The sequence below is a fragment of the Pelecanus crispus genome, chromosome 11, assembly GCF_030463565.1.
Source record: "Pelecanus crispus isolate bPelCri1 chromosome 11, bPelCri1.pri, whole genome shotgun sequence".
NCBI classification, from domain to species: domain Eukaryota; kingdom Metazoa; phylum Chordata; class Aves; order Pelecaniformes; family Pelecanidae; genus Pelecanus; species Pelecanus crispus.
This window is the reverse complement of record NC_134653.1, coordinates 26,226,565-26,364,160: the sequence shown is the minus strand read 5'-3', so window position 1 is coordinate 26,364,160 and position 137,596 is coordinate 26,226,565. Positions and strand designations below refer to the sequence as shown.

Below are 137,596 nucleotides of genomic sequence, written 5' to 3'. Positions count from 1 at the left end.
ATCTAGTAAGAAGATGTACAATAGAGAGTTACTTGGTTTTTCACCTGTAAGAGAATTTTCTTCTGTAGGTGAGGCAAAGTGAATATCCAGCAGGAACTGAGGTCCCAGCTCTGACCTCAGCATGTGAGCTGGTCCCATCGGGTATAATAAACCACTGATTCCAACAGGACTACATCCTTCCTTCAAGCTAAGCATACGTTCAGGTGGTCTACTAACTGCAGATCCGAGATCCGTTAAATCTGTTAAATGGTCTCCTATTTAACATAGCTGGTTGTTCCAATGAATGATATAAATGCCTCTTTCTGTCATGTGACTACCAATTCAGAGGTGCCTAACTGGGCGACACCTGACATTGTTCAGAGCACAGCAGTGCCTTTAGGTCTGCCAGAGAGCAGCAGGCTGTGTTTAGTATCCATGTGACACAGGGTGCACAGGGCAGCTCTGGATAATGCAGGCACACTTCTGGTGCTCATCTGCCCGCTTGCTCCCTTGTGTTTGTTTTCTTGAAGAAACAAGCCTGGCTCACCTGATCATGGCAGTTGAGAACTTCACCAAATTATGAAGCCATTTCATTTTCTCATGTGTTCTCATGATCCTGCAGACACTGCAGGTGATCTCTTTGCCTTTGCTTTGGGCTGGCTGCTGTCTCTGACCACTCTGCCAGGTAAACACCGTGAGCATCAAAGTCCAGAACCGTGTGTTGTGAACAATGAAGAGCTGTTGGTTTCTTCTGTCACTTTGTATTCACAAATAGCAAGTTGTATTGTAAGACTGAGAAATATGCCTAAGTAGGTCCAGGGAGAGATTAAAGTTCTAGATAGGCAATACAGATCTCTTTGCACATCTTCACACCGGTGCTGTCAGTGCCCTGCCTTTGAGCATGGAGATTCCAGTGATGCCAATGCTGGGTTTTCCAGAAGGGACTGGGAATAAAGAAACAGGACAGGTTTGACAAGACAAGTGCATTTCTACTGTTTCCATATGAGCTCGGTAAGATAACTGCTGCAGATCTAAAAGGTTCTTAGGAGTCACTACTTCTTCAGGTCAGTTACATACACTGTCCTCCCAAGACAAGAAAAATTTGGCATTCAAAACAATTTGCATCCAAAGAAATCAAAGTGAATGGCACATCCCTACTTTACAGATGCAGAAACTAAGATTTCAGCAAGGATTTACGCAAGTGAGAAGAAAAAATAGGAGTAAAATCTTGTATAAGGATGCTGTTGTAAATGTGTCCTGTGTTTTCACTAATAAGTGTTCAGAGTTCCTTCTGGCTTTGGAGTTTGGGAATTACTGGGAACAATTGGTGTGTCTCTGAGATGCTGCATTCATCACTTCAGGATTGTGCTGATAGTCACTTTCCTTGCTGAAACATGTCACCCTAGTTTCATTCCAGGAACTATGGGTGTTAATTTCTTAGGAAACTTTTGTTATTTGTGATGTAAGCAGTTTTGGGGGAGGGGAAGAATCAACTGTATCAGAAAGAAGATCCAATTTCTGCATGCACAGAAAAATAAAGGTCTGGCTGTGGCAAAAGCCTGTTCCCAAATTTTCTTGAGTGCTTTTGGGAAACACTGTACCTCTATGGGAAGTACGGTTGGCCTGGGTGAGTTGCTGGCATACAGCTGTCAGATAAAAAATGCAGCCTGTGCTATTGCCTGAGTAAAGAACATTTCATTTTCTAGTAAGCATAAAGAGTTGCCAGTGTCATTGAAATTTTGTAGCTCTGAATAGTTGCTGTAAATTTCATCTGGGCAATATCCCCAATTGTGTTAGATATAATTACATTCAAAGTTCTTTTTAATCATTTATTTGGAACATGTCCCAAGATTCAGCAGTTTTGGATTGGGACAGAAATTGAATTATTTATTATCAATTAGAGGTTGTCAGAGCCTTTGACACCACGTCGAGCTGGCATTGTTTGGTATCTGTATTAATGATTGTATAGATAAAAGCATGAAATTATTGGTTAGGAAGCTTTTATTCTAGGCTGAGAAGGCTAGTTTGCATACTTGGCTGGATGCTTCCCTACACTCACTGTCATTATGCCTCTGTTTAATCAAGTCAACGTTGCCTGTGGAATCACTTGCCCATAAATTGATGAATTGAGTGTAAGAATAATTCCCCCTAGATGGAACCCAGTTGTGACTTCCCTTGCCATCCCGGCCCAGCACATTTAGACTCTTCTGCTTTGGCTGTGGTCTGCTATAGACCCTGGAACAATCTTTGTCACATCTGTTCTTTTCTTGTGAGAGCAATTTATTGATGGCTGTTGGTGCTATGGTAATGCTGGATGCTGAGCTTTTGTTCCCCCAGGTGAGGGGATGGAGATTATAACCTCACAGGTGTTCTTGAGCTCTCTTCACAGCTCTCTTCTGCATCCTTCTCTCATCAGCATGGGTCTTAAAAATAATTTTTCTTGTCGCGTTTTGGCACTTTGCAAGAAACCTCAGCTTAAGAGGAAGATCACGTAACAGAAGACTGCATAGGGTAATCCCAGATACGTTGCTGCAGAAAGGAAAACTGTCAGGAAAGCAGAAGAAAGGAGCATGGAGAAAATACCACTTGTCTCCTTGAAAGGCAAAGGAGAACGGATGCTCATGTGACGTTATCTCATCCCTGTGTCTTCTGGATTTGGCTGCTGCCAGGATTAGTATAGCCCTAGTGGGAGAAGGAGAAAAAAAAAACCCTTCTGAGGACATAGTTGCACAATTTTTTGTAGCAAATTAGCCCAGCACAGAGACTGATCCAGTGTGTTACAAGATATGGTTTGAACAAGGTTATAAGAAGTTACATGCTAGATCCAGGGAGAGAGCAGGAACTTCTCATATGATAGATATAATAATGTTATAACTCCCTCACCAGTTCTACTCCCCATTGGAGTCAGTTTCCCTCATATCAACCTTCTGTGAATTCCAGTATGGTTTCTTGAAATTTATGTAAATTTCTCAGTGGGATTACTGATCTGTTCGGGTTTTTCTTCCTCTGAATTTCTTTTTTCTGCTTCACACACACTTATCAAAAGTGGGGTTGTCCCGCTGTCACACAGAAATTATCACATACACCACTTCTTCAATTATTTCATTACAGCAAAGGAAACTGGAACTAGAGAAAGACAGAAGTTCTCATTTTACTGAGAAATGTTGAGATTTCAAAACCTTTTCTGTTCCAGAATGAGTCACGTTTTAAATCAAACTTTCTTACAAAATGAAACTCTGAAAATTGTTTTGTTTTGATGAGAGCAGTTCCTCTGATTTCAGTGTCTTTAAACTGAAAAAAGTTATTTTATATAGCTTTATGTAACTTTTTATATAACTGTGGGTTTTTTTGGTTTTGTTTTGAAAAGCTTTTCTCAACAACATCCAATACACTGAAAATGCCAAAATAGGCTTTTTGACATTATATAAATACTTAATTTATTTTGTTGAACAGAAAATTCACCATGTTTTTCTAAACAGTTGAGTTTCAACAAACATATTTTTCCTTTAGCATTCCTCCACACACAAACACTGATTATCTAGACAAATATTTTAATACTACGTAACTCTCATTCTTTTCAAATTGGTGCCTGTATGGTAAGAAGTACCTCTTCCAGTGAGCTCATTTGGAAAAGCCGAAGCTGCATGTATCCAACCTCTCAGGCTCAGTACTGACTTCCACAAAGGAAAGTATGCAACTGGAATTCCTGGAACAGACCTCTCTTGAAGTATGTGCTTTGTATCAAAGATGCTATTTCTCAAAGGGGGGGGGGAAAAAAAAAACAAACCAAAACCCAAGCCAACCAAAGCCCAGCCTGTAACAACAAATCAACAAAAATGAAACCACTTGTGTTATAAATCAGCTTTTGTCTTGACTTGCAGAAGGTGCAATGGCCCCTTCATCCGCTCAAGTCTTTCTGCTTAGGAAAAAAAAAAGTAGAAATGGAGAATGTGGCATGTCGAGTTGCAATACAAACGCGCCTCAGACCCTGCAAGCAACTTTTCTTTCCCAATCTGGTAGTGATGTTTCTGATTCCCAACCTCCCTCTTCAGAAGCTGACAAGCAGCAGCAACTCTCAACTGAGGCAGACTTGGGAAATGACTAATTAAACACTGATTGCAGGATTGCTTCCTGACCTGGGTATCAGACCACAAGGGTGAAGCTTCATAAAGATAGAGTGAATGCAGGAAGCAGTCCTGCATATTTCCACAATAGGGGCATTATGGAGACATGCCCCGGAGGCTGCTTGAGACCTCGCTGAATGGATCCTGATACCATCGGGGAATGGAGTACCTGCTAGTTCAAAGCAAGCCTGAAAGCAGGTTTTAATCCCTTCTGACAATTGTTGAGAGGAAATGGCCTTTCCTCTGACCTTATCGTTGTAAACAACAACTAGTCATCAGGTTTGTCCTGCTAAGGGAATAGTCAAGGTCTATGCAAGGATTTTACTTCAGATTTTTTTTTCTTCTCTGATTACAATGGTTTAATTCTCTAGACCTGAAATGCATTCTCACCCCTTAATATACTGGCTTCAGGTACATTCTTTGTTAATTATTGAGTCCATACAGCTGGGCCTGATTCAAATTAGCTTCTCAGAGCTGTGGGCAGACATCCTGTGGCCAGTTTCGGTACTCAGCCCTGTGGTTGTTTTTGTGATGGGTGTTGTGAGATGCCTTTTGGATACACTGGTGTCCCCAGAGCTGGGTGTGAGACAAGCTGACAAACTCTTCTAGCATGACAGAGAATCACTAAGAGCTATACTGTCCGACAGGCAGGATGGAGGACTTGCTACTGGGCAGCATTAGTGTGGCAGTTTTAATATGATAGAAGGATGCATACACTTCTGGAATTGCTGCAGTGGGTGGATTTAACTCTGTGGATTCATATGACTTTTAGTGGTAAGACAATACAGACGACAGAGAAAATGAGACAGTAGCTTTTGCTGCTCCTGGAGTTAGAGCCAACTGTCTGTAACCAGCAGGACAGAGTGACAACACAGAAGAGGGCTGACCTGCTGTACTGGCAGGATTTCAGGGTGATGAAATCCACTTTCCCCTGGATCTATGCAGGACTCTGCCCCTGACAGGCTCCCAATATTGGGAAGCGCATGGCTGTGGCCACCTGTAAGCATCCCCTTCCCAGTTGCTGCTCATCAGGTGCTAAGTGGTATAACAGAGATCAGCTGTCACAGCCTTTCTAAAAGGAAATTTGCAGAGCTATTAGGAGGGCAATTCTGTGCCTGGTCATAGATGTTGGCAGGGTATAGGCAGTTACTGATGGCTTTGTATGAATGACTTTTTAATTCCAGTGAAGGTTATGGGCAGCACCCATATGTCTGCTCTTTGGTTCCCGCCCCCGGCCCCCGCCCTGTTAAATCAGATGGCAAGCCAGAAGAGATTTCCCCCTTGTATTGCACAATCTGCCTGATCACTACAAAATGAGGGGTGGACTGTAGAAGTCAGTGTGCCTGAGCTCTCTGGAAGTCACAGCTTTTTCACTGGAGCAAAGGAACATTTCTTCCCTAGGTAAAGACAATTAATTGTAATTTTTTCTTGTTATCCTGGTCGACCCAGCTTAACTTCTGCTTTTCTAGCTTGTAAGGATTCTTACTATATGCTTTGACAAGAGAAATGTGGTGTATTTTCAGTAGACTGAGGTTCACTATATGTAGGTCCATTTTTCCAGTGAAAAACCTGTAAGGGGGTCTGCAAATGAGAGAAGGTTAAAAGCCACACTCCCTGGTTTTGTAGGAATGTCTGAGTGGGCTGTGGCAGGCTAAGGGGAGACTGGTGGATTTTTATAGAAAGGTTGGCTGTTTTTTCACAATTATATACCACCTGTGGTAAATCTGGGCTGTGTTTTGTGTAATGTATCTGTGAGCAAAGGGAAAAGCCTGAACACTGGGGGGAGCAATCTCTGAACACCACATACATCCTCTGCCAAGTGGATGGTCAAGGTCAGGGTCTCAAGTGGCAAAAGAAACAGGGTTGGATCTGCCCTGTGCTTTGTCTCTGGCACCGACGTTTGCTATGGCCATGAACAGACTGTACCCAAGGGGATGGGTTTCTCTGATTTTCATTAGGGATCTATGGCTGTGGGTGGAAGAGGCTGTTAGAATAAGTATTTGCAGCCTGTCCTGTAACCATGTGAAGTTGTGTTGCTTGATCCATGCCAAAATGAGTTGGGATCACTTTGCTTCAAGTTTTGTTCAGAAAACAACTATACAAGGCTGTGGCCTTGTGTGCCAGTGGGACTGAGATGTAAGTGGGAAGGATCTCAAGAAGCTCTGACATGATACGCTTGAAAGGATTTCCTTTCCTCATGCCCAATAAGGGGGTTGACCCTTGTGGCAAGGTCATGTAATTAGGTTGCTTGGAGCTCTGGTCGGTGGTTACAGTGTGCACTGTATACCTTGCAGGACAGCAGCAGGTCGGGGGGGCAGTACCACCATCCCAGTTGCCTTGCGTGTGCTGTCCACATCATCTGTGCGCTGTCTGCATCAGGTTCGCGTTGTCAGAAGACTGAAAGGAAGGATATTAGAAGTATTCCCCTTTCAGTTAGGATTAATGCAGTAGTTCCTGAAAAGAAACGCTCTTTCCACCTCACCCCTTCTCCCCTCTGAGATTTACTTGTTTATATATTTGCAGGTGGTAGCTCTTTGCCTTGGTGTGGTATTTACCTGTGCTAAGGAGAATCATAAAAAGCTCAAGCACTTATTGATTCAGTAGTGGGAGCCATTTCAACAGTGATAAAATGCTGCTTCTCCCTCAGTTATGAAATACCTATCACATTTTCTCTTCTCACCCTGAGGTTCCCTTAAAGACTTTCTGAATTATTTCCTCCACTTCATAGAGCTGTAACAAAGGATGGGTGGCTGGATCACTGTGCCAGCTTTGCCTGAGTAAAAGGGCTGCAGAGACTCTGAAAGGGTGCCTGTCGGCAGGCTACTAATTGCATGTGTCCATCAGCAGGTTGTCCTTCTACAGAAGAATGTTATCTTGAGATGAATCCATAGGCAGCACAGAAGGGTCTTGTTGAGAGAGGCAGACCAGGGAGCTATAGAGTGCTGCTACTTATCAGGACGGTGTCTTCACAGCAGGTGCAAGAGTGAAAGAAGAGCACTAGCTATGTGAGAACTGCTTTGCTGTGCAGTGATCATGTTAAAAGGGAGTACACTTTTCTTTCTCATGAGGGACCGCTTGGGTTGCATTTTGTGCTGCTCTGCAACACTTCTGAAGTCTGCAGTAACTGGTTAGCATTCTGTGGTGCTTGTTTGTGGTGAGTGCATGCTGCTTTTCCTGCTTGTTTTGTCCCATGCATGTTACGCTGTGACACTTCAAATGCACTATTTGTAAAAAAAGAGCAATCTTTGTTTTGGAGCTTAGAGAATACTGTAATGCACTATCTTGGCAGTTTGTGTACCTGAGACTTCCCTGCTCCCCTGCCTCACCCCAGCACACGAGCAGCACGCTTTGCTGTTTTACACAACCTGAGCTCTGGAAGTGTCTAAATGTTCTTGTACAGTTCAAATGTTCCCCGTGGCCTGTCTTGGAAGCTTCTCGCTGAGGCCAGGGAAAAGGGCAGTAACTTAAAAATACTCACACGTGGTTAGACTTTTTTTCTGATCTACTGAGAAATAATCGCAATCACTTCCAGATTGTTTCTTTGACTCAAAGAAAAGTGTCGCCAGAGCTGACAAGGTCTCATTCTCAGTATGGTATATATTGTAATTAGGATGTATATTGCCATCAGCACCCTGAGACCCCAGGAGAACATGAGCTGAGGATTTTGCTTGTCTGCCCTTACTGAATGCATGTGAGAGTCTCATGAATATTTTTGAAGCAGGTCAAATACTTGCCATTGCAAATCTATAGAGGCCCTAATGAAAGCAGTCCTTTGAGCAGGAGTGAAGGTGGATTTCTCCTTCCTTAAAAGAAGGCTCAAGGAGTGCTGGAATAATTTCAAAACAGTAGGTAATGCCTGTGGAGTGAGTTTTCACTCTGAAGTTGGGGAGGGGAGGTTCCTCATCTTCATTCAGCTGCAGGCTGGCACTTAGTGCATGTCTGGGGGCAGTGGAAGAGCCAGGTAGGACTGTGGCATGGCAGTGATATACTCGATATGGAAATAGAGATGCTTCCCAAAAGCAAGTTTGCTGATTATATGGCAGCAAACAACTTTGTGTTAAGGAGACTTGGGGTAGGGTAGAATACTATTCTTCAGTAATTATTATTATTATTATTATTAATTATTATTTAGAGGCACTTACATTGTTAAATGAACACCTCACAAACATCATTACCCAGCAAAACATCACATGTGATGCTGTTGGGAGGTGGCGGAAACCGCGAAACTGAGGCAGCGTGTCACCTCCTTGATGCCTCCAGAGTGAAGCAGAGGAAACCCCCCCACTGCTGGAATTCAGTTTTCATGCAGAATGGCTTGTGGGATCCTTTTTAACCTGACCAGGCAACAGGGGTGTGCCTGAACCCTCAAAGGAGAGGGCTGGGTGGAGATGCAGGGTACCACGTGCTAGTCGGATGGGGTGGCATCAGAGCTGGTAAGACTACGTGTCCTTATCACTTCAGAGCCTGACTGCCGAAATGTCTGGTCCAATATTAGCCCCACTGATTGACTGAGAAACAGGACTACTGAGGAGCCAAGAGGTTCATCCCAGGGTTCAGCAGCAATCCTGGGAATAGAAACAGGTATTGGCAGAAGAACTTGCTGTCTGCCTGGAGAGCCTGACAGTGGGTAAACCTGCACCTCTGAACATCTGGCCATGGGGACTGAGAAGCCTGTATTTAGCTATTTGTGTCTTTGGCTGTAGGAAGTGGGCAGGAATTTTCCTGTGCTGTTGAGCCAGTGCTACATCCGTGATTAGGACCAAGTTTCGTTCTCTTTCCTTGAGCTCACACTGCCATTCCCTGACTCATGCTGCTGGAGCTCCTTTTCACAGTTTGGTCACATCCTGAACCTAGCTGTGAGCAAGAAACCGGTGAGGTCCCAAATGTTGCCATCTTCATAACTAAAGTTCCCTCCTCCTAAGGCACAGCCAGGGTCACTAATCCTTTTCCTGCACACATGATACACAGAGGGCTGGAGCTGAACTGTTGCCCCAGCCACTTGGGGATGGGTTTGGTTGCAGGAGGGGAAGCCTGTGTTTTGGTGGAGGTGTGGAGGAGGCAGGTGTCCTGTCTTCTATTCCTCAGCAGCCAGGTTCTTCTGTTCTGTTCTTCAGGGCTACATGCATCCAGGTAGAATTTTTTTCTTTTTAAAGAGACAGAATCTCTGTCCTCAATGCAGGAAAACTTACCCCCAAACTTTCTCTCCTGTTGGTTTGCTCGGTGTTGCCTTAGAGCCGGGAAGGACCTTTCCTGTAAACTCCTGCACAGAGGAGGCCTGTTGCTGTGAACTCTTGCATGGTAATTGGAGGAAACGACTTTGGGCTCCTACCACTGGTTATGCAACACGGCTGGATTCGGCCGCTGTTTGTGACCGTGCAGCCCAGCACCAGCCAGCTGGTGCCTCTGTCCAGAAACCCTTCCTTCGCCTCCATCCCCCCTCCAGGGCAGCTGCTTTGCAGATTGCAGGAGTTTCTGTCCCACAGTAGGCTCCCAGGTAAATCCTGTCTGGGACCTATCGAGGGAAATTGTAGCCCCTCAGCAGAAATGGTCCAAGTTTCCAAGGCAACTCTCCTCTAACCCTATTTTGAACACTGCCTCGTTCCCATAGAAAGTTGCCTGTTAGTCTCGTCGGCAGCTGCTGCGGGGAGCGCGCCACCTCCAGAGAAGTTGTCCTTTGCTGGGCTCTTTATTCCCGTAATGAGCAGCCGGGGGGGCGCGGGTGGCATGTGCTGCTCGGTGCTGCCAGCTCCCCGGGCAGGGCCCTGCCGGTGCTGGGGCAGGGCGGGCAGGGCTCTGCGTCCAGCCCGGGAGCCGCTTTTGAGCAAGCGAGGGGGTGCTTGCTCTACCTTCCCAAGGAGTGAGAGGTGCTTGGGGCTCCCAGGAGGTGCACGGAGCAGGAGGCTTGAGCACAGATGGGGCTGCTCTTAGGGTTTTTTTGGCGAGCGGGAAGGTGACAAGTGAAGAAAAAGGACACGGCGTTTTATTTAATTAGAAAGACCAAACTCCCTAAAACTAGCCTCCGAAGGGCCTCCGTTGTCATCAGCTGCACAAAGAGCTGTGACAAATGAAAGGAACTGAGCAGAGAAAAGGCTGCTTTCTCTTTGTGTCTCTTTCCCAGCTTCTGTTTGCTTTGCTGTCTCCCTTGCTCCCATTGATCAGGCATGTGGAAACATTCCTCCTCCTGCGCTCCCATTGTGGCCGCCTGGTTGCCAGGCTGCCATTGGCTTGAATAACTTCACTAAGCCAGGCCTCTCCAAAACCATGCCATCCGGCGTGCTGGATGTGGGGCCAGACGCTGCCCTCCCATCCTCCTCCTCTCCCTCCCCCTCCCCAGCAGCGCAGGGGTGCAGTGAAAAAATGCGCCAAAGAACAAGGGAGGTAACGTGGAGCCCCAGCTGGCCCGACGCGGGGGAGAGGCGCGAGCTCGCCCTAAGAAAATAGGGGCAGCAAGGAGGGGACAATGGCCAGCCTGGGTCGCTGCCTTAAAAAAAAGGTGGGTGGTTGGTGGTGGCGGCAGTGAAGGCTGCTAGCCCGAAGTTTCTGAGCAGAGAGGGGACAAAAAGGCACGTTTCCAGGGGACACAAGCTAGTAAAGTACAGTGAGATAAATCCCAGACGCCTTTCCCGTGGAGGGGAGAGGCAGTGAGGACAAAACAGGAGGCAGCTGGCTGTGACTAGAAGCGATTCGTGGCCAGTTCTCGCTGGCTGTGCCGCAAACGTGTCCCTTCAGCAAACAGGGCACCTTGGACCAGCCTCGCCACTGCTGCTGGCTTGTGCAGTGCCTCTTGTTTCGGTGGCGTCGCACCAGCTGGTGCTGGAGAGGACGCCGGTGCCTGGTGCAGGTGACAGCTCTGGTGCAGAGCATGGCTGCACTCCTGAGGAGAGTGCAGGGGCAGGCTGGGGGGCTGTACCCCCGGGACTTGCCCCTAGGATTAACTCGAGGTAGCTCTGGTGCTGAAGACACTGGACTTGAGCAGGAGCTGGCAGCCCAGGGACCTCGGGGGCTCTCGTGCTGTCGCTGCAGAGGGGCTGGCATCTGACTGAACCCGCCCGCAGCTCCGCTGCCTGCAGCCGTTATTATGCCGGATACGAATCTGGCCTATTGTTCTTAATGCTATCTTTCATTGGTGAAATAGCAGTAAGCAATCTGTGCTTTCAGACGTGCTTATTGACTCAGCATGGCCAGGGCTGGATCCTCAGCTGGTGTAAAGCAGCCCTGGCCCATCAGCTCACAGTGTCCCCTGTGACCCCCATTTAGTCTTTGCCCTGCTGGCAGCTGTGGCCCGGCGCTCTAGATCAGAGGAGCTGTGTGACCACGGGCTGAGGCTGTGGCCAGGCAGAGGGTCTGTCCACACGGGTGTCCCCTGCGTCCCGGGAGGTGGAGAGAGATGTCCTAGGGCAGCTGGAGCCTGAGCAAGGCTGGTTTTGCTCTGCAGAAGGGTCCTGGGTTTGTACTGGTTTTGTGGTGGTTTGAAGGGCAGGGACTGCTGAGCTCAGGTGATTAACATAACAATCCTGGGGCTCTGCCTTCATCCTGCGGCTAAAGCCTGGTTTGCTCAATCCAATTTCCAGCCTCTGCCCTTTCTTTAGCAGGCTAATTACACCAGCAGGACAGTGGAAATGACCTTCTTAAAGCCACAGTGCCCCTCATCTACCTACCTGTCAAAACACAGGAGACAGAGCACTGATATCATTCAGAGAAATAACATGTTTAGGTACAATGGGCAAATGTACTGAAGTAGCAGAGCACTCCCCTGAAGCTCACAGTGGTAACTTGTGTGTTGTTGATCAGTAGCAATGTGCATTTGTAAAGATCTTTCCAGGCCAGGTCCACTGGCTAGTGAGGCCACAGAGGTGTGGGCTTGTGCAAGTTTAAGGAACAGCAAGTGTGCAATATTACACCAATAAATGTGCAAAGTATTACCATCTCACACAAGAACCCGTGAGGACACTGGGCTGGAAAGCTTCTGCAGCACTGGCTTCTCTCATTAGTCATCCTAGCCTCATTCTGTCTCTGTAATGCGTAGTGTCCGGCTCTAGTGCAGCTCTGTCCTCCTCCTGCACAAACTGGGACATGGCCTTTGGGCCCAGAGAAGCTGTGAGTGCTCTGATGTCCAGTCCTGCAGCAACCACAGCCCTGGTGTGGGCTGGGGCAGGAGCCTGCCGGGGGCTGCAGCTTCAGATGAAGCAGCACGGGAAGCTGCAAGCTGTCTCGCTGCCAGGCAAACTGCAGGAAACCCTTGGGCTACACACAGGATGCTGATGTGGCCATTGACAGAGCAAAGGATGGGTGCTCCCAAAGTCCTTGCAAAGGCTTGTCCACTGGAGCAGAAATAGGTCATTTCCAAGGAGGGTAGAGCATGTTGCTGTACTAGAATTCTGACCAGTTTTGTAAAGACCTGTGCGGTACATGGTCTTCATGTTATAACTCTTGAAACTATGTCAGCAGCCATGTAAATCTGCCCCTTTGCAGAGGATAACAGAAACTAAAAGCTGGGGTCTGACCAGTAGCTTGGCAGAGGACGTATCCGTTGTGGTTCTGTTGAAATTGGCGGCAATACCTTGTTAGGGCTGAATTTTGCTTAGGATTGTCTTTCTTTGTGTGATGTTAGTACTCTCAAAGAAACAGGCAATCTCCTGGTTACAGGAGGACCTGTGAGGTGAAGCCAGTCTAATTGGTGGAGCAGCCATGGCTAAGCTTCTTCTGGAGCTGAAAGGATGGTTTTGCTATCTCTCCTGCTTGGAAAGGAGGAAATATGGTGGGCATCTTGAGGTTTAATGTAACAAAACAGGCCAGGAATAAAATTAACTGGATAGCTGATACAGATGTGTCAGTCGCGGTTTGCCCCAAAGCCACTGCTGATTGCTGAGATACCTGTTCCATCAGGCATTGAGAAGAGGTAGGGAAACAATTTTCAATTCATGGCAGTCTTAAAGAGACCTGCTGCACACAGCAAATTTGATGCTGTGATAACTGACACTGTTTGTGACAGACAAATCTGTGGCTTGTGTAGTGAAGCAGTTCAGAAGTGCCTGCTGTCGCATACCAAAAGGCTGCAGAAATGGTACTTGCTAGGAAAAATGTTGCAAGAGGATCCCCGCTACCAAAGGCGTCTACAGAAAGCCATAGGAGAGCAGCAAGATTTTTGAGCATAATGGGAGATTTTTTGTAATTATTTTTCTTTCCAAAGGCACAAATGGCATTTGGTCTGATCCTATTGGAAGTTACAAAATAGGGAACTGTTGAGAAACAAGGTGGTATCAGGAAAACTAATACTCCTGGCACTGAGACATAAACTGAACATATCTGAAAGAGAAGGAAACAATTACAGGAAAGGCTGTTACTAGAAAACTGCTGGGAGGAGGGAAAATGCATCCAGGGTAACAAGTCTGGGATAAATATAGGGAACAATCTTGGAGGCATGACCTTGCCCATCCTTACCAGGCCAGCCTTTTCCTACATTTTGTTACTGGGAAGTTAGTCACAGGAGTTGCTCTGTCTCTAACACTGGATGCAGGGTTGTAGGAAACAGTGCGATTGCTTAGTCTTCTGCAGAGCGATGCGGCTTTCTGACGAGGCAGGGATCATGTTTAGAACTATGCACAGTAAGATGGACTCACAAATGTTACCATTGATGATGAAGAGCAGCTGGTTGCTTGAAGTGAGTCAGATATCATTTGAAATTATGCCTGTGGATTAATTAAAACTCTTAAGATAGAAAATGAAATAAATCTGTCTGTAATGTGTATGCTACCTGTAATGCAGGTGCACTATGAGAAGAGGCAAACTGAAGCACATGAGAAATGCTGCTTAGAAGGGGAAAAAAAGGGAAGTATGTCTAATATGATTTGTGGGACTTTTTGTTTATTTTTTCCTACTTGAGCCTTCTAGGGAGGCTCCCTTGTTGGAGGAAAGCCCTGCTGCTCCTGTAGGGCAGGGCTCTTGTGGGTTGTCACCGGTCAAGCGGTGACAATAGGCAGCTTGGCAGAATCAGAATGTAGACTTTGCAGTATTAAAAATCAAGGCAAGTAGTGTTAGCTCTTCTCCATGTGTGGTTAAACACTTTCTGTGTGGCTGGTGCCAGGCACTGTTGCGGCTTACTGCTCACGAATGCCTTTGCCAGGTGGCGACCACGTCTGCTTTTAGTTGGAGTTAAGGACCAAATGAGACTTCAGTCTCTGTGTCACTTCTGAATGATACTTAGGCTCGTATTTCAGGGAGGGGGGTTGGAAAACTGGATCCTATGACACTTTCAATGGGTGAATTCACTGATCTCTTTTTTTGTTCTGTGCCCTGGAAAACATGAATAACCCACGTGTGTGTGAGAGCTGCCCTGTACCACAGCTGTGTCAGCGGAGGATCTTGTGTTTCCTTCAGATTTCACACCACAGTAAGTGACTTGGATCAGACAGTCTCTTAGAGGGAAGCCACCATGCTGTTTTCAGCATCCCACACTGTCCTCGAACAGAAGTCAGAGACCTCCTGTTTGAGTCCGTATAGTAATCGGTTGCAGTGCCCTCATTTTGGGGAAGATTAGTGCATGGTGTATACAAGCGGAGATTGCGCAGTCTGATTTTGTAATGAAGAATTACAGTAAAACAGTAGGCAGTGCTTCCTGCGAAGAGTATCTGCTGTGTATGGCTTTATACAGGATAAACTGTCTGGCTTAAATATAGAAGCAGCCTTCTTCTGTCAGGAACTCTAAAAGAAAATGCATTTGAGTTGGTGTTTTCTGGCAGTGTGTTTGGTATGTCATTCACTTACCTATCTAAATTCCAAATGTAATAGGTAAAACAACATTAATTCATTCTCCTATGATTTCCATCAGTCCAATACTTCATTATACATTTGTGAGATGTGTGTCCCCCCATCACAGTGTAGCAGTTGTCTGTCAGTCTGGGACCCAGGGTCCCTTTCGTAAGCTGGGCGGCGTACCTCCTACAATGCTGACTGTGAAATCTGTTTAGCTCCCAATTACTCCCTTTTCTTTCACTCACAAGGACCTTGATTCAGCTATGTCTGCATCAGGCTCTTAGTAACAAAACTTCTGTCTGAAACGTGCTGTGTCTGGCAAAACAAGCAGCAGCTCTTGCGAGGTCCTTCCAAGCAGGTTTCTCTCACTGCTATTGTTCCCCATGCACATGCACCCCAAGACCATCCCAGGATTTGCTTCTTTACTTGTGGTGATCGACTCTGTTATTTTGGAGCACAGGCTCACAGAGCCAAGCTAGAGGATCTCCAAGGGAAGTTTTAAGTGTTCAATAAAAGAAGGAATGCAGGGAGAAAAGAAAGCCCTGACTCGAATGGCATCATTCTCTTTCCCTCATCCCTTTGAGGTTCTCCTGCCTTCCCTGCCTCTGTGTGACCTCCCTCCTCTCCCAACCAGCCTCTTTATTTTTTCAGTCTTCCTCCTGCCCCTCACCCTCCTTGTTCATTGATCTCCCTTTAGGCTTTATTAGTGACTCCCCCTCCCACCCTTTCTCTCCCTCAGTTTTTCTGATTCTCTAACATAAGACAATTGAATGAGGCCAGACTCCTAAGCTGAAGCTGGGGGTGAGAGGGAAGAGGCGTTAAGATTTAATGATATTGCCTCTTTAAGGAATCCCTAATTCCTAACACCCATCTCCTCCCCCACCTGAGAACCAATTAAAACTCAATGAATTCAAGTGGAGGCTTTTGTGCATCACATGTGCTTGACTAACAAAGCCTTCTCCATGCTGGAATAAAAGCTTCTATTCAGCAGCCAGTTTGTTCTAATTCAAATCACTTCCACTCCAGCATCCTCTCCTTCCTTACTGCTCCTGAGTTCCCAGGCCTGGCTGCGCCCGTGCAGCCCTGCCCAGAGCTCCACGCTCCACCTTGCAGAGCCCTACCTCTACCTCGGTGGTGGTGGAGCAGAGGACAGGAGATGACCTCTGTATGGGTAACTGGGCAGTCCATGGTCATTATGGCCCTGTCCCCAGGAGTCTGCTGGGCTGGGGGTGAGCCCACATCATGCCCTGCTGCACGGGAGCTCGAGCCTTGGGAGCTGCCTCCAAAGGGGCTCTGCTGTGGCCTTGGGAACCAGCTCGTCTGCGCAGAGTCCTCAGTGTGTAGACAGAAAATTACCTTGCCTATGGAGGGAGCTTAGCCTTCTTTGAAACCAGTGAAAACCCTCTCCTTTCCTCTTTGTGTAGGGGTTACGCAGATGTGGTGACACCTGAAGTAGCAGGGGAGTCCAAAAGTATACAAAGTCTAAGTGACCCCAAGTAGTTTGTACTTTCATCTGCCTCAGGGTATAAATTGCGCTACCTGGGAACCTAGGGGTAGCTTCTGTCCTCTACCATGCCCTGAAAATCAAAAAAAGGGGCTTGAATAAGGTCATCTGGGGGATAGAATATATTTCATGCTATTCAACTTCCAAATTTAAAACCCCCCCTTGAAAGATTTGCAGCTGCAGATCTGGGTGACAATGTAGGGACACAATTCTCTGTCCTGATGTTAGTCAGGTAATCTTTCCAGTGTAAAACAGGCTCTGATCAGAACTTCTGCCTTTCCTTTACTGATCAGTGTTACCCAAGCTGTTAGCAAAGCTGTATGCATGACATTAACTGGGTTATCTTTTCTCTGTTCCCGCAGCCTCCTATTTGTGGAGACACTTGGATTTTTTTGCTCTTGTGAGAAATCTCTGGTAGAAGCAGGTTGAGTGCTCTGCTCTGATGGCAATGAGGTTTTTACTCCCTCTAATCTCTCCTGGGAGCGAGCTCCAGCTCTGCGGGCCAGCTGCCAAGGAAGCTATCTGCTCTGCTCCAGAGCCTTGTTCTGGTACACGGCAGTTGCATTGCTCCTGAAATATGTGGCTTCCTCAGGGAGTCACGAAGGAGGTACCCAGCTCTTGGGTAGCTGGGACCTGTCCCACAAAGAGATCCGGTAATTAAGATGAGCACTTGGAAGCTGGTTTGATATGTGCAGAGGTGCCAATGGTGAGAGAAGAGATTTGGGTTTATGTGTACTTAGGGACTTGTGGTGTTCGGCAATGGGGGTATTGCATTTTGAAGTCATCTGAAAGTCTGTAGGACTGGTAATTCTTTCTACCACACTGCCTTGCAGATGTCAAGCATGGCAGCATACAAGTGTTAATGCATATCAGGGTGTGTTGCAGTCTTCTAGTCAACTTTTATGAAAGAAAGATTTGAACATCCCTTAGCAGTCCTGTTTGTCACTATAGTTGTGGTCTCTTGCATCTGATCACCAACCCCAACTGTGGCCAGCATCCAGAGCTGAAGATGTTTTGGTGTTCCCAAAGAGCGTGTTTGGGTCTATACTTGTCTGTCTCATTCGTATGTTCATAGATTTGGACATGGAACACTCCTTTGCTGTCAGAAGATTTTTACTGTTTTGTAAATTGGCACAAGTTTTTCATCCAGCTTTTTTCCTGTGACTTCCTGTGCAAGTTGGCCTCTCGTTGCAGTGATGTGCAGAGTTGAAAAAAAAATTGTGCTTTGGATAGGTTTTTCTTTAGCAAACCCAGTCCTATGTCTACGTAAATGCAAAAGAGCAGGGACTCTGAAAATACGCAAAATGCACTAGGCTGTTGGACTAACCCAAGAACTGTAAAGAACGGTTCTTTAAGTGACAAGTTAATTTCAGGTAATGCTATGCAGTATCCTGACAGTGTAATCTCTGTCCATGAATGTGGTGAGGGGGAAGATGATGGGATCAAAATCCGTTGGTTTGAAAAAATACTTCATTCCCTGTGAGTTAGAGAGTGCTGATTATTTGGAGGAAGTTAACAAGTATTTCCCTTTACAGCTTTTGGGTTATTTTCTGCAGCATGTTCTCTCTGAAGATCTCAAAGCTTTTTCTTTTTTTTTTTTTTTTTTTTTGAGGTAGGGAAGAAAAGTCTCAGTTTTCAAGTAGAAAAATGGAGTTTCTTGGCCCAAATCACCCGGCCAATCTGTGAGAAGAGGTAGGAGCAGCACCAACAACTCATGAGCTTTACTGAAGAGCTCAGTCCTCTTTCTCGAGCCTCCTGCGAAGGGCAGCAACTGTGTTGTAAACTCTCTAAGGTGGGGGGCTGATAGTGCCGTTGTGCCTGCTCAGGGACTGGCACGGCTTAGTTGGTCCCTAGGTATTTTTGTAATAAACATGCGTAATTGAAGGGAGCAGAATATCTGAGCTCATGCGCTTGTGTGACTCGGTGGGCAGAACAGCCCCTTCCTTCGTGACGCAGCTGAGCTCTCCTTGTGTCGAACACTGACCTTCGTCTCTGGGGCTCTGCACTTTGTTCCTGTTTCTCGTTAGTGAAATGAGTTTGATGGTCTCAGACTTGCTAGTAAATGGTTTCTACTTCAAAACAAAGTGCAGTTAGTTTGGCAGGAGAGTCCCAGGTCTGACCTAAAACTAAATTACAGCTGACCCTGAGACAGTGAGGCCCCTCCAGGTCAGGGACAAGGGCATTGTCAGGACACTGGGAGCTTGCACTGTAATTAGCAGCAAAGGTATCAAATACCTCCGTTTCCAGCATTCCTAGTCTTAAAGCAACACAAGCATAAAATCCCAAAATTTCTCCTACTGCAGCCTCACTTTAAAAAAAAAAAAAAAGGAAGTAAGGCTGAACAAACTTTCATTGATTTGCTTTTTCTCTGTTCTGCAGTAAATCCCTCCCCATCTTAAACTGTCTCCCACAATCCCTTGTTCCCCCAGCATCTGGGAATGAATTTACCAGACGCTGCATTGCTTTCAAGGCTCCAGAATGACCAACGAACTTGAGCACATTTTGTCTGACTAGCAGGAGTGTGTAAGAGGAGCTTTCCAACTTCAAAAGCTTGCTTGGCTCCAGAGCTGCTCTCCCAGCAAACATCTCTTCTATCCCCAGGTTTCTTCAAACAGCAGAGAGGCTTTTTTAGATTCACCCTCCAAAATGTGATTTGTTTTAAATACACTTTGTGTCACAGGAACATGACAAATTTTGAGATATGAAAACAGTTGTACTAGCTTTCTTGGTGTCTAGCAGAGTGCCAGTAAACAGAGGACAGAGTGCTGTTGTGGCTAAAAACATAGAGGAGGTGTAGATTATCCGAGCATTACGCTTTCAACCTACTCACCTATGCCACTACCTATAAAGAAACACAGATCGGGTGCACACCTTGTGACACCACGTGCTTGTTTTGCAGAAAATGCTGCATGCCCAGAGCTTCCCCAGGCCTTATTTGGAAAGAGGAACGTTTACTGCACCTCCAGCTTTTTGACTCAAATGCTCAAAATCGACGGGAAGTTTTGGAAGATGCCTCACTATTTCCATCCGTCACAAGTGGGCAATTTCCAAGCCCCAAGGGTGTCTGTGAAGCAGCAAATTTGGTGATCCCCAGAGGGGAAATGCTGGAGCAGGGCAGGACATACTAAATAGGGCTTCCAAAAACACCCGTTTAATCAGATTACAAGTCCAGTGAGTCAGGATGTCACAAGCCTTGAGTATGATCCCACTATTTCCAGTGTAACTCAAGAGGTTCCTCTCTTGTGGTGTCTCTAGAGCTGCACTGGTCATTCCTGCAAACAGGAGAGCAGAATCTGCTCATTTATCGACCAGGAATGTGGCAGGTAGATGGAACTAAAATCTTAAAAACATTTAATTAGATGAAATTTTTGTAGCAACCTTAAGTGTTTTTTTTTTATGTTAATGTGCCCTATTTTGATACATGTATCCGATGGAGAGTTTGAATTGCAGAGGTTAGTTACTGTTTCATTCCTACTTTTAGTGAAGGGATGGTTCCAATATATATTGTGTACCTCCACTGTGAGAGAGGTTTCGTGCTGCTCCTCTGCACCGCCCTGCTTTTTTTCAGAGTATCTCCACGTTGCTTGCGTCCCAGCTTTGTGCTGAAGAATGTCTTGGACAGCTACTTTGGAGGGAGCTGATCCTTTGCTGTTGTGGTGGCTTGGCCACCAGCCAGCTGGGAGCTCTGAGGAATATAGTTTGTGAATCACTTCTTGCTCCTGGTGGGAAAAGGGTCAGTACTCAGTTTACTTCAGCTCATGGAACTGCATGGACATGAGGTAGGTGGAAAAGTTCTGCCTGGGACCAAAACAAAAGAAAAAAGAAAAAAGAAAATGGCATAAGGACCCTGATGTAACAAAATCAGCCTTGAGGGAAATCCAGAGCAGGCAAAGGCGTGAAAAGATAAATGCTTAAAGGTTGTGAAAAGTGAGCAAAAGATACAAGGGCAAGAATGGACAAGTAGCAGCAGGAGCAAAGTATTTCCCACTAGACTATGAGCAGTGCAGAATCAGAGCTTGTCTCCAGTGAGAGGTTAGCTCGCTGGGTCTGTGGGCAGGAGGAATCGCTGGGTCTTGGGACCAAAGAATGGATTTTGAGCCTTTTCCAGTTCCAAACTCAATATATTTAAAAGCTGGTGTAGGTTTCTGCAGCTGGAATCATTAGTAACAGCTGCCTCATTTCACATTCCCTAGCCTGGAAGGATCGGAAGCCTGTAAGTCTGAGTGAAGATGCTGTGCCCTGGGGTGGGGGAAACCCTCCCTCTCTGGAGGATACCATTCCTGGTCCCAGAGCTTCTGTTCCGGGTGCACCGCTGTAGAAAACCAGAGTCCTAAGTACAACACCCACTGGGCGAGTTTGTGCCTTGCCATAGACTATTCTTCTATGGCAAACAGAAGAATGACCAGAGATGATTACAAGTGCACCTGGACCCTCGCAGCCTCTCTTGCCACCGTTCCCTGTTCAGCAGGGAGGAGGCTCAGGCAGGGGTTACGTGTACAAAGCAGATAAGCTGCTCCTGCAATCTGAGGATGGGAGCTTTGCCTGGGAAGACACTGGTGTCCATATTGATTAGGATGTGATGCCTGATGTAAGTCATGTGACAAGTACAAACAAAATACCTTGGGAAAACCTTGAGGAACCAGGACAGGCTGAGCTGCTTAAGGAGATTTACAGCGTGTATTTCTGTCCTGTACGCTTGCCTTGGTCTGAACCTTTCCCATCTCAGGAGCTCCAGCATGCACCCAGGATTTTAAAGATGCTCTTTTATGTTCATTCCTCCAAATAATCTGTAAACCTTCTCAATTTTGTGCTGTTAAGTTTAACAGTGTAGTCCCAGTTACCTGACACCACCATAGTACCAGAGTGCTATAAAGTTGTCTTCTGAGAAGTGCTGTTGGGATTTGTGGAGCAAAGGTCCCGTCAGCTTAGATTAGAAAGTAAGTCTTGAAGAAATGGGAGAGTTAAAAGCCAGTGTAATTGTTATAGCAGAGGTAGGAAATCGATAATGTCCTGAAAGAGAGGGGATGAAGAAACAGCTTCTGCTTGCTCAGCTCCTGTTGGTGTGTTGAGCCAAAAGTTCTCTGTTTGCTCCTGTAAGTGCCTCTTCCTTCTGGTGCTGCTCTGGGACAGTGCCAGTACCCAGATTTTCTGCCTCCTGCAAGCATCTCATCAGAGGATCCAGTCCTCCTTCCCCTGAGCCCTGTTCTCCTCTTGCTCCCCTCTTCCCTTGGACTCTGCTATCTGTAAGGAGGATTTTAGAGGTCCTTGACATGGTGCTGACTTCAGCCCCAGATGAATAATTCACACATGCGTCAGACCTGCAGAGGATGTGCGGATCACCTGATAGTGCAGCATCACTGGTCCCTGCCTGAGAAGCTGGTTACTGGAGGCCCAGCAGACTGGACTGCAAGGCAGCCAGCAGTGTCACTGCAGGGAGACACTGGAAAAGCTGTGTCTGGTGTGGTGCTGTGTTTGGGTTTTTTCTTTCTTTCCCTCCGCCTCCCCCCGCTACACAGGATTTTATTTTTAATACAGAATTTTAATACTTTTAAAAAATATTAATACAGAAACCCATTTTGTCTAAGATATCTGGCAGCCATTGCACTGGCTGTTGCTCTCAAACCTGACCCAGAGCTTTTTCTGTTACCCCTATTTACCCAACTCAGTCCCAGACCTTGTCTCCAGTCCTGGTGGTGTTTGGTGCAGCCTGGCCCCATGCTGCACTGTTCCTTGCCCTGAGGTGTGCCCGTGGACTGCAGCCTTTAAAGCTGTCTGTGTTATTCCTTTCTTCTCTATCTTCCATCTATGCATTGTAACGCACCCAGAACTCCCCTTTCTATTAGACAAGGCCTCACTTTTACTTCCTTTACTCCAAACATTTTCTGTCCTTTCACCTCACGTGATGAAGTAACTGTAGAAACTGAGAATTGAAAGCAGTGCCAAGAGGTCACCTCTGCAACAGGCAAGGACAAAATAGAACGTGATCACCAAACTGACATTTGCTTAATTTGTTCTTAAAAATCTTCAAGGATGGGGATTCCTTGGCCTTCCTGACTGACTTCTCCCATTGTTAGCTATCCTCATAGTTGCTAAGTTTCTCCTAATGTCTAAGCTTTATCTCCTTCTCTGCCAACTGAGCCAATTGCCTTATCCTCAAAGAGCACAAGGAACAGTTTAATCAAGGTCTTCTTTAAAACAGTCTAGCACATCTGGTGGATTTCTGTTGCATCCATCCTCATCTCTCTTCTCTAACGGTGGGGGAACGGGTCCCTCTGTATTACCCCATGGGAAGCTTTGAGCTTCCAGGTGAGGAGGGGAAGAGCAGGAGGCAATGCTCCACTTCCAGGCTGGGGAAGAGCCTCTTAACAGCGGATGCTCTGGGAAAGGTCCCCTTTATGTGGGTTGCTGGAGTGAGAACTGGGGAGAGGTTAGGTAGGAGCAAGGATGGAGCAGAAAGCAGTGACTGATGAAAGTCTGTGACAAATGGTAACTAAGAGGTTAGAGGGAAGGTGGAGCTCAGGGCACCTTTGAGGAGAGAGGTCTCATTTTTCGAATCTGTTGTTGCTTTCTGTCACTTTATATGCAATAGTTATATGCAAAAGTGTTAAGAAAAAAAAAATAATAGGAAGTGAAAATTTTTTCAGCTCCTCTTTGGAGAGGGGGACCCTTTGCAGGCTGCTGCAGAGAGGCAGCACCTGTGCAGGGGCCAGGCTGATGCAGTGCTGGGCGCTCTCGGTGCGCGGAGCAGCTCCGGTGTTAGAGCTGAGCAGTCAGTGTTTCCTCCCTCATTTGCTGAACCGTTTTAGATAGGATCAGGGAGACTAGACACCACGTAGTAGTTTTTAGAGCTTGTAGAGAGGGAGAATAGCAGGAAGGGCTCTCTGATTTTTCCCTTAGCCATCATTTCCAGGACAGTGAGTGGAAGCCTACAATCTCCTACTGTCCTTCAGAGACCTCTCCTTTTTTGCTGTTTTATGCTGAATCCCTGTTCACTATGCTACAAGTTCTCTTGATGTTTTACTTTTATTTTCCATCCTGTGCAGACCTCTCTCTTTCCCCCCCCCCCCCCCCCCCCCCCCCCCCTCTCTGCGGCTCCAGTCCCTCTTGCTGTTTTGTGGTAATTGGGTGGTCTCTCTCCTCCCTCGCTCCTTTCTTCCAGTTATCCCACTTGTCTTTATTTACTCTTTGTACTCCTGTTCTTTATTCACCTCCACCTATGTTTCTCTATTCTTTTCCTGTCTTGCATGCAGCCCTGTTCCTCTCCTCTGTTCTTTCCCACCCTGTTTTTCAATGCTCTGTACCATGTAGCCTGTTTTCCCATTGCGAACCTTGTTCTGTGAGGTTTCTTACATGAAGCAAAGAAATCCTTGGTGCCTTGGCAGCCATTCCTCTCTTCCTGTTGCTGACTCTGTCTCTCCCCCCTACCTGAGTGGAGTTGAAATAATTAAATTTCCCTAAATAGCTCTTCTCCCCCTATATGCCTGACTCTTGCCCCCGGCCAGCTCCTGCCAGGCAGGAGGTAGCTGAGCAGTGGGTTCCCTTTGAGGCAGACACCCCTCGTGCATGGGCTAGCAGGGAGGTTTTGCCATCAGCCTTTCCAGAGGGTCAGCGTCCCTTCCAAAGCAGGCGCCAGCACCACCGGAAGCCACTGCCAGAGCCTGGCATTGCCCCCAGGCTGCCTATGGAGCTGCAGTTAATGTCTTCCAGGTTTGCATGTTCAGCATCGTAATGCAAATATTACAAAAATGATTTGAATTCCAGTTCAAGTTTGTTTATCAACTGTCCAAACTAAATGAAAAGTGAAACTTCTTGTAGTACACGACTGCCAAAACCTCCTGGCTAGAGACAGGTCTCCAAGACACAATCTCTCCTTAAGCCTTATATGATGAGGGAGGAAAAGAGGCGGCTGCTGCCCTGCCCCTCCCCTAACCTCCACTTCTTGGAACCTCCCTCTCGCCATGAATAACTCCAGTGTCTGCCACTGGTGCTGGGCAGAGCTTTGCCAATCATCCTCCTCAGCAGGAAGTGGACATGATTTTGATAGTGTCACTCTACCACACACGAGACGCTGAATAGCAGCAAGAAAACTGAGCAGTTTTGTTAATCTCGCTGGTGTTTGGCAACCCCTCAGCAGCGGCCACAGAGGCACTACAGCTGTCTGTCTGCAGCCCCAGGAATACAATGCTGCATTATTTTATATTCAGCAGATCATCTTTCCAATCATAAGGTCTGGAATGTTTTATATATTTACTTCTCTGTGAGGAAAGCTTCCTACTGTCACTAATCAACAGATTTTTCAAGACCCGCTGTCTTGTGTGTTACAGAGATAAATGCATTGATATTTACAAAGCACTTCGGGGTCCTAAGGTGGGAATACAAAATATTGCATGTATGTTTTGGAAAGGGCCTCGGAATAAGTTACATGGTACGGTGTCATTCCCAGTAATGCAAGTCCAACCACATCCTCCATACAAATCCTCCTGAAGGCTCACTTTTTTTCCTCTGATGTTCACAGATGTTAACTTGCAATGATCCTGTTCTCCCTTCTCCAATATTATTTTGGTGGAGAAAAAGAGAATAAAATAATAAGCATAATGCAAAAAAAAAGATACAATGAAGCATTTTAACACTGTGTCCCTGAGAGTGCTCTACTTTATCTGTCTCATAAATAACACACATTTAAAATTATAGCAATGCACTGGTAGTAAACCAAGAGATGTTTTCCTTTAGTGTGTCCAACACTGATCCCTTGTTTCTTTTTTTTCTTTCTTGTGATTAATTAGCATTAGTACTGTGCCTAGGTTGGGCAATTGCGCAGCATAAAACCTGTGCCAGGTGACTTGAAAATGTTAGTCCCTCCTTTGGAGTATTTGCCATCCAAATGGAGAGAGCAGGTACCAGGAGGCAGTGCAGCAGCAGTGAATTTGGGCAGCTTGGCAGGTGGCAGCAGTAGCTTTCTGACAGCCCAGCTATCGTCCAGGTTTCTCGGGACATACAAGGGGAGATGGCCGAGACGCTGCCTCAGCACCACCACTTCCACCAGCCGCACAGCCCTTCCCCATCACTGCCAGCTGCGGTACCACCTCTGTGCGTTGTTATTTATATTTCTCTTCTGCACCAGCCCAGCTGCCTCTCAGGGCACCTCCACCCAAAATGGTGACTTCAGCCCTGTGGAACGATGAGTGGGTTATTCTGGAGAAGCAGCTCAGCCTGGACTGGTGGCAGTGGGAGCTGGGGCTGCTCCACAGCCACAGCTGGGATGCTGCATAGCTCATTTCCCAGAGGTGGCTACCAAGTCTCTGGTGCTGAGTGTGTTGCCATGCCCGGGTACAGGGCCAGGAGACAGGATGGTGTCACTGACCCAGCTCAGGAAATGGAGTGGGTGAATGGTGGTTTGGCAGAGCTAACAGGCGGAGGATTAATTTAACTCAGAGTTGCAGCCGTGGGCCTTGGGATGAGTACATGTAACAAAAGATACTATTGCAAAGTATTGTTAAAACAAAGGTGTCCTGGGTTCCTCTCCATGAGGGAGATGAGGTGTATTGGCACCTGGAAGAGCAGTCTTGAGAGAAGGGGAAGAAAGGTCAAGTGAGGATGGCACAGACCTGAGAGCTGTGAATACCTGGTGCTGGAAGCAGAGCTAGAGATGTGTGTGGGGAATATTTGGCAGCACAGTGGCACGCACATGCCTGGGACCCTGTGACACCCCCTTGCAACGAGAGGGGCTTACAGCGATGGTCACCAGAGGTTTTCTGCACCCCTCTGTCGTGCTATGCCACAGATGCAAACAAATGCCCTTTCTCAGAGCGATGCACGGCACAGTCGGGAGAGGCTACAGCTCTCATCTGAGTCCAGCTTTATGGGTGACAACCAGTACTTCATTTGTTCCTCGCTGAGCTCCTCCAGCCACCCGGGCCCGGTTGCCCAAGAGCAGAGGCAGAGAGTGCACAGACCTGCTCCAGAAGCCATCAGTATGTGGATGAACTTGTGCGGCAGCGGAGCAAGGCTGGAGCTTGGCACGACGCTCTCTGTCAATTTGAATGAGCGAGAAACTGCGCGGTGACTTGGGGGCCAGGCTGGCCCCCCTCCCTGGTGAGCCGCGGGTGAAGAGAGCGGGCAGGGCTGTGCGTACCTGGTGCTGCGGGGGCTCCGCGGCCGTGCCCAGCGGCAGCTTTGCTCGGGGCCCGCCGGCCGGTCCAGTCCGGGCACCGCCGTGGCCGGGCAGCCTCTGACCCCCGCAGGGTCCCCGCGGGCTGCGAGGGGGCACGGAGGTACCGGGGCTCCGGGAAGGCGCCTCGGGTGCGGGCGCCGCAGCCCCCACCGCCCAGCCCGGGGCGAGGAGGGCAGTCCCGGTCCCGCCCTGCAAGCGCCCTCGGCGCGGGGGGCGGCGGCTGGGGCGCGTCCCGGTCCCGCGCCCTCCCCGCGCCGGCTTTAACTCGCTCGGTGGCGGCGAGGCACCGGGGGTGGGGGGCGGCCGGGCCGGGGTCTCCAGGGTCCGCCGCGGCGAGTCCGAGCGCAGCGGGTCAGGCCCGGCTCCGCCGCGGCGGGGCTGAGCTCGCCGCCCTTTGTCCGCCGCCCCGGGGCAGGTGCGGGCGGCGCGGCCGGGGACAAAGCGGCCGCCGGGCTGCTCCCGCCGCCGTGCCCGGGGCCGGGCGCGCTCCCCCGGCGCGGTGCGGGCGCGGCTCCCGGCGCTCGGCCCCGGCGCCGCCGGCGGGTTTTATGCGCAGGGCGGCCGGCGGGCCGGCGGGGGTGGGAGGAGCCGGGCAGGTTGTGCCCGCCGGGCCCTCCTCCCTCGCTCCCTCCCCGCCCGGCGGAGAGGGGTCGGGGGAGGGGGCAGCATGGCCTGTCCGTCCGGCCCCTTTTCCAGCGCTCATCTGCCCCGGGAGTGCGGCGCCGCTCCTCGCAGGGAGAAGAGGTCCGAATGGAGACAGACGGCAGCCAGCCCGGCCTCGCCTCCCCGGACTCCCCGCACGACCCCTGGTACCGCCGCGGTGGCCGCCGCCGGCCGCCCCCGCCGCCCCCCCCCGGCCCCGGCCGCGGCCGCGGCCGCCCCCTCCTCCCGGCCCCGGCCGCCCGGCCCGGGCAGGCGCGGCGGCGGCGGCGGCGGTGCCGCTGCCAACATGGCCGATCCGCGCCCTCCCCTCCCCGCCCGGCCCCGCCGCCGCCGCCACCCCCGCGGGGCGCCGCGGCCCCCCGGCGCGGCCCTGCTCACGGCTCTCTCCTTCCTCCCGCAGCAAAATGTTCATCGGGGGACTGAGCTGGCAGACCACGCAAGGTGAGCGCCGCGGCGGCCCCGCACCTGCCGCCGGGGCCGGGGGTGGCGGGGCCGGGGCCGGGGCCGAGCCCGGCGGGGGCGGCGGGGCCGGGCCGGGCCGGGCCGGGACACCCAACGGTGGGCGCTGTGCTTGCAGAGGGCTTGCGGGAGTACTTCAGCCAGTTCGGCGAGGTGAAGGAGTGCCTGGTGATGCGGGACCCGCTGACAAAGAGATCCAGGTGAGAGGCCGGGCCCGCGCCTCCCTTCGCCCCTGCCGCGGCCCGGCCGCCACTTTAACCAACTTTCTCTCTTCTCTCCGCATCCCCTCTCCTGCCCGGGCTGCGGGGCTCAGGGGCTTCGGGTTCGTCACGTTCATGGACCAGGCTGGCGTCGACAAGGTCCTGGCCCAATCCAGACATGAACTGGACTCCAAGACGGTGAGATGACTTCTCTCATCTCAGGGGTGCATTGGCCGGCGGAGCGGCTGTGTTCAGAGCAGCCGTCGATTGCGGTGTTTGATTTCCAGTTAGAGGTTGTAAACTATCGATTCCTGATATGGATTGATCAGCCCCTTCTCCGCCCCTCTCACCGGTGGGTAGCCTAGCTGCTGCCCAGGCACTGGGCTCACTGTCAGCCCAGGGCCAGCGTCCCAGCGTGGGTCTGCAGATTGTGGTGTTGGTTTTGCTCCCACCCGTCAGTCGCAAGGCCCCTCTGAGGAGCGACCGTGGCCCTCTTGGAGCTGGGACACCTGAGCATGTTTGGGGTGAGGATTCGCACTGGGAAACGGATGTGGCTGCATCTGGGGAGAAGGGAGGCACCCCTGCTCTCCGTGTGCTGCCGAGCACCGCTCCCTCCCTGGGGGTGCTGTCCCCCACCGCCCAGTCCCTGCTTCCCCCAGCCATAGCGGCCCGTGCCCTCCCCTTGGCAGAGAGTCTTCGTGCTGTGTGCCCCAGAGACTCGCCCATGGTTTCCTCGAGTGAAGTTTTTGTAACGGTTGTGGGGGTTCAAGACTTTATTGTCTCCAAGTGTGGCCAGCGCCCGCCCATGTGGGCCACCACCAGCCTCTTGGAGCGGCCACAGCTCCAGCCCTCGCTCTGCAAGCAGGGGCTGATAAGGAGCCCGAACTGGGCCAGCAGAAAGATTTTGGTGGCTCCCTGGGTCAGTGGTGTATCATGCCTGGTCCTGCCTTGCAAATCTGTGGTGCTCAGGAGATGTGCAGGCTGTTTTGGGGGGGGGGGGGGGGGGGGGGCGGTGGTGTGAGGTGTCTGAGTGGGAGGTCCCTTCTCTGTAGTTTCAGTGACTTGCCTTCCCCTGAATTCCTTTTCCTTATTGCTGCCCTGGGGTGAAGGTGAGGGTAGGGATGGGGGAGCGGTGGGGGCTGCGAGGGGGTGGCATGGCGAGGGGAGACGTTCCAGCTCTGGGCGCGGGCTGCCGAGGAGTCCAAACGCGCAACTTTCTTGCAGCGCGTGGCTTGGGCATCCTAGCCTTTATCTCGGCAGAAGGGAGAGGGCGGGAGAGCGAGACCCCCTTTCTTAGGGTTTACAGCGTGAGTTGCAGCGAGATTTATGTCTGTTCCTGTTTAACTGCCTGGATCGCTCCCTTTGATGTGCACAGGTCCTTCCTCCCCACGGGAGCTCCCGGTTAAACCTACCCCAGCCTTCCTGGCCGAGGCTGGGTCCCCAGGACTCCCAGCCCTCCTCCTTTCAGGAGTGATGTAAAGTGAGTTTTGCTCTGGGGGAGGGTTACAGTAAAGTGTTTTGAGGAGGGCCCAGGGCTTTCTTTTTTTCTCTTTTTTTTTTTTTTTTTTTTTACTAGCCTGTGTAAACACAGTGTCCGCTCAGCTAGTCCCGTCATGCGTCTGCGGGCTGGCATAGACCCCTCTTGGAAAGGCAAGTGATGGATGTCTGTTGTAGCACTGATCCCGAAAGTGTTTTGGGGCTAGGAGCGAGCCAAAACCCCGGGTCTCCATTCTTCTCCCCAAACCGCCGCTGCCGCCTGCGCGAAGCCGCTCTGCAGCCCACTGTGCGGCCCACGAGGGTGGGGAGGGACGGGCAGGGCAGGGGCGGACGGGCGGGCGCTGCGGGAGAACAGAAGGGCCTCGTGGTGCAGGGCGCATGGGGACCGGCCAGCCATTGAAATTCCCGGCTGCATCTGCTCCGCTCGCCCCACTGGCGCGGCAGAGAGAACGGGGGCAGCTTCGCCAGGGCCCTTCCTTTGTTAGGGACTTTGATCCTCTCCCCCGTTCCTTTTTATTTTTTATTTAGCGCGGTTTTCAGCTGGGTCAGATGTTTTGAGGTGTTTTGCCTGGTGAGAGGTTGGTCTTGTGGTACCGCGTGGAGCCTCCGTATGGCTTTTCCCTGCTGAGCTGAAAGGCTCTGCTGTGAGTCATGGGTTAAATGACACAAACTCATCTGAATCCTAATTTAGGGTTTTATGAAACTTTGCAGGAAAAGGACCGGTGTCCTGGGAGGACAGCCTTCTCTCGAGGCTTGGTGTCTCCTGGCAAGCAGCACTTGATAGACAGTGTCTGCCCAACTTGTTGCTTCATTGTTTTCCGATTCTTCCTACCCTAACGAGGGCTGTTGGCCCGATTCTCCGGGGAAACCTTGTGCTTTTCAGACTCCTCTTTGTTTGTAAGCTAGATAGCAGCAGCCTACGGGGTTATTTATGGAAATGCTTGATATGAGAATTGGCTTTGCAGTCTCAAGGTAAAAGATTTGCGTGACTTTGTAAAGCTGCAGCTGGCCGCTGCCTTGAGCTTCTTCTTTATGTGCTCTGGGAAGAGCAGGCTTGGCGGTGCTGGGTTGCCCTGTTGTTTCTTTGTTGCCGTTACTGAGTTTTTGCTGGGTTTGTCTTTTGTGGCGGAGGGAGTGATCTGCGGCTGTCGGGCAGCGCTGACTAACGGAGCGAAGGTAGCCATGGAGGTGCGATGAATGAACAAACCCAGTCCTGAGGTCTCACGGGTCCTTCCCTGCCCTCCCCCTGCTTTGGGGCACCGACACCAGCCAGGTTAACGCAGAAGTTACGTGACCTGACCTATTAAATGGTGCCATAGGTGGCCTGAAGAGCATTACTGAGGAGCCTGGCTGGCCCGCTTGGTACACCTGCGACGTCAGTGGGATTCCAAAGCCTTGTGGGGTGGAGTGGAAGCAGTTTGTGCTCAAGTGACTTCCACTCACTGCAGCCTGATCCTGGGGTTTTGTTTTTTGGATGCAATCTGAGCAGTTCTGAATGCTCTTAGTCTTAGCAGATTTCTATCTAGGTTTGTAAAAAGGATTCATTACATCAGTGGGTGACACTGAAACACAACTCCTCCAGGGCTATTTGTTTTAACACCAGAAATGAGGGAATATGGTACCAGCGCTTTTGCTTTAATTAGAAAGACTCCAGCCACCGAGGAGCAGTCCAGTTTGAGTAACTTGAGTCCGGCACTGAACTCGCTCCCCTCCGCGTGTTCCCAGGGCTGCCCCTGCAGTCGGTTGCCCCGGCCTCCCTCTACCTGCAACAATAGCTGGTTGTGCAGAAGAATTTGTGAAATGACTGCCTGCTCCCTCCAGCCAGGAGGACGCGTTATCTCTGCCCAGTTGATCACACTCAGGGTAATGAGAAAATGAGGCTGAGCTTAGCATTGCTGAGTATGAAAGCATCTTCTTGGCAGGAGCTGAATGACACTGGCTGAGAAGTAAAAGACAGTAGATTATTGTTTTTGCTTATTATCTGCCATCAACCTCCTGGTCTCCTGCCGTCCCCTGTCCTCAGAATTCGCTGTGGGTGTCTGCACTAGCCAGGAAGCAGTGGGGGGGGTGGCGTGTGTGTGTGTGTGTGTGTGCGCGTGCACGGGGAGGGGAGGGATGGTTCAGATGCCCCAGGGAGGCACTGAAGGGTATGCTAATCGGCCGGTGCTTGGGGAGGGAGGTTTATTTTTGAGTTTATTTGTGCTCTTCACTTTTGCCTCTGTTTACTTACGTGCTGAGTTTATTTATGTTGTAGGCTGTGAGTCAGGATGGAGGTGGGGAAGGCAGGGAGAGAAGCTGGTGGAAGGGTGCGGGGAGGCTGAGCTCCGGGGCTGTGTGACAAGTGAAAGGACGCGGGACGGGAGGGCGGCCAGGCTGGAAAGCTGAACAAAGCAGCGAGAGGAGCTGGAGAAACACAGCTTCCTTCTGGGCTGTTTGAGCTGCTGGGCTGATGGGACGACGCTCCAGGCTGCCCTCCCAGCTGCAGCCTGTCCAACTGTGGGGATGAGCCAGGCCTGGCTTTACCACAGGTCTTTGTAAGCTGATTTGTAGGTCTGGATCATCCCCGATGTGATGTAACTTTACAGGAGTTGCTGTAAAAATAGGCTATAAAGAAAGAGGTGGTGGCTGAGGAGGAGAGGAGGCTTCGTGGGTGTTTGGCTTGCAGCTGCATTAGTGTTGTCCCGGCTTTTGTGGTGGTGTGAGGCCAACGCAGGCACACGCTCACCCGTGCTGAGCCCAGCAGAATGCGCAGCACCTGGATGGCGGCGTGGGGACCGGCAGCTCCGGCTGGCGGCAGGTTTATAGAGAAGCTGAACAGGCACAATGGAGGGTTCAGCCTGCAGAGGGGAGGCATCGCGTCATTGTGTGCTGCGCAGCCTGGGGAGAGGGGCAGCACGCTGCCCTGCGGCCACAGCCGCTGCAGCCTGGGGGGCTTTGGACTCCTCGGTTTAATTTGTGCCGTCCTGTCTGCTGTTTTATTTCTTCACCCTGTGTTCTGTGGGATAAAATGTTTGGCTTTTTGTGCGCTGCCTGTTTTCTGTCCTTACCCAGGTGAGCTCTGTACTTGTAGGTAGAGTGAAGGGGGAGAGCAAAAAGGCAAAAGAAAGCACTTTTACTATGAGGCTGGTGATGCAGGGCACCCAGGGGCAGGCCGAGCGGGAGGGTGCAGCCCAGCCTCTTAATCCCAGCATGTGATGGGCTCTCGGGTGCGTCTGCCCAGCGCTCAGCCAGAGACGGACCACTGCATGCTGGGACTTGTAGTCTCCCTGGATTACACCTACCGAGAGGGAAAGATGTCTGCAGCCAGCTTCGTTTTATGCACCTCAGGTAGATTATTCGGGTTTTTAGCAAGGTGCCACGTGGGCAGAGACAGCCGTGCGCATGGAGGAAACCCTGCGTCTGTAAATAGGTAGCAAAAGCGTGTTCACCTGTTCTTCCCCACATCTCTTTCAGATTGACCCGAAGGTAGCGTTCCCCCGCCGAGCACAGCCCAAGGTAAGCACTGCGGGCAGCCCTTGCCGCTCCAAAGGGTGAAATTCGTGGTGGTGTACCTTGTCCCTCTGTGCAGGGTTTCCAGTGCATGCAATGGAGTTGCTCCCTGGGGTTTGTTTGGGACTCGCTTGGAGAGGGAGCTGCTGTGCTGCATCGCCAGCGTGATGTGCTGCACTGCAGTATGCTCTTGTCAGGCTTGCAGTGCAGCACTGGGGTTTTGCGTGGCACTGGAGGAACCGGGAGGCCCCTCAGTTATACTCTAGGATGCGCTAGTTGGAGCTGGTGCAATAAGTGCTGCCCAGGGTGAACTTAGTCTTTCCGAAGTTGCAGCCAGTGTCTGGAAGTTTCAGGCCTAAGGAGATACAGAACAGATCTATGCTGCGATGTGGTACAGGTGGAAAGAGGGTCGAGTGTATGCACATGCGTGTGTACGAATAGGTGTATGGCAGAGAGGGGGAGAAGGATATAATTTTGTGAAATGCCCTTGTGTGCTTCAGCACTGGAAAAGGCAGAAGGAGTTTGGTGTTTGACTTTATCTACAAGAGGCTCTGGCATCGAAACGTGCGGTTGCAGGAACTTTTTGCAGGCGTGCAGCTAGAAACTTTTAACTGAGGAGCCAGCAGCAGGCTGGAGACTGCCTTTAGACTTTGGGTCTCCCTTTAACTTTGCTCTTGGATGGGAGTTTTCAAGTTCAGAGTCTTGATTCCAAGGGCTGTCATGGGAGAAAGAGCTGGGGAGAAGCAGTGTCGAGAAGCGGTGAAGGAAGAGGAGACGGGTGCCAGGAGGGAAGTAAGGGGGATCAGGCACCGAGAACAATTGGTGAGCAGGTATCCCGAGTAACTAGAGCCAGGAAGCACATGGTAGGAATTGGGTTAATTCCATTAAGCAGTTTGGTGACAGAAGGTGCTTTAGTGTTAGAACGGGCTGCTCTCCAAGCCAGGGAATTGCTGCGGATTAGCCCTATGCTCCTTGGGGTAATTAGGACCATGTGTTCCTCTGAGAGCAGGGGTGTAGCCAAGCAGCTAAGGGGAGGATGCAGCTGGAGAGTCGGTTCAAAGGATGTCGGTGTGCTTCAGCCTGGCAGCAATGGCCCCTCTCAGGGTACTTAGTTTTCTTCCTTGTCCCAGTTGCATGAGTGACAAGTGGCAGAGGGATCTTCTCTTTGCCTTCTTGCGAAGGCAAAAGAGATTTAACTGGGAGTTGACTGGGCTCCATTTAAGTGACTGGGGAATGGGTGCGAAATGAGGCTTACTCCACGCAAGACCGGATGCTTTGCAATTTGTGAGCTAGGAGGGTGAAGCCTGGGGAGCCTGCCTGCGCTGGCAGGTCTCCTGCCCATCTTGCCACTCTGGGAAGCAGAGCAGGCATCTCTGGGAGAGCCTGGAGGAGGCCGGCTGTGCAAAGTGGCAGGGCTGCAGGAAGAGCTAGAGGGCTGGGGAGGGGATGGTCATGCCTTGCGCCTTTGGAGTGGTGTGAAGGTGCCAAGAGAGCAGCAGCAGGTTAGTGAGGGGAGAGGCTGGTAACGTGCTGTCTGAGGGGGAGGTGGTGGCTGGGCACTGGCAAGCATGATGGGGCGGTGCAAGGGCAAGAGCGTGCCTTAGAGTCCGGCGTGGGACAGACATGCTGGCCGCGTTTGGCCAGGGGGCCTTGAGAAGGTGGAAGCTCGGCTGCAGCAAAAGGGCAGGCGCTTCCCAGCAGCAGAGGGGAGTTAGTGGCCTTTTGAGCTCATTCTCCGCTTTCTCTGGGTTTATTTGGTGAATTCCTGTCCTTCCCTTTTCCAGATGGTGACCCGAACGAAGAAGATATTTGTGGGTGGTCTGTCCGTGAACACTACTGTGGAGGATGTGAAACAATATTTCGAGCAGTTTGGGAAGGTAAGTCTCTTGAGTGGTGTTGGATCAAAGCTGTTGCTTCTGGGGTTTTCTGAACTTCTGTGGAGGCAGGATTAGGAGCCTGTGAGTCTTCTGCATGGGGTTAAGTAGATTGGAGGTCAGTTACAGACGCTGGGTGGCTGCAGTGTCTTTGCAGGGGCTACAGCCAGTGACTCCTGCCCCGTGTTGATTTGAAACAGAGTTTGTGCATGTTCCTGGAGTCAGTAGGACCTGGGCTAAGGGAAGTAGTTTTCCATTTTTTCCCTATACAGAGGCATCTAGGGCATTTTGGTCCTGCAGATTTGCAGTTTCTTTAAACACTGAAGGAACGTTTTGTAGACACTCCTAGCAGAATGGCTGCAGCATCAGACCGTGATTTTGGCCTGTTTCTAACTTGTGATTGGCCTTGTGATTGATAGTTGGTAACCTTTCTTAAAATAAGCCTTTTGGTCCTGAAACTTCTCCTGCTGAGTCTTGGGCAAGTGGTGATGTTGTTTTTGAATGTTTGAAGAGAATTTGGCCCTGTGGCTGTGCCTTGTGTTGGTCTGGCTCTTCTGTACCAGCTGGTGGCTCAGAGAAGGATGGGCTTCTGTGGATTGAAGTCACTTGTGCCATGGTCTGTGAAAGCCAGGTGTGCAAATTGCGAGTTGGGACCGAATCGGAGGATAGAAGGGGGCTCAGTCTTGGCCCTTCAGTCCCCTGTCAGGAGGTTGTGAGCATCCCCAGGAGCAATCTCAGTAGTATTAGACTGAAGGATCCCAAGATTTTTAATGGGATTAGGAACTGAAGGGGATCATCATACCCAAATGCTGAATGCAGTCACCTCTGGGGCAGGGCAGTGTGACTGTTTCACTGTTGTTTGGTGGTGTTGTGCATGGGTTTGCTGTTTGGGGCACGAAATGTTGGATTCTGTAGCTGTTGGGACCTTCCCGCCCGGCTTGGAGGGCAGAACATGGTTTGCTGGGCGGTAATCTGGCCAGGATGTTGCTGGTAGCGTCATGGATGTGGAGGAAAGTACTACAGGTACTGTAGAGTATGAGAAATGAAGGCTTTGGTATTAATTTTCTTCTGAAAATCCTGCAAAAGGGTGATGTTATGTTAAGGCACATTAATCGGTGAAAGGAAAGGGAGTTTTGTAACCAGTTTTGCCATATCGTTGGAACTTTTGGGTGGAAAGTTTGGAACAAGTGTTTGCTCAGTACCTTTGTTCAGCTTCTGAAGTCAAATCTGCATGTCCTGGTATGCTATCGTGACTGCAAAGTGGGACTCCTTTGTACTTCTGTTCAGTCCTAAGAGAAAGTGGCAGTAGCAAAAGTGGTCAGATATCCCCATGTTTGCTAGTTGTTAGCTCTGTGTGGTTTTATTTTCTATTAGAAGTAAGCAAACTATTGCGTCCCCAAGAGCTTTTACATGGTGTCACCGAAGGTGTCACCACTAAAGGTGGTGGTGTCTGTGTAGTCTGAAGGTCGTTAGTTTGACTTGTATGTGCTTCCGCGCTGCTGATGGATGCATTTGATAGGGAAAACAAAATGTCTTGGGCGTAATCCCCTTTTAACCTTAACTGTACCTCCGTTAATTTGAAGCAGAAGCATGTCATGTAGCATTTGGTTTACAAGCAGATACAGTTGCTCTAGTTTGAGAAGTACTTCCCAGTTCTTTTGGGGTGATACGCTGTTACGTTCCTTTTGTTTAATGGTCGTGTGCTAAAAGGTGTCCTGACGTCAGGAGACTGGCAAGAACTGGTTGTGTGAGATTGTTTTCTTGGGACTGGGCAGAAGGGAGAGTTGTGCATAGCTCAGTGCGATTCATTTCCGAAGAACCAGCATCCCGGACAACATCCGGCACTGAAAATTGCATGAGGCCGATGTAGCTGGCCTCTTGGCTCTGGGGAGTTTCCGTGGGGAGAGGTCAGGGCTGGTCAGATTGACTCTCCAGTTTTGGGGCAGTTTTCTGACTCATCTGGCCATTTCAGCTGAGGAGACTCCTCAGAGCTCTTGTATAAAGCATCTCTCCTGGCCTGTAACCATCTTCTAGGCTAAACCTCAAATAATTCACCAAAGGCTAGGAGAACTGCTTCCTGAGAAATTCTCTCCAGTTGGTAGCTCCGTATGGCTGATGTGCAGGATCAGTGGGGAAAGCGTGTTTCAGAGGAAAGCCTCTGTGGCCATCAGCTCTGGGGTTCTGAGCTCCAAATGCACCGCTCTGTGGTTTCTAGGGCTAAGAAAAGCCTGTTGCCTTCAATTTTGGATGTGACTCATGGAGAACCTGATTTTGGTACACAGACTCTTCTGGCATTTGTTTATCATACTCTGGGGCCTTCTAGCTTTCAGAGGTCTCCTAGGATCTTTCAGAGGTACTCTTGGCACCTGACTGCGGTATTCATCTCCTTGATTTATGGCATCTTTAGGTGAGAGGTGGTGAAGCTTCAGTTGTGTCATCCTCATCTTGGAAAGCCTCTCTGAAAAAATCTTCTTTGAGTCATTTGGGCCAGTACTTCTTCTGGAATTGGATTGGGACTGTCTGAAAAGGAATTGTTAAGGATGCCCTTTTAAAGCATTTCCTTGGAGGACTTACTTGGAGGAAATGGCTTTGTGTTCCCTCTTCTTCCAAGCAGCCCCAGTTTTCCAGGATCTTGTGGGAGAAAAAGTGCTCCTCTTTCCTCCTGCCTGTCCAGGGAGGCATGGGAATGCTTAGAATATAGAGAGGAGAGAGTGGGGAGCACCAAGTCATCCTGTCTTGATTCCTCAAGATCAAGGTACCAGGTTCCTGGGGGTGATTTTTAGTCAATCTTTGAGAATCCAGTGGCAAGCTCAGTTTGGATCTGAGCTTCAGGGAGAGATCATCCTCTGCTTCTGAGGACGAGTACAGACTGCTGAATGGGTTTTGTGTGAAGGTTATTTTCTAGGTAACCCTCAGGCCACAAGCCTAAGCATGTGTTAGATTTGCCACCACTTAAGGCCTTTAAGTTAGGATAGGTGCTTTTTGAAAAATACATTTTAGTCCAGACAGAAAGCATGCACATGCTGTAGGAATTATGAGAGGAAGTACTATGGCCTGCAATACAGACAAGGTCAAATTAGATTATCTGTAACGTTCTCTTCAGTCCAAATCTGTGAACTGCAGTTTGCAAGTCTACCCAAGGTAGCTAGTGTCGGTGTATCTTGCGTCAGAAACAACACACCTTGTGTGTCCGTTAGCAGGAAAAAAATGGAAGTTTGGTTGGGCTGGAGATGAAATGGTTTCCCATTTGATAAAACAAAATTCCCAAGTCTGATTTTTCCATTTTGGCATTTCCGCTTACTCTCCTATTTTTGTTTTGTTTTCCGTGCTGTGTTCAAAAGCTTCTCTCAGCTTTGTAAAATGGAAGTGGCAAAAGAAAAATGAAAATGTGTGAGGAGGAAATCCGTGAGTATTACTTAGGGATAAAGGGAGAAAGGGAGAGGCGGTACTCCAGTTCTTCCTATCAAAATACTTGGTTTTAACAGGCACAAAAGGTGAAGCTTCAAAGAGGATCCCAAATACAGTGCGAGTTTCTCTGCTTCAAAGAAGGATCACTTTTTTTTTTTCCCCTTCCAAAACTGTGAATGAAAAATGTGGGCTGCTGTTTTCCTGAGGAAGAAAATACAAAGGGTTTTTTTTTTTTTAGTACAGTGAGAGAGACTGAGAAGTGCTCTCAAGCTGGCTATGGTTTGTCAGGTGCAGCTGTTAGGGCTTTGAACATAGCAGGATCTCTAGGAAACGCTTCTGGCTCCAAAACTTGAATCTCTCTGAGATGCAAGCTAAGGCCATGGACATGCTTTCTAAAGGAGATTATTTTTTCAACTGTAGGACAGAAGTCCTGGAAAGAATTGCATTCACAGTATGTGTAGCCAAGTATCTTGGCTTAAGTTGGATGGTGTTGGAGATCTTTAGACTGCACAAGGAAGTATTTCAACAGCCTCTCTAGATTCAGGCTACCACCCTCACTGAAACCTGAAACAGAAAGAGAGGAGGAAGATAACTTGCACCTACCACCTCAGGCATAGCTAGTCCTCTGTCTAGTTCAACATGTATGAGGATGCCTCAGGAGCTCGAGTCCCAGCTTCCTCCTTTTCTACTTCAACCTGTGGGAATGTGTTGTTCTGTATTATTTTTGGGGGGGAAAAGGTGTTGTCCATCAGAGTAATTTCTTGGGACTGTTGGGTCTCTGATCTTGTAAGTAAGGTTATTTGTTTCAAATCATAACTGAAAAAACTCAATCTTTCTTTTGCAAGGGTTGGTCTGGTGAATTTTTGTGGTAGAGAAAGTCAAATAAATGGCAAGATAGGAGGCTCGGAACAAATAAGGTCTTTTTGTCATGGAGCTTATCTAAGCTGTGAAATCTTTGCCCCAGGATGTTGTTGCTAAAATTTGCATAGGCTCCAAAATGATTGGACAAATTCATGGAAGGTCTTTTAAATACACAGGCATCCCTTTGAGTTCAGGAAATCCCTGAATCACAAATCGCTGCAAGATGGACTATTCTGGGGTCTATTGTAATATCCTTGCCTTGTCTTTATGTTCTTCCAAAGGTGTCTGTTGTTGGTTGATGTCTTGGTGGGTGCTGGGTAAGATGGACCTCTGCTCTAACCTGGTGAGCCAGTCTTTTGTTTGTCATTAGGAGAGAAGTTGGTCCTTTCAGAAACTAGAAATGCAGAGGTACCGGAAGAAATGCGGGCCTGGACCCAATTTGGGTGTTTGAACTCTCAGTTTTGTTGTGTGCATTTGCATTTCATGAAGCAGAAGTGCAAGAAACATATTCACAATGACGTCTTTGCATGACTCATTAATCAGTTGTGGCTCCAAGAGTGCTTGAAAAGTGCTTAAAACCAGTCTTCATGTCTCCCTGGGCCTGCAGGTGATCTGCGTATGTGGATGAGTCGGTCACGAAAGCTCAGCCTCTCTGTGAGGCAGATCGTGCCCAGAGAGAGATCTGCTCTCTAAAAATATCCTGGAAGCAAACAAGAAAAAACATCTGCTGAGGTCCAAGGACGATTCTGACCTTTAGGCTGCCATCTAATACTCTGTCCAAATTCTGGACCGTTTGCCTCAGACAGGTTCTGAGATCTCACGTGGACGATGACTCTAGTCCTGTCCCGACCGAGAGAAAACCACCATATCTGAGGTGCTGGATTTGATGAGGGTTTGCATGTCTGTCACAAATGCATATTCATGTACACCTGCCAGAAGAATGGTGTGGTTGACTTGGGTATATGAAATGAGTTTTCCTTGCTGACAAATTGGAGAACCTTTAGATACCGATGGGGAATTTCTTTAAAGGAAGACTTGTTCCTGTGCTTACGGTGGGCACGTTTTCCCTCACTTTGGATCGGGAGAATGTTAATTAATTAATCCTTAATCTGCTGCTCTCTGGAAATTTCAGGGATCAAAGCTACTTGTCAACCTGCTGTGGATTTCCAGACTGGATTTTGGATTTTCTTCCACAGATCAGAGGGCAATTTATGCAAATTCTCACACGTAACATGGTTGCAATGAACAGATGGGGAGGGGAGGAGAAGGGGAATCTGATCACCTCTCTTGTGGCAGTAGGCAGTTTGGCTTGTGGTAACAATGCCTCTGGAACAAAGGGTTCTCTGTGCTCCGCATCTGGTAGGCAGATAGCCAAAAATGCTGTAGCAGTAATGGTCATTCAGGTCTTCAGTGGTTCATTTGATATTTGCCAGGTGTCTGCAGCGCAGTGCAAGAGCAGGCAGGAACACCTGGACAGGCTGTCCCGCTCACCTGTGGCACGGAGCGGGCCCTGTCCCTTGCCCAAGTCTCATGCCCAGAGTTTTGAGAATGGCTCTACAGAGCAGGGTAAGGAGGGTCCTGCAGGAGCTGTGCAGGCACAGCTCGCCTGCTCCCTGGAGCCAGGCTCTGGTTTGGTGTGTCCTCTTCCCTAGAATCAGCTTGTCCTGTTTGAGCAGCTGGGAGAACCTTGCAGGGTTGCTGATGCCCTCTCTTGACAGGATGTCCAAGTCGTTTCTAGATCGTTTTGGTTTATGTTCCCTGAGTTGAAGCCTACTTGGCAGCTATTATTCTTCTGCTTGATTTTTTTTACAACTGTGTTGCCATGGTTCCTTCTAGGACCAGCCAAGCCACCTTTAGTTGCTGGTCAGGTGGAGGATGCCTGTTTCTGCAAAGCCTTTGCTTGGATATTTACAACTGTCCTCAAGAGCTGCCCATGTGGAAGTGTATCCAACATTTCTCATCAAGCTTGTGTTGGAAATTTTATTATTATTTTTTTAATCAGCATGAGGCTGTAATTGGCTTCCTCTTTTGCAGACACCTATGACTGTCCCAGGAAGACTGAAAGATATGAGAGTGGGACTAAGACATTGAAAAAAAATCAGGCCTTTTCCAAGGGCAGGTGGATCGTACTGCATTCCATTTTGGTATTAAATGCCTCATATCTGTGCACCTGAATACTTTGGCTAGGCCGAGGGCTTCTTTGGTGGAGAGTCTCTCCCGGAGACCTATGACTGTCACTTTCCCTTCCTGTCACTACCACACTGCTCTCATCAAAACCAGGTGCTGGTTTGAGAAGGGTCTGTCTCCTCCTTCTCAGGAAGGTGCTGCTTGCTGCCCTCCTGCAGAAGGTCTTAGCGGTGGCAAATCCATGGAGGATTAGAAGAGCTTCCTCCCTGGGGACAAACCTTTTTTCACTTTCTGAATGTGCTACCTCCACTGAGCCAAAGCCTTTATCTTTCTTCCACTCCCATTTGGTTTTCCAAAGGTAGGGAGAGCCACTGGAGACAGAATTGAGAGGAGGTGATGTTGGACAGCTTCGGTTTAAGGCTCAGGGGTGTGGTACCTACCCCCAAACTGCCAAGTACCTGCCAAAGAAGTTGTCTCCTGTGGTAGAGTTCCTTGGGAAGGATATACCTAGAGAGCAAGAGTTACCGCTTGTGGGACCCCCTCTTTTTTCCTTGACGTTTTTGACCCTTGTGGCTAAACATGGGGAGAGACGTCATTCCTCAAAATTAACAAACCTTGAACTTCTAACCTCAAATATTGGATAACTGAAGCCTGGACCAACAAGTTAAATTGTTCCCTGTGAGAGAGCCTTGACCACTAAGCTAAACAGTTTACTAGTAAAGTGATCTGCTTCTTTGACTATGTTTAAAGAATTGAAACAAATATTTATTTAAGGGGGGGGGGGGGGGGAGAGAATGGGGAGAAAGACAATTCACCCAGCAAAAAAGCCTTTGTTAAAGTACAGTTATGATCACAGATTATTTCCACACCCCATTAGAAATGAACTTGGGGTGTTTCTGAAACTCTGAAGTGCCATTTTCCACACGCTTCTCCTACATTCAGTTCTCTGGTAGTTGACCTGTTTTGTCTTTGCCAACCATCTCCGACTGGCTGGAGATGACACCTCCATTCCTGTCCCGTTGGAGGGCCCAGACCCCTTTCCTGCCCCTATTCCCAAATATCCCTGTTCTCCCATCCTTCGCAACACCACACCTCTGGCTCCGTGTCTGCTCGCTCCCTCACAACCCGCCTCAGACCAGGCCTCCCTCTGGAGGAGGGGAGGGGCGGGGGGGGGAGGCAAGATGGCGCCTCTTTCGTACCAGGAGCAGAGCCGGGACAGGGACAAAGTGGGTGCAGGAGGGGTCTCGCTGTGAGACCTTCGTCCCTGCGGTGTGAATCGCTTGTGTGTGATGGTGGTTTGCCTGTGACGGCCTGCGGGAGGGCACCCGGCGGGGGCCGGGGCCCCCGCCGGGTGCCCTCCCGCAGGCCGTCACAGGCCGCGATGCGTGTGAGGGCGCCGCCGCTGGCGGGGCCGGCGCAGCGGGGCGGCTTTGTGCGCGGCGCTAATCCGGGCGGCAGCTGCTATTGGCGGCCGCGTTGCCGTGGTGACGGCCCCGCCGGCGGCCGCCTTTGTTGGGGCCCGGCGCGGCCCAGCCGGGAAGGGCCCGGCGCGGCGGAGGAGGGGGGGGGGGGGGTTCGGTTCGCCGCCACAATAGCCGCCCGCCGAGGGCTGCCACTCACGCCTGGTTGTGGCTGTGGGGTCGGTGCGGGCCCGGCTTGCCCCCTGTCTGGGGCTTGGGGCTGCCGCGGTTTGGCCTTTGGTGGGAGCCGGCCATGGTACCTCCATCCCCGCAGCGGTCAGCGCTTTGTGCAAGGCTTTGCCCGGGTGTTTGGGTAGTGCTGGGCCTTGGGGATCCCGGCAAGCTGAGGCAGCCGGTCCCCATCTCCTTGACTAGCTCCAGACCAGGGGAGGTAATGGCAAGAGCTAGGAGGGATCTGGGGTGAGGCCGGACCCGCTGGGCATGGTGCTGGAAACAGCCGCTCCCTGTGGACGCAGGTGAGGCCTTTCTCCCAGCTCTGCAGCGTGCTCCAGTCTGCAGCCTGTCCCACTGGCCTTTGTAGGCTCCAGCACTACCTCTGCAATCCCGCCAGGTTGCAGGGCCCTGCTTTATCTCATGTCACTGGCTGTGGGCTGTCTGAGACCACTCAACTCATCTCACCTGTTGCCTTGGAAGGAGGCGAGATGATGCTCATGTATAGGTTTTGTTGGCAATAAAAAACACCAGTTGTAGCTATACATAGAGTTGGGGCCCTAGAGTTGAGGAGGGTGAGACTATTTCACCTACTACGTGTATATACACATAGATACCTATCTATCTTAGATTTAGTTCATGGTAGGAAACAGCTTTCGAATAGAGTACATGTGTTATTGTAAACATGTTTTTGCAAGATGAGTACATTTTGGGGTGCTGGGTAGACACCTGATCTCAAAGCTCCAGCAGAAACTTAGAAAAAAAGCTCAGACGGAGGAAGGCTGCAGCTCTCCTCTCAGCATACGGAGTGCGGTTTGGGATGAAGCGGTTGCATGTCTCCCAGCTCTGAGTGCTCGAGCACCGTGGGAGCGGCTGGACTGTTGCTGTGAGGTGGTTTTGTGTGTGGACGTGTGCTGGGCTCTGCCACTTGCAGCTGCTACCGCTGTCCAGGCTCTGCAAAGAAGAGGTTGTTGCTGGGGCTGGTTGGAAAGAGTAAGTCAGCAGCTGGGCTGTGCTTGTCCCCACTGGGTTTTTCTTTCTCATGCCCATCTCTCATCGCGATGGGTTTGTGGGCTTTAGCTACCTGGGTTGAAGTCTTCAGGGGCGGCACCACTGCAGAGTGCTGTTGACATGACTTTCTCCCAGTGTTTACTGGGGAGGAGGACAGCTATGTGCCCAGCCTTTCTGAGAACTGGGTGGAGGAACAGATCTAGCTTAAAAAATGAACAAAACCAGACAGTAAAACTAATTGAAATGTTTTTAAGCCACGTCAGGTTTCCCCCCAGCACATTCACATTTGTGCTGGCACTGTGAAGGGAAATGGTGCAGGGGGCAGGAGCGAACAGCGATGAGGAATGGCAGCGTGATGAGCTGGCTGTGTCTTGGGAAGCTACTGAGGAGTTGCTTCAGGTCTGTGTGAAGTCTTGCATCCTTTGTGGCTCCGGCTGGATGCCTGGCACATTTCTCAGGTGTTTGTTGACTTGGCTGAGGGAGGCTGAGCTGAGATGGGAAGAGCGCAGGATGAGCGGGAGCCAGGTTATCTGTTGTCACCTGGCTCTTGCAGGGTGGACGTGTGGGAGAAGCCCAAGGGCATCAAAGATCATCTCTCTGCTCGTGGTGGCACTGGAAACGTTAGCAAGGGCTCCTTCCATCGTCGCGGCACTGAGGTGGAGCCGGGTGTCCTGTTTTGTCCTGGGGGGGCCGAGGCTAGGAGCCCTCTCCCTTCCCTGACCAGGGCTACGGGCTCTCCATGAGTGAAGCCAGTAGCTGCCTGCACCGGGGTATGGGCAGCGCCCTGCCCTCACTGGCAGGCTGTTCCGGAGAAGGTAGCAATGCAGATGCTTCCTGGGGACAAGGCAAGGGAGTAATCCTTCCACGGAGTCAGGGGCTGCTCGGGGAGCATGTCTCGCATGGAGGAGGAGGATGAGGAGGAGGAGGGCTGGGGCAGCTGCTGGCCGGAGACTGCTGACGCCTCCCCTGAGCACTTGCATGTCCAGTTTCATAATCGGATTAAGGCAGTGGTATTAGAGAGGAGGGATGGGTCAGTGGGACAGGTTTACACTGGGGCTTACACGGGAGGGGATTGAAGTGTATTTTTTAACCCTGCCCGGCCTGACCTGCAGAGCGGTGCAGATGTGTCTCCGCAAGGCAACACCCAGCGGGAAGATGGGGGAAAAGTGGCACCAGGCGGTGATGTGCTCGCCGGGGAGGAGAGCAGCCCCAGGCCGGCTGGGGGATGGGAGCCGGCCGCCCCTCCCCCCGGGAAGGCAGCCCTGCTCAGGCCTTGCAGTAAATTTGCTCTAATTACAGCCTCCAGCAGTGGGAAACCTCACTTAGAGGAAAGGCTCCTCTGGGGTGGGGGCGGGGGTGCTTCCCAGCTTTCCCCGGCAGGCTCTGTTGTCTGAGGCCTCCGCTTCCCCTGTCGCTGGGAGGCCCCTTATTCCTCTACCCTCTCCAGCTTTGCTTCTCTCCCCCCCGCTTTAATTCTCCTCTCCTTTGAGGCTGGGATTTGGGAACAATGCCTTCCCTGCTCCTTGCCCCCCGGCTGGAGCCGCCGGCAAACAATCGGGGTCACTTGCTGCCAGGGGCCGGGCCGAGGGGGCTCAGCCCGGCAGCACCTGCCCTGGGCTGGTGGGGGGACCATGCTGGCTGTGGCTTGGGGACGTGCCTGGCCTGGTAGCTGACGTGTGTGTGTGTGTGCGTGCACACCCTGTTTCCTTCTTGGGGATGGGAAGTCTCATCTTGATCCCTTCTGGTTTGGGGAGGCCCAGGAAGCTCTGCGCAAATGTGTTGGAGGATGCTTGTGGCAACGGCAATAACCTGATCCGGAGCTCTTCTCTTTGCAGGTGGATGACGCGATGCTGATGTTTGACAAGACAACCAACCGACACCGAGGTGAGAGCGGTCTTCTGGCCATAGGAGAGGGAACTGCGGAGGGTTTGCCTCCTGCCTTGCCTAGGGAGGGGTTAGTATCCCAGCAGCAGGGCATGCGGGTCGCAGCTGCTCTTTATCTTGCCTCCAGTCACCCCATCCTTTTGCATCTGCATCCTTTACCAGTGTCCCTTGCAGCACAGAGAGCTTTTGTCCAGTGCGTTTCCTGTGCTGTAAACTCGCCGAGTTGCAGATATGTGAGAGGAGGCGGCCCCCTCCCCTGCCCACTTACCTCCATGGCTCCAGTCCGCAGTGTGTGTCTTACCTTGTCCCGAGTAATCTGAGCTCTGGGAAAGCTGACACGAGAGCCTGAAAAGTGCCTGCCTCTCGCCCCTTCCTCGGCTTGGAGCCTGCTTGTGCTCCCAGGTCACCTTTTCTTACCCGAGTCTTGATGGCGGAGTCTGGTTACAGGATGGGAGCAAGGCTGTAATATTTGTGCTATCTGGACCCAGCCCACCCATGGGCGTCCCTGCCTCCTGCTCTCCTGGTGAGTCTTCAGACCGATTGCCCTGGAGTGTGGCAGGGCTTGATGCTAGCAAGCATTGCACCAGCTCAGAGATTTATTTGGAACAACATAACCTGCAAACTTAGCTTTGGTGTCTTCCAAATCAGGGCCAGTTAACAGCCCTGTGCTGGGCCACTCTCGTGTCTGTGTGTTGTTTGAAGCACTTCCAAGCACCTCTGCCCCTGGATCAGAGAGGGAAGGCTCCCTTCTGCTCTTGCTACACTGTGTGCCCTTCAGGCTTTTGCTTTTTTCTAAAGCCATTAAATCTACTCTGATTGCCTGGCCTAGGATGCTGTTCCAGCTTCATCTTAAAAGGGAAGCAGCGTTAACCCCTGTTCCTCCATGGGTGCCTCCTAGTCACTAGTCCAATTAAAGAGTTGTTGGGCATTTCGGAAGGAGCAGGGAGAGCTGCTAGCTGCTGTGTCAGCAGCATGGGGCTGTCCAGGGCTCAGCAGGCCTGGTGGGGGTCTGATAGGGCTCAGGACTGGTTTTGGCATCAGGGTTTTGGACTTGAACTCCTGAGCTCCTTCGCTTGTGGGTGTTGAGGTGAATGGGGTGAAACTTCCTGGGTACAGACAGACAGAGAAGTTTATGGAGAGACTTTTCTGGCAGTATGGAGAAAAAGTGGGGTTCTGGGCAGCAGATCCTTGTCTGTTTTTAAACGTTATTTTAAAGCACCATGGAATTGGCCAGTTCTGGAAAGCAGAAAGCTCTGCTTAATCCCAGCTTACTTGTAAGGCAAGCTTAAAGACATCCTCCCACCTGCCTCAGTTTTCCGGAAATGGCTGCAGTCAGCTGAGAGGAGTTTAGTCTGCCCACCCGAGCTGGTCTTTGCCAAAACTGTCAGCAAAGGGGTTGGTGAGAGAAAGGAGGTGTGAGTATGGGCCAGGGGCCAGGAACATCCTGTCCTGTTTTACCCCAGATACTAACCTTACTTTGGTGAAACTTCGCAAATAGCTTTGCTTGTGTGTATCTGTCGTGCTCTTTACAACTGCATTGCTGATGTTTGCCAGCTTATACAAGGCTTTATGACTGGTGACTGAAGAGGAAACGTGCAGGGTGTTATTGCTGGTGGGGTGCGTTTAGCGAGGATGGTGATGTCCTGGCAAGCAGCTGTTCAGTTCTCCACCAGCTTTCTTTGTGTGAGCGTCTGTCTGCTGGGATCCTCCCCAGCATTATATCAGCCATGTGGTTTGCCTTGCAAATAGAAAAGTTTAAAAAAAAATATACTTCCTTTTGAGAGCGGTTGGGTTCAGAGAGGGTGGGAAGTACAGTATGAGGAGGACAGGGGAATCTATAAGGGGATGCTCCTGTTCTTCTTGTGCATAAAAGCAGGATTTGATGGAGAGGGAAGATGAGTGACAGCCGTTTTAGAAAGGGCCGATTATACTGCCCTAGAAGCCTGTGGCTCCTTCTCTTCTCCTGCCAATAAAAGGATGTGGGTAGCGGGTACAAACTGCGCCGAGCTCTGACCTGATCAAGGAGTTTTCCCTTTTCGTCAGGTTTTGGGTTTGTCACATTTGAAAGTGAAGACATTGTGGAAAAAGTGTGTGAAATCCACTTCCATGAGATCAACAACAAAATGGTGAGTGTCTGGGGCAGAACCTGGGGTAGAAGGGACAGAGACATGGGATGGAGAAGAGGGCAATGGCACAGGGGCAGGGTGTGAGGCGCTTGGGTCCCAACGCGCTTTCTCTGCAGTGGGGAATTGGATTCAGTCTTTTCCCCAAAATCACAGCAGCCAGTCTGAGAAAGAAATTTGCGGTGTGGAGATGAACGAGCACAATACTGAGCTTAAAACGGGAAGAGCTAACAGTAATGAGGAATTGTGCAGTACTTTGAGGTTTCAAAGTTACATGAAATGTCTTCTTGGTGGCCTGGGAAGGGGGCAGGTATTACCTTTATTCGGAAATGAGGAAAATTAGGCTTTGAGGTCCCAGTGCAGGGCCAGGCAGAGAGCGTCAAGGGCAGCAGCAGGAGGCGAAAAGCTGTGTTTGAGCTCCCCATTGCCTGGGGTGGCTGCGGAGTGAGAGGGAAGGCTGGCAGCGTGCAGGCCAGAGGCAGGGACACTAGGGAAGGACAGCGGGATGGGCTGCTGGTGGTGGCCAGGGCTGGGGAGTGCCGTCGCAGCAGGCAGCCCTGCCTGGCCTGCAGCCCGTGTGCTCTGTGGCAGCGCTCTGTGCTGGTGGCAGCTGAGCCTGATCCTTAATTTCTTGTGGCAGGTGGAGTGTAAAAAAGCCCAGCCGAAGGAGGTGATGTCCCCAACGGGCTCGGCACGAGGGCGGTCCCGAGTCATGCCTTACGGGATGGATGCCTTCATGCTCGGGATCGGCATGCTGGGTAAGCCCAAGGACAGATCTCCTCCCCAGTTCCCGGTCGTGCCAGGCAGCAGCTTAGAGGTTTTATTCCAAGAGCGAGAGCAGGCAGAGCGGCCAAGGGCAGCTCTCCCTGGTGCAAGGCCGGGGACGCTCCGGGGGCGCCGGGACCTGTTTGCGATCACAACTTGCCCTCTGGTGGCACCTGGAAAAACTGCAAACTTGTCACTGCTGCCCTGCGACAGCCGAGCTGGCCAGGTGCAGCCATGTGCTGGGCAGCTCCGGCCCTCTGCAGCCTCCGTTAACCGTCCTGCAGTGCCGTGGCATATAGACTGTAATTCTTTAATGGCTCTTACGGAATAGGTTGTAACTACATAGCTGAAGCGAGCGTGGAGTAATCTGTGCCCAGGCATCTTCCTCCCACGCTTCTACAGGGTTTCTGATGAATTAGTTGATTAAAGAGCCCCCGAGCTTCCCCTTGAAACAGTGGTCCATATAAATGTCCTCACTGCCATTTAAAGACTATAAAAATGCCCTTAAAGTTCTAGTTAAGCTTTGTCTCACTTAGTTCCCTCCCTCTATTTGGTATTGCAAGGAAGACCATACGCTTATCATGGGACTGTCTCGTAAGGAGAAACTGGTGACAAGCAGGCTAGGTTTCATGCTTATCAATGACTCTAAGGCAAATGTGTTCAGATAAAAGATTAAAAAAAGAAAAAAGTCCCTTTGTATCCCCCACTTCCAGGTTTATAAACCTCTGTGCCTGGATGTGAGAGTCAAGCATGATCCTTCCAGCACGGGTGCTGTTCCTGGCTTCGCTCCCTCCCTCTATTCATTCTAGCCAGGCTTAAGCTGAACCAAGAGCGCACTGTTTGCTCAGGACCATCGCTGGTGTTGCTGGGCAGGGTGTACTCAACCTGGCTCTCCTTGCTAAGCCTGCCAAGTAGCAGTTAGTCACTGAACAAAACCCCAAAAAGGGCATTTTTCCCCTAATGTTTTCACTTGATTTATTGAAGGAAAATAAATCTCCAGCCTGTGGTTTTGGGTTTTGCCTTTTCTAAGCCGTCTGAATTTAAAGCAGCAAGGCTTAAGCTGAGTCATTGGGAAATCCACATACTCATGTCTTGGGAGATCTCAAATCAAATATTCATCTCTCAGTGCCCTGCATTCTCCCAGGCTTGTTCTGTATAGGTGGTCAGCTTCCTGGGAAATGGCAGGAATTGTCCTCCTGCCTGGTGCCAAGAAGTGCTCTGCCTGCATTCGCCAGCACTTCTAGTGCAAGTGTGACTCAGAGCTATTCAGCCATTCAAATGTCCCCACCTCCCTGATCTCCTCCTATTTGTAAATCCAGCTGATGCATCAGAAAGCCTTAGTCTGCAGAGCTGTGAGTTCCTGAGAAGGAAATCTCCGTGTCCTTACATGTTTGGAGTGAGGGAAAAATTAAACGAGCCTGCTAGAACTCTTCTGCAGACTTGCATGTGTGCAGACTCTGCCCAGCAATTCCCTGGGGTTTCTGCTATTAGCCCTATTGGTGCTTTCTAACACTAACAGTCATGCTGCTCATGAGCAGCCAGGCACTGACAACATGGACCCTGCGAGCTTGCAGTAACACAAGCCCTTTTCTCTTCCCCCAGGTTATCCAGGTTTCCAAGCTGCCACCTATGCGAGTCGAAGTTACACTGGCATTGCACCTGGCTACACTTACCAGTTCCCTGGTGAGTGGTGCTCCCTGCTTGTTTTTTTGGTCTGCCTTCAGGTGACGGGACTCCCTGGCATGATCTGTGACCCAGGTTCTGCCCCTTTCACCCTTTCCCCTGTTTGGTCTTTCTTTAAATTGGAGACGGATGTGGAAGGGGGAGGGGAGAAGCCCTGGAATAGGTGGGAACAGCCTGTCCTTCATTAGGATTATCCTCACACTCCAGTGGCAGGAAAAGCCCAAGGCTGCTCTGCTGCCCTTTATGTTAGCCTCCTCTGTAGGGCTGCTGCTGTGACACAGAAGGGCCCCTGCAGCTCTGCCTGTCTTGCTGCCTTTGTGTATGTGTGTCTCTCTTTACCAGAGTTGCCACCGCTCTGAAAGTAGCACAGAATTTTAAAACGTGGCTTTCCATGGGCCAGGGAACTCCTAGGCACCTGAAACGCAGGCGCCTGCAATGCTACAGTTGTGTTCTGAGCAGCGCCTGGACCACTCACAGCCTTCAGAAAACATCTGCTGCGGTGGTGGGCTGCAGATTCTCCAAAACTGGGTGGTTTCAAGCTCCCAACCCTGCCATGTGCTCAGAACATGGACTCTGCAATCAATGGAACCTGCTGTGCTGCAGCTGCTCAGAGCTTTCTGGGGCCTCTTGTCCCTCCCACTCTCTGTGAGGCAAGGGAACAAGGGAGAGCACGCCTGGGGAAAAGACTGTCTTGCTATTTTCTAGAGAAGTGGCAACTCTGAGCATCCCTTCCTTACTCCATCCCTAAGTGTGATGGTTTATATATGAAGTCTTGGCGTTAGGGGCTGGGAATGGGAAATTTCCTCTTCGCCTGAGGCGAGCCCAGGCTGACTGTGGCTGAAAGTTGCTGTTGCCTCCTAGCTGTCTGGAAGCTCTTGGTGAATCCATTTTATGGGTCTCAGTTGTAGTGGCTTCAAGTGCCTTGTTGTAAACCGATGCCCAGATGAGTGGCACGTACTGAGCACCCACTGGCATGGCAGCCAAGAAGTCGGATTGGATGGGTGGCAGAGTGGTGCTCCAGGGCAGACCTGAGGCTGCACAGTGAAGCTTGCGCTTGCCCTGCCTTGGCCAGATTTATTCTAAATATAAATGGATCCTTTCAGTCTCCAGGGCAGGAGTCCAGCATCTTTCAGCACCAGTTATAAATTAAAGAAGGCACTGGCCTGGTCTCACTCTGGCTGCAGGCTGCTCCCTCAGCGGACCCTGGCTGCTGTCTCTCTGCGGGGTCTCCCTTGGGGCATTTGACGAGTTCCTAAGCTGTCTTGCATTTCGTTTTTAGAGTTCCGTGTAGAGCGGACCCCTCTCCCGAGTGCCCCCGTCCTCCCTGAGCTCACAGGTCAGTCCCGCTCGTTTCCTAAACTCACAAGCTGGAAGGGGAGAAGGGGGCTTTGGGCTGTTCCAGTGGTGTCGCTGCTCTACAGCCTGGTGCAGTTAGACTGGAAACATTCCTTATTTCCTCTTCCATCTGTACAAGCTCCATCCAAAGCTGGGGCTGGAAAGATGGAGGGGCAATCAGAGCCATGTGTATTGCCTCTGAGAAGGGCTAATGCAGGTCATACCAAATGAAGGGTGTGTAATCCTTAGATGGCCTTTCCTGCTGCTTGCCTCGGTTTTAGCTCCTCGCTCCTCGCCCCAGGCTGGGTGTAGAGCGGATATGGAAAACTGCAGAGAGCAGGGTGACTTCTCAAAGGTCTACAAATGACCTTAACCTGAGCTGCTGCAAGGACGAGATTTGGAGTGTTGGGAGGAGGGAGAGGGTGTGGGGGCACTCCTGGTTACTCCAATCCCATTTCCCTGCGCAGGAGGGGCTGCGGGGAATGCTCCTCATGGGTGGTGCAGCTTTCCAGCTACTCCTACATGGGCTTCCCGGACAGAAGTGAGCGTGGTGGGACTCTACAGTAAAGTCCTGCAGTGCTTGTAGGGAACTGTGGAATGAAACGGGGGCAGAGGACCATTCTCCAGGGACTAGTCCTGGCTCAGTGTCCTCACAGTGCAAATGCCCTCTGGATCTTCAGCCCCTGGCTTGTGTGCAGTGTGTTCTCTCTAGGTGATGCTCCTTCTGTCGACTTTCCCTTCCATGGCCATGTTTTCCCCAGCTCTGTCCTGTCCATGGTTTTTGTTGTAGAAAAGCAGCTTTGTGTAGCACCCTGCTCCCTATGTGCCATCTCATCTCCGTGGTGTTCCTCCTCTCCAGTGCTTCCTTACCCCCACCTGTTTCAGGGTTTGAATCTCTCTGCAATGAGGGTGTGGAAAAGCTTCCTGAGAAGCTCTCCTGGAATTATCAGTACAAACAGGCTTGAAAAGGGGTTCTGTGGCACAGAACCATGTCAGTCCTCAGGGAGTCTCCGTTCCTGAGGATGCAGAGGTTGGCAGCCACCAATGAACAAATTGCCCCAAGGGAGGAAGGGGAGACTAAATCCTAGCTCCCTCTTAATAAAACCCTTCCTGGACACCATGTATGGAACTGCATAAGCACCTGATCCCCATCTCTGAGCCTGTTGGTTGCCAAGCAAAGGAAATGTGGGTCCACTGTGTATTTACATGTGTGTGTTTCAGCAAAACCCACAACATTTGTAGAGGAATGTTGGTGACTTGGCAAAAGTGCTTTTCCCTCCAAGGTCTACCCCTGGCTGCACTGTGTCTTTTTCTAGCGGAGGTGAATCGCCCGGGGCCTGGCTGTCACCGGCGGCTGGGGTGCACCAGGGCTCTGTACAACAAGAAGTTATTAATGCTGCTGTCCTGGCTGGGTGCCATGTTAGCTTACAGTCCTGAGTGTCTCGCTCAAGTACCAGCTGGGGATCATGGCATTCTTCCCTTCCCGTTACGCTTACCTACTGTTAAACAGTCGCTATGCAGCCTCTTGGCTAGGCCAAGAGCTGCGATTCCCATGTATAGGCTGGAGTCGGTCCCACGAAGGGCAGGGCCCCCTTCGTTCCTACAAAGGCCCAGCGAGCTGTGCGGTGCTCGAGGGCCCTTGTGCCTTCAAGTGGATGTGTGCGTGTAAATGGGCTGTGCTTTATGGGCTTGGCAAGTGGAACTGAGATGAGGGGATGGCACAAGCAGGGATGATTGCTCCAGCATGCAGGGGGCGAGCATGCAGGTGCTTTGTCATCACAACACAAACCTGGTGTCTCAGTAGATAGACTGCAAAGGCAAGAAGGGTTTTTCCTGGAAAAAGAACTGGAGTCTTTTTGAGAAGACTTGGCCTCCTTTCTCAGTAAAACCACATTCATTCAGCTGTGTGTTAGGGACTTGAAGCAATGATGGGGCAGGAGGGTGGCTGCCAGCAACCTTTCCTCCTCCCCAGAACAGCATCTCCGGGGGTGATGCGAAGCAGCAATTGGTCACGTTGGCCCAGGGCCTATAATGAGCGGCTAACCCAGATACAAGCCTCATATGACGTTTGCTTGAAGCAGGCTGGTGCCTGCTACTAAATATTCCCTTATAAGCTAGTCTGGGTTTCAGCCTTAACGCGATTGATTTGTTCTGACCTCTTTTTATGGTGCTCTAAACAGAATCATAGTGAATTTCACATTCAAGCATGAAATGCTGACCCAGTCATTTTAAGGGCAAAGAGAAACATACTGGCTAGATGCCTCCTGCCCTGAGGGCTGGATGCCTGTGGCAGTAGAGTTGGGAATTAGAACTGCTACATATAAATTAAGACTTACTGTTTTAATTAAGCCATTTCTAGTTCCTGCTCCCTAGGTATAGGTTTCCTGCTGTTCTACAGTGAACGGCAAGGGGTTGAGCAGTTCAGGAGCAAAACTCAGAGTGTGGGGGGGGTGGTGCTTCTTGAGAAGAGTAGAGAAATAGGGAGAAAGAGGCTATTAAACTGGTCAAGAATAGTTCCAAGGGACAGAGAGGAGGGGCTGAGCCTCAGGATGCTAAGCTGCCAGCTGCTGCATTTTCTCCACGTTCACAGTCAAAATCTGGATCTGTAGCTTCAGATTAACTACATCTTGCAAGTTAAGTAGCGACAGGATACACCTGAAATTGCCCACTTCTGGTTCAGCTCTTCCATGTCGTGCCCTCAGCTGCTCCAGGGTGTAGGCTTAGCAGAGCATGGCTAGTGAGTTCCCCCAGACATTCACTGTGCAAAAGGATACCAATAAATGCAGGGCTGTGCACTCCCCTGTTGTCATCCTTGGGTGTCCTGTGGGATGCACTAAACCAATACATCTGTGTGGGCCTGGTATTTTGCAGCAGGAAATGAAGGCTCCTGTTGAGGAGCTTCCCGTGTGCCACAGTGCCCCTGAGATGCCTGTTCCTTCTTTTCTAGCAATCCCCCTCACTGCGTATGGACCAATGGCAGCAGCAGCGGCTGCGGCAGCTGTGGTGCGAGGGACAGGTAACTGCCACTTTCCTCCCCAGCACGGTGTCCTGTCGTGGAGGTTTGCCATGGGTTGCGGGAGGGGGGTGGGACAGGGTTGTATTTTTGGGATCTTCACTCTATAGTTTTGCTGCCTCCCATAGGTTCCACCCCCAGTCGCACCGGTGGATTTCTGGGCACCACCAGCCCTGGGCCGATGGCAGAGCTTTATGGAGCCGCCAACCAGGACTCAGGGGTCAGCAGTTACATCAGCGCTGCCAGTCCAGCCCCGAGCACCGGCTTCGGCCACAGCCTAGGGGTGAGTGTTCCCTGTCGGGCTCTGTGGAGGGGGAGGAAGATGGAGAGTGGCATGGCCAGGGGAAGGGGCTGCATCTCCATGTGGTGATGGAGGTGAGCAGCGGTGGGCGGCCCCCTCTCAGCCCACGGCCTGCTTTCTGGTTAAGAAATACCACCCACTGCAGCATCTGCCACACCACCGCTGACCGCAGGCGGATGGTGCAGGATGCAGCAGTTCACTTGGAGCCCACATCCCTGGGCTCCACTGGCTCTCTGTCCCTGGCCACCACACAAGGTCCTGATCTCCAGACCTTTCCCTGATCTGGTCCAGGCTTTCCAAGAGCCCATCTTGGCCCTGATGCAGTGTTCTGCAGGGTGATGTGCTCTTTAGACCTGGCACCTCCAACTGAAACCAGCTTTCCCAGCATCTGGGCTATGACTGAATTTGTTGCGATAGTAATTCTCCTTCACTTTTCTTTTGTTTGCTTAAGAGTGGGGTTTTAACTCTTTCTTCGCAGGGTCCCTTGATTGCAACAGCTTTTACCAATGGGTATCACTGAAGCTGGGGACCAAGGAGGCAGGAGGTAAGAGAGCTTTGAAGAGGAACGGGTAATGAGAGGAGTGAAGTTCTGAGCTGGCCCCTGTGCTTGGGCTCTCGGCAGGAGCTGTGGATGCCGCTGTGAGGCTCGCCAGCCTGACCTGGCCTGCGGGAGGAGTCCTGCAGCCAGCCTGGGGCACTCTTCTGCACCAGAGTCTTGGCAGGTTGGGTTTCTACCTTACGCTCCCCAGGCTGGGAGTGCTGTGGAGAGATCGCTTAGTGTCTGGGTGCAAAGGGGAAGGAAATAGGAGCACTGAGAAAAAGGCAAAAGGTCTGCAGGGTTGGCCAAAATCACAACACAGTTGTGATCCTAAGAGACAAGCTTGGCTCACCTGTGTGGCTGGGGAAGCCTCCTCCATGCAGCTGGTTGTTCTCACTGCTGCTGAGACCACTGTCTGGGGAGCAAAGGTTTCTTCTCTCCTGCCTGGGAGAAGGGCAGAAGGAAAATCTGAGTCTGATCAGTTCTGTTTCTGGTCCTTGGATGGGCCTGAGAGGGAACTGGTGGATGGTCTCTGCTTGCTTGGCAAACGTGGCTGAAGTTAGCTGGCTTAAAATTAAAATTAAAAAACCCCCAGCTTTTCAAAAAGGAGGGTAAAAGCTTGCAGGGAAGGGTGTCCAGACAGGAGCCCATGGTAGCCTGGCAGGGCTGCACTGAGCTGAGTGCTGGAGAAACAGCTGGACCCCGCCACGTCACAGGCTCCCGGGGGCCAGGAGCGCCACAGGTCCGGGCAGGCAGGCTGCGTGGCGTGTGCGGCCTTGTTTCCCAGGCTCACACGTTGCCATTAAAGACAGAAGCATCTCTGCCGTGCCCCGTCACTGCGCCAGCGAGATGCAGAGCAAGTCTGTGTTGGGGCAAGTTTGGGTATCGAGTATGTCTGTCGGATCACACTGGAAGAAAACCCCAAGAGAGAAGCTGTTGGTTGTTCTAGATCCTGTGCCTTCCCTCCCCTGCTGTGTCCCACAGATTCCCCAGTGACCTAACCGAGGACAGCGGCTGGAGGATCTGGTGAGCCTCGGGGGATGAGCCAAGGTTACCTTTTTCTTGAATCAAACTGCACACTGCCGGCTGGCTGCCAGGCTCCTGCCGCCCTGCCCTGATCTCTCCCTTTGACCAGACCACACTGGACTGAACCCGAGGAGATCATCTCGCTTTCTTACTAACCACCGACGGTTTACGCTTCCCCCCTCCCTGCCCCCAGCCCACCGATTCTTCTTTTATTTATTTTATTAGCTGTTAGTTTTATTTTTTTATTTTATTTTTTTATCTTTTTTTGGGGCTACCCCTTCTTTTTGTTGTTTGCTCTTTCCCGAGCTAGTAGACATATTTTATGAATTGGCTTTGTGATTGTGTTAGGTAGTTTTTATTGAGGAGTATTTTTATTTGGCTTTGAAACTGTTTTGAATATTTTCAACTCTGTTGTTGTCGTCAGTGTTTTTAAAGCACGGTATGTAACAAGAATGCAGTTCTGAAGGGAAGAAAGAGACACAGAGAGAGCAAAGGCTGAGAGGAACTGATGTATTTCTATTTTTTTTAAAGAAACTGTTTTTAATTGTTTCTGTTTTGTAAATGTGAGGCTTTGAAAAGCGTGAAACTCCAAGGATCCGAAAACGTTGGACATCGCTATGGAACAAAACAAATGTATATTTTGCTAAGTGAAAAACACTATCCTTACAGCTGAAAGAATTTTTTTTTTTCCTAGGTTTAGTTTTACGTGGGGTTTTCTTTTTCCTCCTGTATAATATGTAAATATCGTGAGCTGAACCTGGCTGCCGCCTGCAGCCTGGCTCCAAGGAGCAGCTCCAGGTCCTGGACTTGGTGCCGCAGCGTGAGCAATACTCTCCAGCAGAATCCTGACAGGACTCCGTTCTTTTTTTGTACACCTTTTACTGTAAGATTTTAAGACCTCTGATGAGATGAAAGGGGGGGTGGGGTTCGGGGTGAAACGTACCAGCCATCGGCTGTTTTGCTGAGCGGGTTAAAGCTGCTTCCAATCGCTCGATGTACAGACTCCGTCACTGGGCTCCGTAGTGCCAGCCTCTGGTTTGGCTTTAGGTAAAGGGCTTTACCGCCATTGCTTGTCTTGGTTACTTTGAAAGGAATTCACTCTCCAAACACTATCGCTTGTGTCAAGATTTCCTGGGAAGGGGGATCCTCCTCCGGAGGCGAGGGTATCGGAAGGGGTGTCAGCCAGGGCCAGGGGGAGATTTGGGTGATCGTTCTCTGAAGGGCAGGGCACTGGGTTGGGGAGTCATTAACTGGGGAGAAAAGCATTAGGGTGGTGATTTGGGGGCGGGTTAAGGGCTTCTCAGGGATTATATGAATTATAGAATTGCAGCTTCCCGTTTGCTTTACTCTGTGTTCTGAAGACTGTGGGAATTTGTCCGTTGTCCTGTGCAGGGGTGGTCTGGTCCCTTCTCCAGAACCTGCCGGGGCTTCCCCTGGTGTGGTCCAGGCCCCCGCTAACAAGCGCTCTGCCAGGGGAAGCCACCAGCAGGAGTACACGGGGCAGGTTTGGGTCTGGATTTCAGTGAACCAAAGACCTTGTTAAGGGGGGTGATTAAGCCTTTTATTAAGATGCAGCCAAACTCTTTTCCCAGGGAAATAACAGCTTCATCTTAAGTTTTAAAAATCATTCCCTCTCTTCCCCCAAACTGAGCCCCTGTAAGGGAGAGGGGCATTTAGGAAAGGACTGAGAGGGCCACAGTGCCCACAGGGCCCTTCTTCTCTTCCATCCCTCCCCTGTCTGCCAGAGCTTGTCCTGACCTGGGCGATGCGTTTGGAGAGTTCTGTTTAGGTAAGAGGGTACTTAACAGATTAGTACTGAAAACACAAAGCAATAATTTTTGTTACTGAGACAAGAGTCTGTATGTCTGTTTTTTTAAATATTTCCTAATTAAAGAAGAGCTGCATTTTATTGGGTTTATTTTTATTCTATATACTTCAAATTTGGGTCTGCGGACAGCGCTTTCCTCCCTCTTGGTATATGCGCTGAACTGCTTCCGTGCCCCCTCCAGACATCCAACGCCAGCTGTGCTGCTGCTGGGCTGTGATTCACTCTCTGGCCAGTGCTGCCACTGCCTGGAGGCTGGGGCTCCGGTTTCAGGGTGGGCATTTTTTTTAAAAGAAATAAAGCTGTGTTTTTAAGCCAGTAAGTTATTACACTCCAATGTTTGTTCTCTCCACACCTGTAACCCTTTTTCCAGATTTCAGTTTTAAATTCCTAATAAATTATTTGAAAACTGTCCTCCTCTGTCCTTATTTGGGGGTGGGAGATTTTCAAATAGAGGAGATTGCAGGTGAACTTGGACCTGGCAGGAGTCACATCCTGCCATTAGGATAAAAGCCGCAGGCAGGGCTCTGACTCCGTGTTCTGCTCCCAGACTTTGGCAGTGGCCCAGTTTATAATGTGAGGCAGATCTGGTTTTAATAGAGGTTGTGTCTCCTCTGCGTTACAGAGGTTTTGTATAGATATCTGTAGGTTCAAGAAAGGAGGAGATAGTGTAGTCCTTAGAAGCTTGACTCAGATGCTCTGGATTCAATGACTATGGTGGACCAAGGAGGCTAGATCTAAGAAAGTAAAATGTAGAGATTGGAAGGGAAGAAAAGTCCTTAGCAGATAACACTACAAGAGAAACGTAAATGATAAGAGTGCAAAATAGGGTGGAGAGCCCTGTGCAGCAGCTCTTAATTATAAAGAATTCTTAAAAATAATTAAGGCTCAAGCCTAAAAGTTTAGGAACGAGTTGTATGTTGGGATGTCCTCACAAGCATACTGAGGACCAGCGGCTCTGTATTCAACACAGGTTGGGGGAAACCAAAAATAGCATTGGTGGAAAAATCTGCACCCTGCTGGGATTTTTCTCATGAGGAACTCTTGTAATGTTCACGTGCTCACTTTCCCACACTTGGTAATCCTCTTTTTGAATTAAAATTATGAAATCCAAGATATGACTATGTTTGATTTGTGACTTAAAAAAGCCAGTTTATTGGAAGTTTTCTTGACAACATCAATAATAAATCAGAAATTGACAAGTGAGGAAAAAGGACACACAGAGTCTTAATGTTCACAAGTAAGAGAGCAGAGAAATAATTTTAAAAAGTGTAAAGGTGGCCAAAATAGCAAAGGAGAATGAGGACACTTAAATGGATATTGAAGGGAAAGTCAGCAGATTGATCTGCAGGCAAAAGATTAAATCCTTGTTTCTGAACTAACTGTGGTATGGGCTGTCCCTTACATCAGCCTTTAATGTTCGTTCAGTGTTCTCACTATTAGGACACAAGAATCTTGAATCTGTAATTCAGCATCTGTTTGGCTTTAGCTAACCTGTGAGCGGGGAATCCCAGAGAATATGAGAGCTTTTGAGAGATAAAAAAAGTCGGAATGGTTCTGGTTGTTCATCAGCGCGTCTACCTTTAACTAGATGTCCTATGGATATGTCAACATCCTATGGATACTGTGGGCACCCTGGCATAGTTTCAGTCACTATGAGGGGGAAGATGTCTTCATCGTCCCTTATACAAACATGCATTTGAACCTACTGAAGGGTGCTGAACCCTAAGCTTCCTGAATAAGCACTCTGGTATATTAGGCTGTTGCAGAAAGATCGGCTTTCCCTCTTCCTCTGCTCTTAAAAACTGAAGGCTTGCTTGGTGCTTTAGAAGTAAACGCAGACTCTGACTGTCAAGTGAATAGTCCAGGATCTGTATCTTGAGTGTGTAAAAATGCCAAACCTGTAGCCCTGACAGTGTTAGAGCCTCTGGGGTCTGAATATGAGTGCAGTATTTTGGGCTTACCCCCACCTGACACCAGGAAGCTTTTTCTTACCCATTTCTTTATCTTATTTCAAGGTTCCCAACTCACCTCGTGCCTTGGCATAGAGAACCAAAGGGCCTAACTGGGTTCTGCTTTGGTGCAGGAGAAACTGCTGTCTCCGAGCTACTGAAGTCTGCTGTGTATGTTGAAACTTCCAAGCCCACGCCAGGAGGGTTGGAACTAGATGATCTTTAAGGTCCCTTCCAACCCAAAGCATTCCATGATTTCCAGTATAACTCCCTTAGCATCATGTAAAACCAGACACTATGCCTTGTTTAAGCCAGATACAGAGGCTTTCCAGCTTACTTGGCTCCTGTTTCTTGCCTAGTAGTACCTTCTCCTCTATGGTTTCAAAGTGAAAAACAGCTTGAATTTTTTTCAGTTAGGCTCATGCCAAATGGTCATTTGGGGTGTGTGGACGACCTGTACTTTATTCTCTGAATTAGGCCAGGAGAATCCATGGAGAGATACAGGATTAATGATAAGAGGGATACCTTAAAAAGAGGATGCCAGTATTAGTAGGACAGATATTAGTGTGCCAGCAATTTCCAACATAACTAGCACACTGCTATATTTTTTAGTAGAGAGCCCTTAAAAATGTCCAGAGCTTTCAGGCTGGCTTTTAATAGTAGCATTAAAAGAATTTAATAGCAAAAATCTAGAGAGCAAATATTTGCCTTCCTGACTTTCAGAGATTTAACTCTACTGGCCTCCAGCTGGTCATGTCACACCCTGCAGCCCACAGCCTCCCATGGAAGAAGTCTGCATTTAGTAACATAGATACTGGCTTGTTTATCTTATAACCATGTCAAGGTGAGCTTGTCGTATAAAAAGCTGCATTTTTTCTTTAGTACCGCTCTCTCTGTCAAGTCCTCCGAGGATGAAGTCCCTGGCCCTGCTTTTCCTGCTGGCTGGTGTGTAGGTGGCACTCACCCCCCACCCCCCCAGCACCCCCCGGAGTGGTAACACCATGCCTAACTCTAACCTTTGCACCTCTTCTCAGCGGGCACAGCCAGCACTGCTGTCTCACCCCGGGCCATGTGGGGGCTTCGCAGCATGATCAAATGCACCATCCCGGACAGCCATCCTCTGCTGCAATTTGCTGACTACGGCTGCTACTGTGGCTTTGGAGGCAGCGGGACACCAGTGGATGAGCTTGACAGGTTTATAAGACTCTGCTTTTACAAACATCTTTCCTTGCCTGTGCTTTCACGGTTCTGCATGCCAGCTTCATCTCAGCTGGCCCTGCCTGTGAATGTTCACAAAACTCTCTGGCTGCTTTGAATGAAGCTTTCTCTCAAAGCCTAATTCAAGGAAAAAAGGTTGTGTAGTATCACACCTTAACACCTTGTTACTAAGATAATATATAATCCAAATAACTCTGTTTTCTCTTCTGTAGAAGCTAAACTGCCCTTGTTCCAGCATTTTTTTTTTTCAGCAGTGCTGTGCCAGCAGCCCAGATGCAGCTCTAAGCACGCTGCCCAGTGCATGACCATCAACATGTGCAGGGCTGAGCTGCAAAATGCTAAGAAGTGGCTTGGGCTGTTCAGAGATCACACAAGACTGATAGCCAAGACGCAGTGAATTGTGTCAGCTGTTAGCTCTTCAGCTACCGGGCACTGGCAGGGAGCATAGGGTAAATGCTGTCTTTTGCTTTCCCTGTGCCCAATGGACACATCTGTGAAGATGCTCCAGTAAGTACATGTGTACCAGACAGCTCTTGGACCATTAGCTAGCAGAACTGTGTCCCTTTGAGGTCCTTTGTGTCTGCTCTCTTATCACTGGGTATCTTTTTTTGTTGCTCAGTGCCTTATCAAAGCAATACTAGCGTATTTAGGTGTCTTACAGGTCAGCTGAGTTTGCCTTTCTGGTATTTTCTGACCTTTTCCTCCCTGTTTCCCAGGTGCTGTCAAGTACATGATGGCTGCTATGCGAAAGCGAAGAAACTAGAATCATGCAGATTCCTCGTGGACAACCCCTACACAAACTCTTACAGCTTCAACTGCTCCGATGGGCAGATTACGTGTAGCAGTATGTCCGCTTCCACGTCAAATATTACTCCAGTCTCTCTTCTGAAGGAACAGGGCTGCGTTACACTCGATGCTTCTGTGGCAGGAAGGCGCAGTGCAAGTCCCTGCCAGGGGGGCTGGCTGCTAGAAATGGGGCACCTCACACCCACACCAGAGTGAATATTCTCCCTATAGCACACAATTTCAAGTTTACAGAAGATATACAGTATCGCAGTACATAGGGAAGCCTGTCTCCTCTTCGGGGGATTGAGTCCCTGTGGTGCTTTTCTGGGAGTCCCTTTAATGGCAGTATTTAAGGGATCAGCATGCTAGCTGGGAAGAGTTACACAGCTTCTACCGGACATCTCTAAGGTAATGGTGGAGCTTTTATAGGGCTCTGCAATAGAGATAAATAGCAGATAGGCTGGCAAACAGAACTGCAAGGAAAGAAGGAAGGAGCAAGGAGATTGCTGGGCCGGAGCACAGAGCCAGAGGGTTAGCGGGGAGAAGCACGTACAACCCCAAAATGCTGGCAGCAGTGAAACGGCTATGCCCTGGCAGCAGAAACGCCTGCCTGAGTCACTGCCATGCCTGGTGAAGGAGCTGCGGGGTCTGACTGCTCCTGCTCTCTCCTCCAGGCAGTAACAACGACTGCGAGATGTTCATCTGCGACTGCGACCGCACCGCCGCCATGTGCTTCGCCAAGGCGCCCTACATCCCCGAGCACAGCAGGCTGGACACCAAGAAATACTGCTCCGGCTCCGGCTCCGGCTCCGAGTCCTAGCCCCCCTCCTCCCGCTCCTCCGCCCCTCAGGCCGGCAGCAGCCCGCGGCGGCCCGTCGCTAATAAACTCCTTGCAAGCACGCGCCGCCCGCCGCCTGCTGCGGGGCCGCGCCGCGCGCACGGCGGGCGGGAGGGGCCGGGGGTGGGGAGGGGAGGAGGGGAGGAGGGGAGGGGGGGGGGAGGGAGAGGCCCCGCCCCTCCGCCAGCCCTCCCTTGTGGCGCGCGCGGCGCCCCCGCCCCCGCGTTCTCTGATTGGCCGTCGGAGGCGGCGGGGGCGTGTCCCGGGCGGGGACACGCCCAGACGGCGCGGGCGCCAGGCCGCGAGCAGGTGCGCCCCGCGGGGCAGCCCCGCCCCCCCCCCCCCCCCCCTCCGGCGCCCGGGGGTGGGGGCACCTGGGGCGCAGATGGCGCCCGCCTGGGTCGCCTCAGGGCGGCCCCCGCCGGCCCTGCCGCCCTCCCGGGGAGCGTGGAGGGCAGGCGCGGCTCCGCGGGCTGCCCACGCGTTGGCTGCAGCGCCGCTGCCCGCCTTGTGGGTGCTTCGTACCCCTCGGGGCACGGCTGCCTGAGGGCCTTGCGCCGTTTGCCTGGCGGCTCGCCGCTCCGAGAGAGCCGTAGGTGCCTGCCCTGGGGAGGCCGCCTCCTGCCCAGCGCTGTTACCGGTCCGGAGCTGTGGGGGAAGAGGCAGCGTTGGCCTGGAAGCCGGGGGAGGGCAGGGAGCCCCTCTGAGGAACAGTATCTGCCCCGTTTCCCTGTCCTGACAAGGTCCTGCGCCAGAGCTTCCACCCAGGCTTGCAGCTATCCCGCTGCAGAGGTGGCTGTACTGGCAGGCGCTCTCGGGAGGGTGTTGGTGAGCTCTTGTGGTAGGGCCTGCTCACATCCCTGTTTGCGGACAGGGCAGGAGGAAGGCCCTGGTTCATCACCAGAAAATAGCTCTCCTGCTTCCACCAGCCGGGGGAGAGCATGCAGCCTGCCCTGTCATCTTTGATCAGGCACGGAATGGAGACCTTGGATGAGTTTGATGATGAGTATCCCCTAAGCTTGATTTCCTTAGAGGACTTTGAGGAACAGTCTTTGTCCTACACTCAGCAATGCCTCCATGAACTGTATTCAACCATGGAGCAGAACCCAAGGATCTGTGAGAGGGCTCTGAGAAAGCAGAAACAGATGGAGAAGGAAGAAGCTGGCTTGCTATCGTATTTGAAGGTACTTGCAATGCCTTCCTAGTGAAGGTCATTGGATCTTTGAGGGCATTAGGATGATAATGAGATAGGATGGTGAATTGCATTTTGTTCTTTTTAAAAAAAAAAAAAAAAAAGAGTGCGTGTCTCAGCCAGATACTCCCATCTTAAGGCAGATTGAGTCCTAGTTTTGTACCAATATTCATTGCTTATTTTTCCTCGGGTGTTTGTGTACATGAATTTTCTGGAAACATTGAGCTCTTGGGGTCCTCCACAGAAATCCTGAGGATCCTGGATGCACTCCCATCATATGGCTAAGATGAATCATTTCTAGGGCTGGAAGTCCAAGATGAGGTCTCCTGTCCTCACACACTAGCTTTGATTCTGAAATTATTGTTTGTAGAGCAGTAAAGGTCCTAAGTAAATGTTACTGAAATCCCTTTGTAGTGATAAATGATAAATCTCATCATACAGAAAAAAGTAAAATACTGTTGCTATCTAGAAGAAACACTGTACTTTTGAGCTGTATCATCACAAGCAGGGAAGAGAGCTGGGGTGCAGTTGGAAGCATTTCAGAAATTGCTGGTATAATTTTTTTCTGTAGTAGGAACTCTCTAGATTTGAGGTGAGAAGTATATCTACTGGCATCCAGCATTTGGGGCATGCTAGCATTCCCTAAATAAACTCAATGGATAGATGAAGGCAGCACTTCATTCTATGTCTGTCTTACTCCATACAGATTTTTATAAGCTTGCACTTACATTTGGTCCCTTGATCATGCTTCTTCTTTACATGCCGCTTTGGTGGTGTGAAAGACCTAACAATAGATTTAAACAGCCCCCTGAGTGAGCCCAATATATAGGAATCTTCCCACGTAAGGTGAAGTGGCAGGCCCTAGGCAATGGCAGAGGTGGGGGCGGGGTTGAAGGGGTTGTGCTGTTGCAAAGTTGCTCTTCAGGGCTTTGAGGAATGTTGTGGAAGGCAGAGTCTAAGAGCAGGCCAGTATTGCTTGGACTGCTTTACTGCCAGCTTATGGCGAGCACAGAGAGTATGTGAAGATCTTCTGCCATGCCAGTCTGTATTTCTGTTCCAAGACCAGAAATGTAGTACCTGAAATACAAGGTTCCCCTGTGCTCAGCAAGCATGGGAGCTCTGAAGCCCTATGCAACACCACAGCCATTGCAGCTGGCGTGTGAGATGCTGGAGGGATGGTGACTCTGTGGACTTATGTTGCAGAAGCGAAGTCTTGGCGTCTTATCTTCCTTTTGTCTATTGTTCTTTTCTAGGCCAAGATTTGTCAGGCTCTGCAGGGAGATCTGAATTACTCTAACTATATGGGCATTGCAGAGTTGAAAGAGAAAGTACTCCAGCTGAGACAAGACATGCAGAGAGCAAACAACTATGCTTGTGGTAATGACCATGTTTCAGTTTCCATTTGGGCCTAGAGACCAATATTAGACACTTGCACTGTTGCTCTTACTCTCAGGCTCTGTTTTTCTTCTTCTCTGCCACTGTCTAGCTAGTGATGCAGAAGGGAAAAAGTGCAGAATGTGGTAACTGGGTATCTTTCCTTGGTGGGATGGGAGAGGACAGGGGGCTCCACACAGAATTGCAGCTATCATCTTTATCTGGAACAGTGGTTTTAAACCCCAGCTGGCTTGGCTCTGCCTTTCACCTTCCTAAAGCAATTTTGTTCCTGATCATTCAGGAAGGATCTTGGGGGGAACTAGTGATACTGTTTATCTACCATCTCTTTCATGCTTTTTCTCACTAGACCTCAGAATACCTTACAAAAAGGCATGGGCCACAGTATTATGTCTGTTACATTATGGAAAGCAGATGTAGAGAGGAGAAGTGGCGTTCTGAATGTCACAGTGTGACTTCAGGACTGATCAAAGGACTGAGAATTCACTGTGGTCTCATCCTTCCAAGCCTAGTGTCCTGTCCCCTGGGCAACACTACCAAAGTTTTCCTCTTTGCTTTGAATCTGCTGTGCACCTGTTGGCTATCCTGTTGCCTCTGGGGCTGGCTGCCCCAGAAAATAAGAGACATAAAGAATATGCATCTTTTGGAGCAGAAATGTCTGTTAGAATAGATGGGGGAACATCTCTGAGAAATTAATATCCAGCATTTCGAAAGCACCTTTTACTGCCAGAGTGTTCCACAGACAAGATACAGGAAACAACATGTTCAGTGAAGGGTATTGCAAACCCTTCCCATTTAATCAAAAATATTACCTTGACTTTCAGAGTGTATTGGACTTGCATGGCAAGGTTTTGGTAGCGGGGGGGGGAGGTTACAGGGGTGGCTTCTGTGAGAAGCTGCTAGAAGCTTCCCCTGTGTCCGATAGAGCCAATGCCAACTGGCTCCAAGACGGACCCGCCGCTGGCCACGGCCGAGCCCATCAGCGATGGTGGTAGTGTCTCTGGGATAACGTATTTAAGAAGGGGGGGGGGGGGAACCTGTGCAATTGCAGCTGGAGAGAGGAGAGAGAAACAGCCCTGCAGACACCAAGGTCAGTGGAGAAGGAGGGAGAGGAGGTGCTCCAGGCACCGAAGAAGAGATTTCCCTGCAGCCCGTGGTGCAGACCCTGGTGAGGCAGGCTGTGCCCCTGCAGCCCACGGAGGTCCACGGTGGAGCAGATATCCACCTGCAGCCCAGGGAGGACGCAACGTCAGAGCAGGGGGATGCCTGAAGGAGGCTGTGACCCCATGGGAAGCCTGTGCTGGAGCAGGCTCCTGGCAGGACCTGTGGACCCATGGAGAGAGAGAAGCCCACGCTGGAGCAGGTTTGCTGGCACCATTTGTGACCCCACGGGGGACCCACGCTGGAGCAGTCTGCTCCTGAAGGACTGCACCCCGTGGCAGGGACCCACGCTGGAGCAGTTCATGAAGAACTGTAGCCTGTGGGAGGGACCCACATAGGGGAAGTTCGTGGAGGACTGTCTCCCGTGGGAGGGACCCCATGCTGGAGCAGAGGAAGAGCGTGAGGAGTCCTCCCCTGAGGAGGAAGGAGCGGCAGAGACAATGTGTGATGAGCTGACCGCAACCCCCATTCCCTGTCCCCCTGCACTGCTTGTGGGGTGGAGGTGGAGAAAATCAGGAGTGAAGTTGAGCCCGGGAAGAAGGGAGGGGTGCGGGGAAGGTGTTTTAAGGTTTAGTTTTTATTTCTCATTACCCTACTCTGATTTGCTTGGCAATAAATTAAACAAATTTCCCCAAGTTGAGTCTATGTTGCCCGTGACGGTAATTGGTGAGTGATCTCTCCCTGTCCTTATCTCAACCCATGAGCCTTTCATATTTTCTCTCCCCTGTCCACTTGAGAAGGGGAGTGATAGAGTGGCTTTAGTGGGCACCTGGCATCCAGCCAGGGTCAACCCACCACACAGAGCGGGAACTTACTTCTGTTGAAGTCAGTATCAAAACTCCCACAAGTTAGGAGAGGAACCGAGGTCCCTATTTGATCTTTGCTGCTCTGGCTCCAAGCTGAATGCCTGATTTTTGGTTTCTAGGCTTTATACTGGGTATATATAGGCCTGTACAGAAGCTAGACAATTACTCCTATTCAGCACTGACTGTTCCTGCAGTTTGGTGTCACTGGGGGCAAGGCCCTTACAGAGCAATAAATCAGATCCTGTGTGGTTCATATGCCAGCTATTGCAGAGCTGCTTTTCCATGCTCCTCTCTCCTCTCTGCAGACTGCTGAAGGTCCTTGCCCACTCCCCTGCCTGGCCCAGCTTCTGTGGAGTGTGTCCTTGGCCTGCAGCTCGTTGGACCCCACCTGCATGCCCCGATGTGAGGAACCATGCTACTTACACTGTGCACAACACCAAAGATCTCCTGTAGCCCACCAAGCTATAGTTTGGGAATAGCCAACCCTGCTAGATGTGGAAAAGCCTGTGATGGATGAAAAGCTGGACATGAGCCAACAATGTGTGCTTGTAGCCCAGAAGGCCAACCGTATCCTGGGCTGCATCCAAAGAAGCGTGGCCAGCAGGTCGAGGGAGGTGATTCTGCCCCTCTGCTCTGCTCTGGTGAGACCCCACCTGGAGCACTGTGTCCAGCTCTGGGGCCCTCAGCACAGGAAGGACATGGACCTGTTGGAGCGGGTCCAGAGGAGGGCCACAAAAATGGTCTGAGCTGGAGCACCTCTCCTACGAGGACAGGCTGAGAGAGTTGGGGTTGTTCAGCCTGGAGAAGAGAAGGCTGCAGGGAGATTTTATTGCAGCCTTTCAGTCCTTAAAGGGGGCCTATAGGAAGGATGGGGGCAATCTTTTTAGCAAGGCCTGTTGTGACAGGACAAGGAGTAATGGCTTTAAACTAAGGGAGGGTAGATTTAGACTGGATATGAGGAAGAAATTTTTTACAATGAGGGTGGTGAAGCACTGGAACGGGTTGCCCAGAGAGGTAGTGGAGGCCCCATCCCTGGAAACATTCAAGGTCAGGTTGGACGGGGCTCTGAGGAACCTGATCTGGTTAAAGATGTCCCTGCTCGCTGGAGGGGGGTTGGGCTGGATGACCTCTAAAGGTCCCTTCCAACCCAAAGCATTCTGTGAACAAGGCTCAGAATACTTTTTTTCATGGTAATTTTGAGAGACCAGTAACTGTTTATTGAGGACTGGAACACAAAAACTTTAGCCAGCTTGTCTCTGACACTTTCAGTGACTTTCTGGACTGTGTTAGACTGCTCATGTCTACTAAAATGTGCCTGGCAGAACTTGCTCCCAGAGCCAGACACTGTTTTGCCACCTGGGGAGAAAAGAGCAAGTTCAATACCACTGTATACAAATAATGGTGTTTCTGCTGCAGCTGTTTGTACAGCAGTTACTTGCAGTACAGTGGAGAGCGTGCAATTTATCCTAGCTTAACAGATGGGAGAAGGCTTTTTGAGATAATGTGAAGAGAACTGAATACAGGTGGAGAGTTTTACAAAGTGAGGGAGCAGAGGTGACAGCTTGCAACGGTGCGTACAGGGACAGGTCTTGAACCTGACTTCCTAGATGTGAGGGCTTGCTGAGCAAATGCTTAGTTGCTCAGCTGTCTGTGCCTCATTGAGCTGAACTGCATACTTCTATTTAGAAAAAAACTAAATGGTCAGTTGATTTAATTGCTCTGTCGTGCATTCTTACCTCCTTGAGCTACTGTTATCTCTTGGCAGTGAGGATGAGGTGAACTCATAGGCTGTTTGTTCCCTGTGCTTTAGCCTGTGACTAGCACATGCTTCCCTCACGCCATATCTGCGTGGGGGAGGTGGGTAAAAGGCTGTTAAGAGGGGGTTCTGCTCCCTTCCCCAATACACCAAGCAGTAGTGTTGCTGCAGCGACCAGTAGGGCAACTACTGCTGACTCCAGTTCTTCTGCATCCCAACAGTATGTGCCGTAAAAGGAGGGCAAGGCCTTCTCTGTCCATTATGGGTAGCTATACCTCCTTCCCTATAAAGTGGTTGAGATGATTCATCTGCTAAATGCTGCGTGCAAGCACCGTCTTGTTTTTGTAACTGCGAAGTAGTGGTATTGTGGGTTTGGTAACAGCCTAAAAGTATTTAGTAGACTACTTAGCAGAGGGTTAAGTGTAATAGGACAAGCTGGAGGGGGAATGGCCCTGCAGTGTTATCTGGTTCTGGTCACTGGAGGGTGCTGGTGGGAGGAGTGGTTCAGCCCACACCTTTCTGAAATGCCCCTTCTGCCTGCCTTGCTGCTCCCAAATGCTTCTCACCATGGGAACTGCCAGTGTGAACTGCAGGAGGAGCTCAGAGAAAGCACAAGAAAGATGGCTGGCGTTCTGTGGTCTTTTTTAGAAGATATTACCCCAGATCAACTGGTTTGCCCATGGAAATGGTATTGTATGTATGTCCCTCTTTTTTTATCACTACCTGAGCAGAAATCACTTGCTGCAACTGCAAGCTTCTGTAGGAGAAACATTCACTTACCTTGCAAGACATTTGATTTATCTTCCATTTTGCAGGGCATCACTAAAACTTATTTCCCAATTTTTTTGTGTGGTTTTCGTGAGCCACCAGCTCCATGTTTCATCACCCCCTTTAAAACAACCTTTCCTCTTTGATCAGCTCTTCACAGCTCCAAATTTCCCTCTGACTAAAAGGGCCAATCACCATAAATCTAGCAGACCTTTAGGAATTGTCTTCAACCCATTTGGCTGTGTGCAACTCAATAAATGGAGGTTATTATTCCCCTTCATGCTAAACTGTGAAAGCACATCAAAAAGCAGTTGCTTCTTGTCTCAGCTCCAATGCTGTTTTCCCCAAGCAACAAAGGGACTCATTTTAGTGAGAAGGCAGCCTTAATCCCACTTGTGTGATAGCCTCAATTTCCTGAGGAGCCTCCAGCTTTCCTTACCTGCAGGCACAGCTTCTTTACTGTAGAAGTAGTAGGTGTACAGAAAGATGAGAAGCCTCGCTGCAGCTATGGTCAGTTCTGTGCACAGACACAGGAGTCAGTTGTTAAAACCCAGTTAAGTTCTGTCATGCCAAGTGCTAAATAGGGGAGGGTCATAATCTGATTTTTGTCATATGCCACCTGCTTGAGTGAGGAGCCAGGCACTGCTGCCCTCCCACCAGCAGTGATCTGTATCAGACTATGATCTCTGGGGCACAGATTGAGCTGTTGCAGATATTGTCTTTAGTATAACAGAGTCTAGTTGGACTTTCTCCTTGGCCCTTGCCAATGTGAAGATGTGGGATCACACTAGAAATCTGGGTGCAGCATGTATCTAAATCTTTCTATGCATTTCTTTTTTTGCAAGAGTCTTCTGATAAAGGAATAGCGGAATGTCTGTCCTGGTTTCGGCTGGGATAGAGTTAATTTTCTTCCTAGCAGCAGGCATAGTGCTGTGTTTTGGATTTAGTAGGAGAAGAATGTTGATAACATGCTGATGTTTTTAGTTGTTGCTGAGTACTGCTTATGCTAGTCAAGGACTTTTTCAGCTTCCCATGCTCTGCCAGGCGCACAAGAAACTGGGAGGGGGCACAGCCAGAATAGTTGATCCAAACTGACCAAAGGGCTATTCCATACCATATGATGTCATGCTCAGTATATAAACTGGGGGGGGGGTTGGCCGGGGAGCAGCGATCACTGCTCGGGAACTGTAAGGGTATCGGTCGGCGGGTGGTGAGCAATTGCATTGTGCATCACTTGCTTCGTGTATCATTATTATTATTATCATTATTATACTGTTACTATTAGCATTACTATTTTACTTTATTTCAATTATTAAACTGTTCTTATCTCAACCCAGGAGTGTTTTTCTCACTCTTACTCCTCCGATTCTCTCCCCCATCCCATTGGGTTAGGGGGAGTGAGCGAGCGGCTGCGTGGTACTGAGTTGCTGGCTGGGGCTAAACCACGACAATGTCCCAGATATCCTCTTTTATTAGCAAAAAGGCACCATTTCTGATTTGCATATGCTGAAGCTGCATATGTTGTCTGGGTTTTGGCAAGGGCAAGCGGCACTTAGGTCATTCACTTAAAACTGCTTGCCTTTAGTGTGTAAAAGTCACAGCTCTATATCATGAGACCCTCTAACATAAAATGCTCCCCGCCCCCCCTTATTTTTAGCCTTAGCATTTGTTACCTGCTTGCTTAATTGTCCTGTCAGGGTGAGCGGGTATGAATTTCTTATTGTCCATCTGTGGCCCCTGCATGATTTCCTGTAGCTATCAGGCCTTGGGTGTGTAGGTGACAGAGCACTCAGCTGTGCAGCCCCTGTTGGGGACCCTCACAGTTAGAAAAGCTCACAGAACTGATACGGATAGGAGGAAAAGGACTAATGGGCTCCTTTGTGGTGGTGTTCCAAATGCATCATCCACCTCTTTTCTGTAGGCTTCAACCAAACAAATCAAAGCTGTTTAACAGCCCATGTACCAGAATTTCCTGTCCCTACAGAAAGAGAGCATCAGCCAGGAGGAATCTGGCATCTGCAAGATATTTTCACAGTATCTATCAGTGATGAAAATGGGCAGACCGGTAGGACTGGAGAGGCAAAGTCCTCTATCGTAAATTTACTCTCTTACCACTATTATCTTTTCTGTAATCTAAACCCACAATTCCTAAGGCCAAGTTAATTCAGATCTCAAAAACCTTGCACTGAGACACCATGGAGAATGGCTGGATGTAGTGATAAGAAACTCTGACTTCAGGCATTTGGCTGAGACCCTCCTTATTCCTTTCCCATTGACTCTAGACAGCCTCCTAGGACTGTTGCTTTCAGTTGCTGTTTACCTGGGGCTGCCCTAGGACGGGGTATGTGAGAGGAAGACTCAGTTCTTCCTGCCCAAGCCCCAAGTTTTGAATGAATAGACTGAGAAAACCAGTAAGTTGGCACTAGTTTGAAATACTTCTTCCCCGCCCCCCAAGCTCCAAAGACTGGGAAAGGGTGACATCCAAGGCAGTCACAGGGGAAGAAGCACACTCTAGAAGGTAGATTTAGTCACCTTCACTCCAAGGTTCCTGAACCTCCCAAGTTCACCATGCCTGGGGTCTTCGGTCCTTTTCCAGAAGTTGTGAATAAGCAGGTTTGTCAGTAGGCACAATCTGACTGTAAGCTGTGGGAGGCTGCACTTACACCATACCCACCAGGCATGAGTCCTCCGGGCCATCTGCAGTCTATGCTGCCCTCACTGGAGCACACTGTGTGAAATACCTTTCTCAGGCTGCAGGACTTGGTTACAAAATTTGCTCTGAGAATTTGCCCAGAACCAAAGACAAGATTTGCCAAATAGGAAGTAGCGTTTATTTGCTTTGGGTAACTCCAACCCCACTTTCAGAGGAGCAGCAGAAAAATCCATTATAAGGCGCACTCAGCTCCTCTAGCCAAACCTCAGGAGCTTGCCCTAGTAGGAACAGCTGTAAGAAAAAGGGAAGAGCATAAGCTGTTGATTCAGCTAATTTCATGGTAAAAAACTGTCCTTGTGCTGTTGTCTGATGTGTACTTTTGCCACCCATAGCCGGACAGAGCTACAACTTCAAGCCCTGATCTAAAATACTGGTGGACTGGTCTAACAACAGTGAGCCAGAAAAGGTAGGAGAGGATTGAATCACATGGAGAATAAGGCTGGCTTAAAGCAGACACGGTAGATAGAAAGCATCTGCATTTCCTTCCTGGTGACGGGGGAAGAGAACACCGCTCAGGCTCTGTAACACTCTTTTTCTGTTTCAGCCCGTAACACAAAGATTACTATCCTTTTGTTTAGTCTTTTAGTAACAATATTTCTGCCCCTTTTAAGACCTCCCTCCCTTGCAAACTCTGCATAGGCTGAGAGAATAAAGCTGAACACTAGGTCAGTTCTGAGTTTGGTTTTTTCCCATAGCATGCCTAGCTCTCATCCTATAATGCTCAGCCCTGGAGGTTTCTGTAACTCCCTCCAGGCTAACTACATCAGTAAGCTGAGAAACATGAACTTCTCAGGACAGGTCTTGGCTAGCTACCTGCAATGATATAGTTATCTTCTAATAGCTCTTATCTCTCTGAATTGCATCTTCCCAAATAGCCCCCAAGGAGTGACGGGGAAGATGTCAATCAGCATTAGAGTGATGCAGATCTGGCTTTTGGTGTAGGAACTTTAGGCTTTCTGTGGTATTTCTCGGAACTTACTTCTCAATGGTGTCTTGAGGAACACATTAAGAGGTGAAGTGATCCTGCTCTAAAAGAAGTCAATTTTAGTAGTGCTGGATCAGCTTAGCAGAAAAAAAAAAAAGGAACTCCTTTGTCTCAGCCTCATATACTTGTTGTATATATGCTCATTAACATAGAGTAATAAACCATGCACAGGAAATTTACTGTAAATGTTCATTTACTGTAAGTCATTTTCCTAGTGACTTAAAAGTATAAAGTGTAATCAGTGAAGGGTCAGGGTAACATGACTCATCAGTGATGCCGATTCCTCCTCTCCAATGGGCTCAGCTGCTGAACTGGCGAAGAAGCAGGGATAGACATGGGAGGTTTAGTTACCTGTCACATTGTTAATGCCAAGTCCTCACTGGAAATGTTTTCTTGTTTTAAGACTTCCTGGCAATGCTCCCACACCTTCTCAAAATGCAGGCTCTACTGGCACTAAACCTGCAGCCTCCATTTTTAACACACCTATGTCATGCAAGTTTGAAGGTGGTGCAGAAGATGACATGGATAGTGAGAAACCCAGCCTCAGTTCCTCTGCTAAGGAGGCATAAATGTCTCTTCTTACATGGAAAAAACCTATGCAAATAAACACTCTGTGCAAGCTCCCTGGCTGTGTGTGGAGATTCTGCCATGCCCTAGCAATGATTTCTGCAAAAGCTTTGGTTAACAGGACAGCTGGACTATGCTAAAGATGGAGTGACATCTGTGAGCTTTCTTCACTACCAAACAGCAGATACCTAATTCACTGGAAGGTGGGATCTCCATTAAATGAGAGCAGAATGCAGGTAGGGGTCTTGAACTTACCTCACTTGGCGTCTAAGTGAAGCCATCTCTCCTCTGACCCATAATAGCCAAATCTTGAAACACATTAAGTACCTTAATTCCCTCTACCTTCTGCAGAAATTCGGTGCCTAAGTATCCCTTGGATTCTGTGCTTTACTTGCTCCTGCCTAGCATGGGTTTGAATCAACAACAAAGCAAAAAAGAACTTTGCATCATGTGGTTGGTTGTCCTTGCCTTGCTACTTGACCTTTTAGCAGATGACTCTGGCATCCTTGCTTCCAACTGCTTGTTACAGTTCTTGTCAAAATATTAATAAAGAACACGTTATGTGGAGAGTGAGGCTGGGGCATTTGGAAGACCACAGCAATTAATCATCTCCCTCATAGCCAGAAAGGGAGCGGTACATTCATGCAGAAAGTCGGGTCAAAAATTTAGTGTTTTAGTCTGGGCAAGATTCTGTCTTTTACTCCATAAATCATTTAATATGTCTTACATGACTACCCTAAGGATCAACAAAAAATGGTTACCCAGTAGTGATGGATCTCCTGTTAGGAGCGTGGAAAATTACATCTATTAATAGCTTGAGATCACCTCCTGAAGGAGACCTATTGTACAGATTTAATTGTATTTCTCTCTTAATTCATCAGCTGTTAGTAATTACCTCCTGCATTCTTGCAATGGAAAAAATGAATCCAAACTGGCTGTTGAGACTTAAATAAATCATAGGAGAGGAAATTAGAATGCAAATAGTTATCAGTCTTATAAACAATTTTAATTCACCACTTAGCTATTAATTAGTTAAATAACATCTTCAAAAACTGCATTCTGGAAAATGTAGCAGCCACACTGAAAGCAGTGCTGGTCAGATTAGCTTAAAGTTACTCCTCTGGCATCTCAACAATATATAATTTTTAAAGGGTTCAGAGAGTAAGCAGTTTAGCTTGTCAACTGACAGTTGAGAGAAATGCTGACTTCCCCTCCTTGCTAGAAGACATCAGCCTTATAGTCTGTGCTTTCAAATAATCTCTTACAAGAGCAGTATTCTTGTTCAGCTTCTATTTTGAACCTTTTTTGTTTTTTTAAATGACAACTGCAGTTCCTCTTGCCTCCTTTTCCTCTTTGCACAGTCCACAGTTGACCGCTAGTGGTATTAGATACTGCAGCAGATACTGTGGTTTTCCACATCGCCCTCCTGTGCTATACCCTCAAGTTACTCGGTCAAAATCCCTGTCCCTCATTCTTTTCTGGGGACAATTATAAGAAAGGTACTTTGTTCTCAGATATGGTAGTCTGATTATCCTGTCACAGTGAATGAAAAGGAAAGGCACTGTTTACAATGGCAAGGTAAGGCAGAAAAGTACTTTTTTCATCATCATCCTGTTTCCTGGTAAGTGGAGGTGGCTTCAATGGAGAAAACTGGTCAGGTTGACATGTGCGAGGCTTGCTGCCCTCTCCTGGTGTCATCAGGAGCCATACATTGGATCTCACAGCTGCCTCCGAGATTGAGGTTTTCACCTTTTGCGATGATGAGTCCTGCAGGAGTGGAGGGAAGAAGCTGCTTTACAGATGGATTTGATTATTTTAAACAGCAGTGTTTTGATTAGGATTAGCTGCATCAATTCAGCCAGGCACAGCTTTCGAATTGTCAGTTGCAAAGGCAACAGTGCTGATCAGGTTCTCTGAATCTGCAGATGATCCCCTGTAGTTTCCCGATTGTGACAAATGGATTGGAATGCAACACTGCTGAGTCTTCTGGCTACCCTTGCCCGATTTTCTGGGAGCATTCACACTTAGTATGCTTTTTGTTTATGATCATGGCAAACAGTATCATGGCCCATCAGAGCATACCAGTTACAGATGAAAATTTACAGCCATGTTTTTGGTGCACATGGTGGGAACATATTTTTAGTCAGCACACCTCGGTCTCAGCATTTGATGGGAACCCATCTTCTTACCCTGTAAGGTGACTGACCAGGGAAGGTACTCACCGTGTAGAAATAATTTTGCTACTGAAGCTCAGCTTGTTGGGTCATGTGCAACAATCAAAGGCAGCAGCTCTCCACAGCGGGAATTCAGTTTTAAGGATGCAAAGTGATCTAACCTTGTGGGCCCAATGTTAAGGATCGCAATTGGCAGCTGCTTCTCCCGGGCAGCAAGAGCAAACCTGTAACCAGAGTATACCTGCAGGAATACCAGAGACAAAATTACTGGCAGCTTAGGCAAAAGAAGAGCTACAGAAAGGAGTAAGGAAAGTAAAATAGTTGCTGTTGGCAGTGGGAAAGGGGGCTGTATATACATGCTGTGTCAGGCAACTACACTTAATTCAGATAGGAAATTTCTTCATTCAGGAGTGCACAGAAAAGAACAGCTTTTAACCTCTGTCAGTGAGGGATTTGCAATTTCATAGAATCTAAAACTTCATAGTACATTGAAGGAAAATGTCCTTGTCTTTCAGCAAATCTCTGCAGCAGTTTTTATTAGTTATCATAGGTACTTAAATGCTTCTACTTTGATGGTTCTCACATGGCCCAGCTTAGGTAGTACAAGAATGAACCTGAAGCATTTCAATCATTCCTGTACAAAGGATTATAAGCTTAAGAAGTGCAAGCTCAAGGAATTTGTCTCCAGTATCCTGAAGCCAAGAGAATCACAATCAGGCAGCCTTGGTTTTATCTTGTTCTGGGAGGCGTTAGGTTTTTTTAATGTAATAGAACTTGTTCCTGGAAAAATGTCTCTTATACAAACTCTATTCCAAAAGCTTCCACGGGTTAAACAAGGGGGTTTCTAAACTACCTTACATTATAGATAAGAGGCTAATGGAGAAAACACATTGTGATACAAAGGACAATCCTAAGCAGCAACCAGAGATATGTCTGCTCTCTTCTTCAGAAATTAATTAGGAATTAGAGGACCTAAAATCTGGTATTTCACAGTGTGCCATGAGGCCTAGAAAGCTGCCAAAGGCTAAAAAATTCAAGCAAAAAAATGTGCGGTGGTGATCTGTGCAGGACTGAAATGTATCAGGTGTCTTGGCTTTACCGGCAACTGTGCACCTACAAGGTTACTGATGGAGGAGGTAGCAGAGAGAGGTCTGAATGTGTGAACAAAGTTGTTTATAACAGTGTGAAGTAGACTGGCAACAGAGTGACAGGGAAGCCTGAACAGGCCAACTGTGAAGCCAGATTCCAACCACGATAAAAATAAAATACAAAGAAGCTCTGGAGAGGCTGTTTTGATCCACAAGCAATTAGTAGTCCTAAACTGTGGGACCAAGGATTGTTGCAGGCAGAGTAGCACAGAAATAGGAATGCAGTGTGGGAGGAAGACCTACTTACCTGCATAGAGGATCCTGCCACCAGCATGGAGTCTGATTCTGCCAGGCGCTGGTGCACAAAATCCACTTTTTCCCGGCTCACTGTGTCTCCAAAGAACGTCACTTCGGGCTTCAGGATTCCACCACATTTACGGCAGGCCGGGACTTGGAAATTATGCACCTGCTCATCCGTCAGGAAGACATCCCCATCTGGAGCCACACCAAATGCTTCAGCTTTCCAGGCAGGATTCAGAGCTTCAAAGTGCTCCTGAAGCTCAGAGCGTAAGATTTGGTCTCCACAGGCCAGGCAGAAAACCCTGAAATTCAAAGCAAAGTCTTAATGGAGAGTTTCATGTCAGCTGAAGATCTGGAGTCTGTAACTTGTTCCTTAGAAGGCCTGGAAGGTCTGTTATCATTATCCACGTTTATTTACCGAATAGTACAGGTCAAGGAGCTGCCTTTCTACCTCCCATTGATGCTTTGTAGGAATGCTCTAGAGGAAGCACTTTGAACCCTACCATGCATCCTCTCTCCCAGTCCACGCTGTGCTTTTTCATCTGGCAACTTTGGGTGATCACAGCAGACTGCGGTGGTCGCTCTCCAGTCCACTCACCCTGTGCATTTCTGGCACTATCCACTCTGCTTAGCCCTGGATAATCCTTCCATCCTCAGGATCTCTTGTCCTCTTCACTAAGAGGACATTTGCTGTAGCAAGGAAAGGGGGAATTCTGACTGACGCAGGCTCCAAGGGAAATGATCCAAATAATGCTCTAAAAAAACAGGAGTGGTGTTCATGTTTCTTATATACTGTGCTGTGAACAGCACTGTTTTGTGACCTTTTTTCCCACCCCAGCCCAACACCACCTTTGAGCATATCATCTCCAGGAACACAGCATGGACATTTTGCCTCCTTTCTCAGCAGCTAACGTGGCACCTGCTTGTCCGTCACCCTGAACAAGAGGCCGGAGGATTAACCATCATCCCTCTGCCAACAGAGTACCTGTGTGTGCAGCCGTGCAATTCTGTCATGCGCTGGCTCCCGGCTTTGGTGTGAAGGGCATCCACATTCTGGGTCACCAGCCAGTGCAGCTTCCCCAGCTTCTCCCACTCGCTTAGTACCAGGTGTGCTGCGTTTGGCTGGTGGGAGGAGAACTGGGGCCAGCCCACAAAGTTCCTTGCCCAGTACCGCTGCCGGGCACTGGCACTACGAACAAACTCAGCGTGCTGGATGGGCCGTCGGTCTGTCCTGGCGTAGAGCCCGACACCTTCAGAGCGGTAATCTGGGATCCCCGATTCAGTCGAGATTCCAGCTCCAGTCATTACAAACAGCCTTTTGGAGTTGGAAACAAAGCGCTGCAGCTCCTCTACTTCCACTGGATCTGGGGGAAGACAGGCTGGCACGAAAGCCAAGTTTGGAGAGGTCCTGGATACAGAATGGGATCTGAAATGATGGGATCTGATGGCTTTGCAAACTCCTGACAACTTCCTGGCAGAGAACATGTTCAGCTAAAAACCAAGAACAGAACACATGGCAGGCAAAAGAAAGCAAAGAGGATGTCCTTAATTCCATTTTCTTGGGATTCTCTGGAAAATTATGCTTTTAAATATTCTTTGCTCTTCTTTTTAGTAAAGAAACAAAATTATTTTGGAAATGTTAATTAAAGCCCACTGTCCAAGGACAGCATTTGTATGTCCCTTTCACAGAGGGCAACACTGAGGACTACTTAAGCTGGAAGTACAAAGTTAGCACCCCTGAGTCACAGGATTCCGGCTCTCCTATTCTGGTGTGAAGGATGGCTGCCCAACAGCACTTCCAAAGAGCCAGAAAGACCTGAGCATGCAGAGTCTTTCCCAGGTGTGTGCAACAGGGCAGAGAAGAAATGGCAGGGAGGCCAAGCACCGCACCCCAGAGGCACTGTCCAGCTGGTGTGTCTGGTTCCTCCCCAGAAGAGACCCTTGCTCTGCCTTCTTTAACATTATGCCTGCTCCAAATCAGTCCTTTCTATTTTCTATTTTGCTGTGTGGTGGGAAGGGAGGGGAAAAACGATGTTGAAATGTTGCTCTTTCAGGGCAAAGGCCTTGACTGGAGTTACTCCTGGTTTTTTTTTATAAAGGCCTGGTGCAGGACAGGCCTTGAAACGGGACTGAAGATGATCAGTACACCGCCTAAATGCCCCCGGCATCTCCTCCTTTGTGGATGCCACCTCCCCACAGCCAGTGGAGAGGTGGAGGGGTACTGCTTTGCTTCTCCAGCAGGAACAGGGGGCTTTGCTAAAAGAGAAGGGATCACCAAAATGGGGGGTGGGGGTGGGACGTGCAGAAACAACTGCCTGGCAGGCAGGAATGGGCGGGATATCCTGCTCTGAGGGAGGAACAGCGTGCTCTGTTGGGGACAGGCAGGATAGCTTTGCTGACAAGTAGCTTGGCATTGCGTGCAGGACCTGTTGGGACAGGAGTGGACTGGTTTGGACCTTGATTTTGTTTGGTCTTTCTAGCAGTCTGTAGTTCTCCTTTCTCCATTTCACTATTTTAAAACTATTTTTTCTGGGCCTCTCTATGGTTTTGTATGCAAAGCACAAAAAGTTTTGAAAGAAACAGAGAATTGCTGAGAATTGACTGTCTGGTATTTCTCCCTTTGCAAGGGGGCTTGTGTGAGATCTGGAAGACGGAGGAAAGACTATCAGTAATTACTGATAAAAGGGGATAATCTCTAAAGAGTGACTGTAACAGGCCCCAGATAGTCCGATGCTTAAAGCTTGCTTGGTAATGTGGGACACCTGGATGCAGATTCACACCCACTCACACTTCTGCCCTCACCACCACAAATTACTGGGAGGACACCTGAGGGACTGGGTCTCACTGGAGTCAGCTGGAGCAGATCCCTCTCAGGTGTTACAGGCAGTGGTTTAAGGGAGGGCTCTGTGCAGCTCGTTAGCTGTCAAATGGTTAAAGCATGTGGGCAGTTTCATAAATGTTTTCATAAAATTTTCATAAACTTGCAGTGCCTGTGAGATCTGTGGCAGCTCTGAGAAAGTCAGAGGTATTCAAGTGGTGAGCTTACTTGTCTAAAAGGCTAGCACCTAAGTACTTTTGATGTCCTGTGCTTCAGTGCCTGGATGGTTTTTAGACTCCTGCTGCATCTAAATTGCTTTGGCTCAAGTCCACAGTCCTCCTCAAGTACCAGTTCTTACGGTAAATGGAGGAATAAATACATTTAAAGTTTGGGTGTTCAGCTGTAAGTATCATGATACTAAATTGGTACTAGTGGCAAAAAGACTTGTCTCAGTTAATCTCCAGTTCTCAAGGCTTTGCGTCATCATCAGCTGAATTACAGGGAAGACTGGACTTCCTCCATAGTCTGAATTCCTTTTTAAATCTAAGCAGTGGATTCTGTTTGCAATGATTTTTGCCTTGTTTTGTTGTTTAGTTGGAGTTGTGTTGGGCATTCCCTCTGAAAAGGTGTACTTTTCCATATTAGTTAGAAGGGACAAAATCTCCCAATAAACTGTAATTTGCTTTGAGAATAATTTCTGTCATGATGCTCCCCAAAGGCTGATAAGCCAGTTTGACAGTATTTAAATTGCTGCAACTGATGCAAATTCTCTATTCCTGTCCCTTATCATCAAAAGATCTCTCAGAAGGGAGTGTTTTGAGGTGGAATGAAATAGAGATATAATATTGGTTGGCTCACAAGAGAGAGAAGGCAACGGGCAGGCGCAGCATTAAAAATACCAGATACATCGGAGAGCTGCTGTGAAGTGTGGAAGTAGGAGAGCGTAGGAGAGAAACTTACAACAAAGGACCGAATATTTCTCTGTGAGATGCAAAGCTGCTTTGAAAATGAAAGTGCTCAGAGTAAAAAAATAACAGCTACTATACATAATAAGTGAAACTCTTTAAACGTACCTATCGAGATCCGACGCTAGAGTTTGTTTTTAACACGCATCCAAGGCGCTCCACAGAGAGAGATCAGGCAAGTAAGGCAGAAGATACACAGGTTTCTACACAGGGTTACAGGCCAGAAATCCAGAGACACCCACGTCATCCGAGTTCTTCTGCTGTAACAATGACGCGGGGAGGGGGGGTAACAGCCGAACCGAACGCGTCTAATGAAATAAGAGCGATATGGTGAATAATGCCCGAAAACTTACCTTTCATAACGCTGCCGTGCCCGACCGCGGAAGGAAAGGGCCGGCCGCCGGAGGAGGAGCTTTCTGGGAAATGTAGTTCACAAAGAAACTAAGCCCTAAGCACAAAGACTACAATTCCCATGCTTCAAAGAAGAAGAAAAACCCCGACTTTCTGAAACCTGATGAAGTCAAATTGAAAAGTGAGAGCTTCATAGCTGCCCCCAAGGAAATGTACAAGAATAAAATCAGATTTGATTTGATACAAATGCAAGTAATAGCGTTGATAAAATGCAGTACAGATGCTTGTCCTTATAAAAGCATGCAGTTTCTTTTCACTGGTACTAACAGATTTTAGGCTTAAAATGTAACTAAACAAATAATGGAAGAAAAATCCACTGAGGGCTGTTCAAGACATCTCTTATAGATCAGGAATTCCCTGAGACATAAATTGTTGGAGGCTACGAGAGTACGCCGGGCTGATACGTTCACCTTGTTCTGGCACTCTTCCTTTGGTACCTACGTTTGGCCCCAGGAGAGATGGACCTGCCTGGCAGTCCTGATGTGCATAGTTAAGCACGTTTGGGATGACAGTGTTGTCCTAAATAGGGCTCGTTTACCTGGTGTGCAATAATCTTCACACATTGAGACGAGATACTGTTTTATTTCCTTTCTGCGCAGAGGTGGGTGCTAGGTGGTAATTCCACAAAGCTAGCACACCGAATCATCAAGTCAGCCTCTATTTATACACATTCATTACCATATTTAATTCCCTAATACATATGAAGTGCTATGATCGGTTAAAACTTTTTTTGCCTACTATTTAAATTAATGAGCATGCTCAGTTGTCCTTCAATTTGAGTCTGGGGTGTGATTGTGGTAGGGGGCTCATGAGTCGGCGGTCACGATCTCCCCCTGCCAGCATTACCTTTCCCCTAACTTCTTTCTGGGTGGATCTTAAGTCTTCTCACGGCTTACCGATCAAGTCAGTAATGCATCACCTAGACTTCTGCTCCCGGACAATCTGTTAACTTAAACAAAAGCATATTGTATAAAAGCCTTAAAGCTGGTACGCTGACTGCTCTCGGACAATCTGTTCACTAAGCAAAAGCATAGTTAGGGTAGGGCCTTACAATGGACATCTGTAGCAGCATCAGTTTTGGACAAAAACAGGAAAAAAGTCCAGGAGAAAGATGTGGAAAGGGCCTGTGGCAACAAGGATGGATGAATAATGAAGATCTGGTCCATTGCACTGCAGTTAGTGTGGCCAGATAAAACCCAAGAGGTCAGCATGGGGCAAGTGATCTCTGTGCAGCTTTCGCAGGAGGCATGGATGAAAAATGAGAGGGCAGGTGTTTCTTTGGTCTGGCTGAACCTCTCCCAGGGCATCATCAGACACCCTAAGCCACTTCAGTATTAAATTCTTAGCCACCAAAGGGCTTGTACCAGCCGTGCAGTCCACCAAATCCTTCCTGGGCTCAGTCTGTCGTTTGCCTTGCCCGTTACCGCTTTGCGGGAGGTGGGTTTCTGCCGGCTGGGTGAGCCGACCTAATGCAACCTGACAGCTGGCAGGAGGGGAGCAGGGGGTGGAGGGACCGCCTCGCAGCAGGAATGAGCTGGTGGGTCGCTGCGAACCATCTTTGCAGAACCGCACCAATTACTCCCACTCATTAGCGGCGGGGATTTCTTCCAGCATTTTCCAGTTGATCCAGCAGAACCTCCTTTCTAAGCAGGGGGTGGGCAGGGTGGCTACCAGGCGGTGACTGCTTCGAGTCCCTGTGTGAAGGTGGCCCGTGATGCTTCGCAGAGCTGACACCGCACAGGTAGTTTTCAACCCCGGGGCCGTGCTGACCTGCCTGCTGCCCGCCCGTCCTCCCCGGCAGGAGCGGATTGTGCCCCTCTGCTTGGTGCAGGTGTCAGTCTTGATAATCACACGATAAACGGTACGGGTTGCCCGGCAATATGGGGTTTGGTTTTTTCAAAGGAGTCTTTTTTTTGAAGAAAAATCAATAGGAGGAGGTCCTGACTGCTGCACGGCAGCAGCCTGGCACTAGATGCTCACCTGTTTTACACCCAATGGGCTATTTTGAAGAATTCGGACTGGTTTTCAAATGCATTCTCCAAATAGCTCTTGCTAATTAGTTCAAGACATTGCAGGAATTTTTAATCCCGTTTTCTTGCCTTTTACAGTTATTTCAAAGGCCAGAAGAGCCTGAGCCTGTACGTAGCGGTGCGTGATTCTGCGATCACAGGGATGAAGCGCACCTGGCGTGCGCGGTGCCAACCCTGCCCGCCCTGCCGCCCCCGCGCAGCTGCGGGGCACGACCCCCTTTTCGGCAATTTCGTGAGCCCAAGTGACCCCTGCGGCTGGCAGCGCCTGCTCTAAGAGTTGAAGCGTGTTCTCAGATCGTTGGCTGCTGCCTTGGCTTCGGTGCCGCCGGGGCGGCCCGGGCCGGGCAAAGCCCCCTTCGCCCCGCGGCCGGGGGGCGCGGCACCGCCCCGCGCGCTGCCTCCCGGGCGGGAAAAGGGCGATTTTGGCCAATCCCGCCGGCGGCGGGACCACCCCCCGCTCCCCGGCGCTCATTACCATAGCGCCCTCCCGGCACCCCCCGCGAGCGCCGCCGCCGCGCCGCCCCGCTCCCCCCGGTAACCCCCTCCCCCCCCCCCGCCGCCGGCGGGGAGCGCGGGCTGCGCGCGGGGGACGCGCGGCGGCGCGGGCAAGCGGGGCGCGCGGGGGCGCGCCGGCGCGCTCTGACCGCGCCGGCGGGGCGGCGGCGGGGCGGCCGGGAGGGCGGGGCGCTACCGGCAGCTTTGCGCAGTGGCAGTATCGTAGCCTGTGAGGTTAATCCGAGGCGCGATTATTGCTAGTTGAAAACTTTTCCCAATACCCCGCCATGACGACTTGAAATACAGTCGGCTTCGGCAATTTTTGAGAGCCTCCGCGGAGGCTGCATTTACGTTGTTAAAAACAGATACCGGGAGAAACGGAGCCGCCGGGCCCGGGACGCCTCCAATTGGGCTGGGCTGGGGCGCGCCGCAGGCTGGGGCGCCTCCGGGCCGCCTGGGGTGCACGGCGCGGGCGGGCAGGGCTGCCCCAGGCTGGGGTGCCCCGGGGAGGGGCAAGCAGTGGGGAGCCCCTCATTCAGCGGGGAGCTGCCCGCACTGACGTCACGCCTACTTTGCATACCCCATTCCCAGCAAGCTTCGCGGCCGCCCCGCCGCTCGGCACGGGGGGGGGGGGGAACGGGGCACCCCGCTCCCGGCGGCGGCACGGGGGGCACGGCGCGGGTGGGGAGCGCTGCCGGGGGGGCGCGGGGGCGCGCGGCGGGGGCGGCGGGGCTCGCCCTGAGCTGGGCGGCGGCCCCGGGGCGAGGGGCGGCGGCGGCGGGAGGACGGGGTTAGCTTTGCGCAGTGGCAGTATCGTAGCCAATGAGGTTAATCCGAGGCGCGATTATTGCTAATTGAAAACTTTTCCCAATACCCCGCCATGACGACTTGAAATATAGTCGGCATTGGCAATTTTTGACAGTCTCTACGGAGACTGAATTTTGGTGTGAAAAACAGATTAAAAAAGGGGATATCAGGGCGGGTCTGAAATGCAGGGGTCGACCGTATGTCCGGTCATTTCAGGCCGGCTGTTGAGGTTTATTTTGTAGAGATACAAGGGCTTTTGTTCTCGCTGCTAGGGCCAGCTCCTGCCGAAACAGCGGTTTTAGTAAATTGAGGGCGCATTTACATAAAAAGCTCGGTTCTTGCCTTTTCTTTCAAAGCTGCTGAAGGAGGAACTGCCCCGTGAGAATGGAAGAGGAGGAACTGGGGTGCTGGAGAAGCGTTTCTCGTGCAGCCCTTGCGGAGGAGCATCCCTTGAGGAGCACGACCTCTCAGAAGGTAGCTTAGGCAGCGAGCAGAGGGCTGGCGCTTCCGGAGCAAGTGAGGGGGGCGAAAGTCTGAGTCGTGCTTGACTGGCTCCAGAACTGCTCCAAAACCCATTAGGGAACAGCTGTCGGTGCACAGTACCATAACCTGCATTTTGTGCGCATTTGTTGATGTATATCCATTGGCATCACTTGCTTTAAAACAAACAACCAAACAAAAAAGCTCCTTACTGTCAAAGGAATCACAAACCTGTACTCTGGAAAAGGCAGTTGCTGAGTTTGGTGTGAAATCCTATTTTATAATAAATCACATCCGTTTCTAAGTTACAGCTGTTGTCTTATTTCATACCTAAGTAGACCCTATGGAGGGAGACTAATGACCACTGCACACCGGCTCCCTGGGCTGAATCTCTGCTGGAGCTGGAGGCAGCTGCCCTCTGTCACTTTGTGTGAATTAGCTGTAGCTTATGTTGCCGGCAGGTTACCTCTGAAGTTCTCTGTATGGCCATGTGTGCCATCCAGATGCTCCTACCCTGCCTATAAGACCCTGAGCTTGGCAGCTGTTTTAAACTATAACTAAGCAGAGTAGAAAACTTAGTAGCAAACATTAATGTTCCCTCTTTATCAGGTTTATTTGTAACATTCAGCTATGCTGGACTATCATACACAACAGTGACCAAAGAGTGACAGTGAAACCTTCTGGATTGCATTTTCCCCCCATTTGCACTTCATTGCTAGCAATATCAATTTGAAATCACAACCTGAAGCGTAGGGATGCCATTACCCTTTGGCAGAATAAGTCACACTGATAAATACCAAAGGCATATATAGTTTACAGTGAGTAATACAGCTCATGTAATTGCTTGATTCATATAAACTGTGTTGATAAGTATTGGGTTTATCACTTGGTTGTTTCTCATCTTTTCTGCCAAAACTGTCTGTACTAATACACTGGTGCGGTGCTTTCATTCTGCATTGTGAAGTCATGTCCTACATCTTATGCTAGAAACAAAGTTTGTTCATTTTGCTGTAATAGATCCTTCCAACAAGTGTAAAGTTGGACCTTGAATGGGGAAGTTGCATGTTGGGATTTACTGCCATTGCCTTAAGCCTGAAGTTCTGCCTGAATTTGTCTTTTATGCATTCGCCTGAAGAAAGAGCTACATCCCCTTGCACGATGTCCATGTGGCACAGCACACAGGACACACACTGCAGTGAAGTCATTGTCATTGCTCTGCGGTTTCAAGTCACTCTCTGGAAGGTGCACAGGTAGGCTCTAAACATGCCTACAAGTCAGTGTAGCTTCACTTCTGTTCTTTTCTGACATATATTCAGTCTGCTGTAAATAACGGTGCTTTTCATAAGAGGTATTATGAAATGAGCCTGGGTCGTTCCTCTGTTTGGCAGCCAGTCTGAGATTACAGCCCTGAAGGGGACAGGTGGACAGATAATCCATCTAGTCTCTGAGTGTCAAGTGTGTCAAGTGGGTTAAGCCACCCTCCTATGGAGCTGGTCCGTAACTGGTAAACCATGCTTTGACAAGAGGGAAAGATGCCTTGAGCAAGTACTCTGAACACTTGGGTTGTGTGGAGCCAGGAAGTCCTGAAGTCCAACATTAGGTTGATATTGACTCACTGTCTGACTTTATTTCCAGCTCCCAGCCTTGTTTCCCATCTGTAAAGGCGGGCAATAACTTCTTGTCACCTTCTGTGAAAGATAAGGATAAGTTGAGTCATAATGTGTCTTAGTTACAGGGCACAACGCGAGAGGAAGCCCCGTGTATTTCTCTGATGCACTATCTGCCTTCGTTACCTAGCGCTTCCCATCCGGCACCAGTTACAAGGGATGTAGCTGCTCTCAGCGTCACTTCCCCCTCAGTTCCACCAGCAGCTTCTGGGCACGCCTTGGGTACGCTGCTCTGCTGGGAAAGTGTTTGCTGGAGGTGGCCATCACTGGGGAACTGCAGCTGCTTCTGCCGGCAGCTGGCAGCTGCATAAGAAGGGTGCTTGAGCAGCAAGCAGGTGTTCGTGAGTCAGTAAGAGTTTCAGAGGCAGAGAGCAGGTAAATGATGAGAAAACAGGAGTTCCAGGGTGTTTATGAAGGACAGGAGAGGGTGAACATTGTTTGGGTGAATTTAGCTTGAGCCCACACTACTGAGCAGTTGTCTTAGCAGCTTGGGTTTTAACCTGCCCCTACTCCTTAGGCTATCATGGGAGGGTTAAGGACTGACAGTTTTGAGTAAGAAATGTTGGTGTGTGGCGAATAATTCAGTTATGAACAACACCTGGCTATGAGGAGAGCAATGAAAATAAGGTTGGTTTTAAAAGCCATATTACTAGAGGATAGTATCACTCGTGTGACAGCCCTGCCTTTCCACCTCACTGACCTTTTCATAGCAGTGCTGAAGCCACAGGCAAAGCTTTAGCGACAATGACTTTTTTTTTTTTCCACTGGGCAGCTTGGACACAACCTATTTCTTGTGGGTGCAACCCTGACTGGTGCTATGACATGTTAATTTCAGCCCTGAGACAGAATAGAAACTGCTTCCTTGATTGACACTCGTTTCCAGACTCCCAAAGGACACTGTAGGAAGCTGAAGATAAAATTGCATACCAGGCTACAATATGAACAGAGCACAGTGGGCACTTTATTTATGCAGAGATAAAAATGCAACCCAAGTCAAGACAGATGCCTGTCATGTGTTGCTAGAAGAAACAGAGAGATCCCAGGAAAAGGATGTGTTTCTGATGGCCTTAGGTCCACTATCCCACCACCAAATGCTAGTGGTTTATGTTGCTCCACCGGGGGGGGGGGCAGATCCTGAAGTCATCACTGCCAGTGATAGGTTTTAAGAAAATGTAACAGTTCCTTCAAATAATGTTTCAAAGTTTGCTCAGGGACCAGCAAGGTGGGTGTCAAATGAGATCCATGGCATTGATGGTGAAGCACAAGGTGAAAGTCTTTGCTTATATTTGTATTGTACTTAGAAGTAGGTAAGGATGTCATTTTCTGAGACGTCCTGGATCTGGAGTAAAACCTGGAATGAATTTCCTGGAGGCTGTTGATTATTCACAAGCCTTGGCTGGGACTAGGGAGAGGGTATTTCCATGCCCCCCTAGCGATTGTAGTCATTATAGCATTTAACACAGGAAATAATGATGTCTGTTGAATTGTGTTAGCTGGGGAAACTGGGTGTGTTTGTGCCTAGAGAGTGAAAAATAAAGCACTGGAGATTGCTAGCAGCTGACCTCATGTTCTCTGTTTTTATGAAAATGCAATCCCGTAATCTAGGCTAGACAACAGGACACATGCCGTTCAGCTCTGAGAACATTCTCTGACTTGGTAGTGATTTTGTAAGGAAAAGTGCTGCAAGACTCATGTTTCCTGGATCCTTCGCTGTTCCCACACAGATAGTTTTTGGTGTATCTCTCACCAGATTAGGAGCTGAGCACTTGGGCTGAGCAACTGTTTTTACCGCCATGTCGACTTGGCCGGAGTGCGATGGTAAACACTAGCTCTGATGAGGGTGGAGCTGCTCTGCGGTTCAGACAAGGCTGAGGATTTTGCTACACTGGAACGTGGTTTGGTACCGATTTGAAAGCAAAAAACAAGTGGGAAATGGTGGTTCAAGACGCACTATCGCATGATAAATCCAGGAGGGCCGTTACGGTTTTTAAACAGAGCAAAGGAGAAGTGGTTGGTGGCTTTCCTCTATGGTGGCAACAGCTTGTGGAAAATTGTTCAGGAAAGGTTTCACGTGCCCAAGCCTTCGGGTGGATCGGGTCAATCACCCGGGGCTCAGAAACGTCGATTTGTTGGAAAGCTTTTGGGGCGCGCAGCGGCAGCGTGCAGGGCTCTTCCCGGGCAGCAGCACCCCAGCCGAGCCCGGCACGCCTGCAGCGCTGCCCTCGGGGGGACGTGCCCCTGCGGGGGGTCCTGCTCCTCGAGGGAAGAGGACAGGGTTTTGGGTTGCGTCCCTGGCCGGGCACCGGGGGTGCGCGGGGGTGGCGGGCCGGTGCCTCGCCCGGGCCGGCGCGCAGCCGGGACGCCCCGCCGCCAGGGCAGGGAGCGGCAGCTCTGGGCGCTGCCGTCCGCGCCCGGCGCTTCCCGGGGCGCTCACCCGCCGCAGGGCCTGCGCACCGCAGCCCGGCACCGCCGCCCGGGGGCCGGGAAGCCGAGTGCCGCCGCCCGCGGCCGGCGCGGCGGGGATGGCGGCTCCCGTCGCCGCCGGCAGGGGGCAGCACCGGGCGGGCGCGCGCTGGCCGCGGGCGCGCGCGGGGGCGGGCCGGGCCGGGAAAGTTGCGAGGCGCTGAGGCGGGCGCGGCGCGGCACGGCACGGCACGGCGGGCACGGCGGCACCATGGACGACTTGGGTGAGTTCCGAGCCGCGTGTACTCCCCGCGGCGGGGGGCGCCGCCCCTCAGCGCCTCGGGCAGCCCCCGCGGCGGCCGGGGCCCGCCCGGTCACGCTGCGCCCCTCAGCACCGCGCCGCGGGGCTCGGGCCGGGCCTGCCGGCGCCCGGGGACGTGTCGCTCCCCGCGGACCGCGCAGGCCCTCCCGGCTCGCCGCGCCGCCGCCCGCCCCGGGTCCCTGGGCCGGGCTGCCCGGGGGCCGCCGCCCCCCGCCCCCCGGTGCGGGCCGTCGGTGTTTGTCCCGGCTCTGCCCCGGCCGGGAAAGGCGCCCTTCGGCCCCGTACCCCGGGAGCGGCGCGGAGCGCGGGCGGGTTCCAGCCGGCGCCTCGTGCCCTGCCGCTCCGCCGGCGCCCCTTCTCGGGCGGGACCTGCGGCTCGGCGTGGGTGCGCGGCGATCGGCGGGAGCCGCGGCGGCGGGCGGAGCACAGCCCCCTGCCCAGCCCTGCCGCCGGGCTCGGGGCTCGCCCTCGCCTCCCTTTGCTTCTCCCAGGTGTGCCAAAACCTTTCGGAACTGCGCAGGGGGAAGCGTCAGGCGGCTGGGCTCACTGGAAAGATCTAGAGAGTTGGAGTTCCTTTGGTACCGAGCCGGAAGGGGGGTGGATCTGCCAAAATCCCTTGTGCTCTGGGAGACGTTCGGGTGACTGAGTTCCGCTTATGAAACTGATTGAATCGGACACTGGGGAGGGGCCGCGATCCGTTACTTCCATCCTACCTTTAATAGAAACCAGACGTGCTGTTAAGATATACTCCAGGAAAATTGCAGTTTTATGACCTGGAAGCTCACGTTGCAGTACTGCCATAAAGCTGGTGCTCACACCTTCAGAAAACAGACGCTGAATTGGGCTAATGATAAAACTTACGGGGCAAGGAGTCCGTCAGCTGCATGGCTTCCCGGTGAAAGGTGCACCACGAAGGATCCGTTCTTAGGGAGTGAGACCTCACCCTCTGCCTGGGTGAAGTAGCTGGTGGTGCAAACAGAATGAATTTCTGCTGCAGCTTCTTCTCACAGTTGTTGTTTCTTTAAGTGGAGACAGTTCTGGTTACTGGTTGTCATATCCCTCACCCTGGTTATCTCTTGGAGATGTGGTGCAAGTTTCTAGCGTGTTCAGGAATGCGTTGCTAGTCGGAACAGGATTCACCCAGTCTGTGTATTGACTTGCTGAGTGGCCCTTCAAGGTGAGCATACAGATAGCATTGTGCAGGGCCAGTTTAGTGTCTCATCAACATGCTCTTTAAGGAACCATGGGAGCTGTGCTGTGCCCATTGCCATTGTTGCATTCCTTGAACAGCGGTAGCGTGACTTTCCAGGTGTCTGAATAGGCTGCTGCAGTTTCAACACATTTTTCCTTTCCTCTGTAGGAGGCTTAGAGGTGAACTGCAAAGAAATTCTGAAAAAGATCGGGATTTGTGTCTGTTTTGTTGTTCTGGGGTGTTAAATATATTGGCACAAAACAAAAGTTAAAGTTGCGATCTGATTTTTAAAATAGAACCTTTTGTCTCAGCAACTTGATTTCATCAAGTCTTAATTACACCATGGCTTTCTCATTTTTGTGCAGTCTTTCAGAATGGACAAGAGCTGATTATCTAATAGTAAGCAGTTGAACAAAAGAAGTGGAACCCTTTCTCTCTCTAAGCTTTTCTTTGGTGTACAAAATTCACCATGGAAAGGCACACCAGCTATTTTCCCTCTGCAAATAATTGTTAACCCCAAAATTGCTCACTTATTTTTCTAAAGCCATTCACCTTGGGATGCATGCATAAGGGAACAATGCTGTGCTGATACAGCTCCTCTGAAATAAGTCAAACTTTTGAACTGAAGGGAGAGTTGTTTGTTTTTCTTTCCTCATTATCTATGGGTGGATTATCCGAGTTGTGGATTAACTGTGCCATGGATACAGACGTCTGCGCTGGCCCTGTCCAGAGTCAAGCTGGTCCAGCAGGACTTGTTGGTTCAGGCACAATGCCACGTGGACATAGCTGCGTTGCTTCCAGGGCCAGTTTTGGCCCAAAAGTAGTTTAGCATTGAGCCTGAGCTAATACGCCTTGCAGGTTCAGAATTGATGTCAAGTAAAATCGGCTTAAGATATTTCCACACCATGCTTCTGGATCTGTTTGGTGCAGAAATTACTAGTGACTGATGGACCTTGCTGGGCGTGAGGGAACACCTCACAGAGCGCGTTGCTGTGTCTGTTCTTAACTCCCTGAATTTATCAAAAATCACCCTCTTCCTGGAGCTGATGGCGTTGATCACTGTGTACTTGTGCACTGTAAAATGGAGATCCAGAAGTATCTCCATTTCATGCTGCTTGGGCTGGAGAGTTTATGAGACATATGTGAGAATGGGTTTGTGCTGCTTTGGGGATTCATTTGGAGTTGAAAAAAAACCTGTTCCTTTTTTTCTTTCCCCTCAGTGTTGAAGAAGTGGTGTTACAGCGCACGGCTCACACAGGAAACTGTTTCAGGTTCTGCAAATGGAACACGTGCACCCCGTTGAGCTGGGGGAGCCTCCGTGGCACAGGACACTCAGTGCTGGGTCTGGGTATAAACTAGAATAGCACCTTGTGGGAACGGGGGGAGGAGATGGGGAATTCGAGCAGCTGACCAGACTTGTCCAGATTGTCTTCCTTGAATCTCTCTAAGGAAGCATATTTTGCGGATGTGCTTGGAGTTTGACAGGAAGCTTGCTGAATGAGTTTGCCGTTCTGCAGTGTTGTAAATTGGCACAGAGAGTAAAACTTTGTCCTAAAGAGTGAAAACCCTAACTCGGGACTGTCGCCCCTTTCAGGGGATTATCACAGTGCAGCGTGTTGTTACATGCTGTGCTTCCAGCATGCAAGTGACCAACCGCACATATTTGCTTCAGACAATTTGAGATATTGAATTAGATATTGAATTATTCTTGGTTCTGTGGTGCTACCTTGTCTAAGTAGTGCATGTGAACAGTCCGTTGGGATCTGCTGGTTGTGGAGGAAGAAAACTAATTCGTGTAGTTTGTCATGTATTTTATCATGAGAAGAGTAGAAGGAGAGCTTACATTTGCTTTAGTCAGATTTTACTTGATTTTGACTTTGAATGGTTTTTACAGCCTTTTTCTGAAAGGGGTTGTTTGCAAACACTACTGTGAAATCTTTTCTTTCTTCTTTTTTTTTTTTTTTAGCTTGGGTAACTCCAAACAGAAATGATGTTGCTTTTAGAAGCTTTCTTTTGATGGCTTTGAAATTTTCACTTATCTACTGCTTTTTTTTTTTTTTTAAAAGGCTTCAGATCTTTTTTAACTGGGTTTTGCAATCAAAAACAAACCAGCATTCACTAGATCTTGTAAAAGATGTTTTACAAAGAAGTTATTTCTGTTTAAAAAGAACATATTTATGGCAGTGTTTTGGCTGTGCATGTAAACTAGACTGTAAGCTGCTTATTTTAGGTGTGCTTGCTCGCTTCTAGAAGGATTTTTCTTTTGCAGAAGGTTTGTCTGGCAGTGTGGCTTCAAAATTCTGGGCACAAAGTTTCAGCGGCACGAGATTTTACTTTAAAAGTTGTTTCCCTCTGTTTTAGGAACTCTAACGCACCCTCTCTTCAGGGCTTAATCCTATGAAGACTGACTTTAAAGGGAGCAATCTTGCCATTGATTTTGCATGGGAGTGTGGAGGGGGTGCATGTGTTTCCATCTGTCATCTCCGCTAACATTTGGAACGTTGCTGTGCTCTGCAGGGCTATGCTGTCCATCCCTCTTTTGAGGGAGATGCTTGCCTGGTTCTGACTCAGTTCCTTCAGTTTGGAAGTCTCATGCAGTGGGTTTTGGTCTTGACTGAAAGTTTAGTGTGAAATTGCTTATGGTCGGCTACGCCCAGGAAATGGCACTGGGGGGAAACTGGTAAAGTAATTTGGTCCCTTGGCTTTCTACTGGCTCAGGTTTCTGAGTCATTCCTGCTGCTGGGCGAGAAGACTGTAAACAGAACTAATACTCTGCACAATGGGGTTCTGACTTGTTTCAGCTTCTTAGCTGTTCTGACCCCTCTAAAACAGGGACTTCATTGTCCTGAGCAACTCAGACAGGGAGTCCTCTGCCTTGAGCAGTGTGCGATACAGAGAGAGGCTTCTTTTCTTCTTGCTCTATTTCCGTGGAAAGGCTGGACTCTCTGCTGTCTTTAGCTCCTTTGTCCCTCGCTGGGAGAGGTCAACTTATCCCAAGTGCTCAGCTGCCCTCCTGGTTAAAATTGATCCTCCGACACCATCTCTACCACTAGAGAAAGAAATGGGTAACTTCTCATACATCTTCTTTAACTCTCTATACTTGTTCTTCCTTTCTCAGGGAATCATGATACTTTAATTCCTCCAGACCCTTTTTTTCCTCACCTCTTTCCCCTTGAAGTGTATTTATTATATGAAGCAAGTTGTGAAACTGCAGAAATGACGGAAAAAATTCTAAAGTCTGGCAGCAGAACAAGCAATAACAATGCACTTCTACTTAGATCAGAGTTGTTTTTCTGATCTACTGCTAAACCAGACATAGATAAATTCCTTAAATTAAACCTGTGCAACTAGATGGGGGGGAAAAGGCCTGTCCATGGCCACAAAACAAATCTGTTTGAATCGGACAAATGTGTTAGTTGTGATATCCAGGACTTAACTGCAGCTTTGGAGAAAGCCAGAACAGACTCTGAATTCAGTTGTGTTGTGCTAGTTGAAAATCAGTGCGAGTGAATAGGATCTCTGGTCCCGGTTTCCTGCTCTGCATCTCAGACTACGCCTCCCTCCCTTTGTGTACTGATCTTCTGTGGCCCTTTTTGTCTGATGCGGAAGCTGTTAATGAAGATGCTCTTCTGCTCCAGCTGCATGAAAGTGAGACATTGTCTGTGGGAAGCTTCCCCGGCCTATGATAAGAAGATGGGGTTTACGGAATGGATTTCTTGCTCACTTCAGCCTGTCCTAACTAACTTAGGTTTACTAAGAAGCCCTGGAAATACAGGTTGTCACGACACTACTATATTTTAAAATGCTAGGTAGGGAACTGTGGAGACCTTTGGGTCCTGTTCTTATTTCAGTGTTTGTAAAATCTCACCTCGCATCTCATCCAGTTTCAGATCATAGCCAAAAATGGTGATTCCAGCTTCCCCATCTCTTGTGTGCTTGCCGCTTACTTAGCGAGTATCAGGCTCCAGAGTGAATTGGTTCAAATTGCTGATCTTTTGAAAAACCAGCCCTTTCTCCCAAATTGAACAAATGATTTGCCATTGCATCAATAAGCTGAACTGTCTCTCCCTGTGGCAAGATAACTAAATCCAGCGCAGTGTAGAAGCAAGGAGTGGCACCATTCCTTTCCATTTTGGGATGAAATTAAATGGCTTGGAGAGAAAGTGGAAGTTGTGATTTCAAGTTGGTTTAACGTGATTTAACTGTTGGCTGCTGTAAGGTGTGGGTTCCCCCCCAGTCTCCCTTCCTTGTCTCCACAATAACCGTTGCGCAGTTAGCTGGATCAGCAAGCTGATTCTTCCGAAAGTCATTTTTTTTTACATGGACGGTAGACTGGGAAGTAAGTGAGGCCACCTCTTTTAGCTGTGGTTTATGTTTAATCTAGCATAAGGTAACCATTTATCCACAGCCTCAAAAACTTGCCCTGACTTTAGGCATATTGTTTCTCCATCTGCAAAACAGGGATAATAGCTCCTTACCTGCAAAATATGGTTAAAGTTTGTTGAGATCTTTGTGTTTCTGAAATAGCCTCCAGCTGAATATATCAGAATAGTAACTCTTTCAAGCTGCTCTGGTCACCATCGCTAGAAGAGCTTACAATGGCAAGTTTGAATTAGATTTGTAAGTTTTTACTCCCTTCTCAGCCGTGTTTAATGTTCCCTCTCTGCCCTTCTGATTGCTCATCCTTTCTTCATCCTGTGTTACGACAGACTGTGAGTAGGGAGAAAAGATTTCCTTTCCCTTCCAAGTTCCCCACAGTAGTTCTACTGTAGTCTTTCCCTTTACCACAGAGTATCGTGAAGTCATTCAAAGAATGTTGTGTGCTAAAGATATACCGTAAAAATAGGAGGTGGGTGATGACTTTCTCATATAATTCTTAGCTATTTTTCTCATTCTTGCTTATTCTCATTGCAAATGGCCCTGGAGCAGCAGAAACCAGCTGTCTGGGGACAGTCTCCCTTGACTGACTTTTGTTAAAATCTGTGCTTTCTCTCCTGTGTATGTATGTTTTTATATCCTGATGAAGCAAACAAAGTAGAAACAGCAACTGGAGTACTATGGAACAAGTTTGGTGTTGGTGTTTCAGTTGTAGGAACTTGAGGTTACGTGTTTGTGCTGTTTAGGAGTCTGGTAAGCTCTTTTTCTGCTCATATAAATGCAGCTTTTTCTTGTAGTAGACAGTAATTATTCTGAATTTACATGGGAAATTTATCTAAGCAGTTTGAGACAACTACAAGCTGAGGATCCAAGAGAGCTTATGGCAGGCCACAGGGGGAGGCAGCCTGCATTGTTATTGCTTGGCTCCTTTTTCCCTATGCTGGACTGTCTCTACACTGTGAACAAGTTTAGTTCAAGTTATTTAAATGATGATGAGGTAGTCCGAAGTCTTCAAATGCAGTTTGTCATGCCACTTCTCACAGTGTTCTTATTATCATGTACAAGTTTGGTGTAGATGGCTTTGCTGGGTGAGCTACTGAGTACGTCTGGCTGGCAGCATGCAGTGGACTGTAGCTTGATTTCTTGTTTTTTGCTGTTTATTGCATGTGTTTAAACCTCTAACATTTTGCAAATGATGTGAAGAACATCAAAAAAAAGTAAATGGCGCTCCAGGGAATAAACTTCCTGAATGACACTTTGCATGGGGAATTGTCCTTTGAACGGCTCAGCTATAAATCAAACTGTATGGGGTCTCCAGGAGTAAACCAATCCCATGTTTTTGTCACAAATTGAGCTGGCAGACAGAACGAATTCTGTCTGTCTAGACGCCTGATAGGAACTTGCTTAATTTCCATCCCTGAAGAGCAAGGTGAGCAGAGAATTGCACTTCGTGCTATTGGGAAGTTTGTGGTGGTTCAGGGACTGTGATTAGGCTGGTTTTTTGTAAGAGCAGGAGGGGACAAAAAAAAGCCAGAAGTAGAAAAGGTCATGGGCAGGAGGGCTGTAAATGATTTGCTGTGGATTAGGGGCTTAATACTCCCTTGTTCTATCCTCTTTCATGGTTCTAAACAAGTTCAAGGCTTCTCTCTGAAAAGGTTTCTTTTGGGTTGGAGCCACTAATTTCAGCTGGGTCAGACAAAAGTGCCTAAGGCTAACTTGCATGCCAGTTGAGGTTATTGGTGCCCCATGAGTTGGAATAAGATGATGGCCTGGCTGGTCGTCTCTGCCGCTCATTGTGTTTGGCCATTAGTTATGTCTGCTGCTCCCCATTCGTCAGCACTGCCAGCTGCCTTGGGGCTAGTGTTTTTTTGTTGCTGCTAGCAAATTATCCCTTTTGGGCGGAGGTGGTCCACAAGAGTAAGACGCCTAGGAGTAGTACTTCTGGATTGCAGCTTCCCTCTGTTCGTTACGGTTTTGTGTGGGAGACTTTTCTTGGGCTGTGTAGGTCTGGTTAGGCAGTGTGATACACAGCTGGAACTGTTCTGCCTGGCTGTGAGCAGCTCCAGCAGTTAGACAGGATCCCTGCAGAGAGCTGGAGCACTGGGGGAGGGAACCAAATGCCATTTCATCCACGTCATGAAATCTCTTATCAGTGGCCAACTCAGTGTTGTGGGTGGGTGAGTGGTGTTGGCCAGAAGAAGCTGCCTTTTATTTCTGCTGTGAAATGCGAGGAGCTCAGCGCTGTCAGTCAGGCTGGGAGCTGTGGAGCGGCTGTGTGGGTTTGGGATGAATTTGTCAGTCAGGTTCTTATAACCCTAAGCTTGTAGTTTTCAATCTATCCCGCTGGTGCTTAATCTGAGATTTGCTACTTGGCTGTCCTCAGCAGTTCCCTTGGGCAGTGCCTCACAAGCACAGCTGCTCTGGCATGCTGCTCCCGTACTTCTTAATTGCTTAAATCTGGTGCCTCCAGCACCTTCTGCCTTGGGATCATGCTTAAAAGCCTTGGCCGTGTGACTTAGAGATAAAATCTGTTAGGGTATCGTTCATTTTTCTGCGAGAGTTGCTTAAGGGCTTAATTTGTTGGATGCTACTTTACCATCAAATGTGAGGGAGAAAACAACGCGAAACGGGCCGCCATGGTATGGCTTATGGTGGTGTGAAATTCGGAGGCCTTCTAGGCTGTCTGGATCTGCTGAGTCCTCCGATTGCATTGCTTAGGTTTGCAAAACGCGCCAGGTGGGATGGCATAGCCCATGTGATGTGAGGCGTTCGGTGCCGCCTTCTGCGGAGCGGTGTGGCTCCGGTGTGATCCCGTCTTCGCAGAGCTGGGAAGCTGTTTGCTCTGCGTGTTGGGGAGGCGGGTTGAAGAGAGGGGGCTGGGGGTGGTGCAGGGAGGAAGCTTTATGTAATTCTTGGCTGGCTTCTGAGTAATTGTTTTAATGAAATGGAATGCAGTGTATTCAGTGCTTGCTTGGCAGAAACAGCTATTTTTTTATTTTCTGTTTTGAGGGGGGGGGGGAGGAGTTGGAGTTAGTCTATTTTCCATCTGCTTTAAGCAGTTAGGCTTGGATTTGTCACAGAGATAGGAGTGGGATATTGTTCTCAGCGAGGGGGCAGTTGCACCGCTGTGCGTGTGTGGGAGATTGTCTTTGTACATTTAGTATGTAGGTAGAAGAGCCTGGTCCTTCTGTTTCTCTGTGGGTTGTGAATGCTGGTGTGGTTCTGAAGTGGATCAGATTAATTTTAAAGTACCCAACAGTAATGGGATGATAGTGATGCGAGTAGGTACGTGTCCATATAAAATATATATGCATCCAGGTACTTGATAGGAAAATTAATCAGTTTTCCACTGTGCCCTAGTTCAGTGTGTAGCAAGGAAGAATATGATGAGTTGAGACAAAAAGTCAACTTAATTTCCAGTAAAGCAGAAATGTAGGTGCTGGGAATCTTGACTTCTGCCGATTAGTGCAAAATACTCCCTCCAGTTATCTCGGATTATTGTTGACTTTTATCATAAGATTGGTGGAGGAACAATCGGAGATCATGCTGAAAACCCTTTTTTAGAAAGTAATTTGAAGAAGGATTTATTTCATGTACCTATGAAAGGGAAGTTTATTCTCATGCTGCTTCTATTTCAGTATTGCTGGCATTTCCATTTTTGGTCAGTGCTGGAGATGAGGCTCTCTTACTCATCTTTATCTCTCAAAAATCTACTTTCTCTTTGGTCTTTATAATTTTTTTAATTGCAGTTTTCAGTGGTCATGAGTTCTCTTGTGAGTAAAACAGCCTTCGGTTGATAGAACAAAATTTTTCCTTGTCTAATAAAACCCCAACAACTTCTGTGCAGGACACTGAGATGAAAAAGCTGTGATGCATTTAATTGCTTTATTAATACTGCTCTTGGTAAAAAGAAATCCTCACTATTTCTCTTGCTGGTGACGAAATAAGCAAGAGGCTTGTGACTAGTACTTCTGTCATGATGCCAGATAACAGGGGGAATGATAGGTTGTCTACCTTCTCACAGGGGGAAGAGTTAAGAAAGCCTTAAACAGATTCCCAGCTCTTCTCTATCCACTGGCTATGATACATTCTAGTTCTAAAAATGTTAGTTTTCGGTCTGGCTTTAATAATTCCCTTTCTTTCTGTGGGCCTCTGTCATGACATTGTGAAACTCTTGAGCCATATTCTTCTGCCAACGCTAAAAAAAAAAATTAAAAAAATGCAGAGTTCTAGAGCTGTAGAGCCGTCAGCGATCTCCATCAAATTACCACCCACATCTTCTCCCGAAGTAGACTGGGGGACCAGTTCCCACATTCATTTCTGGAACATTGTCCTCCTTTCATTCCCAGAAGCTGCTTTTAAAGTAAAAAGAAGCTGCTTTAATTAGATTTTTAACCATGTGTTTCTTGGCCCCTCATACTGTGTTGTCTTTCAAAGATGTTGCTTGCCCACTATTTGTAATTACTTGGGTTGTCTTTAAGTCTTAGTAGAATGCTCATCAGATTGAAAGCTTCATTTTAAAACTTTCTACCTATTATAGTTATAAGTAGTACTAAGATCCACATGACTGAAAAATGTTAAATATTTTGTTGTCATTTCCCCCTGCCCCGCTCTGTGGGTTTACACAAAGCGCTGCCAAAAGCGCAATGTAAAGTCAGTTGCTGATGATGACTTACACTTTTTGGCTTATAAAGAGTTTGGTGTTGCTTCCAAGTCTGCTCCCACTCTATTGCAGAGAACCCTTGCAGAAACAAAAACTTCTTAAAAAGAAAAATCCACCATTTTGAGAGTACTTTCTTAGTAATTAGATTTTTAACAAGCCAGTTAAACCCCATACCACATTTGATAAAAGTTCCTTTTTAAAAAAAAAAGAGGGAAACAGCCCGCCTCAGAGTGATTGGCAGGTCAAGCCAGCAAGTCTTTTTAACTTGTCTTTATTTATATCGCAGTATACTAACCTTTTATTTGGCATCCCCAGTATCTGGGTGAGATTTGCTGGGACTTACTTTCTCCTTATAGGCACAGGCTTTTCGAACTTGAGATAACTTGGTTTTTAAGGGTAGATTTGCATTTCTTGAATGCTCTTTGCATTATGCTCTTGGGAGATATGCTTGTTACTTACTGAATGGGAAGTAGCTGGAGTTAATGAAAAACATTCTCTTCAAGGACTAAAAATCTCTCAAGTTTGCATTCTGGTATCCCATTTAAGAGCCTTCAGATAGGAATGTCTCAATAAGACTGTACTGAATATGGATACGATTGCAGTGTCCGTACGATTGCAGTGTCTCTTTAGTGTCCCCATTCTCTACTGCTAGAATCCTACTTTTGCTGGTAGCCCGGGTATTCTACATCTCTTGGGCAGAATTTGTGCTTCTAATGCTTTTAATGAATTCAGAATTTATACTAATATTTCTGTTCTTCATTTCATCATCTTTTTATGTGTCTCAAATTTTGTAACTGGCGCTTTGCCTGGGCGGATCTATATTCAGATCTGTTTATGCTGCTTGGGTAGGATTTCCACTGTTTAAAAGATGCTATTTTTTTCCTCCCTTAAGTTTCATGTCTATTCTTGCATAACCATGCAAATCTTACCTTTCCCTTTATTGGTTATAGGGTCCACATGCTTTCCTGTTACTTTTTAAAAGGCAGATAATTAACTTGGAATGTGCAAGCTCTGACAGTATTTCGTCTCCGCTGTGTCCCAAACCATTTTTACATATGCAGAAGGATAGGATCATGGCGACCTTTAGCAATCTTGACTATGGTTATCTGTGTGGCAAAGGTGCGATGCTGAGGTATGTGAGGTGGTGGTCCTGCTGCCAGTTGAGTCAATACAAAGGCTTGCTGCTGCTGAAAGGGGGCGTGGCTTTACTTTCACTCATCCTTACCCCTTTTCCGCTCCCTTGTCTGGCTGTTTGGACATACCCCTTCCTTCTTGCTGACTGCTGTGCTCATCTCTTTTCTAACCCAAAAGAAAGCAGCCAATTTGTTTGGCTGCGTGTATATTCTGTTGAACTGGTTCACAGAGGGGTCTTGTGAGAGCCAGAGCCAACACAAGTAAGTGGCGGCAGCACATGTCTGGAAGAGGGAGTAAAACCTCTCCATTTTTGGCAGTGGTGAACTGTTAATTCGCCTTTCTGCATCTTGTGAAACTGTATCCTTCACTCCAGGGTGCTCACTGTCCAGTGGAACTCCTGTGCTTTGTTCCCATGTAAAAACCCTGATGTAACATGTTTTCCTTCCCTAGATGAATTAGAATCAGCAGTTACCAGATTATGATCTCCACATGGTAAGTACTCTACAGCTGTTGTAAGGTGTCCTCTTACGTGGTCAAACTTACACACTTCTTGTTTCCACCCGAGAGCTCTGGAGCACAAGGAAACAAGGCTTGCTGTTGCCCGAAGATTTGGAAACCACTGCTGTGTGTTCACGCTGTTCTGATTTGTCACTGCTTACGGCACTAAGCTACTGCTTAGAAGCTGCTCAGAAGAGTTACCCAGTACTGGATTAGCACGTGGTGTAGCCTCAGTGCTGCTTACGACAATTTTAAGTTCAAGTCAGACCCAACTGCCTACAGTTATGTAAATCTCAACCAAATACAGTCCACCCCGGCCTTAGAAAATGTCCTTGTCTACCTTCGTTTCAGTGGGCATGCAGAGGCTCGCTTGGTAGCGGCTGGGTGCCACGCACCTCTGCACTTGGCAATTTTTCTCCAAGTCCTGTAGTCCAGGGCCGAGCAGGGTCTGGCACACAGACGATGGCGGTGTTTTCCACTCTGGTCTGCTGTCCTTGTAGTTGTTACTGTTCTCTGCATGTCTGTTTTCCAGAAAGGCGTGAGAACAGATTGCCCGGTTCAGGTCTCTAGAGAGCGTACTTTCATGCTGAAGGAAGGAAGCTAGTCTGCTGGAGGAGACAGATGACTTTCTTTCCCAGCAGCTCTACACGCTGCTAGGGGAGATGAATAATAGGTAGAGGGAGTCTTTCCTTTCATTGCACAAGGAGGGCAAACCGAGTTTTGGCAAGATACTAATTATATGGCATCAACCTAACACAACCTGACTTGGAGAGAGCAGCACAGGTTTGGAGTGGCATCTGCTGTAGCAAACTTGTAGGGTATGATAGATTTCCCAGTGCTGTGATGCTCTTACTGCCCGCTGGCACTATTTCCATGAGTGTTTGCCTGACTGATCAGCCAAGGGACTAGAAATGTCTCGAGCCCTGAGCTTCTGTTTATTCCCTTTACCAGAGCAGCGGTTTAAAATCTAGCGTCGTGTTTCCTGCTGTTTCTGTACCCATCCTTGGACTCTTTGCTCTGTTTAATGGCGGTCTCCTTTGTACCAGATTTGTTAGATGTTTGTAAAATGGCAGCGCACGCTGTGTTTTGACCTAGCGCTTGTGGAGTAGCTGCATGCTGATGTAGCAGGAAGGGTCTGGTTCCTCAGATAGCTGGCTTGGCTGAGCCCCTCTTCCTGTAGGAATACAAGGGAGTTGGTATTTTGATCAGAGGCCTTGGCCCTGGGAAATTGTCCCTGAGGGGTCAGTTCAGTGGCTGCTTGTTTGGTTTTCATGAATATTTTGTTTTGTTTTGTTTTGGCAGAGGCCAGCAGATCTTGCTGGACTTTTTTGAATGTTGATCCCAGTTTCTAGAAACTTTCTGAGGGAAGCCAGCAGCAAATAAAAATTCTTATGATATGCATGGGGAGGAATAACTTACTATTTCACGAGTGTAAGGATAAATAGAGGACTAAAAAGGTTAGTGCATTGGTGACTAATGTTTTTGGTTTTATTTTTAATTTTTGTTTTTTTCCATCTAGGATGTTGGCTGAAACCCAGCCCAGGTCAGTACTGAGATGGTATTAACTACTTAGTCACCCGTGTAAAACGTCTACACTCACTCCAGTCTGTTCCTTCCACCAAACTCTGCCAGGACGCCATTTCACTCTTGTTCAGTTGGAGTGTTGCTGTGTTTGAACAGAGCTAATGTCCTTCACTTTGGTCTGAGCCAACGCGCCTCCCTCCCAGAGACAGCTAGGTCAATACTGGCCATTTGCTAATGCCTTTGTCTGGGACTTCCTGGAAATGCCTGAAGATCTGTTTGCTGTCAGGCGGAGATCAGAAATAGATCTTGCACAAGAAGAGCCAGTCTAGGAGAGGGCCGTCAGAGGCTGTACTTACCCTCCTTGGAGACCAAAGCTGTTTCCAATTTGGCAGTTGACACACAGGGAGAGAGATGGAGACCCTCTAATTTGTGCGGATTCTTGTTCCTCGTAATCTTTCGTAGGGCTAACTATAACTGCCTGTAGGAACACCAGTCCATTTGCTTCCAAAAGGAGAGGATTTTCTGACAAAAGACTGGGTAGCAGGTGGAGCTCATAGCAGGCTGCAGATTCAGACTGAGAAATTCCAACTTAAGTATTTTTAGTACAGGCCTAAGACTCAGACTTGCTTTCTATTCTGATATAACGTGGACTTGCCATGTTATGTTGGGCTGTTCAGGGCTGCGTATCAGTTCTCCATTTCTGAAGGTTAGATGATTTTTCATGCTATCAAAGGGATGTGAATGTTAGGGTGAGGATTCTGATTTGTGATCCTCATTGGAATTCAGGTGCAGTGGCTGCACATGCTACTGCTTATAGTTGCTGCAGGTCACAGCCTGTTATATCAATAAAAAATGAAATATGTAGAGGTTTAGGGTGTGGAGCTGTCAACTGCTGTGACTGAAAAATGTGGCTGAAAGTGGCTTCCACTTCTGCTATTAGTGCTGTAACTTGTGGGTGGGACAGTCATCTGAGGGCAGTAGTACTTAAATCATGGTGGTCTGAATCACTGGAGGTCGTGAGTTGGAGTACTGAGTAAAGGCTGGTTAAGTCTCTGTGAAACATTTTACATATCACAAACTTTCCTTGTGCAATTTCCAGTTTCTCTGTTCAGTAAACCAGGACCTGGCTTTGTGCTCTTAAACAATGTACAAGTGATGAGACTAGCTCTGCCTACTGCTTTTGCATGTGCTGTGTCACAGGATGTGCTGGAGCTCTGACTTACAAATCCTTTACAAACTTTTCCTGACCTTCTGTCGTGGTTTAGCCGCAGCCAGCAACCAAGCACCACGCAGCTGCTCGCTCGCTCCCCCTGCCCCAGTGGGATGGGGGAGAGAATCGGAGGAGTAAGAGTGAGAAACACTCCTGGGTTGAGATAAGAACAGTTTAATAGTTGAAATAAAGTAAAATAGTAATGATAAGAATAACAGTATACAAAGCAAGTGATGCACAATGCAATTGCTCACCACCCGCCGACCGATACCCAGACAGTTCCTGAGCAGCAATCGCTGCTCCCCGGCCAACCCCCCCAGTTTCTATACTGCCCATGACATCATATGGTATGGAATAGCCCTTTGGTCAGTGTGGATCAACTCTTCTGGCTGTGCCCCCCTCCCAGTTTCTTGTGCACCCAGCAGAGCATGGGAAGCTGAAAAGTCCTTGACTAGCATAAGCAGTACTTGGCAACAACTAAAACATCAGTGTGTTATCAACATTCTTCTCCTACTAAATCCAAAACACAGCACTATGCCTGCTACTAGGAAGAAAATTAACTCTCTCCCAGCCGAAACCAGGACACCCTCCTGAAGATTGTTCATAGAGCAGTGGAAGAATTTTTTGAGTAAGCTTATCCATCTTTGGTAATTGTTTCCTGTCGTTCGGGACGCAGTTTGAGAGTACAGTGAATCTAGGTAGAAAGGAACCGCACAAGGGATTATTTTCTCTTTTAGCTTCACGCAGCTGTGGGTAGTCTGTCTGTGAATCGCTACACAGAGGCATTCAAGGCTTATGTAGCTGGGGACCTGGCATTCTCAGAAGCCTTTGGTAGCTGTGAAACTGAAAACATTTATTTGTTTAGTGTAAGTGGGAACATTAATTCAGTTTTAGGCACCAGGTCTTAGCATAGGGTGTTTTTTCCTGGCATGAGCTGTTTGCTGCTCAGGACTATAAACAGAGGGAAGTAAATATAAGATGTCTTTTTTTACTGCAAGTGTGGAGAAAGCCATGCTATAAAAAAAGAGGATGCTGTGTATGACAGGAAATAACCCTTCCCTCCCCCCCCTTCCCAGCACTTTCTGGAAATGGGAAATAAATTGGAGGACACACCTTTTGGAGGGAGCAGGCTCTGAAACCAGAGATGCCACAGTGCTGCTAGTAAATTCAAGTACTCCTCTTGGAGCCAGTAAGTGAAGAATACAACAGCCTCCTTAAGCTGGATCTGTATAGCCTTGCTTTGCTCTGTGCTGTCCTTAAATCTTCAATGCCAGTAAGAGTTCGTTGTTCTTGGTGTTTCTGTTGACAACTTCCGAATGCGATAGCCACAGCAGTGGAGTGGACAGCTTAGGTTAATCTGAAGAACTTGAAAAGGCTACCCTTGGCTTAGCAAATTTTCTGCTGAAAATCACAAAAGCCCCATATTCAAACCATATTTTCTTTGGAAATTGGTCTGGTAACCTTACTGCTTTTTTTCTGGAGCATCAGGTACATCCCATCTGAAAGGAGATGGTACTTAAATCACAAATCACTTCCAGTGTGAGGATGCTCGGCAAACCTGTAACATATTGAGGAATATTTCTCTCTGACCATGTAAGCAGTTACGTGCCTTGTGAGAGTTGACTTCCGCTATCTCAACTGTCTAATGAACTGTTCTGAGGTAGCGGAAAGGGGATGAAAGTTTTTTTTGAAGGAAGTTGGAGCAAAGCAGAATGACTACGCGTTTCTCTTTCCTAGGTGGTGGTTCGTTTCTCTCACTCAGTTTGAGCTGGGGTCTAATTTAGTGTTCAAGAACTAAGTGGAAAAAATCTGGTCCTACAGGAAAATCTTTTGTGGTTCCTTCACACAGCTTGGACTATAGGCCAGAGCGCGCTGTGGATTTGTGTTGTTTCATCCAGGAAACTGTGCTGACTCAGCTCTTCGAGGCGGTTGCAGTGCGTCTCAGCCCGCGTGCTGCGTCGATGCTCCCATGCCCTGTGGGTCTACTTCAGATTAGGTTACCTTCCTGCCAGCTTGGTGATGTGAACTCAGTGATTTCCCAGCCTGTTGCATCAAAGATGACAAGAGGTGGATCCGAGATGCTCATTCAAGGAATGGGGCTGTGCTTCCCAGGGACTGGTGGTGTCAAGCTGCAGACGGGTCAGCCGGTTTCCTACGGAGTGCCTCTCTCTGTGCCCTTGAAAGCCTTGCTGCTGGAGTACATGGGAACTAGCTGACCCCTCGTGATGCTGGCATTCTAGCACCCTCACCGTGCTGACAAATGCACCGTTGCGGAAGTTAACAGGGCGGGTCTGACTTTCGGTGAAATGCTTGTGTTAATTTGAAAGGAAGTGGTGCGGCCACTTCCAGAAAGGATCTTGCAGTGACTTCTGTGGTTTTCCAGCACACGTACAAATAGCCCTCTTGCCCCTCAGAGGGATCCCGTGGAAGGTCTCAGCTCACATGATGGCTTCTGTTGGGTTTTTGTAGCAAACAGAGTTGGCTCATCTTCAAAGTTTTATGGTCAGGAGTAATCTCTGTCAAAAGCTAACTCTAAAGCTCAGTGGCACAAATGAGATGGCACCAGTAGTGCATAATGTACACAGCCCTACTGATTGAGCCATGTCACAATTCTGGGGCTGCAAAGACAAAATGGCGTGTAAGCTCAGGTGGAAGTGGCTGGTAGTGGTGAGGGATGTCTCCAGAATTTAAGAGCGTTTCAGTTTGTGCTGTCTGCTGATTGCTCCCTTTTCAGGCTGCAGTTTCTCTGGTCTGCATCTGAGATGCAGACAAATTATGGGAATCAGATTGTGAAGTGTCTTGGTCTGAGTTTTGGAGGTGAAAGTACAGTATTTCTTATTTAAAGCAGAAGTTTTATTCACTTACTTAGAGAAGGGCTAAGTTTTGGCATTGGTCTCTTTAAAACATTGGCTAAAAGCTTCTTAAGTCATAGTGTGGCTGGAGCTATGCTTCCAAGAAATGTAACAAGTTTATCTAAAAAAACCAAACCAACAACCCAGCAAACTTTTACTGGATTAGTAAGTTGAATTAGTTCAGAAAGCGTCTGGTGATCAGCAGGGCAAGTTCCAGGAACAGCATGGGTTTGCATGCCTGGGGAAGGGGGGATCGCTGGGCCCTTCCCTTACGCTGGCAGTGCGTGGTGGTGTCAGCTCTGCTGAAACTGTAGCTGGAGCACTCGAAGGGTTTGCATTTCATCCCCAAATGTGCAGCGAGTAGTTACTGATAAACAGTTACTGAACTTCCTTTAAACGGGCTGTATTTGCACGCTCTTTTACAACCCCGTGCTTGGGGTGGGAGCAGTGCCTGTTAGTTGTGACCAGTTAGTTAGCCACAGGCTCTGGAATGGAGTCTCCAGCTTGGGTCTAAGTGGTTGGAACAGGAGGCCACAATCATTGCTGCAGCTGATCATGTAGACCACATCTCACAGTGCAGTGTCTTGCCTTTGTTGAGACATTTGCTGATAGTGGTCAGAGCTGGGTGCGTGGGCTGCTGTACTGGGGAAAGCTAACTGGTTTGGCTCTCCGTATTAGAGTTATGGCATAGATGGGATTCACAGTGGCTGCCATCACGTGATTTTAAAAGCGGTTCTGTCTGTCATGGGATGAATTCTTGTTTAGTTTGTCTCTGCAGCCTGGTGTAGCTAGGCATAACAACTGCTGGATGGTTGCCTTTGCTGTTAAGCTTTCCTGAAGCACCCACGCAACTTTGTAAATCAGTACCACGAATGCATAGTGTAGCTTATTCTAAGGGGCAGTATTGGTTTCAAAGAACAGAGAAGCTTCAAGGATTTTCATGTGTATTGTCTTCTATTGGAGTTTACCATACCAGGTATTGATATTAGTCTGGACATTCTTTTTATTAAGCAGTGACACAAGGTGTGACTTGCACCAATACCTTGATTATTCGAAGCCTTGACCTTTGTCATTAACATCAGTCACTGGAATACATTAAAAAAATAGCTCAGTGATTTTTTTTTTTTTTTTTTTTTTTTGGACCATGTCATCTGAACTTCCTCTAGGCAGGTCTGGACAATGTGAAGTACAACTACCAGTGGCTGCTCTGTACTGGTACTCCAGCAGTTGTTAGGTCTGGCAAATGACTTACCTTTTGTGCCTTGAATTTTTCTGTGTCTTAAATAACAATCTGTCCCTGGTTTACAAGAGAGTTGAGAGCTGTTACATGTCCTGTGTTCTAACGACCTTCTCAACATATTGGTTAAATTTTGGAAAACTTCTAAATTTCTCCTTCTCAAAATGTTTTAGAAAGTAAGCCAAGCATACTTTTTGCACATGTGAACCGGAGAACTTCAGGATTTTAAGAGCATCTAATTGCACTTCAAATTTTTAAGGTCTCGTTTTGAATGTAGTCTTTGTATTTTATTGCTTTTGTCTCTGATCTTTTTGCATTTAAAAACATCGATTAGGATATAATGCCTTATGAACCTGTTACTACATTTCTTTTACATGGAAGCTAATGCCTGCATTCACCTGTTTGTTCATGGTTTTCCTATGTCTGATAAATCTCTTCCATTTTGCTGAGAAAAGTCAAAACTGCTGTTAAAAAGGGAATTCCTGACCTCAGTGTTGCTCTTTGGGGCTCCCCCACCCCTTCCAGACTCAAAGTTGAGGGCAGTGAGAAGCCCTACAGCAAGGCTCCAACAAGTCTTTTTGATGCAGCTCTTCTAGAGCATTGCAAATGTTTCTTTTGAAAGGCTGTTTAATAGGATAAATATACCCAAGCTCCCCATTCCTCTGCAGTTACTCACAATGTAAAACTGTCTTGCCAGGGATTGGGTTACCGCCCCAAGCTGTCTCCCTATATGTGAGCTGGAGTTGCATTTACTCCTGGAGGTGGGGAAGAGAAGACTTATTGAACCTAATGAGATTTTTAAAGTTTGGATTCGGGGATTTTGCAAAGAGGCTGCTCAGATGAGTCTGCAAGCTCAGGGTTCACCTCTGGAGATGCAGTTCCCCTCATTCTTTTAGGGGACAGCAAAAATCAAGGATTTGAATTCAGCATCTTACAGGTATTAAAAAAAAAAAAGGGATGGAGAATGGTGTGTCATTCTGCAAATGAGGAGTCTGCAATTTGTCTTACGGCAAGTGAGACATGATTATCATGTAAAGTCCAGGTCCTCATTTTAGACCTGCCCTTATGGCTATGTTGCTTTATATTTCCGTTTGCCAATCCTCTGGGCATCTTCTGCTGTCTAAGCCAGGAAAACCTGTAGCAGTTCTAGTTATTTGGGTAAATGGGGGCATGGGGAAGAACAGGGGAGGTGCAGACACCTGTTCTCTGCAGCTGCATTAGAGGAAATATTGCAGTTTGTGCTCAGACATCTCATCCTGATTACCCAGTGTGCTGTGTCTGGGCTGTCAGGGACATGTTGCAGTAGAGATGCTGGGGGAGATGGGCTGAAGGCAGCTGCTTGGTGCAGTGGCTGGATGAAGAATCCTGTCTCTACTGTCGCTCACTTTCCAGATGTCCCATGCAAGAAGCAGAGCTACAGGCAATGTGTGGTTTGATGGATGCGCAGATGTGACTTTCAGCTGTTGAAAATGAAAGGCTGATATCTGAGGCATTTGAAGTATCTTGCCTCAGTTATGCTTCCATTTCCTCCCCAGCAGTAGATGTGATGTAGAAGAAAATTTGACCACCGTCCTTTTGATCTGCTTACTATATTGATAATGCTCTCATTTGCTGTGTCAGCGTGGCTTAATAGCTCATCCTCAGTTGCTGAGAGAGATGAACTGCATATGGAAATTTGAGGTAGTTTTCTCTCTTCTGGCACCAATGACGTCATCTTTGAGCTGACTGACTATGCTCTGTCTCTACAGCCCTTGCATGGGCTGGAGTTATGCTTGGACACTCAGTAGTAGAAGGCTTCTCCTTAGCAGAGGAAAGCAAATTTAGAGTTCTTTAAATCACCCCACTTTAAAAATAAATAAATAAATAAAAAATCCTAAACTGCTTATGGATAGTGGAAAACTATTTACTGCTTGAGGAAAAATTAGCATTAAAAAACTGCTTGATGCCAATTGGCCAATGTGAATTTGTCGATGCCTTGTCACGTAGGGTTTTTCGGAACTAGTTCATGATGTGTTCTGCTTCACTATGCCACCTTAATCCAGGATCATTTTTGAGATGCACAGGAGACACAGGAAGAGGGGAGTGAACAAAGAGTATATTTTGATAGGCATGGGAAGATACATGTAAATATCTTTCTTTCTTTTTAATAACTTTGTCTATTTAAGGGGGCTGAGTGTGGCTCAGGTTTATAGAAAAGGGGGTTGATGTATGCATCAGTACAAAGGGGCCCCCGTGTTATCCATTCCTGTTCTGTACCTCAGAACTGCATTGTGATCCCCAGGCTGGCATTACAGCTTTTTATCAGACAAACCTGGGATGTGGGAAGCTGAAGAATGTGCCCCTGCGGCTGCAGACGAGGCCATTTCTGCTGGAGGATACTGCATTTGCAGGACAGCGAGTGCTGACACGCAGCAATGGTGAAGGAGGCTGCGTCGGAGCCCCTGGAATGTGTGTGCTGTTCCTCGGCCTGACAGAGGTGTGGGCTGGGGAGATAGCGCAGGAATGTGCAGTATATAACTTGGGAGATGATTCCTCTTTTCAGTGCAGCTTGAACTGGCAAATGAGACTTACCCTAAGGTATTGTCCTGTTCTTTCATCTTGCTGATTTCCTTGATAAAAGGAATTTTTTCGGAGTGGTTCAATGCATTGGGCATCAGCTTGAGAGCTCTTGTTGCAAGCTCTCTAAACGACTAGCAAAGCTTTGGCAGATGCTGGGAACTACCTTGAAGCAATGCAGTTGTGTTGTGGTTTAACCCCAGCCAGCAACTAAGCACCACGCAGCTGCTTGCTCACTCCCCCTACCCCGATGGGATGGGGGAGAGAATCGGAGGAGTAAGAGTGAGAAACACTCCTGGGTTGAGATAAGAACAGTTTAATAATTGAAATAAAGTAAAATAGTAATGATAAGAATAACAATATAATAATGATAATAACAATAATAATATACAAAGCAAGTGATGCACAATGCAATTGCTCACCACCTGCCGACCGATACCCAGACAGTTCCCGAGCAGTGATCGCTGCTCCCCGGCCAGCCCCCCCCAGTTTCTATACTGAGCATGATGTCATATGGTATGGAATAGCCCTTTGGTCAGTGTGGATCAACTATTCTGGCTGTGCCCCCTCCCAGTTTCTTGTGCGCCTGGCAGAGCATGGGAAGCTGAAAAGTCCTTGACTAGCATAAGCAGTACTTGGCAACAACTAAAACATCAGTGTGTTATCAACATTCTTCTCCTACTAAATCCAAAACACAGCACTATGCCTACTACTAGGAAGAAAATTAACTCTATCCCAGCTGAAACCAGGACAAGTTGGTATTAAGGACCGCTCATACCTATCTAATGTATATACAGAACTGTGTGTTGGGATTTGAAGACCAGAATCCCAGGGACCTCGTAGTTAATAATGATTTTTGGCAAAAGGGAGGGAAGGGAGAGAGGGGCAAACTAATGCACCTGGACCTCCAGATGTCTTGGAATGCTTTATAGCAGTAAAGGTATCAAATATGACATCATTCTTTAACTGTCCCTCCTCCACAGGAAAATCTGTATAGAAGAAAACACTTGAATGCTGTGCTGGTTTTGGCTGGGGTAGAGTTAACTTTCTTCATAGTAGCTAGTATGAAGCTGGGAGAGGACACAGCTGGGACAGCTGACCCCAACTGACCAAAGGGATATTCCACACCATATGACATCATGCCCAGCATATAAAGCTGGGGGAAAAAGGGGGAAGAAGGAGGAAGGGGGGACATTCGGAGTGATGGCGTTTGTCTTCCCAAGTAACCATTACACGTGACAGAGCCCTGCTTTCCTGGAGATGGCTGAACACCTGCCTGCAGATGGGAAGTAGTAAATTAATTCCTTGTTTTGCTTTGCTTGTGTGCAAAGCTTTGCTTTACCTATTAAGCTGTCTTTATCTCAGCCCATGAGTTTTCTCGCTTTACTCTTCCGATTCTCTCCCCCATCCTATTGTGGGAGGAGTGGGGGAGTGAGTGAGCGAGCGGGCGGGTGTGTGGTGCTTGGTTGCTGGCTGAGGTTAAGCCACGACAAATGTGAACACAGATGTCCTCCTATACTGGGGAGGATGTGGTTTGAGTAGCCCTCTGGCCTGAACATGATTTCACTTAAGCATGTAATTTTTGGGTTGCTCAGCGGAGGGAGGAGGACTCTGTCCTTCTGTGCCTCTGTCTCATGTTTGCATGCAGCTTTACCAGTTGCGTGACCAAGTTACCTGAGCCCGTGGAGTACCCAGGCATGCGCATGTTGAGATGTACTGTGCTACAGCAGACGGTGAGTTAGGGTTACATCAGCTGTATGACTGCACCAGCATAGCGATGACAAGGAGTGCCTGGGTTGGTGGTGTTTTAGCAAGTATCCCTCAACTCTTCCACACCCCACTGAGCAGCACGCTGTTAATAGAGTAGAAAATACAAATTTCTACATGCACAGCCCGTGCCTGTGGGTAGGCTGAACCCTACTGAGCCTTTGGAAACTAGACTGTGTGATTCCACTCCATCCATGTGTCTGTGAGTTGACATTTTGTCTGTGGGTTGTGTTAGTAGCTTCTTGTAGGGGTGAGAGTGGAAGGAGGGGCGATCCTGTGGAGGAGCGATGGCTTGAAGATCTAGTATAACCCTGTGTGTTTTACTTTATTGCTACAAAATGGTTAAGTCTATCCTCTAGAGATAAATGAATCTCTGATCTTTTAACCTTGGGAGATTCTGCCTCCTAGAGCTGTGTCTGTAGTACTTCAGAGAGCATTTGGGGCAGCAGTAAAACCGCGTTGAGGTCAGCGTGTGTGGTTGTTTCCAGAGTACTGGGCGATAGCCCTGAGATGCTGCAGCATGTGCTGGTGTGGGGATGCTCGTCTCCGTGGGAGGCGCAGCACACGTGGCACCGCAGAAAGTTTCTGTGTGCCTAAAATAGGGACAGGTTCCCGACTCTGCGGGGATGAACAAGTGAGGTGAAGTGACTGCCAAGTTAGCCATTGCTGTCGGGTTTCATCTTTCTGTCCATGTAAGGATGTAGTGGTGCCCTCTGATGGCTGCTGGTTGTGTGAACTGGTCTGCGTCAGTGCCTTAGCATGGTCCCGTCAACTGCTTCCTACGGGTTGGGAGGGACTAACTGGTTGATTTACACCTCCTGCAGCACTGTCCCTCAGGAGTCCCTTGGGAAGGAGCACTTCATTACCCAATAAATCGATCGAACCTTTAACATTTCTGTTTAAGTACTTAATATTCTATTTATGGAGCGGTCATTCTTGCGAACTCAATCCTGTAACGTGAGGTGCAGCACTGCACAAGGCGCAGCATCTTTGTTACAGTTCATCAGGTTACAGCTGTCTGGTCCCTTTTGCAAAAGATAGATAGAGAGCGATGCATCTTTTTCCCATTAATAAATCTCCCTTCTTTTCCCCCCATCTCTTATCTCATGTCTTCTGGTAGTGTTAAAAAGCTGCACAAATGCTAAATGAATGCACAGTGCTTTGGGACCTCTTGGGATGAGGTGCTGCATGGAAAACAAAATCATAGAATCATAGAATCGTTTAGGTTGGAAAAGACCTTTAAGATCATCCAGTCCAACCATTAACCTACACTACCAAGTCTACTCTAAACCAATCAAGGCTAGACTAGACTAAACCATGTCCCGAAATGCCACATCTACCTGTTTTTTGAACACCTTCAGGGATGGTGACTCCACCACCTCTCTGGGCAGCCTGGTCCAATTCTTGACCACTCTTTCCATAAAGAAATTTTTCCTAATTTCCAACCTAAACTTCCCCTGGCGCAGCTTGAGCCCATTTCCTCTCGTCCTATTGCTAACTACTTGGGAGAAGAGACCAACACCCACCTCACTACAACCTCCTTTCAGGTAGTTGTAGATGTTCATACCTTTGGTTGGGTTTTGAATAATTGCCTTCAGTTGGTCTCTGGACTGCAAAACTCCACAGGCTGACCTCCAAGGGAGCGATTTGCAGCCTGTGCCTGTGGGTTGCAGAGTCAATTCCCTCTGGAAGGGCGAAGCCCCGCAAGGTGGGGTGGACCGAGTGGGCACCATGCCACCACTGCTCTCGCCCTGCCCTCCTCGGGGCAGTTCGACTGCCATTGTTGGACCCTTTGAATGGGCGCAACTTCCCAGTCCAGCAAAACTTTAGGGAGCTGTGACTGCTGATGGGATTGGATCGGGGAACAGTTTGTGTGGCTGGAAGCAGCAACGGGGATGGACGCAAATGGGGAAGACCTTCCCTCTGTTGTGGCTGTGAGCTTGGAGGGAGCGACTGGGGCACGAGGAAGGGTGGACCCTGGGTTTGCAGAACATGGGGCACGCAAGCACAAGGAGAGGTCCTTTGCCACCCGTAAACCGGTGTGTGAGCGCCTGTCCTGCTCCTGGCTTGCTCCTTTTCCTGTCCCACCGGGTGGGGTGGTCCCTTCGTGTAGCTGCTTCCTATCAGTTGTAAAGTTGAAGTGCAGTTTGAGTAACAGAGTGATTCCTCTCCAGCCTTTTCTCCTCCCTCCGCTTCCTGTTCCTCAGCTCTGCCTTGTTTGCTCAAGTCAGGAAGGGGGAGGGTATGGGGGAAGTTAATCATTAAACTGTAATGTCTTCTCCTTAACTCCTTCACAGCCTGGGGGCAGAGTGCTCCTGGTATTTCCAGACCCCTCTTCTTTTGCAGACTTGTAAAAGTAAACCAGTAAATCTGGCAGAACCCGCTTCTGTGCCGTTAGTAAAAAGCAGTGGATTTCTGTCCGATGGTTCATGCGGCAGTGCTGAGCCGAGGAGGAGAATTTTGTGGCGAGATGGTTACATCTGCCTGTCCTGCAGTGAGGGCTGGGGGTGGAGGGTGGAAAAATGCTTTGGGTCCCCTCTGCAGGGCTGGAGGAGCCCAGCACCCTCATGGGATTTTCACTTCCTGGTGGAGTTTGATTTGCCTTTGTCATTGGTGGGGAGAAGCAAAAACCACACCTTCTCGGATAGCACTGCTCTTGGAGGTGCTGTGCACGAATCCCCCAGCCATAGGACCTGCCTGGTTGGAGGAATTGCAGCTCTTCAGCAGTTCCCTTGAGGTATGTGCCTTTCGCTCTGGAATCCACCAGCTGTTCTTTTGCTTAAAAAGAAGATTAAGTTCATTTTTCCCGAGCTGCAGAGAGCTTGTATCCCTTCAGACAATCTGCTTCTGGGGTGTTTTGGCCCCTCTAGGAAGATGCCTGTGGCTTAAATGATTTGGAGCATCTTTTTGACTAGATGAAAGGTGTATAGGGTTAATTTAACGCAGTATTTAGTTTGCTAATGGCTATAGTCTGTTCTCTGAGGGCAGGACCGTTTTTTTTTTTTTTCTTTTTTCTTCTGTGATGCTTTGGTTTGTGGAAGAGAGCGAATATAAAAGCAGCACCTTCCTCGTCTTGTAACGCAATAATACTGTCCTTCATTTGACCCTTCAATATATTTTCTTGAAGGGTTGCTGAGTGCATTGGCTGATGTGGTCTGCTCTGCTCAGGAAGTGGCTGTGAGCTGGCAGGTGCCTGGCCTCTTGGAGCCGGTAGGCAGCCATTAGGGCGAGCAGTTGCTCGGTTGCTATTCTGGTGCCCCCTGATAACTTCAGCTCCTTGTGACCCCGGCGGAGGATGCTGCAGGATGGCTACGCTCAGGCTGAGCCCTCACACCCCAAACCTGAGAATCAAGTACCCGCTCCGTGCGGGAGGAGAAAGACAAATCCTGCTAACTGAGACTGCCTGAAGACAGTTGGGTCTGTGTGGAGGGGAGGGAGACCCAGGGGGTTTCTGAGAGCCTCCGCTTCTAATTCTGCTGAAGTTGTGTTACCGTTCTCTGGCTGAATTCCATGTCTCTGGTGGACCTGCCAGGTATGTCCTGACGCTCTTATAACGGAGAATGCTGATGTCCCTCGCGGACCAGCTCCTCTCTAATAGCCTTAAAGGAGCGTGCGCTAGAGCTTGCTGCCCCAGTGGAAAGCTGGGCACCCGGCCAGCGAGGCTTTCTTTGGAAAGTGAGTACAGCGCAGACCTGCGGTTGCTCACTGGAGTTTCCCCCACCAGGGACTGCCCCGGGCTCCGCAGGGTGGGTTCACGGGACAGAAGGTCCAACAAGATGGGATTTTCCTGTGAGTCACCGCAGAGGAGTGCAGGGTTGGGAATGGCCGGAGCATAGTTTGCAGGGAGAAATCTGGAAAGGTGGGAATGCCTTTTCATGCCCCATCTCTGAGGCGGAGCGTTTTTCCTGCTTTAAGACTTCTGAGAGGTGCTAGCTGTGTGACGTGGGTTCTTCTGCCTGGCATGAGTGCCGGTGTTTCTAGCTGGTGGAAGTTTTTCTTCTCTTCAGGAATTTGTGAGCAGTCTCCACCCAGCAAGTTGAGAATTGTTTCCAGGAGAAGAAATGGCGTTTACCTGGCAGCCTCTGGAAACTAGTTAACTGTTTGTGTGATGTACTGAGAGGGATTTTTGTTAGGAAAACCGAAACGCATACCCCTGCTGCACTGATGGACTAATTTGAAAGTTTCATGCTTCTTCTACTACCTTAGACTCTGGAGAACACCCCTCCCGAGATCTTATTTCCTGCAGAAAGCAGTGCCTGCGGCCACAGTAAATGACTCTGTGATGATGTGGGGCCTGTAATTAGTCTGTGTCAATATCCTGTTGTGAGTCAATCTCTGGGCAGGTTTCTCCTAGGTTGCTCTTCGGCAGGGTGCAGTGAGACTATGGGTCCCTGTTGTTGGGTGGTTTTCTAGTTAAGACAAAAATCTGAGACAGGCACAGGTTTTCTGGCTGCTTTGTTACCTCTTGGCATTTTCTTTTTACTAAAAGTGTGATTAATCCATTCAGTCCTGGGCTGCAGCAATGTTTTTCAGGGCATTTAGTAGATCACCCTAGGTGAAGAGTCTTCCCAAAGACCTTCTGACAATGATATCCTGAATGAGATGAAAAAGAAAAAGCTGTAGCCCAAGATTTTACCATTTTGGTGGTGTTTTTCTCTCCTGCAGACGCCTTACTGGCAGACCTGGAATCCACCACCTCACATATCTCCAAACGGCCAGTGTTTCTAACAGAGGAAACACCGTACTCCTACCCAACTGGAAACCACACATATCAAGAGATTGCTGTGCCACCTCCGGTGCCCCCGCCGCCTTCCAATGAGGCCCTGAATGGCACTGTGATTGACCCCTTAGATCAGTGGCAACCCAACGTATCCAGATACGTCCACCAGCAAGTAAGTGAATGTGTGTGGATGGGGAGGGTGCATGCTTGTTTAGTTGGTGCAGTATCTCTCAGGGAAGTAGAGGAGGGGAGGGGACGGCAAGAAGTGAGGATGAGTTTGGCTATGAACAGGGTGGGGAAATTGGGGGAGGGTATGGGCTTTTAATAGAACTAACTGGTTGGAGCAAATGGCAGAAAAGAATTTGAAACCCATCGTCATTGTTCTGACAAAATGGTAGCGTGATGAGATTAGTGTTAGTCATCTGTCTTGTAGTGTGTAGAAAGCAGACTGGGTTTCCAGCACAGATCTGCGACTCATAGGCAAATCTGAAGCAAGTGGAGAACAGTTGTTTCTGGTGTAGCTCATCTGGTAGAGACTAGTTGGATATATAGCAGTTTTAGTTGTGTGGTTTTTTTTTTTTTCCTTCTGCTGGGCTTTTTTCTGTCCTATCCATGTGTGGGGTTGCAATGCAGTAGTGTACATATTTGTTTTGTATTCTCCGTTTCCAATGCAAGTCTCCTTTCCACAGCCTCAGTCCCAGTCTCCTATATACAGCTCTAGTGCCAAAAGCTCCAGTGCCTCTGTTCCTAGAGACGGGCTCAGCTCTCCTTCTCCCCGTGCCAGTGAAGAGGAACACGTCTACAGGTATCTCACCCCTGTTAAGAGATAAGCCTGACTCACAGCTTGAGCCTGCTGTAGCTCAAGCTGCTTTCTATAATTGGAAACAAACACTGCTCCCTGTGTATGTTATGTTGCCTTCTGTTGGTTTTGGTCACCCCTTTTGTAAGAGGCCACTGTAACTTTCATACTCACTTCAAACATTGACCTGGCCCTTTGGTCAACTGCAGAAGAGGTTAAGGATCCATCGAATACAACAGGATCTGGATTGTCATGAAGGATACGATCCAGAGACAAGTGACAAATCCACCCCTCTGTTAAGCAGCCCAAAAGTTCTTTAGGAGGTGGGTGGCCTTTGGGTCAGCTATCCCGGGGAACTCAGTTATCTGTGGCCTAGCAGCATGTGCATTGACTTGAATTTTCAAGTAAATTAGAACTTAAAACTTTCATCCCAGTAGATGATAGATAGATAAGTATCTATCACAAAGGCAGCTGCTCTTACACTGTGGGGTTGGAGGAGTAGCCTGTATGGTAGGACAGACTGTTCTGCTGACGTGGGGATGAGTGAGGAAGAGGCTGTCAGAACTTCATCTCTGATGTCCCTGTACAGTGCACTCTGCCTGGCTACCTTCTTAGAGTGTGGCGGCTGGTGTTTCTCTAGTATCATGTTCTAACCACGTCTAGCTCTTTTGCTGAGCAGGAAGTTGCTTTCAATCAGAACTAATTCTGAGTAGAGGCAGGCATATCCAGAGATGGCCCAATGGAGGCAGTGATTGCAATTTTTTCAGATGGTTGCATGCAATTAGTACAAAATGGAGGTAATTGCAGTCATAAGTCCTCCTGTACAAGGGTCTGGCATGGCTTGGTTCTGGTGTGAACTGTAGCTTGTGTGCTTGGGTTGGGAAGAAGTATGCCCTCCTCAGATAGCATATGTGGATTTTTTTTTTTTTTTCAGTCTGAAAAGAAAGATAATAACTGCCCTTATGGAATTTCATAATTGTCACTGGTGTTATAGGTGTCAGAGTCCTAAAGCCTGTTACATATTAACTTTCTGAGCATAATATGCTGTGTGTGCGCAAGGCAGAAGTTCCCATTTTGGATTTGGAAAGTATCTTTTTGCTAAAATAAGAACCTCTAGAGCATTAGAAGTTATTTCTCTATTTGTAAAACTAAGAGAAAATAATTTCCCTGCCACTGATGATGGAAAGACTTGTTACAGTGTAATTACTATAAAAATCACTGCATTGGTGCTAGGTTTTGCTTTGAAACAGTTTGCAGTTGTGTGTGGTAAATGGGATCACCCATATAGGATAAGGAATAATTACAGCCAGTGTTTTATACACACTTGTGCACAGGTGAACTTCTTTCAAGGCTTGTGTATTTAACACAGGAGAAAATAGTTTCAAATTACTTTCTTATAAATTGATTGGAGTTCCCCAAATTAAAAGTTTGAGGACTTGAAAAGAGATCTCAAGTGCTGCAAGAGGCTACCACATAACCTGCTGCTTTTGGCTTTTTGTTGATAGCTTGAGGTTTGTACTTTGCCTCTTTCTCCAGTCTGTGCTGGCCCTGCATTCCCTTGCTTCAGGGGGGAGGTTTTTGCTGCTTGGTGTGATGTCAGCAGAAACAAGTCATATTCCTGTATGCCAGCTAATGGTTCCGCTGCTGTTCTGTGCGTCTTGGATCTGCAGATGGTTAACTCTTTGCTACAGGGCTGTGCAGCATGCAGTCCTAAAACCTAAGGCCCTGTCCATCAATGCTATTTCTTTGTCACTGACAGCTGAAGATGTAGCTAAGCAGCGCCTGCGTTGTAGTCATTTCACAAAGCACGCATCTTCTTTCCCGCAGAGCTAAAAGTATCAGCTTGAAAATAATACAGTACATGGGTAAACTTTGTGAACCTAATGTAAGTTTCCTTCCATCCTTCTGCTGTATCTTGATGTAGAAGTTTCACACTTTCCTTCTATCTTTAGTTTCCCAAACAAGCAGAAGTCTGCAGAACCATCTCCGACAATGACCAGCTCCTCTCTGGGCAGCAACCTCTCAGAACTGGACAGACTTCTTCTGGAACTGAATGCTGTTCAACATAATCCTACCAGTGGCTTCCCAGCAGGTAAGGAATAGGAAGACATTTCGTATGAGTGGATAGTTTGATTCTCAAAATAGTAGTCTACTTTTTCCTTCCAACATCCTTATTGAGGAAGACCCCTCCAGCCCCTGATCAAAGATTCATTTAGCATGGATGGGATCTCTTGAGGTCTGTGGTGCAGCACCCTGCTCAAAGCAGGACCAAGTTCAAAATTGGCTCTAACTAGAGTTTCAAAGTTAGATTAGGTTGCTCAGGCCCTTGCGCTGTAAGTTCTGAATATCCTCAAAGATGGATGTTCCACAAGATTTCTGGGCAACTTTTTGCTCTTGCCTGTGATTAGCATGTATGTATGGATCTGGGGGTCTGAATGACTCTTTTCTGCTCCCCTTTCTTAAGATGAAGCCGGGAGGAGCCCATCACTGCCCAGCGTGACTGGACCTCACTATGTCATCCCAGAGAGCAGCAGCTCTGTGGGAGGGAAGGCTGCACCCCCTACAAAAGAAAAGCCAAAGCGAAATGGTGCACGTGGGATTGAAGATGTGCGTCCCAGTGTGGAGAGCCTGCTGGATGAGCTGGAGAGTTCTGTGCCAAGTCCAGTGTGAGTAGTGTTTTGGTGGTTGCTGGCTTGGGCGGGGTGTGACAGGCTCTTGTGGGAATAGTGACTGTAGGGTAGGGGCAGATGCTGCAGCGGAGTGACAGGCAGAAGACGGGCTTTGCCTAAAGGGTCAGAAATCAAGCAGGCGCATGAAGATGCTGGTGCTCTTTTATGTACTCCTGGATGAAAAAATACATAAGTCATGTTACAAGAGGTGGATTGTTCAAACTCACATTTAAAGCTGATCACAAATACCCACTGTCTGACAACATGAATGTTTGGTCATCGTCCATTCCTTAATGGATGGTGCGTGTGTGTGTGTGTACACTCATGTTAGACTTGGCAGAGGGACAGGGTCTGGGTTTGTTGTGGAACCTGGGTCTGAGAGAGGGCTGGCCAGGGTGGGCAGTGCTGGTGAAACTCACTGTGCTGTGCTTGTTTGGAGGGGCTGTGGGGCTTTCACTCTAGGAGTGCTCCCCCAGGCTTAAATGCACTTTTTCTTTTTTCTTCCCCCCCGCCCCTTGTCAGCCCTGCAATCACTGTGAGCCAAGGTGAGGTGAGCAGCCCCCAGCGGGTCACCGCCAGTCAGCAGCAGACCCGTATATCTGCTTCTTCAGCTACACGAGAACTGGATGAGCTGATGGCATCTCTCTCCGACTTTAAGGTGCACTATCATGACAACTTAATACTTCATCTTGTCCCTCCCCACTCCCAGGCTCTCTTGCCTGTTAGCCGCATCTGCTGACCTTGATTGGTCTCCAGAATGCCCTCTTTACCTCTCAAACTTGCTCTGAAAAACTTCCTGTAGTGGTATTTGCGCTGAGTGCTACTGTAGGTGTTCTCGACTGCTATAAATTCTCATCGCTGGGAGGGTAAGGCAGTTCTGGGGTCTGTTTTTCCTTTGGTTCTGCAGTTTGTTTGCCAAAAATAATGAGCTTAGTTACTGCTTAGTACAGGGTGAATTATTTTGCTGTGCTGCAACTTAACAAGAAGTAGGGGAGCATGGGACACCAGTCTGCTTACTGACAGAGACCAGGCTCTTCTGTTCCATGGGATGACCCTCCTCTTTGGAGTGTATTTTTACCCTGATGTGCTTTGCCTGAGGAGGAACTTCCAGGCATGTGGTATGAGCACTAAAGCCTTCGCATCAGATGGCTGGAGACTTCAATGGTTTCCATGTTAAAACAATATCTCTTACTCACCTCAAAATGGGATTAAAGTCTGACCTTCTTGTGGGGGCAGAGGATGGCAAATACTATTCAGGAGCTTGTTTGAAAATCAGTCTATTGTATTGGAAAAGAACTGCTACTTAAGTCATAAGTAGCACATAAAAATCCCGTAATGGGATAAGCTCAGGAGTAACTTGCCCATGGTCATTTTGATATGTGAAGTATTTTGCATATATACTTGGATAACTTGTTCTTTATTCATATAGGTATGTTATCATTCTTGCACTAGATGATTAACTGTGGAGCTTATTTTTATAGACTTCATTTACCCATAATCATAGTAAAATGAAAAATTTTTTCACTTGTTGCTTTCTACTTTCAGCTGGTTTGCTTGTAGCCTTACTGAATTTGTTCTGAGAGAGGTGGAGAAAGCAAATATCTAATATTCTCTCTGTTATCATTGTTGAGTTTACCTTTCTTACATACACATGCAAGTCTGCTTTCTAATCCTAAGGGAGTCCCTAACTCTGTTTTTTCCTCATATGGAAGATTCTGTTGATGCTTGGTGTTTCTTGTCTGTGCTGAACTCCATCTCCTCCTACCATGACTTTAGGTGGGGCAGCCAGAGCTGATGAATGTTTTGTGAGGAGAAGTAGACAGGACATTCAATGACAGCTTTGCTGTTTGTGGTTCTCTGTGCCACTATTCATGTGAGCACTTTAGATGTGTGCTGTGGGTTTTGTGGAGGTCATTACAATACCCAGAGTTTTGACTAAGTGTGCCAGTTCAGAACCCAGCAGTGAGCATACGCGCTCTGTGTGACTTTGCTTGCCTTGCACTTGCTGGAATTGAATTCAGTCTGCCATTTCTGGCATACGTACTTCATTTTGTGAGAATCTAGGAGTTACTCGCTGTTTTCTCTAGACTCACTGTAATGTGTATATAATCAATTGCAAATATTGACACCTTAGTGTGGCCTTTTTTCTCCATATTAAGTCCTAGGGTAGAATGTAGGATATCCATAAGTGTCTGTTCAGTGTAGCTGAAAAACTGCACTGTTGTGAAGCTGGAGAGAGTTCCCACCTGTGCTGCTGGCATACCCTGCCTTGCTCCTTCCGTGTGCTGTGGGAGCTTGAGTGCTATGGCCTTGTGCCCCTGCTGCTTTTATCAGAGCTCAAAGAACAAGCTCAGGGTGTGGTTGCTGCCACCAGCCTTTGCTCCTAGGTGAGCTCTTGGCAACTGCGAATGACCTTGCCCAACACAGGTTTTCCTTGCAAGATAGAAGGAGGGGACATTTTTAAGTGTGGGTGTTCAAATGCTTTTGCAGTCTTGAGAAAAGGCTTTAGAATCTTTGTGCAACTCCAATAAAACCTGTATGACAGACTAGCTGCTTTCTGTAATACTGCCTGCCTTCCTGGCTTAGTTTGTGGTTGAGCACTGAGAGCAAACTGAAATGCAGGAAGATTCTAAGATTTGAGCTTTATAAATACAGCATTAATATTTTTGCAAGGCATTGAGCTCATCTGCATCTAAACATTGTTCCTGAAGCACAAAGAACATGGTTTCTGTGATCACTTTCCTGATTGTTTTTAACAATTACTTTCTTTTTCCTGTCCTCCAGGTTGCTTCATTTTCCCTTTGGTCCTTTTTGTTTGTTTTTATCTCCTCTATTTGTGCCAGCTAGTGGTGTTATCTTGTCTGTAAAAATGTATTTCTAGTCTGTAGCAGTGGTAGGATGTAAGGGAGAGAAGTGGAGTCTTTGCAAAGGTGAAAGATGAAAGACTACTGTTTGAGTACCAGACCTGTGTGTGGTTGCAAAAAATAGGACAGAAAAACTAAGTATGATGTGCAATGAGTTGGTAGTTGGTACAACTAGAAGTTGCAGTAGATGGGGATGGGAGCAGTGGAGGCACTGATGTTTAATTTCCCTTGTACTCCAGAGTAAAAGGTGTTGTTACAGACTGATCCATTACCCTTTTATCATCTTTTGCTCGCTTTAATGAGTTGCTCATTCTTTTTGCTTACAGAATCCATTTGATTTTGGTTATCTAGCTCATCAGTTAGCGGGCACTGAGATTACTTAATGCACTTGTTTTTTCAGTCTCTGCCATTTCTGTGTAATATGATGCCTGCTTACTCATAGCTAGGTGCTTGTATTTAACTGTTCTATTACTGTTGAGTATTTAACTCTTATTTTGGAGCTAGTGTGTTTTTAATATGCTGGAAATACTTGCTTTTGAGTGAAATGTTAGCCTTGCCTTGAAAATGACTGAGTTCACTTCAGGAAGTCTGGAAGCTGTGTGAACCACAGGATAAAACCAGGTTACTTTTACAGGTGCATCCAGCTTAGGCAAAATACGGGGGAGGGCAATATTGGGAAATTCCCTCATTTTAACTGCTGAATGAACTTATTAGGCCTTTTTGTCTCTGCTGTGACTGTGGGTCTTGCTGTGCTACTCAAGGGGAGGAGCAATCTGTAATGAATTGTGGCCCCCTATTGCTCTTTCCTTTCTGAGCATGGTCTCCCTATAGCACTACTGTTGTGACTTCACAAATATGTGTGTGCGTGCCAGCTCCTGACCCCTTGGGATGGTAGCAGCTTGGGTCAGCTGAAGGTATATACCTTGTCCATCTATTGACAGATTTTATGCATGTTCTGGTTATTTTTATCCTTTTATTCATGATAAGTATCTCAGAAAGGTAAGTGGAGACTGAGATACCATACATGGGCTTAGGAAGTTATGTGCCCCACTGCCTTAGAGCACAAGCATCTAACTTCTTGAGGCTTCTTTGGAGAATGTGACTAAGAATCAAAGCAGGTCTTGATAGCTCTTGGATTTGGAAATCCTTTGTGGATATGTTTTTAAAACTGAGAGGGCTCGGCATTGGTCTTAGGTTGACCTGCTGTGTGAACTTGTCCAAGCCACTGTTCTGATTTTTCCTTTTTAAGAAAAAGGAGTAATACTAGTTTGTCTCCTAGAGTTTACCCAGGGGCCACTGAAAATGGGGAAAGGAGGACCATAATCTTTTGTTTTCAAAAGACCCTGTCAGTCAAGGAGAACCAAAAACTCCGTATCAGTTGCTTTTGTTAGAGTGTATTTTGGATCAAAATTAATACTGATTTTACTACAATGTAAATGTGGAGTCTCTGGCCTAAGGGGAAGAGGCTAATCTAGCCACCTAAGCAATGCTTACAAGGGCATGGAGTGACTGACAGACTCGTATAGATTCAGTATGTGCCACATCCAAGGTGAGATTACTGATGTGAATAGAACAAAGCCCATGTCATCTGTTCTTGGTGTGAATGCCCTGAAGCTTTGTTTTCATTGCCATGAACTCAGACAACTGGAGCATTTTATTAGTGTATCAAGAAGAAAATGTCATGCTTTGTTCTATTCATTGATTGCTTTTTTCCAGCTTTGAAGTGTAAAATTTACACATCTGACTATGAGTAAGTTGTTAACGTGACCTTTACTCACAGTCTAGACATTCCTGGGTTTGTGGCTGGCTTCCCAGTGGCTGCAGCATGCCCTCATCACAGCTGCAGGTGAACACGAGCTATCACTTAGAGGGCATAGGAAAAGGATCTCAATGGCTGTAGAACTTCATCTCCCATATTATCATGTGAAGATCAGCACAATGTCATACTGATTCTGCTCTTTGATATCCCATTTTCCTTCCTCACTCTTGGAAGTAAGGCTTTGGATCAACACGGCTCTTTGATTTGGAGGTCATAGTGCTATAATGCTTAATTCTTTGCTTTTTTTCTTCTCCTTATCTCTGTCTTTACCTTTTTTTCTCTCCTTATGCCTTCTGTCTCCTTTTTGCAGACTAGTTCCACTATGTCTCTGATTTCTGAACCCTCCCTAGAACCGGTTCCCAGTTCAGCAAATGCAGACTACAGCAGCACTCCTCACAGTTTAACAGTGCTATCCCATTCCAAACACCCTTCTGCAAGTCACAGTGGGGACTCGACAGTGCCACCGTCTGCCCCCTCAGCAGTCCTCTGCATTGAAGAAGGCAGTAACACTGTAGTTCTGCCTACTTCAGGGCATTCTGCTGCTCCTTCATGCATGCCCTGTTTGCCACAAACAGTCCCTGTGCCCCCACCACGGGTCTCTTCTGGTTATGCTACTCGTGGGCAGCAGATGACCTCTGCAAGCTTGGTTCGGCTGAGCAGAAAGCCTGACTCTTCTAGAAATGCTTCCCAGGCTGTGGAAGCTTCAAGTGTGGAGCTTCTGTCTAGACCTGCTAATGTGGAGGCACAAGGCCTAAAGTACGATTTGGCAAAAGAGACTGAGAAGGAGGAGCAGAGAACTGATCCCAAAATCTCAAGTGTACCAATTTCAAATGCTTTAAATGGTCAAGGGAAGGGGCAGATACCTAAAGAGCTGGATCAGCAGGGAGCATTCAGGGACAATTCAGCCCTTTCTTCCCAGGGCAGAAGTGTGGAAACAGCTTTAAATGAGCTGTGGGCCCTGGAGCTGTCTGCACATGTGCCAGAGGTACATGCAAAGAATGACAGTGTTTTGAATCCTGTGTGTGAACCTTCTGTTGTGGCCCTGGATCGGTGGGATATCTTCCCAGACACTAAAAACCAGTTGGGCTTTGTCGTGGAGCAAGGACAGGAGCTAAAAGCTGAAGCACCACCTGAAACCAAGGTGGATGGGTGTCCTGACCTGGTCAAGAAGAGGCAGGGCAGAGAGAGAACTTCTAGGAAGGCAGGTACTGCTAACATGAACAAAGCCAGAGGAGATGAGGAAAATGAGCAGTTCAGAAGCTCTGCAGTCACTACGGAATCTCCTGAAAACGTTTGGAAAGCTGAATGGGATCTGCCATGTGTCTCCAAACCACCCATTGAGAGGATTTCTGCATCAGGCCAGGCAGGCACTAAATGAATGTAGGACTAGAACAAGTCCTAGCTAGGACTGTTCTGACAGCGCACTAACATTTTGTGTGTGGTGTGAGCGTGCTTGCCCACACTAACAGCATGCAGCTCTGAGCAGTGTTACTAACAGCTGCATGCCATGGGGGTTTGAAGTCCTCTGCTTTGTCTTGTGGTCTCTTCGGCATGCTGGTCAGCAGCACAGAACATGGCAGTTTGTAGGGACTTCCCTGTGAGATGGATTTTTATTCCCTAACTGGGGTAAGACTCGGTCCACAGAGGCCTCTGAAAAGGCAAAGGGCTGTTTCATACCACTGGAGGATGTTCCCAACTTGGGATGGCAGCTCCTCTGCTCTGCTCGCCTTTTTAGGTCTCATTGCTGGGGCTGTTAGTGTTCCTTCCAGTGTTGGAAGTACGCTTTGTGCACCAGACATCTCTGACCAAGAGTCTTGTGCCTGTAAAGGGCAAACACAGAGAGGCTGCTCTGTGTCCTTCTGATGCTGAGGTTTCTTTAATGCTCAGTGGAGTGGTCATGCTGCACCTCCTATCTTGGCTTCCTGCTGGTTAATCTTTCCCTTCCTTTTCTAGATAGTTATTTTTGGCTGCTGTGATTATCCTTACAGGGTTTTTCCTTGCACTGAGTCACTGTTCTGGGCTGTGCCAAGAGGAATTTTGGCATTGCGGAATAAATGTCATCACTCTTCCTGCTCACAGTTGTCACTAATGGCTTGAGTTTGTGCTGTTGCATCTTGGGGCTTGCTCTGACATTGCTCTTCTCTGCTGATACTATTACCTTTGTCATTTAGATTAAATCTTTAATCAAGAGGACAAAAGAGACTGCGAATGTGCATCCAATGTATCGTGACCTCTCTCCAAGACGTAAACTAGGTCCTGCCATATTTCACAAGACTGAGTCCCAAGATCGCTTGATTGAAGAGCTGCAGGACAGACTGGGCATCGCTAAACAGGAACAGGAAGAGTGGAAAAGCCAGGATGACTGGCTGACAGAGGGGGTCATTATCACTGCCAGACCCCAGGGGGAAGAGCAGAATGGTGGACAGCAAGTAGAGAAGGTAGAAAGCAGGGACACATGCTGGGAAATGCCAGCACGTCCCTCTGTCCAGAGAGCACTGTGTGGGCGTGCAGATTAAGTTTCCGAGTGTCCTAAGCAACACAAAATGAAGAACTAACTCTTTCTACTCACCCTTGTCTGGCCTGAAAAGGGAACCAGCACTCAGGTCCTAGTTCTTGATGTTTAAGAATTGGAGTGGGATCTGAGGGTGCTGGTGATGGTATCTGTTTGGGTAGTCTGCTACTGTTGCATTCAAATGTCCATGTGGGAATTATTTTTAAAATCACGCCTGTGATTTTGGCATGCTTTGTTTTCCCTAATACTGTACCTGTGCAGGAAGTTTTGGGTGTAAGATGGCGCTCTTCCTCAAGTTACACAGGGAAGCAGGTTTTCTAGCTCCCTTCTCTTTCTTGCTGTTTTTTCCCCTTAGATAAACATAGTGGTAACACCCAGCCTTCCTGTTGCAGGAAGTGCTTGTTGGTTCCTCTTTGGATTTATTCACCTTTCTTCTTCCTCCGTGTCTTTCTAGGTGGTTTTTCCTCCAGAATCCCCACTCCCCCCAAGGAGGACGGTCTCTGTTCCAGCCTCTCCCCAGCTCCAGCCTTCCAAAGAAGCTGCAAAGACAGTCCCTGCTAACGCGGCTTCCTCTCATGTCTCTGTCCCTGCACCTTTCTTCCCACTCCCACCTCAGTCTTCCCATGTGCCGTCTACCCCAGCTCCTAGTCCAGTCTCCTCCTCTTCCTTCAGTTTGGCTCCCCAGCCTCTCTTCCAGTGGGAAACTTCTGATGATGATTATCACGAGCTTTCTGTCGTGGGCACCCCTCCTTCTGAAGATCCTAGGCATTCCTGTTCTCCCCAGACCTGGACCCCTAGCACCAAGACAGTTGTTTCTGTTGGCTGTCAGACTGAAGATGTCGCTTTCTTCCCACAGATGCAGGCAGGCTTCTCTCTTCTGGTTTGTTTTTTTTAGCAGTGTGTTTCAGTCTAAGTACTGCTCCCAGCTTGATAGCTCAGTAGATGTAATGTTCAGGTAAAGACTGGTACTGAACTGCTGGATAGGAGAGAGGACCCATTGGCAATGTCTAATCCCAGCTGTGCCTGTCCAGCACTGCAAAGTATAGTCTGTGCAACAACCTGCTGGGGGGTGTGTGTTTCCTGTTGGTCCTGATGATCACTTTGTGCAGCAGGGACTCTATTTCCCTCTGAGATGAAGAGGGTAGCTCTGAAACACAGGCTGGAACTCTCCCTGCCACAATCTCTTGGGGGGGGGGGGGGGCCGCAAAATATGGCAAATCCTTGATACTGGAAGGAGCAAATCAGCAGTCTGTCCTGTGTTTGCCCATTTAGACAGGTGTCCACAGTGTGAGTGGATTTTGGGGAGGAGATGGTATGATCAAGAGCTGTGTTCTGCATCTCCTATCAGGGAAGGGGTGCAGCTCCTGGATGGCGGGAAGTCTTAATATGTATGAGCAGTGCAATGGTGTGCAATGTAATGTGTACAGGCAGCTCTCAAGCAGTGAGCAAGGAAACACCTCTGCATCTTGAACTGTTGTACTTTTCAGGTGACCTCTGCTCCTCCCCTCATCCGCAGTGCCAATCTGCTGGCTGCTGATGCACCCCTGGGCCCCCCCGCCCCTGAGAAGGCAGGACCTCCTTTCTGTTTCCTCAGCATGGTGTGCTCTTCTGGTTGATGAGTGTGCTGTAGATGCTGCTAGGATCTGCTGCAAGAGCTCCCAGTGCCATTAATGTAGATGATATCCCGTGCATGGTTTGCTGCTCGTAGAGCTCCTAAGTGAACTTGAGTGATGGCAGATCTCGTGGGTGAAGGGCGGGAATTTGAAGGGCCTTTGCATGGTGAATTTATGTGGATGCTCTGCTGAGAGCCCCCTGTAAACAGCAGGTATTGCATGCAGGGGGTGGAACCAAACCTCTTTCAGGTGGGCACTCATCTGTGAGCTGTCAAGGAGGCTGGATCACCAGGCCAGGTAGAAATTGTTGTGTGCGCAGGTGGTTGTGCCTGCACTGAGGTCAGCTGTGGCTTGTGGGAGTGTTTGGTCCCTACAAGCAAGGGTGAAGTGCTCTGTTGCTACATGTTGAATTCATCTCCTCTCTTTTCTCTCCAGATGGTATTTATCATTTGTGTGTGGCATTTGTGCCTGCCCTGCCTGGTGGCCACAAGCCCCTGGTTAGAGTGAGAGAGGATATGATTCTCTCAACACAGTCCATCCCTTTTCCTCTAGCTGTGCCGTGCAGGAAGCCCTGGCTTTGTCCTGGGACTCTGGCCTGGCTTTGTTTACAAAGGCCTGTTGTCTCCCCCCTGTGAGAAGTCTCCCTGCGATGGTGTGCTTTGGAGACATTCATTGTAACTGTTTGGTAGCAAATAACTGCTGCGTGGCGGAAGGTTTGTTTTAGGCTCAGGACATTGGGGTGTGAGGGGGGCTGCTCTGTGCTGCTGGACTAGGAGAGGTTGCAAGTTATGGGGTGGCTGGGAGGAGAGAGGAGGGAAAAAGCTGTGTGTTATGCTCCATTGGGAGTCATGCTGTATGCAAGGCAGGGCTGATGAGGAGTGTGTGTATGTGTGTGTGTAAAAAAGCTAAAGTTATGTATGTTATGAGAATTTTTATACAAATGAGTAGAAACCAAGGTTTGTCATTGAGTGAACTAGTCAACTACAAGTACAACCAGCTGCAGGACAGGGAATAGAGCTCCTACCGTGGCTGGAAGGGCAGGTTCTGCCAAGGCTGTGAAGCACTTCAGCACGTTCCTGCTCCCCTGGCTGTGCTGGCAGCAGGCTGGTGGGTTGTTCACAAGTGTAGATTTTATGTCTGTTTTAATCTATCCTCTTAGTAAGAGAAAACGTGCTCCAGACCAGCGTCTCAGGGAGGGACTTCTTTGAGTCTCTCTAAACCTGATAGTAGCTATTGCGGTGCAAAGTCAGCTAAAATAATGTTTATTTCATTATTACAGTTTGCCTGCAAAGGGGGCTTTGGTGGCCAAAGAGAACATGTACTTTGTTTATAAGTTATGAACCTAAGTAAAACTTTTCTCCCCCTCCTCTGGGAAGTCTTTCCAAGCCATGTGTACTGTGGTGGTGTGAGTTTCAGAAACGGCCTCCAAGACAAGTATCTCAATCCCTTCCTCCCCGCCCCCGTGCATTTCCAGCAGTCCGACAATAGACGTGGCAGTCTTTCCATTGCAGTCCTGTCTGCTAGGGCTCTGCTGTGGATGCACTGCCCTCTCTGTAGGTAAACGGCAGGCAATTTGAAGGGAGTTATTTCCTTCCTGCTTCCACTCCCTTAGCTCTGTTGTGGGATGAGAGCCACCTGATGGGGGCAAAGGAGACTTGGCAAAAAGATCTGCAGAAGGTGGTGCAAAGGGAGGGAGGGGAAGGGAGAAGATATTCTAGCTGAAAGGGAGGTGAGATGAGGAAGAGGAGAGGGAGCTCTCAGGGAGGAGAGAGTGGCAACTGAGAGAGTGCAACAGCATAGGAATAGAGAGAGGTCAAGGAGAAGGGGCCCTCTGCATGGCGTCTCTGCTTTGTCAGCTGGCCAGGAACTGATGAGGTAAAGGGAGATTTTTGGCAGAGGCTTAGAGAGCACTGTACTGACTGCTTGGGATCTGCTGGTGACTTCTACTGTATCCACAGTGAAGGAAAATCAAATCCTCAGTTCACAGCTCTGCTGTTACGCATCCCAGGGTCTCTGCATGTCCCTGCATGGGCAGAATACATGTGTGTACTTGATCGTGGCTCTCACTGGCTTCTGCAGAGAGTGTAGCTGTCTCCTAGCAGTCTCCTGTCCATCTCTACAGAGGAGCCACTGGCAGCAACAGCAGGCATTTCTCTTTTAAGCGCGGCAGCACTCGCTACAGTCTTTGTTTTCTTTTCCCTGCAGTTCATGGCGCAGGGGAAGGCCGGGAGCAGCTCCCCTCCATCCACAGCCTCCAAGCCTGGCAGTCAGCTGGACACCATGCTGGGAAGTCTTCAGTCTGACCTGAACAAACTGGGTGTAGCTACAGTTGCCAAAGGTGTCTGCGGAGCCTGCAAGAAGCCTATTGCTGGGCAGGTGAGTTGAAGGTGCTGTCTCATTGCTGAGTCCTGGGCTGCAGCTGGGAGTAACGGGGAGGGCTATTTCGTGAGGCTGAAGAGACTGGAGATGCTGGAGAAACTGAAGTACTCTATTTATCCACTGGCTAGGTACGCTGTAAGCTCCTCCAGTGACCTCTACCCTGCCCTTGAGGGACTGCCCTCTCCTGAGATGATAGGTAATTCAGTTTTCATGCTACCCCAGTCCAGGGCTCACTTGAGTAGTAGAACTTGTCATTCTTGCTGACCTCCAGCTGGTATCTTGTCATGTGGTCTAGGGGAGAGGGAGATAGAGTTGTCCTTCATAATTTGTCTTCCCAACAGGTAGTTACAGCCATGGGGAAAACCTGGCACCCTGAGCACTTCGTCTGCACCCACTGCCAGGAGGAGATCGGGTCGCGTAACTTCTTTGAGCGGGATGGTCAGCCCTACTGCGAGAAGGACTATCACAACCTCTTCTCCCCTCGCTGCTACTACTGCAATGGGCCGATCCTTGATGTGAGTTCCTTGGGGGGGATTAAGAGCGCTGGCAAGGTGCTGCAGGTCTGGGTGTTAAAAACTCCTCTTCTCCCTTGTGTCCTGGGTGGAAGAGTTTGTTTGGTGACTTTGTTTTTCCTTTGCCCTGGTTCTGAAAGGGAAACAACTTGGCCCAGTCAAATTCTTAAACTAGTGAGAGGAATTAGTCCCTCCTACCTTTGCTGAAGTTCCTTCAGAACCCCACATTGCTCCATCATTCCGGTAATGATTCCTCAGCATTTGTCTGTTGGTAGCCTGTAGTAACAGGCACCAGTGCTAGTCCTGAGAGCTGGACGGGGCCCTGTATAAGGGAGGAAGCAGTGTGTAAGATCCTTTTAGGGTAAAAAAAAGTGTGCAGTGGGGAAAGCCTGAATGAGCCAGAGGCGGGGGAGAATTGACTCAGCTCTCTAAAGGACAATCTATTTTAATGCATGCTCTTGTCAGTACCAACATTAATGTGTTCTTCCTCCCACCCAGCCCCCCCTTACCTCTAAGCTGAAGCCATCATTTACATGACTTGCACTTTGTCTTCTTCTGAACAGAAAGTGGTGACGGCTTTGGACAGGACATGGCACCCTGAACACTTTTTCTGTGCCCAGTGTGGAGCTTTCTTCGGACCTGAAGGTATTGCTGCTTTATGTAATCTCCTCCCCAAATGGCAGACAAGTGTGTAAGGCAGAGCTGCTATTAGGGGACGGCCTGAGAGATGACAGGGGAGCTACTGAAGGTGGAAGTTCCAAGGGATAGAGCTGTTTATGGGGGAAGGATGCTAGCAGTAATCTTCTTTTCTCCCTGGAGGGGAAGGGTATGCATGTGCATGTGTGCGCATGGGACAGGAAGGGCAGCAGAACAAGGAACAGCTACCTGCTGTGTGTGTTAGTAGGGGAAAGGATGATCCTGCCCACACTGGTTACCCTGCAGAGCTTGGCTGGCCATAGGTAAAGATCAGGAGCTGATGCTGTCTGCCTCTCTTTTCCTTTGGCAGGATTTCATGAGAAGGATGGCAAAGCCTATTGCCGCAAGGACTACTTTGACATGTTTGCTCCCAAGTGTGGAGGCTGTGCCCGGGCTATCCTGGAAAACTACATCTCTGCCTTGAATACCCTGTGGCACCCTGAATGCTTTGTCTGTCGGGTAAGAAACCCAAGGTCCTCTGCCGCTGCTGTACGACCCCTCTCATTTTCACCCTGCAGGCATCTGGTCCCTTATCAGGAAAAGGCGTCTGTGGGGTAGTGAAGGGCAGCCAGCCCCACAAGATAAAAACATGTCAGCAACCAAACACCTTCTTGTTCCTCTGCCTGTTTACATTAAACTTTCTAGCTGCTTTGCTCTTTCTGTTCTCAGCTGCAATTATGGGCTTCTGCAGCAGCTCACAGATAAACAGAGACATTTTCTGTGACCTTTAAATAATTATAAGCTAAGCTTCTCTCTAAGCACTTGCCTCAGCAATCAGATTTTGAGGATCTTCCTCCCATGCTCCATCTGACAATGTAAACTAATGAGACTGACCTTGTTCAGACAAACATGCAAGTCAGTGAAATAGTGGCAGGCTCCATACAACAGGCATAATAAACAGGAATACTGCAGATTAAATGCTTGGCACTCTTTCAGAGAGCCTTGCAAATATTAACTCTTACAGGCCCCAAGAGATAAGCAAAATCAGCCAGTATTTCCTAGAGTGGGAAAGGCAAGCAGAGACCAGAACAACCAGCAGAACCACAAGCTGCCAATTCCTAGTATGATACTCAGAGCAGACTGCCACCATGCTGTTGGGACTGCCTGCCCAGAACTATCTGTGGCTCCCAGAGTGGTGTGCAGAGAGTGGAGGCAGAAGATGGCAGTCCTCACTGTGTGGGGCTGGGATGGGCTGTGCCTTTTTGCGCACAGATTGAGACTTCTATCAAGCAGTTCTGCTTTCCTTTCCCCCTGCTGCCACACGGCCTGTATTAGTGGGGCCAGCACTGATGTCTTCCAGGACATGAGATGGGATTCTCTTCCTGTTTTTCCTAAAGCAGAGCAGGCTTTTCAGCTGTCCTGCTGACTGAGGGAGGAGACTGTTCGTTGAGCTAATTGTCAGCATTGGAAAAGTCTCGGACTTGCTGCAGGCAAACTGCATTCATCCCAGTATTGAGAGTGTTTAGCTATCCATGGCTCTGCATGCCGTTTGCTGGACTCCTGTGTAGATGTTGGGGTCTGCCTGTGTGTGATACTGTGTGTCCTCCCTGGGGAAGAGGATGGTGTTGGGGCTGAGCAAAATCAGGAGCTGGAAATCTGGCTTCTCCTCTGGGCCTTGCCTATCTATTTCGTAAATCTGGCAGTATCCTCGACTCTACCCCACACCCTGCTGCCTCAGTTTCCCACTTGTACAAGGAGGGGAGTCTCCCCAGTCTTGTGGGGAGAGTGGGTGCTTCTGTTGCAGGTTCTGAAATGTAGCATCCTCAGCTGCCTGACACTGAGGGGGGTGAGGAGCTGTGGACAGTAATAAGCACATAGCTGGTGTATCCTCCTCTCCTCATCTATTCAAAATCATTAACACTGTAGAACAAATGGTTTCTCCCAGTAGCAATGCGTATGTACCTGATGGAGGTGTTTCAGGATGGATGATCTTGCGCAAAGTGTACCTAAGTAATGCCAACCATTCTGCAGAGATCACTTGTAAAGATTAATTGTGCCTCATTTTCTCAGCGGGAACCAGTCCCACTCATCAAAATTCTGCTGCATGAGTCTGTGTTGGTCCTTGCTTCTGCCTGCCGTTGTGGGAAGCTGGAGTGAGTTTAAAAAAAAAAGGGAAAGGTGCTGTAGTGTTTCCCATCTCAGGGGAAGGAGAGTTCTCCTTTCTCCTGGCTGGACACATCTGGTAGCTCATCTGTAGTATTTTCTTTGTAGAAGTGAAACCAGCTGGGGGAAGAAGCATGGTTAATGCCCTTGCTCATGGCTGTATCTGTCCATCTATCAGCCTTTCCTTGAAAACTCTTCTTGATGGACAAGAGTTTGGCTCTTTGGACAACAGGACTATGCTGAAAGGCAGCAGCTCACCCTGCTCACCGTACAGCTAGGCTGTGCCACAGAGCAGAGGAGGCTTGTGGAGCTGCCCGCATCCCCGGCTTGTTACACCATCTGTCCCCTTCTGCTTTATCCTCCTGCAGGAGTGTTTCACACCATTCATCAATGGCAGCTTCTTTGAGCACGATGGGCAGCCCTACTGCGAGGTGCATTACCACGAGCGTCGCGGTTCGCTCTGCTCCGGTTGCCAGAAGCCTATCACAGGACGCTGCATCACTGCTATGGGAAAGAAATTTCACCCCGAACACTTTGTCTGTGCCTTCTGCCTCAAGCAGCTCAACAAAGGAACCTTCAAAGAACAGAACGACAAGCCCTACTGCCAGAACTGCTTTCTCAAGCTCTTCTGTTAGAGGCATCATAGATGGGCGCTAAGCATCTTTCTGCCACCCCCTTGGCAGTTCTGTCTCTCTGAACATTACTGTGATTTAGAAACCTTACCAGGCAGGGGAGGAGGGTGGGGCGGGGGTGGGGTGGGAGTGCTTTCTGCTGCTATGGAGAGGCAGTAGATCCAGAGATGAGACGGACCATTAAACTGGAAATGCCCTTGCTGTGTCTCAGTAGAGAGAGGCTGAGTCCCCTCGTTATGGTGTGCGTGTCTGTGTGTGTGACTGACAGCTGAGCTTAGCTCGAGGGCTAAGGGAGATTTTACCCAGCCCCCTCCTGGCAGAAGGAGTCTTTGCCAGTAGGTTTCAGCCTGTCTCAGCTCCCTGAGCAAATCGTGACACTTGCAGACAACACAGCAAAGAGGTTGTTTTGACACCTCTTTCTCAGGCTTTTGTCTGCACGCCCGAAGTCTGAGCAATAGCACAGCGAGGGCACCCTGTGACCTCAGTGCCACCCTGGCTCCGCTCACTAGAGCCACGTGGCATGTGTGACGTACTGAGATCAGAGCATCAGCGCAGGCAGCCAAGACCCTGCAAGGGTCTCTCCAGTTCCATTACACTGTAAGGAGATGATACCACTTACCTTTTTTTTTTTTTTTTTTTTTTTTTAAGAGGAATCAAGATGTTACTGTGTGGGGTGTTCTTTTTTTTTTTCCTTCCCCCTCCCTTCCCTCCAGTTTGTTATTCCCTGCCTTTTCTCAACACACTGGAGCAGGAGGTAAAGTCCCGACCATCCCTCAGCACTGATGTGCGCTCCTGTGGGTGACATCCTGTGCCAGGCACCTCCGTCAGCACCCAGGCCTGCTCTGGGCATCTGCTCGCCTTCCCTGCTGCTCCTGGCAGAGAGGAAGAGGCATCGTCCCTTCTTTAAAAGCAAGTGCAGGGAGGTTAGAGC

At 48.7% G+C, this 137,596-nt stretch overlaps 4 protein-coding genes and 2 non-coding genes across 10 annotated transcripts; 5 read left to right on the top strand and 1 right to left on the bottom strand.

Moving 5' to 3' along the window:
• Positions 1–27,197: 27,197 nt before the first annotated feature.
• Positions 27,198–55,374, top strand: MSI1 (musashi RNA binding protein 1). Of its 5 annotated transcripts, none has more exons than XM_075718540.1 (14): positions 27,198–27,274; positions 27,594–27,634; positions 27,771–27,852; positions 27,966–28,050; positions 32,803–32,844; positions 34,623–34,715; positions 45,586–45,634; positions 47,678–47,760; positions 48,398–48,515; positions 50,125–50,205; positions 51,485–51,541; positions 54,488–54,556; positions 54,682–54,836; positions 55,333–55,374. In XM_075718540.1, exons 1-14 carry the CDS (start codon positions 27,198–27,200, stop codon positions 55,372–55,374), a joined length of 1,074 nt encoding a protein of 357 aa, XP_075574655.1. The 5 variants fall into 5 exon arrangements, with proteins under 5 accessions (XP_075574655.1, XP_075574656.1, XP_075574654.1 ...); XM_075718541.1 differs by lacking the exon at positions 27,198–27,274 and adding an exon at positions 27,281–27,339; XM_075718539.1 differs by lacking the exon at positions 27,198–27,274 and adding an exon at positions 27,281–27,339 and having other exon boundaries at positions 54,634–54,836.
• A 5,732-nt stretch (positions 55,375–61,106) lies between these two features.
• PLA2G1B (phospholipase A2 group IB) lies at positions 61,107–63,019 on the top strand. The gene is made up of 4 exons (XM_009483243.2): positions 61,107–61,140; positions 61,230–61,389; positions 62,130–62,257; positions 62,874–63,019. The coding sequence occupies exons 1-4, from the start codon at positions 61,107–61,109 to the stop codon at positions 63,017–63,019; spliced, it is 468 nt and encodes a 155-aa protein (XP_009481518.2).
• A 13,608-nt stretch (positions 63,020–76,627) lies between these two features.
• Positions 76,628–82,134, bottom strand: SIRT4 (sirtuin 4). The gene is made up of 5 exons (XM_009485030.2): positions 82,076–82,134; positions 81,831–81,982; positions 78,925–79,430; positions 77,947–78,241; positions 76,628–76,792 (listed from the first exon to the last, which is right to left on the bottom strand). Exons 3-5 carry the CDS (start codon positions 79,422–79,424, stop codon positions 76,628–76,630), a joined length of 960 nt encoding a protein of 319 aa, XP_009483305.2. The 5' UTR covers positions 79,425–79,430; positions 81,831–81,982; positions 82,076–82,134.
• Positions 82,135–84,858: 2,724 nt separating this feature from the next.
• On the top strand, positions 84,859–84,999 carry LOC142594629 (U4 spliceosomal RNA). Its single transcript, XR_012831518.1, has one exon. It is a non-coding gene; the product is annotated as a U4 spliceosomal RNA (small nuclear RNA).
• Positions 85,000–85,451: 452 nt separating this feature from the next.
• Positions 85,452–85,592, top strand: LOC142594625 (U4 spliceosomal RNA). The gene has a single exon (XR_012831514.1). It is a non-coding gene; the product is annotated as a U4 spliceosomal RNA (small nuclear RNA).
• A 4,688-nt stretch (positions 85,593–90,280) lies between these two features.
• Positions 90,281–136,668, top strand: PXN (paxillin). Its single transcript, XM_075718633.1, has 11 exons — positions 90,281–90,299; positions 118,013–118,239; positions 118,757–118,872; positions 120,819–120,958; positions 121,331–121,532; positions 122,058–122,193; positions 132,549–132,719; positions 133,064–133,237; positions 133,798–133,879; positions 134,241–134,389; positions 136,402–136,668. The coding sequence occupies exons 1-11, from the start codon at positions 90,287–90,289 to the stop codon at positions 136,666–136,668; spliced, it is 1,677 nt and encodes a 558-aa protein (XP_075574748.1). The 5' UTR covers positions 90,281–90,286.
• Positions 136,669–137,596: the final 928 nt, after the last annotated feature.

Bases quoted from the DNA above. Each gene is read 5' to 3' on its own strand.
- MSI1 (XM_075718539.1), top strand. From the start codon at position 27,281: ATGGAGACAGACGGCAGCCAGCCCGGCCTCGCCTCCCCGGACTCCCCG. The intron at 27,340-27,593 runs GTACCGCCGCGG...TTCCTCCCGCAG, and splicing joins GACTCCCCGCACGACCCCTG to CAAAATGTTCATCGGGGGAC. The intron at 28,051-32,802 runs GTGAGATGACTT...CATCTCTTTCAG, and splicing joins ATGAACTGGACTCCAAGACG to ATTGACCCGAAGGTAGCGTT.
- PLA2G1B (XM_009483243.2), top strand. From the start codon at position 61,107: ATGAAGTCCCTGGCCCTGCTTTTCCTGCTGGCTG. The intron at 61,141-61,229 runs GTGTGTAGGTGG...ACCTCTTCTCAG, and splicing joins CCTGCTTTTCCTGCTGGCTG to CGGGCACAGCCAGCACTGCT. The intron at 62,258-62,873 runs GTATGTCCGCTT...TCTCTCCTCCAG, and splicing joins TGGGCAGATTACGTGTAGCA to GCAGTAACAACGACTGCGAG.
- SIRT4 (XM_009485030.2), bottom strand. From the start codon at position 79,424: ATGTTCTCTGCCAGGAAGTTGTCAGGAGTTTGCAAAGCCATCAGATCC. The intron at 78,242-78,924 runs GTACTCTGTTGG...TTTGAATTTCAG, and splicing joins TTGCACGGCTGCACACACAG to GGTTTTCTGCCTGGCCTGTG. The intron at 76,793-77,946 runs GTAAGTAGGTCT...GTATTCCTGCAG, and splicing joins TGGCAGGATCCTCTATGCAG to GTATACTCTGGTTACAGGTT.
- PXN (XM_075718633.1), top strand. The intron at 133,238-133,797 runs GTGAGTTCCTTG...TCTTCTGAACAG, and splicing joins GCAATGGGCCGATCCTTGAT to AAAGTGGTGACGGCTTTGGA. The intron at 133,880-134,240 runs GTATTGCTGCTT...TTCCTTTGGCAG, and splicing joins AGCTTTCTTCGGACCTGAAG to GATTTCATGAGAAGGATGGC.